The 144,179-nt window shown below is 38.9% G+C and overlaps 5 protein-coding genes across 5 annotated transcripts; 3 read left to right on the top strand and 2 right to left on the bottom strand.

The window, feature by feature from the left end:
• The first annotated feature begins 1,273 nt into the window (after window positions 1-1,273).
• On the top strand, window positions 1,274-3,355 carry LOC100486900 (protein phosphatase 1 regulatory subunit 3D). Its single transcript, XM_004913538.4, has one exon. The coding sequence runs from the start codon at window positions 1,510-1,512 to the stop codon at window positions 2,545-2,547; it is 1,038 nt and encodes a 345-aa protein (XP_004913595.1). The 5' UTR covers window positions 1,274-1,509; the 3' UTR covers window positions 2,548-3,355.
• Window positions 3,356-26,964: 23,609 nt separating this feature from the next.
• Window positions 26,965-44,082, top strand: cdk10 (cyclin-dependent kinase 10). Its single transcript, NM_001016575.2, is given in 13 exon segments — window positions 26,965-27,018; window positions 29,017-29,089; window positions 29,738-29,809; window positions 29,922-30,024; window positions 30,332-30,413; window positions 31,071-31,138; window positions 31,949-32,001; window positions 32,432-32,501; window positions 32,848-32,907; window positions 34,591-34,714; window positions 38,205-38,344; window positions 38,424-38,476; window positions 43,490-44,082. Coding segments are annotated over 13 exon segments (1,023 nt in total). The 5' UTR covers window positions 26,965-26,991; the 3' UTR covers window positions 43,588-44,082.
• Window positions 44,083-48,338: 4,256 nt separating this feature from the next.
• Window positions 48,339-64,255, top strand: LOC100486741 (cryptochrome-1-like). The gene is made up of 8 exons (XM_002938141.5): window positions 48,339-48,686; window positions 50,331-51,249; window positions 52,356-52,528; window positions 53,381-53,465; window positions 58,757-58,989; window positions 60,133-60,327; window positions 60,957-61,182; window positions 61,746-64,255. The coding sequence occupies exons 1-8, from the start codon at window positions 48,468-48,470 to the stop codon at window positions 62,282-62,284; spliced, it is 2,589 nt and encodes an 862-aa protein (XP_002938187.1). The 5' UTR covers window positions 48,339-48,467; the 3' UTR covers window positions 62,285-64,255.
• A 104-nt stretch (window positions 64,256-64,359) lies between these two features.
• On the bottom strand, window positions 64,360-73,210 carry gcsh (glycine cleavage system protein H (aminomethyl carrier)). The gene is given in 5 exon segments (NM_001011024.1): window positions 64,360-64,936; window positions 65,511-65,642; window positions 66,877-66,940; window positions 67,630-67,709; window positions 73,066-73,210. Coding segments are annotated over 5 exon segments (513 nt in total). The 5' UTR covers window positions 73,205-73,210; the 3' UTR covers window positions 64,360-64,838.
• Window positions 73,211-75,113: 1,903 nt separating this feature from the next.
• Window positions 75,114-135,217, bottom strand: pkd1l2. The gene is made up of 43 exons (XM_031900773.1): window positions 134,638-135,217; window positions 132,147-132,311; window positions 131,873-132,052; window positions 131,258-131,368; window positions 128,973-129,120; window positions 128,491-128,717; window positions 127,273-127,677; window positions 125,397-125,495; window positions 122,149-122,186; window positions 120,700-120,817; window positions 119,271-119,478; window positions 116,255-116,366; window positions 115,255-115,399; window positions 113,770-113,973; window positions 112,953-113,098; window positions 112,303-112,497; window positions 110,500-110,625; window positions 110,032-110,202; window positions 109,822-109,946; window positions 105,334-105,460; window positions 103,727-103,858; window positions 102,524-102,749; window positions 101,978-102,168; window positions 101,585-101,815; window positions 101,331-101,432; window positions 98,266-98,444; window positions 97,398-97,544; window positions 95,071-95,270; window positions 93,656-93,882; window positions 93,202-93,409; window positions 91,955-92,183; window positions 90,674-90,899; window positions 90,332-90,428; window positions 88,972-89,106; window positions 87,512-87,697; window positions 86,093-86,420; window positions 85,456-85,589; window positions 83,699-83,826; window positions 82,622-82,782; window positions 81,923-82,133; window positions 78,832-78,933; window positions 78,300-78,431; window positions 75,114-77,057 (listed from the first exon to the last, which is right to left on the bottom strand). Exons 1-43 carry the CDS (start codon window positions 134,915-134,917, stop codon window positions 76,923-76,925), a joined length of 7,377 nt encoding a protein of 2,458 aa, XP_031756633.1. The 5' UTR covers window positions 134,918-135,217; the 3' UTR covers window positions 75,114-76,922.
• Between the last annotated feature and the right edge of the window lie 8,962 nt (window positions 135,218-144,179).

Raw genomic sequence — 144,179 nt, 5'->3', positions numbered from 1 at the left:
CTGCAACTTCTTTAGTGACTTTGGAGAATGGGGCAAATGTAATGTTTGCCACTAGTCCCGCCCTTCGCTTTTATCCAATCTGCTACTGGATCACAGGACGATAACAAGATGTGCAAACATGGCTGCATTTGCAAAGGTGGCCCCTATTGCACCTTTTTTATTAAATGCCCAGCATTCTCTGTGCATTCTAAACAGATTTCATCCAAAGTTTGTAGTAATAACAAAAATAATTTTGGTGCAAAGGTCTAGATCCTTATGGCATTTTGCTTCTGAATTCCACGTCATATTCAAACCAGGTATTTCTGCTCCCAGATGAATATGCCTGGAGCATCAGATCAATGTGTTTAAGTACATTAAAGCTCTGAAAATTTTAGCTAATATATCTCAGAAAACCTATAAGCCATAAACCATCTACTTCTTTTACCTATCCTTTTCCCACTCCCAATAATTGAAAAAATCTTGGACTTATGGCCCGTGACCATAAAGAGAGGTGATTACACAGGCATGAGCATTACCTGCTGTGGCAACTTCTTCTACTGAAGCAGCAATCTACCCCACTCTGTGAGGAGTCTTGCCCTTTAGCCTGTTTTCACCATTCTTTAAACTGCTAAATTCCTGTTCTCTGCTCTACAGTAGGAGGGATACCACAAAAAAAGAATTTGTGCTAGGGGAGGAAAGAAACACAGTGCCATGTAAGGGGCAGAAGTGAGTGGTCATACGCATGCTAAATTGATTTTGCCATAGCAAAAGGGAAGGGTTATTTTTTAAAATTAACTGCTGGCTGTGATGGAAAGTATGCAAAGGGTCGGTAGCGTATAGTGCATCAAAGAGGACAGAAGTCAAGGTAGTGCCGATGGTGATGGTAGAGGGTAGGGAATCTGAGCTACGTGAAGAAGCAAAATCTAAATTTGGATGCAGTGCAGGACTATGATGGGTTGGAAAATAAGCACTTACGTTTGATAGACATAGTCTGGAATTCCAGCACCTCCTTAAAGTGACAGGGTATCACTATCTTTCCTCTCAGCTACTTTCTTGCTTGCTTCTTAAGAGAAATGCTGTTCTGCTGATGATGCTCCTGCTACAGATTCATGTTTCAGGGGAAATATAATCCTTACCTCTGTTAGCAGGTGTCACAATCACAAAATTACATGTTAGTTCTAATGCCTCTTGGTGTGCTGCTACTTCATGTACCTAGCCCTGCCCCCAAGTATACCCACCCCTGCAGCTGCCCATTGATTGCAGGCAAACCCCCCCAGACCTCTTTTATCTGGTTGATTACGCTTCGTTTGTATGCACTGCACTCAGCCTCCTATATCAACACTGCCCCGCATCATTGGGAGGATGGGAAATGCTGTGGGTAGATCTAAAAGCAGAATGTCGCAGCTGTGGGTGTGCCCAGTACCACACTGTAACGCTAGGACAGTAACACTGGCTTAACCCAAGCAGCTAGCATATAGACCAAAGGGGCAAGCTATTCCTGTCGGCAATCAACTGTTTCTACAGTTGATTATGTCCTGTGCCCCTCCTCCTCCCCCGTACTGTCTGTGGTTCCTGAAAGGATGTGATCTGCGTCACAGCACGTCAGGGCAAGCATCTTCCTCCGAATCTCTCACCGCCACACAGCCCAGCTCATGTACCAGTGATCCCCCTTCACAGACCCTACTCTGCATGGACACCATGCCCACTCACCGCCACATTTTGCCACGCAACTTCAGCTGCACTGCTGTACTCTATGGGGATGAGCCGGAGAGCCCAGAGGATGAAGAAAAAGATGGTGAAGTGGAGGCACCACCAGAGAAAATAATAGAGGAAAGCAAACCTGTCACCCGGGGCAGAGAGGTCCACATAGTCCCACAAAGCCCTACTGCAAGGAGAAGAGCCAAATCCTTGCCCACCCCAGCGGAAAGGAGGCACCTGGAAGTGGTGGCTCCTCGGAAGAAAGTGGTGCGCTTTGCTGATTCGCTGGGGCTGGAGCTCACATCAGTGCGGCACTTCAGTGATGCAGATGTGCCCAGTGTGCCCAATCATGTGCTAGCTGGGCTGCGATGCAGGGAAGTTTGTCCCGCCGGGGCAGAGCTGAGCACATTATTGTTTTGCGCTCCTCCTAGTACCCCCCATCTTGAGCCACTGTTCATTGACCCTTGTACCAAGCCGGACTTTGTTGAGCTTGTGAAACAACGAAGGGTTTGCTTGGAGAGCCTGCGTACGGACCCATTCAGCATCAGTGGGAACCTGAGGGTCCTTAACCTCTCCTATGAGAAAGAGGTGACTGTCAGATATACTGTGGACTCGTGGAAGACCTCGTCCGAGGTCCAAGCTGCCTACCAACGAGGCTGCAGTGACCGATACACTGATCGCTTTTCTTTCAAATTGCTGTGTCCGGCCCTTCTGAACAAGGAGGGGCTGCTGGAATTCGCGCTCAGATACAGAGTGTGTGGAGCTGAGTATTGGGACAATAATGCTGGGGAAAACTACATGGTTAAGAGCCACAAGGCCACTGTGTCACCACCTAAGGAATTTGACAACGCCTGGATTCACTTCATCTAGGTGTGCCCTGGGCCACCTACCTATATAATGTTATTGAGCTATGTGGTGGAACCTAAAAGAACTGGCCCCAGGCAGTAAGAGGGAGCAGTGGGGCTTGTGGGGCAGAATGTGATGAGCGAATAACAACAAACTATAAGACTGCCAGGGTAGTTTGAATGTAAGGGTAGTTTGAATAGTTTAGTAATGCTCTCATCATTTGGTTTCTAGAGTAGAAAGGTTGTCTGAATGCACACCCTGTCTTTCCTTTTGTGCACAGCCACTGGTTAACAGTATACTATAATTATCACCAATTGTATGACATGATTATTAGATCAGGGAAATTCTCTTTGTATTCCCTCTAAGCTGGAAACACATGGACCAATAAGTTCCATCAAATCCAGTTGTTCTGTTGGTACGATTCCCAGTTGTCCCCGTGAATACACAGACAGAGGTCACTAAATGTTTTGGAGCAGGATGGGAGCACACTTCTGCTGTAATCTGAAATTTGTCCATCCAGGTATATGGCTAGATCATACAATACTGAATCAAGTGGACATCCTGGATCTACCATGTGTGTTTCCACCTTAAAGGTGTTGTAAACCCAATATCTCCAATATCCATTCATTCATTAAGATTTTTGTTGAAAGCAGTATTTGTTAGTCCATTAAAACAGCAAAGCAGCAGTCAGCTCTGCTCCAGCCAAGAATCTAATTACCACAATGCCTTGCATGCTCTGACATTAACATACTTGAATGAATAAAGCTGGCCATACATGCACCGATAATATCGTACGAAACATCGTTTCGTACGATATTCGGTGCGTGTATGGCAAGTCGACCGATATCGCAGGATGCTGCTGATATCGGTCAACTCGCAGATCGGCCAGGTTTAAAGATTTTAATCGGGCGCCATAGAAGGCACCTGAGCAAAATCTGCCGTCAGGGCTGAATCAGCAGAAGGAGGTATAAATCCTATTGTTTCTACCTACTTATCTGCCGTTTCAGCCCTGAACGTTTAGTGGCTGATTGAACGATCTTTCGTGTGACTGATGGTCGCACGAAAGATCCTAAATCGCCACGTGTGTGGCCACCTTAATTGTGCAACAAAATGTAGTCTTGGCTGAAGTCAGATGTGACTACTGTAAAACAATGTTTCGATGGTACCTACAGTCAGCAGTAGCAGTGCAGAGGATTAGAAAGGACAGAGAGATACTGCTTTCTGTAGCGACTATGTTTACAATTAATTCAAAGGTGTAATTACTGTATATTGAGAACTTGCTGAGAATGAAATTAACTGTATACTGCCCCTTTAAAAACCAAACAATTTCCCCATAAGAAAATGTAGGTAAAGCCGCAGATCACTGTATTAAATATGTTTTAAAAATTAGGAATCCGTTAAATCATAAATTCACTTTGGGATCTGGGCCACATTTTTTTCTGATTTGTATGGAAAAAATGAAAGGATTTGGAATTGAATCTGATATAATGTTTTCATTTGATTTTCAGAATTCTAGGCAAATAAAGATTTGGGTTCTCATAAGGACTTACTGGGGTTCATCCAAAAGTTACAGATTTGGTGCATTCCTAAATTGTGGCAGTTGTTTTTTATATGTCTATTACCAAACCCAAGTCTTCCAGCTATGTTGGGAAAATAATTACCTGCCACAGGCTAACTCAGGGAGTCTTAACCTATGGTCAGGACCCAATAATGGGACCCAATGCTGTTTAAGGTCTCTTCCCATGATCCTTTTTTCTTAATATGATGTTTCTTTGTATAATCTAAAATGTGGTGCACATTTGTTCTAAACAAATGTGTTGGTTGCAAAACTGATTTGTGAACCAAAACTGGGTCTCCTAAGAAAAAAGGTTAAGAAACACTGGGCTACCTGTTGCTGAAAGGAATTATTGCTCAGACACAACTGAAATGCCACAGTTTGGGCAACTGTGATTAATGAGTACCCCTAATGTTAATGTCACTTAGCGGAGAAGTGCCATGTTTTTTTGGGGATAGTTACAAAGCTTAGAAGACCAATTTCTCTTTACTACAGCCAATAAGTTCATGTGACTGTAGGGAAAGTCCAGACACTGGCGTGAGAGAAATGTTGCCTAGTCAGAAGACAAGGACATCTAAATACAGGATAGGCTTTTGCAGGGAACATTGTCACCTTGTGGACCTCATGCTTCCCTTATACAGTTTCCAAAACTCCATATATGTGTGCAGGTCACCATCAGTAATTAGGTGAGAACATTTTTAGTAAAAGGAGACACATATCGGTTTTGCTTACTTTTAAGATCTGCAGGGTCAGTGACCTGGGGTCAGTAATTGTACTGTCCTAATGTATGAGCATTATTGTAAATGTGCAGTTACCTTACTGCTACAATAACTGATTTTAGTGAGGTGTTTTATGAGTTTGTAATATAATTAACAAAGAACTTTATTTTTTATTTTTTTTTTATCCTTTTTTTGTTAACCCTTTCACTGCAGTGACAAATTATATTAATGGAAAGGCTGACAGGAAAAGCATTTCAGGGCATATTAGTCTAAAAAATCAGCAATGCACTAAATTTTTATTTAGTAATAACAATGTAAATATTGGTTATATATTGAGGATGTTTGAAAGGTTGGTGAATAGCACTGTTATTTGTATGCCCTTCAGCCTTATCTAAAGACTGATTATGGAAGACTGGTATCATGGCATCATTCTAACAAACATTGTACCTTGGAGACTATTGGACAGAAGTGATATATAATGTAGAAGTGGGATCTCTAGTCTCTTTAGTGTGATGGGACTTTGAGTTTAAAACTGGCAGATGCTACACTTAATAGAGGTGCACTGGTAACCCACAACAACCAATCAGATGTTTGCTTTCTTTATTCTAAAGGTAGTGGACTGAACAAAGCTAACTGCTGATTTATTGTTTTGGGTTACTGGCCAGATGCAGCTTTGCACCTGTGTTAGCACCTGTGTTTCCACTTTTCAGGAATATATATATATCATAGTACCCGTGCGGGTTAGCTGCTGACTACATCTTTATATTTGATAAAATTGCAGCTATTTTATTTATATGTTGTTTTTTAGTGCCCTCATAGAATGCAGAGGCTGCTTATTACTGAATCATTTATGCAGTACTGTAGTGTTCATTACTAGATAAAGGCAAGAGCTACGCTGTATCTGCTATTGCTTACAAGGTCAGTTTCTTTAGTGGTGATGGGAGCTGAGCTTCCATTTCAGATGTAGATAGGATTCAGTATCTTTATCTTTGCTTGCTGTGATGTCTCAATATACAGCCATATTCTTATACCTGCTGAGAACTTTGCAAACCATTAGTTTTCAGTGCGCTGTATGGTCATTTGTAAGGCTAACAGTGTATATATTTAGCTATTACAGTATTAGTATCTGTTGTACTTTTATACCTATATTTGTTTTGTTGCAGGCCCCACAGTTTATAGACCAAAGATAATATGGAAGAAATTTACTTAACAGTCCAGAAAACAAAATATTTGGCTGATGTTATTATTAGGAGTTGCAGAAAATTCTGCATTTGTTGGGTGCTGTTTTACTGGGCAAATCTAGTTGTGGGCAGCAATACACTTGACTAGATTGGTAACAGTGACAGAGACAGTACAATTATGTAACTACAGAGTTAAAAAGAATACTTGCTTAAGTTTATGGGTCCAGAATGGAATAAACTGCTTGTCAGTGAGACTGTAAGCCTCAAGTAAATGGAAATGCTTGGTAGAATGCTTGCTGTTTAGACTGCAGCGCTACAGTAAATGAGAAGGTTGTGAAACTTCTGCTGCTTTTTATTGATTTATCCTTCTTGTGAAAATTCTTGCATTGCGGAAGCCTTTGGATATAGGTTATTGTTGTATGATACTGCATATATGATAAATAGTCCTTCCTGTTGTGTTTGTGCTCTGTAATTGGTTTATATTTTTTTAAGAAGGTTTTTAGGGCCCTATACAGGAAAAAAATTCAGAGTGGGATCCAGCAAAGTTTGCAGGTGGTGCCCTAAGCAAATGAACATATCTTTCACTTACTGTTGCAGTGCCTTTCAGTAATTTTGCAAGGCCCTTTTACTAGTATTATAACCATTGTAAATGTAAGTGTGTTTGCAGTCATTGCTAGTGCCATTAACTCCCAATAAGTTTTAATGCTTTGCAGTATGCTAAGTATGCTACACTGTTCTACATGGAGAGAACCCAAAATGAAAAGCATACTGGAATATTTTTGTGTTGAATGGATTTCAGTAAAGCGTACTAAAGAATCAGCCAGTAAATACGGTTATAATGCATTGATTGTCAGCTCAGCTCAGTTCAGAGTTTAGCTTGTATTAAATGGCAGGTTATGTGAGTGCAGGGCCTAAATGCTTTCCATCAACTTCTGGTATTTAGTACCTGCACTAAGATTGGTGAGATTATCACAAAGTGACTATGTGCACTTTATAGCCAATTTAATTAATTTAACAAAGCCTAGTTAATGTATGATCACAGTTAAATGTGTTTCTGTGATGAAATGAAATTGCTGCAGTTTTAAATTGTTACTGATCACATATGCAGTTAGTGGGGTTTCATGGTCTGTCTGGGGACACTTAATAACAATCACATTTGTTTTTTTAATTTATTTGGATTTTTAGCTCTTAAAGTCTCAGAAAAAATCTGTTGCAACTTTTCCAAGATTTACTATGCATCCAAACAGATAAAAATCAGAATCTGACAATTTGCCAGCTAAAACTTGCCAAGATCATGTAGACTTTTCAGTTCAGACTTTTTAATAAATGTAAGACATTTGTGGAAACAAGTCTATTTGAATTAAAAAAAAAAAAACAAGAGATGTTAGGGTTTTAGATAATCTGCCCCTTAATATCTAAATGTGTCTTGGTGCCACAGTAATGTATTCACATTAACAATCATCTTAGTTTTGGCAAATGTTGCTACGAAAATAAATTTTTCATGCAAAGATAAAATATACATTTTTGGCAGCCGCAGTTACCATAAAGGCAATCCAGAAATATGTCACCTTTCTCTAAAGTAGCCCAGTTTGAAAACTGCAGTGAGAGCAAACTGAATTTATATTTGCTACTTGTATTTCCAGTGATTTTATTTGAATTAATAACTAAATCAGACCAAGGACAGCTATATTTGATTGATTTTCCTAGTCTCTTAAAAGCTTTTCCCCACAGCAGCCAAGCAGCAGAGCTCACACTGCCGGCCATTTTCTAAGCCAAGGCTTTATCAGCTGCTAGATATATTATCTTGACATTGTCATGCTTTAATAGGACCACTGACAGCTGAGCTTTTGTGTGGCTTTCTGCTTCCTTTCTTCCTACCCAAAGCTGCACGTAGGCATGTATGGCACATATCTGAAAAAGTCAATGAAGGGTTAATTTAATATGATTATGAACTTAGTGCTAAAAATCTGTGTAAATGTTGTTTTTTTATATATTGAAGGGTTAATATGATTTTTAGCACTAAGTTCATAATCATATTAACCCTTCAGTCAAACAGGGGTTGCCATATGTCTCAGAGAGTGTCTGTTCTATCCTTTCCATATAGTAACCAAGAGGTGCCAGAACTAAAGCCTGTGCCAAGGAACTGTTGATATTTGACAGCATTCCTTTACACTGATGATTTGGGTACAGTTACATGATTTTTTTTGGCATCATGTGTTTCTGTGTAGACAAGACTTAAAAATGTTGAAATATAGCATAATATGCTTTATGATAGTGAAATAAAATATTAAATGAATTATGTTCTGACAAAGCTTTTTACCAGTGCTCCTTACAAACAAATCTAGTAAGGGCTCGGCAAGGTCATTCCCGTGATACTCAAAATACCTTTTATTTGTGGGCAGCAGCTGTAGAAACATGAACGTCAGCAGGGTTTTTTGAGGGAGATAGAGAGTGTCACTTTTGTTTCAGAGGTGCTTATCTCATGAGAAAGAATTTACCAGCTCTCAAAATAGATTCTATTTGTCTAAATTTTTCTCTTCCTGGATAAAATATACAAAGTGTTGGTTTTGATGTTTGACAGTAAATATGAAATGTGTTTAGATGTATATTATATTGATATCCATTACTTTTTAAAAAAAAGGTTTTTATTTAGCATTTTTAACATAAGACAATAATTGATATCCATTACTAAACTGATGTAGTACTAAACTACATGAAATCTAATCCTTGCTGCTAAGCTGGGGACTATGGCCTGTAGCAGAATTCAGTTAGACATGCTAACCCAGAAACAAGACACATGGATACTGAAACATATTAAGAGAAAACAAAAGCTCTCCATGTTTATCAGTTTCACTCTAAGGAATATCTTTCAATGCTACATAAAGAAAAAAAATGCTTTGTCCTAAAACTTTTTACTTGATAAATGTAGCACTAATGCAAAAACGAATGGCTTGTTTGGTTGGTTTGGGATTCAGTTTACAAAGTTTCTTATTTTCCAAAATTGATGAAATCCAGTTTTCAGGCATAAGTAGGTGAAATTTACATTGACGGTACACTAAGGTCACTAATGTTGCCATGTTTTTACCCATCATGCAGCAGATTAGTGGCAGAAGCAGTACGAAGCGAATGTTTAGCAGTTAGCACACTTCTTTGTAGGGCAGCTTCCATCATACAGTGATAGAGGTATCACAGATGCCATTCTATGGGTATCTGGTACCTGTATATCTAGTTAGCATTAAGTGTGCCAAGACAGATCTCTATGCTCATGTGCATTTGTTGCAAAAGCCCTGATGTTATCTCCAGACTAAAGTTGATATTGTTTTACTGCTACGCTGCATTGTTGTAGCCGACACTTCTTAAGCACTGTGCATGCTCATAATAACCCCCTGTTTCCATTAGCACTAGGGATGGAGATGTCTGTATGCTAATGCTAAATACAACTTTACTGCTTTATTTAACATAATGCCACCATCTAGGGGGTTGTGCTAGATAATAATCTCAATTTACAGCCACAGCATAATTTTTTGGTGGGTGAAAACATACAGTTAAGTAAACCAGCTCTGGTTATTGGCAGCTATTTCCGGTGCAAGCCATCCCTGCACTTTATTGTACATTATCAGTGGGGTTATCAGTCATGGCACTGGAAAGCTTCAATATTCTGTATTGTTCTATGGATGGAAAAGACCCCCGTGTCTGTAGGATAAAATTACAAAACAAATATTTTTTTGCTTTCTACATGGTTGTCTTATAGTGCAATCCAAAAGGCTCCAGATAGAACTCTTTGACTTTAGTGTATATATATTATTTATAGGATAATGTATGTGCATATACCATGGTGGACTGTTACATTGTCTAGCTCACAAAAGTGAGGAGCTTGCAAGCTGAGCACAACAGAGAGTGTAACAGGGATGTTTACAGGCATAAGGCATGTGTGAAAGCAATGAGTGCAATAAGAATTAATGGCCATGTTAATAATATTTAAGAATCTACACCGGTGTTGCACAAACTGACGCACCCATGATGTTAAATTACAGTTCCCAGCTATGTCTACAATGGTGAGTTTTGTGGTTTTTTGATGAACACTGTTTATCATTGTTTCAGGAACTGTTTTTCAACATCTGGGCTACACGTCTATGCATAGTTTAAACTTACTTGACAATTTAGTTACCTACTATTTGATTTTATATGTGTCATGCTGCTAGGCTTTTGGCTAAGGGTGAAGACACACAAAGCATGGAGCGCTGCTGCCATGAGGCGAGTTGAGAAACTCGCCTCAGACGGCAGCGTCCAGCAAATTACTGGGGGTGATAAAAAGATGCTTCCAGTAAATTAAAGAGCCAAAATTCTGATTTTTTCAGCTCATCTAGTGCAGAGAGCACTATTGTGCTCTTTGCACTAGCAATGCTCACCCCCCTCACAGGCAACCCCCACACAGGCAAGCGTGGTGGGGAGCCAGGGGGCTGGCATCAGCTTGGTCTCCTCAGGCGGCTAGGACCCCTGAGGCGGCACTGCACAGAGCTACTTAGTAGCTGCTACTTGTCAAGGATAGTAAACACCAGAAAATACCCTGCCATAGACAATACTGAGAATTGCCTCTGCTAAAACACACATAGAAACAATTATCAGTAATTATCAGAATTGTCTATTTTTGTAGTTGTGACAAGTAGCTGCTACTAGTAGCTCTGTGTGATACAGATATTGGTCATGGTATAGGACTATCAATAGTTGTACTTTAAATGTATTTTTAGAAATAGCTGGCAAGCTAACTAATGCTCTTAGCCAAGACAGGTGGAAAATTAGGGGTGACTTGTGCAATTGAAGGACTCCAGCTACTGCAAACATTGCTCAAAAATAGAACTGTCAGTTTACAATATCTTACTTTTAACAGAATTACTTGTGTTTAAAAGGACAGGCCTTTTCCTAAAGTGAAAGTGACAGTTGTCATCCTCACTCTGTTCAGTTCAGTGGGGGCAGCTGTCCTTGGCAACTTAGGTTAACCCAAGGGTAAAGGGTCAGGGATTCATTGAATGTGCTATCATGGTATAGTTTTTCTCAGCATATCCCCAAAGTAGCCTTAGCCTTAACAAAATTAGCTGCTTCCTTATCCTCATTCCCACATTCTCCAGATTTACCAAGAATTCTGTAAAAATGTAGATTTTGGAATCACTTCAACAAACAATACCTTAGTATTACATGGAAGAAAAGGGAGATAGAATCATCCATTATATGACTTTATTGCTTTGTGTACAAATATTGTGGCTAAGTTACCTAATGTGTTTCCTGTTAATTCCTATTTCCCCAGATTTAGAGCTTAGCAGTGCTGCATTATTTTAAAAAAAGAGCTATAATAAATAGAGTTTTATATATGTATATATATATATATATATATATATATATATATATATATATAATGAGCTGCTACTAATGACATTTATAAACAAAGAAATACTATTTTTATTACATAATTATTTTATCTAAAAGAAGAATGATTTATTAACATACACTTTGCTGTTCTAAAACAACATGTAATGGCATTATAGAAATCTAAATACAGGTTATTTCATGGATGTTCTCTCTGTAGCAGTCAGTTACTGTTGTTCAACTACAAGAACTCCCTGACCAAATGTAGCCAGGGGATGTTGGAATCAACACCAATAAACAACCCTGGATCAATGTATTAGAATGATGCTTCCTTTGTACAATTCTTATACAGCTTTTTGCATTGGTCACATTGCAGGTGGGATGTTTGATGTGGAATAAATACCTTTACTGAATTTATTACACACTATATCACATGAAGTGATTAATATACAGTATCAACAAAGATTACACATTTTATGATGATCCCACAGTGGTTAGTTATTATCTCTTAAAAGACCGACCCTGTGTTGCTTTTGATGCATTTTCCTAAGACATGTAAATGTATTTGAAAATAAAACAAGATTGATAGAACAGAGTTGGATGTATTTTAAACAAATGGATGGAACTAGTCAACCCCAGACGTTTGGTAGAAAATAGTTGGTACTTATAGGGGCCTACTTCAGACTGCCTCCAGGTCATTTGACATGATACCATCCGCAGGCCAACATTCTGGCCCCAATTTTGCCTGTACTATTACCCTCAAAATACAGGCTCTGCCAAAATACTCAGAAATTTTTTTTTTATGATAGGAGTTGATCACTTTAAGAGCGATGGCATGTAGGGAGACTTAATATGTCGCCTGACAAGCAGGGCCGGATTTAACTTCGCGGCGCCCCGAGGCCGCCCCCGCCCCCCCACGAGTGCGCATGCGCAATCGCACATTTAAACTCCCATACGGAGCAGTGGGGAGAGGTCCCGACTGCTCCGTATGGGAGCCAAATTTAAAAATTCTGTTGCGGCGGGGCGGCATGCCGCCCCTAAACTTGTTCCGCCCTAGGCCCGGGCCTTTGTAGCCTTTCCACAAATCCGGGCCTGCTGACAAGAGATTGCACCCCTGCTTACTAGAAGTGAATAAGCATTTTGGCCCCACCTCCTGAGCTGTTAATTGCTGTGAAGGACAATGGATTTACATCAGCATGTATGCTATTGCCCTTAAGGGCTGTGGCACACGGGGGAGATTAGTCGCCTGCGACAAATCTCCCTTGCCGCGGGCGACTAATTTCCCCGAAATGCCATCCCACCGGCGAAAATGTAAATCGCTGGTGGGATGGCATACACGGCGCCGCAATTTTCCAAAATCTCGGAAGTTGCCTTGAGAGGAAACTTCCACGATTTCGGGAATGTAAATCGCCGGTGGGATGGCATTTCAGGAAAATTAATCCTTAAAGGAACAGTAACACCAAAAATTGTAAATGTTTTTAAGTAATTAACTGTACTGTTGCCCTGCACTGGTAAAAGTTGTGTGTTTGCTTTAGAAACACTATTATACTTTATAAACAAAGCTGCTGTGTAGCCACGGGGGCAGCCATTCAAGCTGGAAAAAAGTAGAAAACAGTCACAGGTTACATAGCAGATAAGCTCTGTAGAAATCAATGGGCTTTTTCCCCTTTTTTCAATTTGAATAGCTAACCCCATGGCTACAGAGCATCTTTGTTTATATATATATATATACTATACAGAGCAGGGCATAGTACATAATATATTAATTACTTTGATACACTTTCATTTTTGGTGTTACTATTTCTTTAAAGTAAATGTTATCCTAATGCTTCTACTCTTTCAGATTAATCACCTAGGATAGATCAAACAGATATAATTGTAAAGTCTGAAACAATTAACTTTCAATTAACAATTAACTTTTCACGAAGACTAAAGGTGCCCATACACTATAAGATCCGCTCGCTTGGCGATATCGCCAAGCGAGCGGATCTTCACCCGATATCCCCACCTACGGGTGGGCGATATCGGGTAGTAAGAAACTTAAAAAAAAAATAATCCGATCGTTTGGCCCTGGGGCCAACGATCGGATTACATTTGCGGCCATGGGGCCGTCGGTTCGGGGACCGCATCAACGAGCCGATGCGGTCCCCGATCCGACTGGATTTTCTAACCTGGCCGATCGAGATCTAGCCAATTTCAGGCCAGATATCGGTCTGGCCGCTCTGTTCTGCCCATACACGGGCCGATTAGCTGCCGAATCGGTCCAAGGGACCGATATCGGCAGCTATAGTCGGCCCGTGTATGGGGACCTTAAGTTGGATTTAGACACTGTATTGTTTAATGTCATATAAAAGGACCATCTATTCTATATAAAACTTGCTGCTATATAATATATATATAAATATATATATATATATATAAATACACATATACAAAAATTAGATACAATATTAGATTTGTTGTCATTGATTCCAAACATTTTTACACTCTACACTATTTAGACATGTATGTGCATTTTATTGTGCAAGACAAAGCATAAAGGAAGGAGTACAAAATTCATGCAAACGCAAGCAGAAGGATGCAAACTCCACACCATTTATGATCTTTTGATCTTTTTGCCCTCACTGTAATTTATATTTATCAGTGATTTACTGCCTTTCATATAGGTCAGGAATCTTTACACAGCAATACTCTAGCTCTTCAGCTGTTCCTGATCATCACACTATACGTAAATTAACTCAACATACACAACCTAATCTACATTATGAAAAGTTAAAACTGGTATGGTACATTTGTGGTATTAGCTCAAAGTTAATTGCATTCCGTGGAATTACCTTTTATGAATTACATGTATAACCATTTCTTACTGTTGTTGCACAGGGCAAACTAATCACTCACCTAATGCAATGTAACGTGTATTTTTGTGCATAGTATACTTCCCTATCTTTATGTGAGAGGTACATTTGCTGTCACAGCTTTCATCACAGTTGCTGAATTGTATTCTTTTTTAGTTACTTTAGAGTTATTTAGAGTTATAGACATGGGTCTATATATTTAGGGAGATCTATGCTTCAGTACAAGTATGGCATCTATTATCTGTAAACTGTTGCATACAAACAATCATTTCTTCATTGTGTGTTTTGCCTTCCTCTATAATAAGGCAAAGACACAATCGGCGATTAATCACTGCGACTTTTAAAAAAGTTGGCCGCGACGAATTTCCCGCTGCAGGGGACTGCATAATTCGCTGCCACTAATCAAGCGTGATTTTGCTGCATGGATAAGTCAGTACTTGATGACAATTTGTACTTGATGACAACTAAGCTAGCATAAATCCATGTTGGTGGCTAAACCATCCTATTGAGTTTATGTTTAAATATTTTAGTAGTAGCTACAAGGTATAGTGCTTCACATTAGAAAAAGACCCTATATCTAGAAAAAAAAACCAAGTCACATTGGTCCCAAGAATCTGGATAATAGATCCCATGCCTGTATTTGAAGTTTCTGGTCTTTTCAATTTTTTTGTTGTTTTCTCTTTTGTGTGAAGTGTTAGATTATTTCACATATTATGCTAAGTAACAAGTATGAAATAACTGTAGTCACTCTTTACAATATCAATTTATACAGTATATAGCAATGAGAGCAGCTGGCAACCCAATAATCTGACCATGTCAAGTATGAAAATCTGTTTGCTGTATTGTATAACTGGGGCTTTATTTTGATCTTTCCTGTCTGTATGGTGGGGTTTTTCCTTTTACCGCATGCTCAATTAAGTGTGCCAAATTCTTTGTGGTGTTGTGATATGACTTTATTTGTCATTTCATTTCTATTTTTTAGTTTAATCAAAATGTAATTGACGTGTACACTGCAATGTATGTAACACAATAACATAATAATGCCCTTTGTGACTATTTGTGTAATTGTACTGGGACATCTTGTAATATTTTCAGGAAAATCCCTAGTGCTCAGGTATTCACACATAAAGCACTCCTGTCTAATCTGTGTCACTTCTGTAATTTCAGCTGTGGATGGACTAAACCTAGAGGATTCTGGGAGTTGTATTTCAGCTACAGTAATAAGGGCATTTCATAAATCTCTTGCCTAAAGCAGTGTGTGAATGTTATCATTACATTATCCTGTGACACTCTAAAGTAAAATAAAATTAGCTAAATACCACTGGCTAATGCTTTGTTGTGTTATATTAGTGTGTGTATTATTTAACCATAGCAAATCTATTTTGAGTAGTTACTAAACTGTTTTGTTAATTGACTCCTCAGTAGAAATGATAATCTGATCTCTAACATTGCTTTTCTCTTTTATATGTGCTGCTAAACCATTATGTAGCTGGGTCTGAATTAATGACACATTTTTAGAAGCAGAGCTAAGATTTCAAGCCATTTCCAGAAGAATTATCTTCACTGTAATGACAAAACAGAAAAATGCAGTTTGTTCAGCACGCAGCATGGGAGGATTTATTCTTTCATTTTAAATGCCTTTGAAATGATGCAGCCAAGAGGTCTGTTCCGTTATCAAAAGCAAACCTATTGCGTACCACTGAAATTGGATGACATTTAAGGGAAAAGGTTACTAGGCTAATAATTATGGTCACTTGGATGGGTACTGTAATGATTTAATAGTTTACAGATCTAGGGACACTTTTACTAACATAAGTGCTAAATTGCACCACTGCAATTACTATAGGTTAGAAAATCAAAAAGAAGATCTTTTTGGTTGCTGCGGGACAATTGCAACTAGTAACACCTATATTAAATAATGAGCCTCTGAGAGTCCATAATAAGCACAAATTCATAACTGACACACAAGGGGTCATTTATGAATGCAAGTGTTGTATACAATTCCAGTGTGGTATTTCTTCTGCTTCTCTCTGCCCTTGGTTTTCAGTCAGGTGGAGAAAAGTGACACGTTTTCCAGTCAATTTATGTGGGTGATTAGTCGCCACCACTAGAGGAGATTAATCGCCAGGTGACTAATCTCCTTGTGTGTCATTGCCCTAAAGATGGAACTTCTTTCTTGTAGTCTAAATGTTGCCCTTTTGTCTGCTGGAAGGATCTGCTGGTTAATAAAGCATAATTATATATTATACAGGTATAGGACCTGTTATCCAGAATGCTCGGGAACAATGGTATTCCGGATAAGGGGTCTTTCCGTAATTTGGATCTCCATACCTTAAGTCTACTAAAGAATCAATTAAACATTAATTATTTACATACAATAAGGATTATTTATATCTTAGTTGGGATCAATTGCGAGGTACTGTTTTATTACTACAGAGAAAAGGGAAATCAGTTTTAAAATTTTGAATTATTTGATTAAAATGGAGTCTTTGGGAGACGGCGCTGCGGAATATGTTGGCGCTTTATAAATAAATGTTAATAATAATAATAATAATGGGCATTCCGTAATTCAGAGCTTTCTGGATAATGGGTTTCTGGATAAGGGATCCCATACCTGTAATATTATACAGGTATGGGACCTGTTATCCAGAATGCTCGGGACCTGGGGTTTTCCGGATAGTGGATCTTTCCGTAATTTGGATCTCCATAACTTAAGTCTGCTAAAAATCATTTAAATATTGAATAAACTCAATAGGCTTGTTTTGCCTCCAATAAGGATTATTTATACCTTAGTTGGGATCAAGTACAAGGTTCTGTTTTCTTATTACAGAGAAAAAGGAAATCATTTTTAAAAATTAGAATTATTTGCTTTTAATGGAGTCTATGGGAGATGGCCTTTCCTTAATTCAGAACTTTCTAGATAACGGGTTTCTGGATAAGGGATCCCATACCTGTAATAATAGATTTTATTGTGCCCTTGTATATATCATTATTCTATCTCCCCATAAGTGCCTCTTTTCTATTGTAAACAATTCAAACTTGGCCTACCTTTTCTTATAACTGAGACCTCCCATATACATTATCAACATAATTAGTAGCATTAAAGGAACAGTAACACTAAAAAATGAAAGAGCTTTAAAGTAATAAAAATATAATGTACTTTTGCCCTGCACTGGTAAAACTGGTGTGTTTGCTACAGTAACACTACTATAATTTATATAATAAGCTGCTGTGTAGCCATGGGGGCAGCCATTCAAGCTGGAAAAAAGGAGAAAAGGCACAGGTTACATAGCAGATAACAGATAAGCTCTGTAGAATACAATATTGTTTTATCTGTTATCTGCTATGTGCCTGTGCCTTTTCTCCTTTAAATGGCTGCCTCCATGGCTACATAGCAGCTTATTTATATAAATTATAGTAGACTTTCTGAAGTAAACACACAACTTTTACCAGTGCAGGGCAGCAGCACATTATATTTTAGTTACTTTTATACACTTTCATTTTTTGGTGTTACTGTTCCTTTAAGAAATGCTACAAAATAGGATATCTGTTTCTGTAACAACTTATTGACAGACTGCTTCGCTTGAGTAATGGAGATATTTGCAGAAAAATTCCCCGGCTACAAACACTAAGGCCTAAGGGTGAAGACACATGGAGCTACTAGTAGCAGCTACTTTTTTACGGCTACCGAATGCCAGAAAATAACCTGTCATAGATAATACTGAGAATTGCATCTGCTAAAACACTTGTAGAGACTGTTATCAGTAAATCATCAGCGTTGTCTATTTGAGTAGCTATGACAAGTAGCTGCTACTAGTAGCTCCATGTGTCTTCAACCTTAAGCACATCTGAAGTAGAAGAAATCATGTTCATGGGGGATACATCTGCTCAAAATTTGTGGGCAAATGTATTTTTCACTTAATGTAAGGCCTGAATGGTTGCCCAAAATTTGGGCTAAAACTTAAGTTTGGTATCTGTCGATTGTGTTGATAGTGTATTATGTAAATTACCACTTCCTAGCTGTAACCATAAATCAACCTGACAGGCTCATATTAAAACAAAGTGCAAAAAGCCAAACATAGGTTAAGGTTAGTTATCAGCTTTACATGCTCTCTGCTGCAGAACTACAGCTTTTATCAAGCTCACTGACATGCACAATATACATGGCAGTACATAGTTAATAACTACTGTATTCTAGGTTATACAGATCATACACAAATGGCCTGTCAGAAACAGAATGAAACTATTTAAATCTTTAGCCTTTTACCTTTCAAAATCGATTTGATTTTGAAAGGGAAATTGTAGTTGACGTTAAACAAAAGGTTCTCACAACATGAAAAAATTTTGCCCTGCTACTTGGTAACCTAGTTCTGTGTATGTGGCCGTGTAATGCACCATTGACATGCTCTATTGAATGTTGCTATAGTAACTGGTTTAAACATTGTAAGACTATTGAAAAAATGGCCTTCCCAGAGGCAGTGCAATCCATTACTGGTCTGCAGCAGTGAATGCAAATTCATTACAGAAATCAATGGACTCAATAACACTTATTTTATGGCTCCTGGCTTCCAAAGCCAAATTCAGCAAATGAGTAATGGATTTGATTTCTTTACAGTCATAAGTGGATTTAAAAAAAAGGAATTTTCCTTTGATTCATTAATGCCATTGGTGTTTGTCTTTATTCGGTTCCTGCAATTAACATAATTGCTAAAATGCATATTTATATGTCTCGTTGCATTTATTTTCATTTTTATTTGTCTTCTGTTTAAAGCTTGCAAATTGTTAAATCATTGCTTTTGGATAAACAGATCAAGTGTGATAGATTGTAAAGCTGGCCTTACACCTTAAGCTGGCAATTATCAGGATGATCCAGTCATTTGACCCTTGGTGCCAATGAGGTTCTGGCTCCAAGAAAATCAAAAATTAAATCTGTCTAATTGGTAACCGGCATTTGGCCACATATTAGCCAGGTGGCCCTGTCAGTGGCCCCTTCCAGAGTCAGCAGCTTTTTACTGGGTGGATGTATGTTCGATATCATGTTTTGCTGACAAGAAATGTTAAAATTAAGGGAATTTAATGACTGTAGGCTTACCAAGGATGGATAAAGGAAGCACAGCAGTGGAGAGTAGCTGGAAAGTGCTAAGGGGTTAAATAGCCCGAGGTTCAGGTCAAAGGTCAGATCAGGAAATGATCAGCAAAGCCAGAAAACCAAAGACACCTTCATAACTAAGCAATAAATAGCAATCTGTAGTGTCCTTTTAAGGGATGTGTCAAGACAACATCAGATGGATTATGTTAGTGCCAATGCACATGTGTATTATGCACCTGCACACAGTTACACACTGCCATGGAAGCAGATGGGTGTGCACAAGAAGGCCAGTACAATAAGTATCCATACAAAGAGTGGGATGAAGCCCTGTAACTAGTTATTTTTCAGGCCTGTGTAGATTAGGTTTTCATTATCCCTGCCTGGAAGCCAGGAGTTGGTGGCTAAGGTCAGTGTATGTCCCTTTGCTGAAAGTCCCACCCACTGAAAGGAGACTTGGCCCCTAGTCACAAAAGTGGTGTCATCTTTTTTACTAACACCTACAGCCATCTTCATGGAGGAGGAATAGGGAAATAAGGAAAAATAAGGGTATCTCTGGTTAAAAGGAGTTTTTTTTACATTTCTAACACCCCACCACTCACACAATGCACAGACTTCCTTTAAAACTAGAAAGGAAATTTACACTTTAATTGATGCAAACACGTTAAAATTGTTATGTAAATGATCATATCTGCTTCAGATGCATAGATCAAAGGGCTCGCTAAAGATGAGCAATTTTTCAATGTTACAAACCATGAGACTGTGTTAAATCACTATGTGAATATAATGATTCATTTTTTCAAGTAGCCAACACAGATGATAGGGGAAACACAATATTAAGGGACACTAAAAAACAGAAAAAAAAGCAATTGGCTTCAGAGGACAGTTTGGGCAGCCTGCATGCAGCCATGCACAAGCGGAAATGCAATGGCAGCAGAAGTATTGTACTTCAGTCAGGCAACAGTGGATTAAATGATGACAGGGAAATGGGAAATGTTGTAAACTTCAATGAGGCAGAGATGTTCCACTGATTCATAAAATACCATTTAATAGTATCTCTGCCTCATTTAAGGTTATTGATGAGCCTTAATTACAGATACAGTCTGGTGAATAGGCTAACTTGCTGTGTGACCGGTGAAGAAGAATCATCGTTGATTTGCATGGAGCACTAGGTACCTTTAGGGTACTGTCACTTTATATATTTCACTTGCACACATACATGTTGTTGGAGGGTGTGAGGCATACTTGTTATAAGCATACTGCACTACATTTTACGTTTTACTTGGTTTTGGAGCATAACCAGAAAGAAAAGAAAAAAGGAAGTCATATATCACATATCACATTTATTGGAAGACTACATAAAGCGCTGATCATACATTGATATTGTTATAAGTTTTTGTTCTGATATTGCACTAGATAATAGTTGGTGCTTGCTGGGAAATCAGTATACGTATGCCCTGGGACTTAAGGCTTTGCCACATTCTCCACCCCCCTCCCCAGTATGTTCTCCCAAGCTAGACTGCTGAGAAGGAGCTGGCCAGGGCACATAGGAATAACAGTTGCAATGCAGTGGTTTAATGGTTTTTCCAAAATTTTGGGGGGATTTTTTTTTTAATTTTAGACAGATCCTATATTGCAAGTGTCTATTGTATATACATGTATATCAGGGGTTCCCAACCTTTTTAACCCGTGAGCAACATTAAAAAAGGTCCTGGGGGTGACCAAAAAAGGCTGTAATTGGTTATTTTGTAGCCCCTATGTGGATTGGCAGACTACAGGAGGTTCTGTTTGGTAGTACCCATGAGGGTTGATTCACTAAAGTGCGTTAAAACGTGCGCTATTTATAGCATGCGTTAAAAATTTTATTGCGTCTTAACGCACGATTCACTAAAAGTATATTAAGTATAGTAAGTTAATTAGACGCGATGCTGTGTGCGTTATTTAAGTCGCGAAGACTATTTTCGTGTGGTATTCGACGCAACGTGCGCTAATTTACGCGTGCACGCTACTTGTCGTTCGCAATAATTAACGCACGAGCGATACTTTTCGCGCGCACGCCATGTTAGCCATACACATCATTACGTTCGTAAAACTACTTTTATGAAAATGACCATTTCCCTGCAAACTGGAGGCTGCATCACTCTAGGGCCAACACATACTTGAATAAATAACACTGCAAAGTCCATATTTTATTGCCAAAAGCTTATTAACTGTACTTTTCTATAATTACCGCCTGCCTCAAGTAGGTGTTATTTTTCGCACAGACAAATGCGATATTTAGTGCGTCTAAGTGTTTGTGAATCATGCGTTAGTATTATTTCTGCGCGCAAATTAACGCAAAGCGTAAAAATTAACGCATGCGGTAGCGCGAAATTTAACTAAATGTTGTAACTGCTGGGCTGTATGTGTGTTGAGTAGGGGGGGCCAGTTCTCTGTACTTACTAATTAACTAGTGGACTGTCAGTAGGAAAGTGTGTTTGTAAATTAACCTTGGCTGCTGGTGTGTTTGTGGAAGTAGTAGAACTATCCCTCACTGCAGTAAGAAAGCTTGTGTGTGATATATTTGTGTATTAGGTTTCAATTGCCTGCTAATGATAGATGGTGGTAGTGAATAGATATTTGGGGCGCTGGTATGTTTGGGGGTGATTGATGTTAGTCTAACCTGTGTGAAAGGTGACTGAGTGTAACCCCTCGTTGCCCCGTCCCCGTGTCAGACGCGTCTGGGACTGGCGTGTTCCTGACAGTATATTAGGGGTTTTTGTGTTGTGTGGGGGCTCTTTAACAACAGTGGCAATTTTGGGCATATTTCCATGTGACAGGTAAAACATCTACAGTGGAGGAAATAATTATTTGACCCCTCACTGATTTTGTAAGTTTGTCCAATGACAAAGAAATGAAAAGTCTCAGAACAGTATCATTTCAATGGTAGGTTTATTTTAACAGTGGCAGATAGCACATCAAAAGGAAAATCGAAAAAATAACTTTAAATAAAAGATAGCAACTGATTTGCATTTCATTGAGTGAAATAAGTTTTTGAACCCCTACCAACCATTAAGGCTGATGCCACACCAGGCGTAGGGCTGATTTTTTCGGCAAGCGGAAAAACGCTTGCCGAAAATTCAGCCCTACGCCTGCTACTTGTGCCTGCACCCGAATGAATGGAATACGCTCGGGTGCAGGCACATGTAGCCGATATACGCACGAAAACGCGTGGGAATGCAAAGTCTCGCGTTTTCTTGCGTATATCGGCTACATGTGCCCCTGCTCAAGAAGGCACATGTGCAGGCCCGTCTGAAGTTTGCCAATGAACACCTGAATGATTCTGTGAGTGACTGGGAGAAGGTGCTGTGGTCTGATGAGACCAAAATAGAGCTCTTTGGCATTAACTCAACTCGCTGTGTTTGGAGGAAGAAAAATGCTGCCTATGACCCCCAAAACACCGTCCCCACTGTCAAGCATGGGGGTGGAAACATTTTGCTTTGGGGGTGTTTTTCTGCTAAGGGCACAGGACAACTTATTCGCATTAACGGGAAAATGGACGGAGCCATGTATCGTGAAATCCTGAACGACAACCTCCTTCCCTCTGCCAGGAAACTGAAAATGGGTCGTGGATGGGTGTTCCAGCATGACAATGACCCAAAACATACAGCAAAGGCAACAAAGGAGTGGCTCAAGAAGAAGCACATTAAGGTCATGGAGTGGCCTAGTCAGTCTCCGGACCTTAATCCAATATAAAACCTATGGAGGGAGCTCAAGCTCAGAGTTGCACAGAGACAGCCTCGAAACCTTAGGGATTTAGAGATGATCTGCAAAGAGGAGTGGACCAACATTCCTCCTAAAATGTGCGCAAACTTGGTCATCAATTACAAGAAACGTTTGACCTCTGTGCTTGCAAACAAGGGTTTTTCCACTAAGTATTAAGTCTTTTTGTTAGAGGGTTCAAAAACTTATTTCACTCAATGAAATGCAAATCAGTTGCTATCTTTTATTTAAAGTTATTTTTTCGATTTTCCTTTTGATGTGCTATCTGCCACTGTTAAAATAAACCTACCATTGAAATGATACTGTTCTGAGACTTTTCATTTCTTTGTCATTGGACAAACTTACAAAATCAGTGAGGGGTCAAATAATTATTTCCTCCACTGTATAGTCCCTAGTGCCATAGACCTTATTATACTGTGGCAATCCCATCAGAAGAAGCTGTCAGGGGCGTGGCTTAGAAAACACAAATGTGTGTTCAGCTATGCTTTGGGGTGTTGCCAAATAAATACTGTCATGTATTTTGCCTTAAAGCATTTTGTAACCTGCTTTCCCATCTTATGAGAATGCAATGAAATGAAAACACTGTATGGCTTTGATTTATCAGTAGTTATTTAAAGACAAACATCTCTTTCATAAGACTTACATTACATATAAAAAATAGCTTTAGAATCTGGATGAAAACACATATTGCTTTCTTGTGAAACACAATTCTAAGCCTGTGTATATAAAAGGTTAAGAGCTTCTAGAGCTCAGCTCACCATTACCATGTGCATGGACCTATATCAATATAACAATTTCAATAATAACCTGCCTACAATGTTCTAGGTGAAATTGGTGTACAGAAAATGTTATACTGAGCTTGGCAAAAAGCCAAATTTACTCACTCCCAGCATACTGGTAATGTGGAACTTTAATGATATTTGAGGAATAAGTTAACATTGGTTCGACAGGAGATAGAAGCCAGGAGTTTCTGCTTTCAGTGTTTCACTCTATCTGTTTTATTTGCCACTTTGCTTTTTACCATGTTATTAATTCTGACCCACATTTAATAGCTAGAGTGTCTGAAAGAAAAAGTCAGAAAGCCAATATAATGCTGGCTTGGTGTAACAGGCTGCCAGACATGACTAATAAAACTATTATGGTGAATCCTCTGGGGATGCTCCTGAAGCAAGTCATGGCAGGAAAACACCACTCTTTTATCATGACACTAGGCAGATGGAAATCCAGTTTTGTTTTACAGTAGCTCAAGGTAAAGACTGAGTGTAAATACTGGCCCTAGGTCAACTGAACTGTTTATGCATTGGGCTATGAGAAAGGCATCACCAACACCTGATGGATGTCAAGGCTGTGCATGGACTTTACATTGCTAGATCAGAGAGGAATCCATGCCAGTTTCTAGTATATTAGGTGGGGCAACTCACACAATAAGAAACATAACATAGAACAATGCCTTAGCTATTTTTCACATAGTGGGGGGGGGGGGGGGGGGGGGGGGGGGCAGTAACAACCTAAAGGAAACTACAAAACTCTGAAATTACCACCATAGTCTGGTAAGAAATTATACAGTGCGTTAATTACTGATATTATAATTAATAAATGATTTCATAATTAATTATGGGTGCTGTTTCTAAACCAAGAGAAGAGAAAGCATGGGCTCCATTGGCAGCAAGACCATAACAAATGCAGAAAGCTTCAAAGAACCCCTGTTCTACAGAGACAATAAAGTACAATTAACAGAAGGGGTATCAAACAATTCAACACTAGCAGAATTCACAAAGTGGCTAGTGGGCTATGAAAAAGCTGAGCCTTCCTGGCCCATGTGTTTTTCCATTGGGTGGCATTTCTGCAGGTCCTTTTAGGGCACATGGTTCCCACACAGGTCTAACCAGGTGTTTGTACTATCAGATGGCATAGACATGTAGGGACCCATAGGGTTAAGCTCCCTATGGTGTATTCCCTTATTCTTATCTTATCTGTATTGTTATAGGGCAGAGCCCTCTGATATCAGGTTACTGTTATTAGGCTACCCTCTATAGGTTTAGCCAGGTTGACCACTCCCCTTGTGCAGACTATATAGTGTCTTGCACAAGGAAGTGTCTTCCTCTTTTGGCTGCATGCTGTGTTCTGGACAGATCCCAACTGAGCCTGGACCAGAACATAGGCCCAGAAGCCATTTGCACCCTAGGGGACCACCTACCCTAGTGTTAAGTCGGGGACAGGGCCCCGTGAACGAGGTTAAGCCAGCACAGACAGATTTGTTAATAGCACCCTCTAGGAGAGGTGATCGTAGTCAGTCTATTTAGTAAGGGCAGTCTATAGCCCCAACCAGGAGTTGTAACAAAGGGTTTAGTCCACCCCGGCTCTGTAGTCGTTCTTTAGGGACCGGTTTTATTAGACGCCAGGTACCAGTGTTAGGAGCTCTCCCCTGGACCACAGTCGGCCGGAACACTCCCTTCTGAAAGGTCTATATCTCAGGTGTCAACTAATCCTCTGTGCATCCTCCAAGTGGGTTATTCTGTGCCTAAAGTGTCACATCTGCTGTACTATCTGTGACCATCATACACTGCTGTGTCTGTGAGTATACCCTGCTGCACTATCAAGTTGTGCCTTTCAATAAATTGTACTATAGTTGATCAGCAAGAATCCTCTGGCGTCCATCTTTTACCACCTGCACACCACACCTCAGCTAGTTGTAGTTCCACTACACCCTCGCTCCATTCTGATTCTCCCATATAGCGGAGGCTCACCCCTTTGTATTAAGTGTCGCAAATGTAACCCATGCTCTCTATTCACTACTAGCCTGGGTTTATTCCTAATTGGGTCAGAAAAGCGTTACAGACATATGGCAGCTTGGTCATGTTCAAGGTTAAACTCAGGATCCAATGCAGAATTTTTCACAAAGATCAAAATGTTTGCATAATAATTTGAATGTGCACTTATACTGTAATGTCACCCACTGTGACCTATAGCACTTACATTTGCCCATTTGTGTCTGTTAGTTACCCCTCCCATATAGATTGTAAGCTCTACGGGGCAGGGACCTCTTTCATCTTGTGTTTCTGACTCTTATTCCAACTGTACCTTGTATTTATTGTTGTACTTTGTATTTATCCATTATCTTTAACCCCCTGTCTGTATTAATGAATTCTACCGTACAGCGCTGCGTACATAAGTAGCGCTTTATAAAGAAAGATATACATACATATGGTAAAATAAGGGTACTGGGAAAAGGTCTGAATATACACTTAAGGGTGCTATATTGCTTTTCTCTAAATTGTGAATTGCCAATGGTCATGATTATGCAGGACACCTTGGGATTGTTTACATTGTAGAAAAGGTGCTCAAGGAGCATTTCATAACTAGATATGTATAAGGGGACTAATCTGCACCACAAAAGGAGGGTGCTGCATTTTTAATTCAAGTATTTTAGTTGTGTATTTTTTTCCTTAGTGAATGTGCTTTTTTAGGCTTCTTAGTTGCTTGCTGGTTGTATTCCTATTTCCTGCAAATACCTATACCTGCACTTCAGGAGGAGTACAATGTTGTCACGCTGGACTGGGAGTGGGACAAGTCTGAAAGCTGAACTCCGGAAAAGACAACACGTTCAAAAAAGGAGCCTAAAACTCAAGATTACTTATGGTCAGTCTTTTTTATTCTCCAATAAAAGTAGAAGCTGCGAGCAAGTAACACAACATGCCACAGAAAACTTCAGATTGCAATACACACCATCCACCATTGCGTATCTTTATAAGCGTATGACAGTGACGCACTACTACACTCAATTCTAGCGCGTCACTCCCTCTACTAGACTACGTGCTGCATATTACGTGCAGATGTGACGTCACCATCTCGCGAGATGAGACTTGCGGCGGCGAGGTTAGCTGTCAGACTGGAGCCAAGGAGCTAGACATTAGTCGTTTAGCGGGACGTTTAAAGAAGCTATTCTGGAATGTTGGGTGATACGGAGGAAGACAGAGTGAGTCTCCGGCGAATAAGGCACGATATCTAGTTGCAACTACCAGAGGCTTCCTGGAGTTAAATTCAGTGTTAATTCAATTAAAATATATTATATTCATGCACATCTAAGAAGTAGTACAGTTTTTTTTCACTTGAGGCAGACCGGTTGCACTACACAATGTTCCTGTTCCTATAAAAATATATTTGCTATGGTTTTGGTTTTATGGCAGCGGCGGACAACTAATCACAGATTCTGTCTGGCAGTCTGTCCAGTTTAAAATATGCTGCCTGGCAAGTACAGAACCTCAATGTTTGCACAGACCAACCTATTATTATAGTTACCTCCTTTTCTGAAAAATATATCAGCCATATGTTATCAATTGACCCTATTAATAGCATTGACATTCCGGCCTACATGTTCCATTCTGTTTTCTTTGTAGAAGCTAACTGTAAGCTCAGCCTGTTTATGGGTACATTTACGCTGGGGCCAAATGGGTGACTTTCATGCACTGTTTCAGTTTCTTACTTTGCATCTTGCTATGCAGGTAACTGTATGTTGGGCAATTGTCAGGCAGCCAATACCAGCTCACACCAATCACAGGAGCATTGGGCAGTGCAGCCATTTGCCATTATTGCAGTGTTGCCAGTGACGGTATAGCAGCTATCTGCCCACCTCCATCAGTGGAAAGCAGGAATTTATATAGCAAGTACCTACCCACCTTGTCCATAAAGGGAGCAAGAAGCTGTCTTAGGCTCGGTCCACATAGCTTTTTAATTGCTGTACTGCAAGAAGAGTGTCGGTAGACCCCCCCCATGATTTAAAGAAACAGTAACACCAAAAAAATGAAAGTGTTTTAAAGTACGTATAATATAATGTACCGTTGCTCTGCAATGGTAAAAGTTATGTGTTTGCTTCAGGAATGCTGCTATAGTTTATTTGATTAAGCTGCTATAGAGTCATGGGGGTAGCCATTCAAGCTGGAAAAAAAGGAGAAAAGGCACAGGTTCCATAGCAGATAACAGATAAGCACTGTAGAATACAATGGTGTCCTGTGCCTTTTCTCTTTTGAATGGCTACACAGTAGGTTGTTTTTTTTGTATAAACTATAGTAGTGTTTCTGAGGCAAACATACCAGTTGTACCAGTGCAGGGCAACAGTAAATGATATTGTAGTTCATTTTATACAATTTCATTTTTTGCTGTTACTGTTCCTTTAACTGCAGGCATCCTGGGAAGGCTCACTGTTGTAAGCACAGTCTTTTGAACCATTGTTCCATTGCCAGAGGACAGCATTGGACACTGGGCATCAGGCAATTCATCTGAATGACAGTATATTTATCTTGCAAATGAATTACTTCCAAATATTGTAGATTTTTTAAATCAGTGGCTCAAGAGTTATGGTTCATTGAAACAATTAGTGCTGCTTTCCTCTTTTGAATTGCGCTAACAAGTAGCACCACATATGATTATACTAAAACCTCACATTTGTTGTGTTGCAGATGATATTCACTGACAGGAGGCTTCTCAAAGTAAAAATCCTTGTAGGCATTTAAGATCTCTTTGAAATATGGCTGCATAACATGCAGATGATTTGATAAAAATTGCTATAGCAATTATTCTATTACAGGTATAAGACCTATTATTCAGAATGCTCGGGACCTGGGGTTTTCTGGATAAGGGATCTTTCAATAATTTGTTTCTCCATACTTTGTCTACTAAAAGACCATTTAAACATTATTGAAACACAACAGGATTGTTTTGCCTCCAATTAGGATTCATTAAATCTTAGTGGGACTGTTTTGTTTTTACAGAGAAAAAGGGTATTATTTTTTAAAATTTGAATTATTTGATTATAATGGAGTCTATGGAAGATGGCCATTCTGTAATTTGGAGCTTTTTGGATTATGGGTTTACAGATAACAGATCCTATATCTGTATATACAGTAATTGGTGAACCATATACAGGCACACAACTAACCCCCTACCTTTATTCTTTTCTTTATTCCCATGCCTCCAGCTTGGTCGCTGCCGAAGTGTAAAGGAGTTTGAGAAATTAAATCGCATTGGTGAAGGAACATATGGTATAGTATGTAAGTAACACAGACTGCTGCACTACATATAATAAACCAGTTTTATAGCTGAAAATTACACCCGTTAAAGGAGAACTAAACCCCCCTAGGTACAAAAGCCCCCTCAACTGCCCTCTGTCGCCCCCCCTTTCAGTTCTGCCTTCTCGCACAGCTTGTTACATTGAAAAGTGGCCCTATATAAAAACCTGCGCTTAAAAAGCAGAGCAGTGCAGCAGAGTACCTAGGTGACATATTTTGTCCATTAGAAAATGCTTCGGGTCTCACCGCCAACACGGGCCCTGCATGTGCAGGTGAAGCCGATTCCTGACTAGCCCCAACTGCGGCAGCGGACAATGCAACTACTGCATTCAAGAAAGTGATCTGTCCCAGAAAAAGGCCAGTGCACATTAGCAAGAGGGACTGACTGGTTTGTGAGAGTTACCTTGTAGATGAGGTGACAGCAGTAGGATTCTGGTGAGGTGAACACCAGGGGGTCTGCAACTCAGTTGCCATTGTGCTGCTGTACATGAAGGCTTGTAAAATAGCTTTATCCCAATTTAAAGTAAAGGGTATATATTTGGTCATTGCAACTATACTTTAAACCTCTCATAAGTTTAACATTTACCATAAAAGTATGTTTCTAAGCCTAGTGCTGTTATGTTTTTTTAGATCGTGCCAGGGATACCAAGAGTAATGAAATAGTAGCATTGAAGAAGGTTAGAATGGACAAAGAGAAGGATGGTAAGCATATGTCATTCCTCATAGCACTGGCTCATGGGTGGCCGATGCCATGTAGAAGGACCCAAAACATGTATATTATATACATAGGAAACATATTTTTATTACACCTCAGGTATCCCCATAAGCAGCCTGCGGGAGATAAATCTGCTACTCAGATTGCGACATCCCAACATTGTGGAGCTAAAGGAAGTAGTTGTTGGAAATCACTTAGAAAGGTAATCAATACATGTTATTGTTTCATAGTATTATGAAACCAGATGCACAGATACACAAGGTATTTGTGCTGTTATACACTATGGGGGCTATGTAATCAAATTCACTAAGTTTGCCCAGGAGCAACCAATCAACATTTACTGGTCACCTGTTCAAAGCAAATATTTTATTGGTTGCTATGGGATACTGCTCCTAGGCAAACTTAGGCCTTTCATTACATATGGGGGAATGTTTTCAACTGTCCCCTTTTTCCTTTTTGCAGTGGTAAGTTTATGAAACATTTTTAAGCATTTTTTTTGTTTTATTCAGTATCTTTCTGGTTATGGGATACTGTGAGCAAGACCTGGCCAGTCTTTTGGAGAATATGCAAACCCCATTCTCTGAAGCCCAGGTAAAGACTTGTGTTATCATTTTTCTATCCCACTGCAAACTTGCCCAAATTAATGATGAGCACATAACTGATATGAAACCATACCATGAGGATCTAAATCACAGGATAACATTCCCATCTTGATCTCTAAATTTCTGTGACCCAGTACTACATTGGGGGATGCCTAGGGCCTGAATGCAACACTGCAAGTGAATGTACTTGCATTTTATCATTATCTGGATTTTATTGTAAGATATGATACAGCATTTAGTACCTCCTACTGACAACTAGCCTTCAGCTTCAGTTCACTGGCAGCCTTCATAGTTGATTGGTTGCTGGAAGTTGCATAGTAGATGAGTTTGAAAACAGACGTGTTTTCATCATGTGATGTGTGACCAAGTAATACTTCCTCAACTTTTAGGGGATCCAGAGGAAGGTTAAAAAAGGCCCCAACTGAAGCCATCTCCAATTTGCCTTGATGGTGTGGGAGTGGTCAGTTCAACTATTTGTAGTTCAACAACATTTGAGGGCTAAAGCTTTTCAAATCCTGTATCAGCACTGACAATCCATAAATAATCTGTTAACTATAAAGTTTCCTTTTCTACAAACAAAATGTGTACCCTAGAGTTTATTGTTGTTCTGCACCTGAGACTAAATGTATCTTTTTATTTTAATCAGGTGAAATGTATCTGCTTCCAGCTCCTCACTGGGCTGCAGTACCTTCATGAGAGCTTTATAGTACATAGGTAAATTGAACAATTTTGTTTAAAAATTGTACTGTTAATGTGTCTAGAAAACTCAGAAACCCTGCCATTCACCCTGCAACTAGAAATACCAATTTATTTGAGTTACAGATGCCATTACACAGGTAGGGGTTGTTATTCCTGTAACTCCAGAGTAGTTAAACTGTACAGTCCAAACATATAAAAACTTAGCATTTCAAAGTGAGAAATAAGTGTAGACAATATTATTGACACAGTATCAACTATAGTATTAGTATATTCTAAAACTCAATAGGTAGTCTCTTAATATAATTAGCGCTTCATAATCATGTTCCTTCTCTTTACATCACAGCCAAGAACACAGACATTTCATGATGGTTAAAACACCTGTTTTCTTCAGACTAAAAACCTTTTGAAAGTCTTGTAATACACAAACCAAGCATTACAGAGCAGATGATGATACGAGAATGATTCTTGGCAGTTGCTGATTTGTGCAGCCTCTTTATGTAACTGTTAAACTAGCATTTCCAATGAGGTACTGTGTACTTTCTTGCTAATTTGCCATCTTCCCCATTGGTCAATTAATGTTTACCCAGCAATAATACTGAGATAAGAGATGGCCACAAGGTGTGTACCTGTTTGTGTACTGTTATTTACAGCTTTGAATGAACTAGGCAAATTTGAAGAGGGGTAGAGCTAGAACAAACCAGCCAGTTAGGGGTTTAATATATGTTATTTTTTCCATGTATATAATGAATCATCTGATTTGTTTGTCTTTGGGACCTGAAAGTCAGTATCTCTAATTCACCTTTTTCCATTCTCTACTTGTTAAAGAGATCTAAAAGTATCCAACCTGCTCATGACTGATAAAGGCTGTGTGAAGATTGGTAAGTATATTGGAATATGTAGTATAAGGGTTCTGGCACAGGGGGGTTTAAAGTAGCCCAAACTCAAGGTGGCAAGACTCCCAAAATTGACCCCAGTTGACATGCATTGTAACCTTTTGAATGCAGCCTGGACCTTCTCTCATAGGCAATTAAAATGTCCAGTGGGGCAGTTTTGGGCTGCTTAAAACATTGAACTTAACACCACGCCACCCTGTGCAGTTTTAAAAGGATTGATAATCCCATTTCAGGATATTCTGTGGTTTGAGGAATCTGACCTAGATATATGCAGGAAGCTGGTCAATATGTTTATGGTCAAATATTTATTGCTTTGTGGATTATATATCCACTTTTGTAAAATGTTTTATCTGTAACTCTGCCATGTATAGAACTAAGGCATAATGTTCTTCTAAAATTTTCTTCTAATTATTAGCTGATTTTGGCCTGGCTCGTGCTTTCAGCATCCCGGCAAAGCAGATGACTCCTAAAGTGGTCACTCTATGGTGAGTATTCATAGCTCTGGTTTCTTAGTACAGAGTTCTTCCATGTTCTGGTCTGTTTGCTATATTGAAGTCAGGAATTATTTTTTTCCCCCCTTTGAGGCAAATTGCAGAGGACTCCCTGTGCCAAGTAGTTTTAAGCATCCGTTTCAGCCCTTGGTAATATTATTTCCCATGCATTACACAAATATGAACACTGGATATTTAAGAATACATCCCTTTAAATGTTTCTTACCTGCTTAAATGTTATGTTAGAAATGCTTCCACTTCGCTACTACAGATTTCCTTTTCAACTTGCAAAGCTCAAATCAACTGTTCCTTAACAGTTTCTCCTGCTCTGTTTTTCCAGGTACCGGGCCCCTGAACTTCTACTGGGAAGCACTACACAGACTACAGCCATAGACATGTGGTAAAGATGATAACCCTTATTCTTTAGAAATTAAGGTTACAAAGATGGCACTTTTTTTTTTTATTGTTTGAGATAAATGTTATTTGTCAGGATATTTTAAATTAGCTGTGTCATGTGCTGCCAGTAAAAATGTTGCATGGCATAGATCAAATGGCAGCCTGGAAAATGAAACCTACAACATTTATATTAATGACCAATATCCCAGACATTCATTTACTTCATTTATCCAACTTTGGGACTTTTGTTATTGAATTAACTCATTTTGTACTTTAACTATCCTTTTACTGAACTACTAGTACCTAGTGACTCTTTTATGGCCAGGGCTAGACCGACTAACAAAAAATTGACCAGTGTTCCATTTTGCTGACTGACTGCAAAGCTGATGGGGCTCTGAGGGCAGGTGTTTTTGGCACCTGTAGTGCTATTATGCAGCTGGTGCCTGTGGCTTTAGACCTGTGGTCTCCATAAAGAGTCCCCTTCTTACATTATTACCTACTCTTCTCTGTTTTACAACACAAGGAAGGAGCCAGCCTAGCTCAATTGCATATACCTGACAGTATACACATAAATTAGTAGGAATATTATTTTTTTTCAGTAGCTAAAAGCTTTTAAATTCAGACTATATCAGTGTTATTTAAGTTTCTGCCTTTAATCTAAGAAAGGGCATTTGGATTTCCACTGCCATCTAGCAGATATGGGAGGGCACTGAAATTTTCTTTCCTAAAACTAAAAGTATTTGTTGATCAGTTGTTCATTTTTTCAAGAAACAAGCTTACAATAGATAATGTTATGGACACTATTACCCAGGTGTTTTAGTCCCTGCACATTTGCTATATATTCTGGAGTATTAGAGACCACTAGATCCAGTAGAGCATGATTTCTTGTTGGGTCCTCAACATTCTGTGCATGAAACTGTAAAGTAGCAATTTTATAATCATTTTACCATCAACTGCCCTGGCAGTACTCTTTAACCCCCACTTTAATAAGACTTATCCCAAACTATCAGCATAAAAATTAAGACCAATTGCAGATTGTCTTAGAATATCAATGCCTACGTCATGCATATGGATATACCTCTCTTCCTTATTATTATTTTTAACATGTATTTATAAAGCGCCAATATATTCCACAGCGCTGTTCCTTGTCTATTATCCCTCCAAAATAAGGGATAGCCTTCTGTATTTACTTCCTAGTTGTGTGAGTCAATACAATACACCTGGACCCACTTACCTGTACCTTGTCATCTTCCAAAGCAATCCAAACTGGCATGAATTCATATCATAATGTTTCTGACTCTCCCACCTCCGACAATCACTGCATGATCCTGGAAGTGATGTCACATCTGGGTGGATTGACAAACATTGTAGGAAAATTCTACTTTTTTAAATCACCCCCCACATCTAAACAGAATGCATCCTGCCCGAATCCAACTGCAAGGTACCCACAGAGACGGGTTTTTCAATTAAATCCTGACTGCTTTGTGGGTTTTCTGCAGATACCCAACCTAATTCAAAACTCTAACTTGCATAATTCAGCCATGTTTCACCAATGAACTCATATTTCTCATCCAGTACCACTTATTAAGGCTCCCGTTTTACTAGGCAAGCTTCCTGCATTAGTAAACATAGGTTTTACATTTGTACTAGTTTGTATTTTGTGAATGAAATCCCTCATTTTTTTCAGGGCTGTGGGTTGCATACTGGCTGAGCTCCTGGCTCACAAGCCCCTTCTTCCAGGAGGTTCAGAAATCCAGCAGATTGATCTGATCATACAGCTGCTTGGCACACCCAATGAAAACATCTGGCCAGTAAGATGTGCTCAGTAAAGTGGTATAATATAAAAAGGCATAGTTGACCTAGTTTTAACTGAAAGAATTAGCTATCTGCTGATTGATTGCTATAGGGCAGCACAGTACTTACATGTGGTGACCACTGCTGCTGTGCTCGTGTGTTTTCAAACACATTTCAAAAACATGCAAGATGGTGAATTGGGTCCTAATAAAGAGTAATCTCCACTAGAGTAGGGATAGATACATACAGTGGATATAAAAAGTCTACACAGCCCTGATAAAATGTTCAGAACTTTTTCCACCTTTAATGTGACCTACAAACTGTACCACTCAATTGAAAAACAAACTGAAATCTTTTAGGTGGAGGGAAGAAAACCAAAAAAACTAAAATAATGTGGTTGCATAAGTGTGCACACCCTTAAACTAATACTTTGTTGAAGCACCTTTTGATTTTATTACAGCACACACAACAGTCTTTTTGGGTATGGGTCTATCAGCATGGCACATTTTGACTTTGCAAGTTTTGCCCACTCTTCTTTGCAGAAACACTCCAAATCTGTCAGATTGTGAGGGCATAACCTGTGCACAGCCCTCTTCAGATCACCCCACAGATTTTCAATCGGATTCAGGTCTGGGCTCTGGCTGGGCCATTCCAAAACTTTGTAGATTTTTGATATATGCTGTCATGCTGAAAGATGAAGTTCCTCCTCATGTTCAGCTTTCTAGCAGAAGCCTGAAGGTTTTGTGCCAGTATTGACTGGTGTTTGGATCTGTTCATAATTCCCTCTATCTTAACTAAGGCCCCAGTTCCAGCTGAAGAAAAACAGCCCCAAAGCATGATGCTGCCACCACCATGCTTCACTGTGGGTATGGTGTTCTTTTGGTGATGTGCAGTATTGTTTTTGCGCCAAACATATTTTTTGGAATTATGGGCAAAAAGTTCAACCTTGGTTTCATCAGACCATAACACCTTTTCCCACATGCTTCAGACGTGTTTTTGCAAAATGTAGCCTGGCTTGGATGTTTTTCTTTGTAAGAAAAGGCTTTCGTCTTTCCACTGTACCCCATAGCCCAGACATATGAAGAATACGGGAGATTGTTGTCACATGTACCACACAGTCAGTACTTGCCAGATATTCCTGCAGCTCCTTTAATGTTGCTGTAGGCCTCTTGGTAGCCTCCCTGACCAGTTTTCTTCTTGTCTTTTCATCCATTTTGGAGGGACGTCCAGTTCTTGGTAATGTCACTGTTGTGCTGTATTTTCTCCACTTGATGATGACTGTCTTCATGGTGTTTCATGGTATATCTAATGCCTTGGAAATTCTTTTGTACCCTTCTCCTGGCTGATATCTTTTAACAATGAGATCCCTCTGATGCTTTGGAAGCTCTCTGGGGACCATGGCTTTTGCTGTGGGATGTGACTAAAAAAATGTCAGGAAAGACCAACTAGAGCAGCTGAACTTTATTTGGGATTAATCAGAGGCACTTTAAATGATGGCAGGTGTATGCTGACTCCTATTTAAATTAATGTGATTGCTTAATTCTGAACACAGCTACATCCCCAGTTAGAAGAGGGTGTTCCCTCCACCTAAAAGATTTCAGTTTGTTTTTCAATTGAGTGGTACAGTTTATAGGTCACATTAGGTGGAAGTTCTGAAATGATTTATCTTTGTCTTATTTTTGTACAGCACAGGAACCTGACATTTTACCAGGGGTGTGTAAACTTTTTAAATCCACTGTACTTGTAATTGTATATGTATTGGACTAGGGCAAACGTTACCTGCGTTAACGACGACATCAAAAACTGAAAAAATGTTTTACATTTATACATCTGTTCATTCAGCTACTACAAATAAACTATTTCTTGGCAACAAATGTCCTATTTTATATGAGATAGATATTGGTTATATAAGTCTATAGAGAGCCATGAATGGCATTTGGTTCCTTTTTATTCTTCCTGTGTAAGAGCTAAATCCATTGTATTCTGCTTAGCTTTTCTGTTGTATGCTGTGCAACCTGTGCCTTTTTGCCCTAGTTCAGCTTGAATGGCTGTTCCCATGGCTACACGGCTGCTTATTTTTATTAACTGTAGTAGTGTTTCTAAAGCAAACATAAGGGTTGATTCACTAAAGGTCGATAAGCGTTATTGATTCGCTAAAGTATTATCGCATGCGTTAAGTCGCATATCGCGTGCGTTAAATAGTGCGCAATCGAATGCGTTAATTTTAACACATTGCGTTAATTCTTGCACAGAAATAATACTAACGCATGATTCACAAACACTTAGGCTAATGCCACACGAGGCATAGGGCTGAACTTTTCGGCAAGTGGAAAAACGCTTGCCGAAAATTCAGCCCTACGCCTCCTACTTGTGCCTGCACCCGAATGAATGGGATACGCTCGGGTGCAGGCACATGTAGCCGATATACGCATGAAAACGTGAGACTTTGCATTCTCTCGCGTTTTCATGCGTAAATCGGCTACATGTGCCTGAGCGTATCCCATTCATTCGGGTGCAGGCACAAGTAGCAGGCGTAGGGCTGATTTTTCGCTTGCCGAAAAAATCAGCCCTACGCCGCGTGTGGCATCAGCCTTAGACGCGCTAAATATCGCTGTAGTCTATGCGAAAATTAACAGCTACTTGGGGCAGGTGGTAATTATAAAAAAAGTACAGTTCATGAGCTTTTGGCAACACAATATGGACTTTGCAGTGTGATTTATTCAAGTATGTGTTGGCCCTAGAGCAGTGATCCCCAACCAGTGGCTCGAAAGCAACATGTTGCTCATCAACCCCTTGGATGTTGCTCTCAGTGCCCCCAAACCTGGTAGTTATTATTGAATTCCTGACTTGGTGGCAAGTTTTGGTTGAAAAAAACAAGATTTACAACCAAATAAAGACCCCTGTAAGCTGATAGGGTGCGTAGAGGCTGCCTAATAGCCAATCTCAACCCTTATTTGGCACCTCCATGAATGTTTATGATGCTTGTGTTGCTCTCCGAGTCTTTTTACATTTGGCTGTGGCTCACAAGTAAGAAAGGTTGGGGATCCCTGCCCTAGAGTGATGCATCCTCCAGTTTGCAGGGAAATGGTCATTTTCAGAACAGTAGTTTTCCGAAAGTAATGGCGTGTATGGCTAATATGGCGTGTGTTTTTTTACACGCGGTGACAAATTGTGCGCGCTATGTTAATTAGCGCGTGTTGCGTCAAATACCGCAAGAAAATAGTCTTCGCGATTTAAATAACACAAACAGCATCACGTCTTAATTAACGCAAGTATCTTTTTAGTGAATCGTGTGTTAAGACGCGAAAAATAAGACGCGATAAAATTTTTAACGCATACTATAAATAGCACTCGTTTCATCGCACTTTAGTGAATCAACCCTATAATGTTTTACCAATTCAGGTTCACAATATATTTAAATGCATATATCCTATACTGTTTCTTTTAACCCCAATACTGTAGGAGATCTTAACAAAAAAGGAATATTTTTTTCTTTTATTTACTCAGGGTTTCTCAAACCTGCCATTAGTTGGTCAGTACACAGTGCGTAAGCAACCTTACAACAATCTAAAACACAAGTTTCCCTGGCTGTCTGAAGCTGGACTTCGCTTACTCAATTTCCTTTTTATGTATGACCCCAAAAAGAGGTAAGCAGGAGATCTGCAATAGTTTTTTTTTTTTTTTTTATTAACTTATGTATTTATTGTCCTTCTTTTCCCACTTTAGAGCAACAGCTGAGGACAGTCTTGCAAGTTCATATTTTAAGGAAAAGCCTTTGCGTAAGTAGTACCATTGTATGATCCAGGACACATCCTAATTTCCCATAAATCCCATATGAGTAATATTTAAACTGTCTGGTTATTACAATAATAGGCGTAGGGCTGATATTTTCAGCAAGCGCAAAAACGCTTGGCGAAAATTCAGCCCTACGCCTGCTACTTGTGCCTGCACCCGAATGAATGGAATACGCTCGGGTGCAGGCACATGTAGCCGACATAAGCATGAATTGCATTCTCACGCGTTTTCATGCGTATATCGGCTACATGTGCCTGCACCCGAGTGTATTCCATTCATTCGGGTGCAGGCACAAGTAGCAGGCGTAGGGCTGAATTTTCGCCAAACGTTTTTCCACTTGCCGAAAATATCAGCCCTACGCCACGAGTGGCATCAGCCTTACATACAGTGGCTTGCAAAAGTATTCGGCCCCCTTGAACTTTTCCACATTTTGTCACATTACAGCCACAAACATGAATCAATTTTATTGGAATTCCACGTGAAAGACCAATACAAAGTGGTGTACACGTGAGAAGTGGAACGAAAATCATACATGATTCCAAACATTTTTTACAAATAAATAACTGCAAAGTGGGGTGTGCGTAATTATTCAGCCCCCTTTGGTCTAAGTGCAGTCAGTTGCCCATAGACATTGCCTGATGAGTGCTAATGACTAAATAGAGTGCACCTGTGTGTAATCTAATGTCAGTACAAATACAGCTGCTCTGTGACGGCCTCAGAGGTTGTCTAAGAGAATATTGGGAGCAACAACACCATGAAGTCCAAAGAACACACCAGACAGGTCAGGGATAAGGCTGATGCCACACGTGGTGTTTTTACGCTGCGTATTTTCTAATTCTCTCAGCGGCTGAAAAACGCCTGATATCATCATCCATAGAAATAACTTGAAAAGACTCGAAGTAAGCCACACAATGCAGAAATACGCTAGAAAACGCCTTAGCACGGATTTTTCAAGCGTTGGCTTAAATACGCCAGTATTTGCAAAGCAAGCTATTCCTATGTATACACAAAGGCAGCTGCCAGACCTAGCGGAAATACCAAGTGTTCTTTACTATTTTGCACTATTAGCACCATGGAAACGGGATTTGCTACGTCACCAGTACTAGGCTGAAAAACGCCATAGTCAGGGGCTGTGTGGCTTGTGCAGCGTTTTTAGGCTGAGAAAAAACGCAGCGTAACAAAAAGATTTCCAAAGCCTTGAACATCCCACAGAGCACTGTTCAAGCGATCATTCAGAAATGGTAGGAGTATGGCACAACTGTAAACCTACCAAGACAAGGCCGTCCACCTAAACTCACAGGCCGAACAAGGAAGAGCGCTGATCAGAAATGCAGCCAAGAGGCCCATGGTGACTCTGGACGAGCTGCAGAGATCTACAGCTCAGGTGGGGGAATCTGTCCATAGGACAACTATTAGTCATGCACTGCACAAAGTTGGCCTTTATGGAAGAGTGGCAAGAAGAAAGCCATTGTTAACAGAAAACCATAAAAAGTCCCGTTGGCAGTTTGCCACAAGCCATGTGGGGGACACAGCAAACATGTGGAAGAAGGTGCTCTGGTCAGATGAGACCAAAATGGAACTTTTTGGCCAAAATGCAAAACGCTATGTGTGGCCGAAAACTAACACTGCACATCACTCTGAACACACCATCCCCACTGTCAAATATGGTGGTGGCAGCATCATGCTCTGGGGGTGCTTCTCTTCAGCAGGGACAGGGAAGCTGGTCAGAGTTGATGGGAAGATGGATGGAGCCAAATACAGGGCAATCTTGGAAGAAAACCTCTTGGAGTCTGCAAAAGACTTGAGACTGGGGCGGAGGTTCACCTTCCAGCAGGACAACGACCAGGGCAACAATGGAATGGTTTAAAACAAAACATATCCATGTGTTAGAATGGCCCAGTCAAAGTCCAGATCTAAATCCAATCGAGAATCTGTGGCAAGATCTGAAAACTGCTGTTCACAAATGCTGTCCATCTAATCTGACTGAGCTGGAGCTGTTTTGCAAAGAAGAATTGGCAAGGATTTCAGTCTCTAGATGTGCAAAGCTGGTAGAGACATACCCTAAAAGACTGGCAGCTGTAATTGCAGCAAAAGGTGGTTCTACAAAGTATTGACTCAGGGGGCTGAATAATTACGCACACCCCACTTTGTAGTTATTTATTTGTAAAAAATGTTTGGAATCATGTATGATTTTCGTTCCACTTCTCACGTGTACACCACTTTGTATTGGTCTTTCACATGGAATTCCAATAAAATTGATTCATGTTTGTGGCTGTAATGTGACAAAATGTGGAAAAGTTCAAGGGGGCCGAATACTTTTGCAAGCCACTGTACAGGGAAATGCGGCTTCTTTCCTTTGCCTTGTCATTTTAATCTCCCTTTTTTTTTTCTTGGCCTTTCTTTTTTTCTGTATTTTTACTTTGTTTTATTTGAGATTGGGCTTAACCTTTGTCCTCCTAACAGAAACTTACATTTTGGTACACACACAAACACACTCTATGCAGAAATTGGTTCTTGTATTTCATTTTTTATTCTTGCATCTGCACAGACTGCACTCTGGTTTTAACTGTGGAAGGAGAGAAGTCTGGGCTGTGCTAAAGGTTAGCACTCTCTGCCCATTAATAAGGACTGCATAGAGTTAACTTTTAAAATAAACCACTCCCATTTCAGGACACTGATTTGACAGTAACAAGGTCACAGGATTTGAGTTAAATAGGAAGGCAAGGGAAATGGGAAATGCATATCGAGCGCGGAAACTATATTTTGCTGATAAAAGCCTTAACTCATCTATTCAATCTCTCGCTCTCTACTGGAATCTTTCCCTCCCAACTGAAACATGCAATTGTATCCCCTATTCTGAAAAAACCCTCCCTTGATCCCTCCAATCCTACTAACCTCCGACCTATCTCTCTGCTCCCATTCATCTCCAAACTGCTTAAGCACCTAGTATACAACCGACTGACGCTATTCCTCTCTGACAATAACCTCCTGGAACCCCTACAATCTGGTTTTAGACAACAACACTCCACAGAAACTGCTCTAACCCGACTTACTAATGACCTCCTTTCGGCTAAAGCCAAAAAAAACTACTCGCTACTAATACTTCTCGATCTCTCTGCTGCTTTTGACACTGTGGATCACCCTCTTCTCCTCCAGACTCTCCGCTCTCTTGGCCTTCGTGACACTGCCTTATCCTGGTTTTCATCTTATCTCTCAGATCGATCCTTCAGTGTCTCTTACAATAGTGAATCATCTTCTCCCTTGCCTCTTTCTGTCGGGGTTCCTCAAGGCTCTGTCCTGGGCCCCTTACTATTTTCTCTCTATACCTCCTCACTTGGCAAACTAATCAATTCTTTTGGCTTTCAGTACCACCTCTATGCTGACGATACTCAGATCTATCTTTCCTCTCCTGATCTCAACCCAGAGCTTCTAACTTGTGTCTCTTCCTGCCTGTCCGCTATCTCCACTTGGATGTCCCAACGTTACCTTAAATTAAACCTCTCTAAAACTGAACTGGTTCTCTTTCCCCCATCCAACGCCCACATTGTTCCCGAGCTATCTATAACGGTTAACAATTCTACCATCACCCCATCTTCCCAGGCCCGGGGCCTTGGGGTTATCCTTGATTCTGCCCTGTCCTTCACTCCTCATATACAATCATTTATCAAATCATGTCACTTTCACCTAAGAAATATCTCCAAAATCCGATCATTTATCACCCAAGATGCTGCCAAAATTCTTATTCACTCTCTTATAATATCTCGCCTGGACTACTGTAACTCCCTATTAATTGGCCTTCCCCTCCAAAGACTGTCCCCTCTCCAGTCCATAATAAATACTGCTGCCAGGCTCATACACCTCTCCAACCGCTCCTCCTCTGCCGTGCCTCTCTGCCAATCCCTGCACTGGCTTCCCCTACCATCCAGGATAAAATTCAAACTAATGACCGTCACATTTAAAGCAGTCCATAACTCTGCCCCACCCTATATCTCTGAACTCATCTCTAGATACCATCCAACCCGCTTGTTACGCTCCTCTACTGACCTGCTCCTCAACTCCTCTCTCATTCCCTCCTCACACGCTCGCATTCAAGACTTTGCAAGGGCTGCCCCCCTTTCTCCCAATCTCTCTGCCTTCAAGAGATCTCTAAAAACACATTTATTCAGAGAAGCTTACCCTAATCTAGTTTAGCAACACCCTGTGCCACACCTCTCACAACTATGGTCATGCCCATTCCCAGACCTTGTGTCTCAACCCTTTCTCCTTGTAGATTGTAAACTCTTTTGGGCAGGGCCCTCTTCACCTATTGTATCGGTTTTTGATTGCTTTATATGTTACTCTGTATGTCCAATGTATGTAACCCACTTATTGTACAGCGCTGCGGAATATGTTGGCGCTTTATAAATAAATGTTAATGTAATGTAATGTGTTGTGGAGACGGGGGGATAGGCAGTTAAAAATCGCATGGAGCAAGGTAACTGTATTTTGCTGATCTGGGGAAAAAAGCATAGGGACTGGTTGAAGTGGGGAGTGGCTTCAGCAAATTTGAGCAACACTGGTAAAGTAAAGACAGAGGAAAAGGTGAGGGGATGGAGGGAGTGGGCCAATATTGTGCAGTCAGTAAAGAAAAAAATAAAGATAATTAATAAAAGTGTCCTTTTGAAGTGTGATTGGCTCATAGCAGAATAAAACAATGTTTTCAGTGTCGCAGACCATTTATCAGACACCAGTTTTGCACTGCCTAAAAACATTTAAACACAATAGTTTGTATCCTGGTCTTCTAATAATTATCAGTAGGAACTACATGTAATAACAGCCCTTTTGGTGGCAGTCAGACTTACATAGCTTCCAATTCCATTTACATAGTACTTTTAATGCAAGCTTGCTAGGTATTTTGATCCATATGTGGAGGTGATAGTAAGCATATGTCTGTATGCCATACGTATGTGGATAAACCATGCAGATAAATGTAATTTATTGTAGCCCTTTTTCCTCAGCCTGTGAACCACAGTTGATGCCTACATTCCCACATCATCGGAACAAGAGAGCGAGTGGCACAGGAACGGAGAGCCAATGCAAGCGCAGCAAACCATAATTCCACAAATCCATCCACTTTATGAAGCAAATCACTCAATAGACTTCTGCGGGACTTCGATCAAGGCAGAAACTTGAATCAGGGCTCTATCTTTTTTTTTTTTTTTTTTAAATTTATATGTCTTGTAGGTTTAACAGGTACTGTAGAAGCACCACAATTAAGGAGATAGACTGGTGTATTTAACAGGAATCTTCTGTCTTCAAATACATGAAACTCCACTATTATTTTCTAGTCTAGTCTCTTATGGGAAAATAAGGATATGTATGTGTCCTGTACTGATACTAATGTGCTGCATCAGCATAAATCATTGCATGACCTAAGTGTAGGAGGGCTGGCTGTGTCCCCTTGCTGTGCAGGTGATGGGTTATTTGTTAACCACAGCCACCTTTGGAAAAATTGTGCAGCAATCTTACACTTATAATTATTTCCTGAACTGATGTTAATGATATCTAATGTTGGTTATTATGAAAAATAAAGTATGTATTTAAATATGTAGATGGGTGTTTGTTGCCTTCTTTAAAGACCATTCTAGTCAGATTACAGTTTTATCTACTGGTCTTGTGAGAATCTGAATGTGTAGTACAACTGCTTTATAGATATAGTCTGTTGCATGTTATGCACCTCCTTCCAACACAGGCAATTAGATTGGAAGTAGTTTCACACTTCTGATTTTGTTACAAAAAGTAACGTGGTTTGCCCCTATGTGGGCTTGCAGCCTACAGAAGGCTCTGTTTGGCAGTACACCTGTGTGTGTTTGTGTTTTGTTTTGCTTTTATTAAAAACATCCAAAACTTGCCTTCAAACCAGGAATTCAAAAATAAGCACATGCTTTAAAGGACATGTAAAGGCTACATTTGCCTACAGTGTATATCAGTTGGGCACGTCTTCCCCCACCCAAATGGCATAATTTGTACTGCATATATCCCCTTCACTTGCCAGCACCATCACATTTTCCTAAAGCAAATAGCAGCTTTCACCTGGTGGCCTTTTTTCCCTCTGATGCATAATTGGATACATTTAAATCTGCAAACAGCATACACACACACAGACCCTTATTCAGCAAACATTTAATCAAGAATACAGGCTCACACATGCACAACTGTCTCTGATAAACATTCTGCTTTGTTTGGTTGGGAGAAGAAAATTGAAGCAGACAGCTAGAGTTAAGTTTCTATGGGAACCAGCAATGCCATCTCTTCACTGGCTGCTAGACTGGGGGGCGTGTTTGGTAATCTGAGTTTAGAGCAACTGAGCATGACCACAAGCCAACAGCCAAAGCAAATTCCTGAGGGAGGGGGCCAAGTGGGTTACAGGAGGAGAAGCAAATCTAAGTGATTAAGGGGATGTTGCAGCCACTGGACAACCAGAGTGGCAGGTATTGAAAGATTTCAAAGAGGCTTTTCACTGATTAATTTTTTGTGTGTGGGGTTTATATGTCCTTTAAGGCCATGTGGAGCAACATTGAATGGGTTGGTAAGCATGTTGCTTGCGAGTCACTGGTTTGTTATCGCTGGTTTATACATTAACATTGCTGGTTTCATAAAGTTTTGTTAGCTTGCTTGATCCAGTTTTCCTGTAACTTTAAGTTGAAAGCTCTAAACTTAATCCTTTGTTTTCAGCTTCTACATGTGGCAAATCTGCTAACTTGCTGGTCATTGACGTTCTGGCACAAAGCATGAAAACAAAACTGCCTGTAAGATGTCACATGATTGTAGTGATAATATCAAAATAAACTGATCTTGACTCGGTCTGTGCTTTTTAAATGGTTATCTACACTCTTTGTCTAGGGGCACGGGTCACCCAGTAAGCTCTGAATGGGTTTTTTGCCTACCATCCCATAGCAATATATACTGCAGTTAAGTGGGGGCAGTGGCATCACATGGCTGATGAGTGACAGCAGACCCACGCACTATTAACATGCTGCAATGTAATGCTTACTTTGTCCAGTAACCCCCTTTAAACACTAGTATAATGAATAGGGCTTGTGATGAACATAAATGTCTTTAATTAGGAAATGTGTCATTATATTTTCTGGTCCCTAACATAATCAACAGTCCACTGAGACTTGTGAAAACATTGGTTCCCTGTGCTGATACCATGAGATTTTGCCTACTACAGATGTATACAGTGCAACAATAGCAAATCGGTAATAGCTAAGGTGGATATGTAATAAAAGGCACTAAGTTTGCATAAATGCAGTAACCCATAGCAACCAATCAGCAGGTAAGATTTACTGTTTAAAAGTAAACTTGTTATTGGTTGCTATGGGTTGGTTACTGCTCCTGGGCAAACTTAGTGCCTTTTTTTTTTTTTTTATACATATGGGGGTAAGTATAATTGTGGGCAGTGCAACAGAAATTTAACTTTATACACGACCATGTTCTCCTGCACATTTTAAGTACTTTTCATGCTCAGTGTCCCAGTGAAGAGGAGCCAGTGTGGCTGCTCCCAGACAGGAATATGCAGTTCATTTTATGGCCCTAAAGCTGGCCATACACGGGAAGATCCGCTCGCTTGGCTATGTCGACAAGCGAGCGGATCTTCACCCGATATCCCCACCTACGGGTGGCAATATCGGGGAGGCATGTAGGTGAATTCGACCGTCTGGGGCCAAACGATCAAATTCTGCACGCGGCAATGGGGCAGTCGGTTCGGGGACCGCATCAACGAGCCGATGCGGTCACCGATCCGACTGGATTTTCTAACCTGGCCGATCAATATCTGGCCAATTTCAGGCCAGATATCGGTCGGCCAGGCCCCTCGTTTCTGCCCCTACATGGGCCGATAAGCTGCCGAGGTGAGTTGTTACATATGATATAGGTACCCCGGTAGCACACTCACAAGTGTATTATGCACCCGACATGTAGCTAATGGAATAGAGCAGGGATCCCCAACCTTTTTTACCTGTGAGCTACATTCAAGTGTAAAAAGACTTTGGGAGAAACATTAGCATAGAACATGTTTCAGGGGTTGCCAAATAAGGACTGTTATTGGCTATTTCATAGCCCCTATGTGGAGTGGCAGCATACAGGAGGCTCTGTTTGGCAGTACACCTGGTTTTCATGCCTCCAAAACTTACCTCCAAGTCAAGAATTCAAAAATAAGCACCTGCTTTTAGGCCACTGGGAACAACATGTTGCTCACGAGCCACTGGTTGGGGATCACTGAAATAGAAGGTGTATTTATCCCATCTGCAGAATCTTCAAAAACCTTAACAATAAAGTACCACTCCCATTTACATGTGTTTTAATGTTGCTAAATCATATTGGCATGACTCTCAAAAGGTTTTAGTTAAAAGGGACAGCTTATAGAAACCTGGTTTCTATGGTAAATTAAAATGGAATGCCGTAAAAAAACACAAACATATTCAAAAAACACTAAAAAAAATGACCCATTTTCAAACTATCACAATATCACTGTCTACATAAAAGTAAAAGTTAATGCAAACTCCCCCTTTAAAGGTGTTGCTTTTAAACACACTCTTTGTACTTCCAAATAGTTGCACTAGATGCCAATGCATCGATTCAATCTGCTTTGATGGATTATTTACATGTGCTCTTATTGACTATAGGAAACCCTGGAGCTGCTGCCACTTTTTGACGTGGTTGCTCCATGGTTCTCGAAGCAGCTGCATTAACAGACATGGAGCAGACTCGTGTCAAAAGAATCACATACTAATGGTGTTTTAATGGTGCATGCCTACATCCGAAAACTGTGCAAATTGGACCTGGTTTGTAGCCAAAATCATCATTATGGATATTACTGCATTTTTGGCATGCAGTATTATCCCTAGGATAATTTTGGATAACCCTATGATTGTTTTGAGCATCAAATAAACCTTTAATGTCTAATACTGCCCACCACTTGTATTACTGTATTGCCTGGTGCTTGATTCCAATGTTGTTAATAAGGAAAAAACAAAAATATTGGAATGCTGGCAAATACTTGTTAGAATTGATTGTTATCCCAAGGATTCCAGCACAAGACAAGATGCTTACACCTAAGCCTACTCTAGGGAGTAGTTACTAGCCAGTGACTGGGCTCCATATTTAGTATGTAAAGTAAATACAGGTTTTCTTGACTAGGCTCTCTAATATATTTTTTATCAGACAGGGCCCTAAAATCTTAATTTTGTATTGGGTCGCTGTTGTAAAAGCTTTTCTAGCGTGTAGAACATTTGCAGATCAACATTGGAGCGTTCCTCACAATGTATTCTTCAAAAGTTTGTGTTATTATTTTGTTATTAAAGGAACAGTAACACCAAAAAATTCAAGTGTATAAAAGAATTTCCAATATAATGTACTGCTGCCCTGCATTGGTACAACTGGTGTGTTTGCCTCAGAAACACTACTATGGTTTATATGAAGAATGCAGCTGTGTAGCCATGGGGGCAGCCATTCAAAGGAGAAAAGGCACAGGCACATTGCAGATAACAGATAAAACACTATTGTATTCTACAGAGCTTATCCGTTATCTGCTATGTAACCTGTGCCTTTTCTCCTTTTTTCCAGCTTGAATGGCTGCCCCCGGAGCTACACAGCAGCTTGTTATAGATAAACTATAGTAGAGTTAATGTAGCAAACACACAACTTTTACCAGTGCGGGGCAACAGTACATTATATTTCATTTACTTTAAAACTCTTTAATTTTTTGGTGTTACTGTTCCTTTAAGGCAACAGCAGAGCTTCAATCTTCCCTCCACAAAGATGGACGTCACATCCAGTCAACTCTAACTGCGCATGTGTAGCGATTTTATTTTTGTGTGTGTTGTAGGATTGGTCAAAAGGGAAAGGGTACGGTGGTTACAAAACGTCCAGCTGGGGCTTGTGTAACACGGCCAGTAAGACAGTAACCAGATTTCCATACAAGTGGTGGCAGCCATGGATTTAGAGCCATTCGAGCGGGCACAGATTGACGATGTTCTGCAGCAGTTGGAGAGTGGCAGTGTGCAGGCTGACGAGTTCCTCTGCTTGGTCTTGTCCATACTGGGCAGCAGCCGCACTTACTCGCAATTCCCTGCTATCCTGCAGAGCCTCAGTAGGAAGGAGCCGGCAATGTACAGAGAACTGATGGACTTACACGCTGAGTATTTCCGCAAGGTAAATGTAGTAAATTTGCCCCAGAGACTGGAAATGGCAGGCAACAGTTCTTCCCTTTGGGTTCACACAAAAAAGGAAATGTTTTGAAATATTCTGCCCCCATGCTGATGAACTACAACCCCCACCTATCTAGCAGTCAAACGCTGCACTTCTACAGAAACACCTATGGGATGGGGCATCTGTAAGGGAGTATACCCATCTTAAAATTAACCTTGAGTTTATTGTATACAGTGGTGTTTGAATATCCCTGTTTTTAAATTATAGATCATTTTGTTCTGTATCTCTCTAGTTTGGAAGTTAATTATTGTAAAAATGAAGATTTAACATAAACTTCTCATGGACATTAGAAACTTTACCAAGTAAATACCAGTTTAAAAGTCTGTACCATTTTGAAGTAATTAAGTTACTTGTCACTATTTCCCTCTCAGCAATCTGTGTCTCTTCATTCTTTTGAATGACAGGTCTATATAATAGTAGGAGATGTATTAGAGCTAGCTCTTAAAAACAACTCCGACACAAATTGTCATAATTGGCTTTGTATGTGAAGGATTTGTGCTGAATTCAGTTATTATAGACATAATAGAAAACCAAGTAACAAATTGTTAGTCAGTGACATCCATTTGAGTGCTGGAAAGAGGCAGAAGAATAAGGGAAATAATAAAGAAACTATAAAAATAATGTAGACTAATTGAAAAGTTCCTAAGTGTAGGTGATCTATTAGTAAGGGTGAATTATATCTTCAACAATGAATAATTCTAAAACCATATTTGTGACATTGGACTGCTGTACATGCTCTGTTTATGACTGTTACAATAACAATACAATACATCTGGATATAATACACACAAGATAAGGGAACATTATTTAACTGCAACTATCCAATGATATAGAGACCAATAGTACAATATGAGACCAATAGTGCACTCTGATATAAGGCATTTCAATATATTTGCACTTTATAAGAGAAAGTTGTTGTACAAGTATGGGACCTATTATCTAGAATGCTCGGGACCTGGGGTTTTCTGGATAAGGGATCTTTCCGTAAAATAATTTAAATATTGAATAAACCCAATAGAATTGTTTTCCCTTGCCTCCAATAAGGATTGATTATATCTTAGTTAGTATCAAGTACAAGGTACTGTTTTATTACTACAGAGAAAAAGGAAGTCATTTTTAAAAATTAGAATTATTTGCTTATAATGGAGTCTATGGGAGACGGCCTTTCCGTAATTCAGAACTTTCTGGATAACGGGTTTCCGGAGAATGGATCCCATACCTGTACTATATAACTGGATACACTGAGAGTTGTGGTTGAATTAATTTCTATTTAGATACTGCACTCTCAGATACAGCTTTGTTTTTTGGCACATTGCACTTTTACTTTTGATGATTTTTTATATATATTTTTGTTGAATTGAGGGTTCCAAGCAGCAATTTTATATATTTTAGCTTTTTTTTTTTTTGTAAAAAGTTTTTTTTATTGTACTATTTATTAATTGTAAGTAGACTGACCAGTCCCTAATCAATCATGTATGTTTATTATATGAAGCAAAAAGGTGTCTAAATACCAAGTAAGAGTATGTAACTGAAATAAAAAGTGTATAGACATGACTAAGAATCATAACTAACTCTATCTTTTTACAGGAGCCTGCTGACCTGGAGACACTGGGGTATGAGACAGACTTGGAACTAGCTATTGCCCTGTCTCTACAGGAACATAATCAACTGACAGACACAGCTTCATTTGCTTCTGAAGTGGACCCAGCTCCTAAAATTTCCTTTGCAGATGCTGCTAAATTGTCACATTTTTCACATAAGCACAATAAAAAAAATTCCTCCTCAAAGACTGAAATTACTAAGTTAAAAGATAATGTGGCTGCGATGAATCTTTACCAGGAAAGAAAACGGTATCATATTAATGGGCAGGAGAAGACTTGTATAAGTAACTGTTATAATGGCCAGCCTGAGCCAGAAGATTGTGTACTAAAATCTGAAGATGGTGAAGACGTTTTCCATGTAGAGACTTCTAGGCCAAGAGAGAGCAAGGCTAAGCATAGCAGGAGAAGCCGGAAAAAAAAAAAGTCTGCTCCATCACGGGGTCTGGTAGCAATGAAACCAGTTCTTGTTTGGTTTAGGAGAGACCTGCGTTTACATGATAATCCAGCATTAATTTCTGCTCTTGAGCATGGAGTCCCAGTCATCCCTGTTTTCCTGTGGTGCATCAATGAGGAAACTGGACAGAACTTCACATTGGCCACTGGAGGGGCTACCAAATACTGGCTTCACCATGCCTTACTCAAACTCAACCAGAGTCTGATACAGAGGTTTGGCAGCCACATTATTTTTAGGGTGGCCCGTTCATGTGAAGAGGAACTTGTATCTCTTGTGCATGAAACAGGGGCAGACACTATCATAATCAATGCTGTGTATGAACCATGGCTGAAAGAAAGAGATGATCTTATTTCGGAAACCTTACGAAGACATGGGGTTGAGCTTAAAAAACACCATTCGTACTGTCTATATGAACCTGATTCAGTCAGTACAGAAGGGGTTGGACTCAGAGGTGAGGTTATAAGCAAGTATATTCCTTACAAAATCCATTTCAAAGGATAAAATCAGCATTTAAATAAATAAATATGAAAGTGGGGACAGGTAATTTTTGCCAAGTGTCAAACATCCTTGTTTAATTTCAAATTGCTTAGATTTCCTAAAACTGTATATTAGAATATAGCACCTTGGTTTTCTTTTCTTTCCCAGCATGCTGCTTAAAGAGGTATTGACACCAGAAATTAAACCCTTTTTACATCTAACATAACACTGTTTTTGCATGTTATTTATAGTCTTGAATACCAAAAAATAATTTAATTTGGTGTTTTTAGCATTAAAATATAACCTTTATTTCATCAATGTAAAAAGAGACTAACTGTCTCATTAAAAAAGGGCCCAAGGAGAAACTGAGAAATCAATGATTCACTTAAAAACACTTATTTACAAAATGCGGAAGTTCATTTACTTGTGTTTATTTATATAATTCATTTGTGAATCACTTTGAGTCTAAATCCATAATAAGTAATTTACACACAATTCATTCATATTTACACACAAGATGCCCGCAATTCAGGAGCGCACTTGCCACAAAAAGAATCTATTAACATTGGGTTAAACTAATCAATCAATCCCAGAGAGAGGGGCTACACAGATTTGTGCTATATTTGCAAAGTAGCCCTTAATTCAGCCAAGAGAGAGGACAAAGCGTTACTATTGGGGGTATATATGTAAAGGGTTAATACCTTTTAGTCCTTTATTATTCAGATTTAAATAATCAATTCCAATACACAGCCTGGTTCCTAACCCCAATTCGCTGCCCTAGAGCTTTCTGCCCACCCCCAGGCTGTGTACCCAAAACCAATACTCAGTCTCAGTACAACACAATGCCAGCTTGAATTAACCATAGATTCATTAAAACCTTATCAGAGCGCCGATCCGTTTGATTAATATAGCTGACAGAATAAGTAACTAGCCAACTCAAGGCCACGTGGGTTAGCATGGGCAAGAATTCTATTACAACTTAATAGGGTTTTTTTTTACCATAAACAGAGCCATAGCATTCTGGAGACTGGTAACTCATAAATATTATTACAACTGCTGTTTCTTATGACCATTTTATAGGAATTGGCTCCGTTTCACATTTCATGAGCTGCTGTAAGAGGAACAACTCTGCACCAATCGGAATGCCACTAGATGCTCCAAGGTGTCTCCCCGCTCCTTGCAACTGGCCTGAATCTGATCATCTAGATACACTGGAGTTAGGAAAAATGCCACACAGGAAAGATGGCACTTTGGTAAGGTTTGGTACTTCTTGCCTAACTTTAAAGGACATGTAAACCCCCACCACACAAAACTGTAACCAGCCACTCTGATTGTTTAAAGATTAATTTGCAAAGCGGCAGCATCCCTTAATCACTTAGATTCCTTTTCCTCCTCCTAACCCACTGAGCCCCCTCCCTCAGGAATTTACATTGAGCTGAAAAGAACTGAGCATGCCCAGTAGCCAACTGCCAGATTACTAAATATGCCTTCTAGCAGCCAATGAAGTGATGGCATTGCTGCTTCCCTTAGAAACTCTGCTGTAGCGGACTGCCCTTATTTTTTTTCTTAACCCCCTCTTCTGAGCTAAGCTTCAGTGCTTAATCAAAGCAGAATGTTTTATCAAAGTAAAGTTCTGCCTGTGTAAGCCTGCATTCTTAATTGCATGAACTTTACAGTGCACATGTGCTGTTTGCAGATGGAAAAGTCACTGATGATGTGACAAAGGGAAAATGGCTGCTGGGTGAAAGCTGCTATTTGCTTTAGGAAAATGTGATGGTGCTAGCAAACAGAGGGGATATATGCAGTGCAAACAATGTTATTTGGGTGGGAGAGATGTGCCCAACTTATATACTTTGTAAGAATATGTAGGCTTTAAATTAACTTCTAAAGGGAATTTTTACATAGTTTCATAATATAAAGTCCTGCATTCAAGACTCATATTGTAGGTCTATATATAGAATGTTTACTTTTGCAAAGTTGTGGGCTTTTGTTTTTTCTTTTTTTGTTCAATCATATTATTTGTTTTCCCAAAAATGTAATGAAGAAAATGGGGCTTTACCATTTAGTGATTTTAAAGTGAAATTTATTGTCCAATTTTTCTGCAGATTGACTGGGCTGTGACTATCAGGGAATCCTGGGATTTCAGTGAAGATGGAGCTTATACATGTTTAGCAAACTTCCTACAAGATGGTAAATCTGCTTTTTATATAATATATATATATATATACTCTGCTCAAAAAAATAAAGGGAACACTTAAACAACACATTGTAACTCCAAGTCAATCACACTTCTGTGAAATCAAACTGTCCACTTAGGTAGCAACACTGATTGACAATCCGTTTCACATACTGTTGTGCAAATGGATTAGACAACCGGTGGAAACTAGAAAGGGAAGTTTGAGAACAAACTTCATGTTGGGTTGAAAAACGTGAAGTCACTGAATTAAATTATTGTTGGGGGGGGGGGGGTTGGACCATACCATTTTGTTTGAGGGTGGGTTGAAATATGATTGGCTGTTGGTGGCTCTGCTCACTTTTCAAAACTAAAAACTAAAAGTTTGGGGACCCTGGTGTTAATACTGTGAGAATGGCAGCAGGATGAATTTCCCAAATTTTTTCTAACCTCGAACCGCAGTTACCTGGTGCCTAACTCTGCAGTAAATTTGGGGAGCTTGGTGTTATTACTGTGAGAATGGCAGCAGGTTGAATTTCCACCAAGTCAATAGGTAAAATCTGATTGGCTGTTCACAGCGCCACCCAATTTTGGGCATCCAACAATCATCATATTTTCATTCAAGCTGACCCCATGACTATGTGATTCAAGTTTGGTGAGTGAAGCCTCAAAGCTGTAAGATTGGCAGCATAAAAGTCAAGGGGTGAAATTTGATTGGCTGTTGTTGGCCCCTCCCACTTTGGGGTCATTCAACAAATGTCGATGTTTCATTCGGGGTGACCCCATTATTATGTTATTCAAGTTTGGGGGATGTAGCTTCAAAACTGTAAGTGTGGCAGCAGTTTAAAACATCTTGTTGGAGAGGGGGTTGGACCGTACCATTTTGTTGGAGGTGGGGGGGGGATCGGACCGTACCTGCTCCACTATAGGGTGAAGAAGTGTGGAGAGTCTGGGTGTTGTATCCCTAAAACTGTAGGAGGAGTAGCAGCATTTAGAAAATGGGGGGCGCTAAGAATTTGACTTCAGCTTATTCTTCTTCTAAGAACAGTATGTTGGGTTTTTCATGAAACTAAAGATCGGACGTACCATTTTGGCGGACAGGGGGGTATGGACTGTACCATTTTATTGGAAGGGGGGGGGGTCGGACCGTACCATTTTATTTGGGGGGGGGGGGGGGGTCGGGCCGTACCATTTTGTTGAGGGGGGGTCGGGCCGTACCATTTTATTGGAGAGGGGTGTCGGACCATACCATTTTGGATGAGGGGGGGGGGGGGTCGGATCGTACCATTTTATTTGAGGGTGGGTTGGACTGTACCATTTTATTGGAGGGGGGTGTCGGATCATACAGTTTTGTTGGAGGGGATGGTCAGATCGTACCATTTTGTTGGGGGGGTCGGGCCGTACCATTTTGTTGGGGGGGTGTTGGACCGTACCATTTTGTCGCGGGGGGGGGTGGGGTCGGATCGTACCATTTTGTTGGAGGGGGGGTCGGCCCGTACCATTTTATTGGAGGGGTGTCGGACCGTACCATTTTGTTGAGGGGGGGTCGGGCCGTACCATTTTATTGGAGAGGGGTGTCGGACCATACCATTTTGGATGAGGGGGGGGGGGGTCGGATCGTACCATTTTATTTGAGGGTGGGTTGGACTGTACCATTTTATTGGAGGGGGGTGTCGGATCATACAGTTTTGTTGGAGGGGATGGTCAGATCGTACCATTTTGTTGGGGGGGTCGGGCCGTACCATTTTGTTGGGGGGGTCGGGCCGTACCATTTTGTTGGGGGGGTGTTGGACCGTACCATTTTGTCGCAGGGGGGGGGGTCGGATCGTACCATTTTGTTGGAGGGGGGGTCGGCCCGTACCATTTTATTGGAGGGGTGTCGGACCGTACCATTTTTTTGAGGCGGGGGTCGGACCTTACCATTTTTTGGAGGGTCGGACCATACGATTTTTTGGAGGGGGGGGTTGAACCGTACAATTTTATTTGAGGGTGGGTTGGACTGTACCACTTTAAGGGGGACGGGGGGTGATAAGTGGTGGCTCTGCCCACTTTTCTAAACTAAAACTGCAGTCCCCTATTGACCAACTGTGCAAAGTTTGGGGACCCAGATGTTATTACTGTGAGAATGGCAGCAGGTTGAATTTCAGCCAAGTCAATAGGTAAAATCTGATTAGCTGTTCACAGCTCCGCCCACTTTTGGGCATCTAACAATCATCATATTTTCATTCAGGCTGAGCCCATGACTATGTGATTCAAGTTTGGTGAGTGAAGCCTCAAAGCTGTAAGATTGGCAGCAGTTTCAATTTCCCCATAAAAGTCAAGGGGTGAAATTTGATTGGCTGTTGTTGGCCCCTCCTGCTTTGGGGTCATTCAACAAATGTCGCTGTTTCATTTGGGGTGACCCCATTACTATGTTATTCAAGTTTGGGGGATGTAGCTTCAAAGCTGTAAGTGTGGCAGCAGTTTAAAACATTTTGTTGGAGAGGGGGTTGGACTGTACCATTTTGTTGGGGGGAGGTTGGATCGTACCTGCTCCGCTATAGGGCGAAGAAGTGTGGAGAGTTTGGGTGTTATATCCCTAAAACTGTAGAAGGAGTAGCGTTTAGAAAATGGGGGGCGCTAAGAATTAGAAGAAGAAGAATAAGCTGAAGTCAAAGAACAGTATGTTGGGTTTTTCATGAAAGCCCCTGTAACTAAAGATCGGACGTACCATTTTGGCGGACAGGGGGGTATGGACCGTACCATTTTATTGGAAGGGGGGGTGTCGGACCGTACCATTTTATTGGGGGGGGGGGGGTTGGGCCGTACCATTTTGTAGAGGGGGGGTCGGGCCGTACCATTTTATTGGAGAGGGGGTGTCGGACCGTACCATTTTATTGGGGGGGGGGGGGGTCGGGCCGTACCATTTTGTAGAGGGGGGTCGGGCCGTACCATTTTATTGGAGAGGGGTGTCGGACCGTACCATTTTATTGGAGAGGGGTGTCGGACCGTACCATTTTATTGGAGAGGGGTGTCGGGCCGTACCATTTTATTGGAGAGGGGTGTCGGACTGTACCATTTTATTGGAGAGGGGTGTCGGACCGTACCATTTTATTGGAGAGGGGTGTCGGACCGTACCATTTTATTGGAGAGGGGTGTCGGACCGTACCATTTTATTGGAGAGGGGTGTCGGACCGTACCATTTTATTGGAGAGGGGGTGTCGGACCGTACCATTTTATTGGGGGGGGGGGGGTTGGAGAGGGGGTGTCGGACCGTACCATTTTATTGGAGAGGGGTGTCGGACCGTACCATTTTATTGGAGAGGGGTGTCGGGCCGTACCATTTTATTGGAGAGGGGGTGTCGGGCCGTACCATTTTATTGGAGAGGGGTGTCGGACTGTACCATTTTATTGGAGAGGGGTGTCGGACTGTACCATTTTATTGGAGAGGGGTGTCGGACCGTACCATTTTATTGGAGAGGGGTGTCGGACCGTACCATTTTATTGGAGAGGGGTGTCGGACCGTACCATTTTATTGGAGAGGGGTGTCGGACCGTACCATTTTATTGGAGAGGGGTGTCGGATCGTACCATTTTGTCGGAGGGGGGGGGTCGGATCGTACCATTTTGTCGGAGGGGGGGGGGGTCGGACCGTACCATTTTATTGGAGGGGGTGTCGGACCGTACCATTTTATTGGAGAGGGGTGTCAGACCATACCATTTTGTCTGAGGGGGGGGGGGGTCGGACCGTACCATTTTATTGGAGGGGGGTTGGACCGTACCATTTTTTTGGAGAGGGTGTCGGACCGTACCATTTTTTTGAGGCGGGGGTCTGACCTTACCATTTTTTTGGAGGGTCGGACCATACCATTTTTTGGAGGGGGGTTGAACCGTACAATTTTATTTGAGGGTGGGTTGGACCGTACCACTTTAAGGGGGATGGGGGTGATAAGTGGTGGCTCTGCCCACTTTTCTAAACTAAAACTGCAGTCCCCTATTGACCAACTGTGTAAAGTTTGGGGACCCAGGTGTTATTACTGTGAGAATGGCAGCACCCAGGTCAATAGGTAAAATCTGATTGGTTGTGCACAGCTCCGCCCACTTTTGGGCATCCAATAATCATCACATTCAAGCTGACCCCATGACTATGTGATTCAAGTTTGGTGAGTGAAGCCTCAAAGCTGTAAGATTGGCAGCAGTTTCAATTTCCCCATAAAAGCCAAGGGGTGAAATTTGATTGGCTGTTGTTGGCCCCTCCCGCTTTGGGGTCATTCAACAAATGTCGATGTTTCATTCGGGGTGACCCCATTATTATGTTATTCAAGTTTGGGGGATGTAGCTTCAAAGCTGTAAGTGTGGCAGCAGTTTAAAACATCTTGTTGGAGAGGGGGTTGGACCGTACCTGCTCCGCTATAGGGCGAAGAAGTGTGGAGAGTTTGGGTGTTGTATCCCTAAAACTGTAGGAGGAGTAGCAGCATTTAGAAAATGGGGGGCGCTAAGAATTAGAAGAAGAATAAGCTGAAGTCAAAGAACAGTATGTTGGGTTTTTCATGAAAGCCCCTGTAACAAAAGATCGGACGTACCATTTTGGCGGACGGGGGGGGTATGGACCGTACCATTTTATTGTATGGGGGGGGGGGGGGTTGGACCATACCATTTTATCGGAGGGGGGGTCGGACCGCACCATTTTGTCGGAGGTGGGGTCGGACCGCACCATTTTGTCGGAGGTGGGGTCGGGCTATACCATTTTATTGGAGGGGGGTGTCGGACCATACCATTTTTTTGAGGCGGGGGTCGGACGTTAACATTTTTTGGAGGGGGGGGCGGACCGTACCATTTTGTCGGGGGGGGGGGTCGGATCGTACCACAAAAAAATTACACTGATGCACTCAGCCTGTAGGAGGAACAAGTTCTTTTTGCAAAGAGGCTATTAATAGGGCTTATGCTGAACATATGTTTTGCTTATTATTTTAATCATGAAAAATCTATGGGTTTTTTATTTGATGAGCTAAACAAATCAAACAGGGAAACTGAAGCTACTCCATGCTTGGTTCATGAAGTAGATTATTAGGTTACATGTTTAAAAATAATATGTTCACCTCAAGTCCTATTCATTCCATTCCTGATTGGCTGGCTGTGATTCAGTATAAATGTACAACAGACATAATTGTGTGAGGAGCCCCTACAGGCAATTTGATCAAAAACTTTATTGTAAGGAAATAGTAACAGTCCTTTAATGAATGATTACCATAACACCTTTACTTAAACCTGATCAGTGTATTGTGTATTTGAAGTAATAACTATTTTTTTCTCCATTTTTTTTTTAATAGGAGTGAAGCATTATGAGAAGGAATCTGGCCGTGCAGACAAACCTTATACAAGCCATATCTCTCCATATCTCCACTTCGGGCAGATTAGTCCCCGCACAGTATTGCATGAAGCTTATTTTACAAAGAAGAATGTGCCTAAATTTCTAAGGAAACTTGCTTGGAGAGACCTAGCGTATTGGCTGCTGATCCTGTTCCCTGACATGCCCTCAGAACCTGTCAGACCTGCATATAAAGTATGTATATTATCAGGAATTATGAATTCTACATGCAGAATATACTACACACACACCCAGTGTTTTAGTCACGCAATTCTATAAATCTTTTTCTTGACCATGCAGGATATTATGTCCTATTTTTTCACTTTTTCAGATAAAGCATTTTGGTGGAGTTTTACAGCTTATTTAGCCAGTTGCTGCCCAAAAACTATGAACACAAAAACAGCATCTTATTCTAATTTTTCCTAAGTTTCCTCTAATTTCTCTCTCCCTTTAAAAAACTGCTACACTGAATATATCAGTACCACCTCGCCATTGAAACAAAATGATGCAGAAATAGGAGTATGTTGATAATGATGTAGCCATAAAATATAATTTAACACTGCTGATTTGCTGCTAAAAGGGATAAAAAAAAAAGAGAGTGGGGATTAGGAAACCCAATGGCTCAGATCCTGCCTCAGACAATCTGTATCTCCCCTGACCTTTTTCTCATACCCACCTGTTGGCTTACTACTTTCTGCCCCCACCTGTTCTTACCTTATTTTTTGTCACCTTGGTCCTTTGTCTGACTTGTGAACCTAGTTTGCATTTCACCTACTTTCCTTTCCACAAATATCTTCATGCACCCCACAATTGGTGGAGCACAACTTGGTTAATGGGAATGCCTTGTGTATGAATGTCTAGAGAGATGGTCAAGGAAAAAAATGGTCCCAAGACCTCTACTTCAGAGAAGGCTTGGTAACCCCTAGTTGCTAAAATTTCTCCTTGACCATCACTTAAGTTAAGTTAGTGGATGTGGGAGGAGCTAGGATTGTTAGTCCCTAAATGGCCTGAATTTAAATAGGTTTTTGGCAAGAAAAGGATAGATTTGGAAGTTACACAAGTAACAAAGCTCAAATTCATTGACAATGATAGATCTTATACATAAAAAACACTATACATAAAATTAATGTATAGTCAGCCTTCTAGGTAGGCATATTATTCTTTCTGCATAGCATAGGCTGTTATACACCGATGTACAGTTTACAATGTTAACTCATTTCTTCTTGCGTAAAACTGTAATGCCTGAGAATAAATGCTTCATAGTAAGAAGAATACACTATAATTCTTAATACACTATACTTTTTACTTGACAAGTAATCAAAGTAATGTTAATTTTAGAGTCAGCGCTGGAGCAGTGATCTAAATCATTTAAGGGCATGGCAGAAGGGGCTGACTGGGTATCCTCTGGTTGATGCTGCAATGAGAGAACTGTGGCTTACTGGTTGGATGTGCAACTACTCAAGGCATGTGGTTGCCTCATTCTTGGTAGCTTATCTGCATATCCATTGGGTACATGGCTACAGATGGTTCCAGGTAGGTGGTTTTCTTAAAATCCATAATCAAAATTTGTGATCCAGTGGACTGATGCCCCTGGCATTTATTGTGAACCTGTTGATATACTTTATAATGCCAAACCTACTTTTTCTTGTTTATTTTAATAATAATAAGGGAATCGGACACTAGTTTGTAAGTAATTGAAGATTAGCTGAATACTAGTTAGCCCACCTTTGGGAACCCACCCACACACCTGTTTCATTGATCAGAGGCCTGTTTCCATTAAATGCCAAGCAGTCATATGACAGCAGCAACATGGTTCACTGGTTGCTGAGTCAAAGTGGTGCTGGACTGCCTGTAGAACTCCTCTGTGATCTTTGTACATGCAGCCAATTGCAGTATCTGTTCTGAGATCTCTCATGTGCTGTCACTAAGCATCTAGCTATCAGGATGGTTTCTAATCCACTTAATCCACAATTTTGTCATATAGGTGTCCAGTCTGTGGCAGCCATAATTTTTCTGACCTGGCTATAAGTGTGGTTATAGGTATGGGTCAGTATATAGAGGGATCACTGTAGTTTAAACATTTATGAAGTCTTCAGTAAACTGTTTAAAGAAACTCAAATATTTTGCCTAACTGAATTCCCTCTTATATGTCTGCATTTCAGGACACTTTACTGGATGCAGATGTGGCCATTAATGCAATGATGTGGCAGAATGGGGGAATGTCAGGGTTGGATCACTGGAATTTTGTAATGCATCCTGTAGATTCTGCACTGACTTGTGACCCATATGGCTCATATGTGCGGAAGTGGTGTCCAGAACTTGCTGGCTTGCCAGATGAATACATTCACAAGCCATGGAAATGCGCACCTTCTCAACTTCGACGTGCAGGTACGTAGCTCTTATTGACAGTATTAAAACAAAACTTGCCAATATAAACTCTATATGAAAGCAAATGCTTAAATGCATCATATTTTTCTGCTGAGCTTTATAAATCTCATGGTTTTAAATATTTAAGGAAATAAATGTTTAAATGGAAGTATAAAGTTTGAAAATTGGGCAGCCTATAAAAAAAAAAAACCCAGAGCTTGTACATAATCATAAACTTGTATCTATAAACATATATATTTTAATAATGTAGGCACTTGCACAGATAGCATGATAAATATACCCCCTAATGGTCTCATTTATTAAAAGACAACCTAAGCCCCTGTAGCATTTAAATGTTGTGTAAAAAGTGGAGTGAATCATTACCGGTGATGTTGGCAACCAATCATCAATTAGATTTCAACAGTTAGAAAACCAAAGCAAAGCATCCGATTGGCTGCTGTGAGCAACATCACCGGTAATGTTTTTCTCCACATTTTACACACCATGTATTTTAAATATATCCCTTTGTGTACTAGTTGCTATGTAAGATCTCTCTCTTTTTTTTTTAAATTTTTTTACAAAAGGTGTAATCCTTGGTCGGAACTATCCCCATCGTATAGTTCTAGACTTAGAAGAAAGGCGTGAACAGTCCTTAAAAGATGTAGTTGAAGTCCGAAAGAAGCATTTGGAATATTTAGATGAGGTTTCAGGATGTGATATGGTTCAGATTCCTGACCAACTGTTAGCGCTTACTTTGGGACATACCAGTGGTGAAGATGAAGTTGTAAGAAACAGAACAGGTTCATTCCTTTTGCCAGTCATCACCCGTAAGGAGTTCAAATATAAAACGCTGCAGCCCGATACCAAGGATAACCCTTACAACACTGTACTAAAGGGATATGTCAGTCGCAAGCGTGATGAGACCATAGCTTATATGAATGAAAGGCACTTCACAGCAAGTACCATAAATGAGGGGGCACAAAGACATGAAAGAATAGAGAGGACCAATCGGTTAATGGAAGGTCTTCCAGCTCCAAGCGATGCAAAGAATAAAAGCCGAAGAACACCAAAGAAAGACCCTTTCTCTATAATTCCTCCATCATATCTACATCTTGCTAATTAGAATGTATGTCCCATTTTTATTATGTCAACTAAACAGATATTTATATTTAATTTAAGCCTTATTAAAAAAAAAAAAAAAATGACTGACATTTGTCAGTTTTTACTGACCCTTGTAGTGGAACATTTGTCTTAGAGATTCAGCTAAAAACTGAATCTTAATTTTCCAACGCAGATCTGAGCACAATGAATAATATCATCATCTCTGAACAAAAAATTGTGGTAGACAGTTTTCCAGACTATTAAAGGACAAAGAAGAAACAGCTGAGTCCAGTGCATCCCAATTTTGGTGAGGCTTACTTCATAATGTAAAAAGAATAAAAGTTTCACACCAAACTCAAATCCAAATAAAGGCAGCTCGCAGTAGTGTAGAATACTCGGCTTCATTCACACCATCCAGGAAGGTAAAAACTCCCATAATATATTACCAATGGTATAGTTACAAGGTTTCAAAAATCCTGTACCCACTTAGCAGGCAATGTGAGTAAAATGTATTAGGTAAGGGTTCCGCCTATATAGTTACAAATACAATGTTGAGGATTACTTTTCAAAAGACAGCTTGATACCCTCAGCATTTCAGCAATGGCAAGCCATTCAATTGATGTGTGGAAAAGCTAAAACAGGTGTCTGCTCACAAAATGGATACAATTATCAAATGAGAAATTGCTCTGCTCCTGGCTTCCAAAGTGTCTTATGAGGCTCCATCCCACTTCATCAGGGAATGTGTCAGTGTGTACAGCATCTTTAAAGCACCGTTACCATGAATTGACACCAGCAACCACTAGACATATATATAGCTAGAACAATAGGTTCAAGTGCAAGTGGTTGTTGGGAGCTTGCCACAGCAACCGCTATAAAATTGTTACCAGTGCAATAGTGACAAAAAACACGAGCAATAAAATCAAATTGAATACATACCCAGAGCCCAAAAGCTCTCCAACATTAGAGAAACATCAGTATTAAATCCTGATTTTATTGCTCATGTTTATGTCACTATTGCACTAGTAGCACTTGCTGGGGCAAGCTTCTAGCAACCACATGCACTTTATATGCGCCTTTATTGTTGTATAGGTATATAGGTAGGAGGGTGAGCACGCACCTGGTGGTGGACCCTAACCTGAAACATTTTACTCACATTCCCTTCTCATTGGTAATAGGATTTTAAAACCTTGTAATAATACCATTGGTGATACACTATTGGAGTTTTCACTTGTGCGCTCTCTTTTTATAGGCCTGTATTTGGAATGCTTTTCTCAGCTGTATGGCTGTACTTTGTGGATTGGCTAATCTCTGGTTATTTAAATAAGAGGAGAAAAAAAAATCTGAATCAGAGGTTCCTAACACTGTGCAGTTCTTTTCCTGGACCCAGAGTTTCCATATTAATAGAAACATATGGGTAATTTTGCAATAGTACTATTATTATTAATAAAACTACTGCAAAATTACCCATACATTTCTAAGTACCACATTAATTATACTTAAGCTCAGTTAAGACATGAGAAAGATCATCTGAGTCTTCTGATATTGTTTCCAAGTACAGCACTATAAGTTATTAGAACTGACCAGCAGGTGGTGCTGTTATTAAAGTATATTGGCAGTTAATAAAAACTAATAGCTCTGAAACTAGTAAGGCAGTTTAAAGCTACTGAGGTGCAGTGTATATTTATATTACTATTTTATCTGCACTAGAGTAATTAAAAGTTGATTGACTGCTCAGAAATACTGGTGTCGGTCAGAGCTTTCCCTTATTGATATATAAGCCTACATGGGACATCTTTATTTGAGGCAAACAGCATTTTTTTACTTGAATTTTGAACAAAAGTACAATTAATACTTTATAATTAATACTGTTTAAATAGCCCAAAGAGTGTGGCATGCACACACACATTTTTTGTGCCTCTTTCCAAGCTGCAATTAACAGGTTTTAGTGTTAAGAGACCCTAGGCAAGCACAAAACAGACTGATTTATTATAATGCTAGATGCTTTTTCCAAATCATCTTCTAGTTTGCCACACCAGTAGCTTTCCATGGATGTGTTACTGTTCTACATAATTTACAAGAAATGCTCAGAAAGAAATAAAAGGTCTCATATCAGTTTTAATTACAAGGCATTATTTCTGAACGTGCAACAAACTTTGTCTTCAGTCATGGCTGTTGGTACCAAAAAAGGGATGGTTTTCATTCCAGCACACAAGGAAGAAGTCTTTAAAGAAATCACTACATTACCGGATGTTCAATAAACTCTTCAGTTGCTGGAGAACTCTGCAGCAATTACACAAGAATCTGAACTTATTGCAGCATGTTAATTAAGGTTTACTAAGTTTTAGCATAATTATTCATATCTAAAAATAAAAAAATGCGGAATTATATAGTGTGCAAAAGATTTAGGGACAACTCTTGAAAAAGAATCCCTTATTCCAGTCCTTATGCAAACTGCATTTGATTAAAACCGTTACTGTTGCAGTAAGAAGTCCCCACCAGTGTGATCTGAGACACCACTACTCAACCTACACAGGGAAAACCTTCTAGCTGGGTTACAACTCCAAAAAATTATCTGATCAGTCTTCAAGTGCCTTTACGTATTTCTCGTAGGCGTCTTCACTCATTAGATCATCAAGCTCTGAAGGGTTGTCTACTGTCAGCTTTATTAGCCAACCTACAAACAAAAACATGGACTTGTTTAAACAATTTTATTTAAAATTATAATAAAGAATGAATTGCTATTCCAAGCTGTTCCATCCCACAAAGTAAAACAGCAGGGACAAATGGACTCAAGAAACACTCACTGTGATGGTAAAACACTACAAACAAACCAGAGTATGCTAACTTGCCTGCACCCTCAATATAAAAGTGCAAAATAAAAAAAGGATACAGAGAAAAAAAAAAAGTCATATATATATATATATATATATATATATATATATATATATATAGTGTGAGCTATATTTTTTCTGAATGTATGATATGAATTCATTTCCTCAACTATGGGTCAGTTGATGATAAAAGGTATTTACATATCTGTAACCTTGATATTTGACAGGAATGGTATCTGTCAATCACTGTGCACATGGGATGGATTTTATCCAGGAAATACTTATGTGCACATGGGGTGGATTTCAGGGACAAAATACACAAATAAATATATATATTTCTCATTGCATTAGCAGGCGATGTGTTTATTAAAACATTCCACAAAAGAGATAACTTATCATGACACAAATGTTTCTTACCTTCTTCGTAACAAGATTGATTGACCAAGCCTGGATTGTCTGTTAGTGCTCCATTTATCTCAGTAACTTCTCCTGTTAGGGGGGAGTAAAGTTCACTTACAGCTTTAACGCTCTCTAAAGTCCCAAACTCATCTGTAAGCAAATAACAGAAAATATAATCAAAATATATTGCAATGCAATACTTTAAATGGCTAGGAGGCTATGAGGACTCAATTACCTATACACAAGGTTTAAGCTATACCAGGTGTACATCTATTTAATGTTTTTAAAAAGTTTACCAATGAACAGACAATCTTAAAAAGCTGATGTCACGTAAAGGTCAGTATAAGAACTTTTAATAGGGATATTTGTAAGAAATTAACCTCTCTCAGTTGGTTCTCTCACAGTCAATGGGAAAAGACCCACCTTAGTATTTTCATAGGAAAAGTAAAACAAACATTCCCTATTCCCTGATCCTATAACTGAAATGCATACATTTATATTATTTGCCTTAACTACAGTCATGTGTTAGGGCACCCCATTAAATATTTAGTTCTTTATTAAGACTCGGCCACTCCAGGACTCTCCATTTCTTAGTTTTCAGACAGCCCTTGGTGCATTTACTGGTATGTTTTGGGTCATCATTGTGTTGCAGGGTCCAGTTCTGCTTCAGCTTTAATGTTCTTACAGATGGTCTCACATGTTCCACAACATGATACACAGTAGAATTCATGGTGGATTCTATGATGGTGAGCTGGCCAGGTCCTGTTGCAGCAAAGCATCCCCAAACCATGACACTTCAGAGAGTGTTTTGTGGATTATTTTCATTTTTTGTTTTTTAAACTATTATTTGTTCTGAGAAAATGGAGAAAGCTAAAGAAGAAATCACTAGTAGTAAGTACATTTATATTTCATGGCCAGTAATGAGAGCTTTTTTGTTATATGACTTTCCTTCTAACAAAGAACATAGGTATCAGCTTTGATAAATGTAGTAAATTTTTGACATGAAATTTCCGATATAAATCATGAAATAAATCAAACTGAACGGTTTACTCGTGGGTTCCCAAGTTTGATTTATACAAAATATGACACTTTCTTTTTAGTAAGGTGGGTCTTTAGCCAAGTGTGCGCGCAATTACAACAGATGCAATCCATGTACTACAGAAAGGCTTATACGGATTGAAGTTTAATTTCCTAGTCGAAACATGATCATATATACACTAATGTTTGTTAAAGGCCCAAATTAAGCCAATAAATCACCTTTGCAACCCAATAATTGCTTTAGATCCAGTTATGAACTTGATTTTATTAGTATTTCTACTGTAAGATGAAATGTCAATCAAGAGCATAGGGACCCACCCCAAAGGTTGAGGGTAAACATACACACCCATTTTATTCAGCTTTTTGCCAACTTCTGGAAGACTGCAATACACCACTTCGCCTAAAGAATCCTGAAATGAAAATTAAAGACAAAAAGAGAGAAGAGAGATTTTCTTGCAAAACAAATCTGTAGAAATACTTTCAAAAAGTAAAAGTATATACTAATAAAGAAAATATGATTAAGTAAAAACTAGGAACAAAAACATTTGCTGATGTTCCAAGTTGTTACAGTAAACAAAATAATCATGCACAGAGTAAGTAAACTTCTTTTCTTTTTCTCTTCACATATCCATGCAGTAAGGCAAACTATTCTGCTATTAGTTATCTGACAGCAATACTCCTGCTTTATTCATAGCTATACCAGTTAGCACAATGTACAACATGCCCAATGATTAGGGCCATTCGCACATAGCATATGAATAACTGCCCTATCATTAATTTGCAGTTTCTTTTTTTTTTTTTTTTTTGAATTGTTTTAAAATACACCAAACGTTTTAGGATTACTTTTCTGGTAAGAAAAAAATCTAACAAACTCAAGACATACTCAAAATATATATACTGTATATCAATAAAGAAAAAGGAGGAAAGAAAAAAAAAACACTGGGCAAAGTTCCCATAATAAAATATGTAATAACAGCCATTAAATTGTCTAGAGATGCTGAAGATTTCATTTTAGCTGATAAAATGGATTGTACCGCAACATTGGGCAGTTTACAGATCACAAAGATCATGGTCAGTTACTATCCAAACAGATCAATACCTGGGCAAACTTGCTGATTCCTACTGTTCCAATTCCATTTTCAACTGATATCCATTCATGTTTATCTGTAAATTTCAAGGCTGAAAAATAGACATTTGTGGGTTATGGGAAGAAAGCCAACACATTAATAAACACCACAACATATTTGCTCTGTTAAGTGAATTTGCCTTACCATGTTCTTTAAATATATTAGGCCCCCCCCCAGCGAATCTGATTGCTAAGCTTTCTCCCAGGCCCCATGACTGGGGAAATATATAGTGTTTTTAACACCATCTCACTAATCCCTAATACAGACGTGGATACACATGACCAGTAGAGCAAAATCTGATAATTTCACAAAACCTTCAAACATCTGCTAGGAAGCTGAACTTCACCTTTCAGCATGGCTATGAGCCAAAATATGCATCTATATCACAAAGCAATGGCTTCACCAAGGGAGGATCAATGTTTTGAATGGCCCAGCCAGAGCCCAGACCTTAATCTGATTGAAAATCTGTGGGGTGACCTGAAGAGAACTGTGCACAGGAGATGCCCTCCCATTAGACAGATCTGGAAATTTTTTGCAAGGAGGAATGGGCAAAAATTGGCAAGTCCACATGTGCCAAAAGATCAAAATGATTTAAAAAATTAGTGCTGTAATAAAATCAAAAGGTTCTTCAACCAAGTATTTCGTTTTTTCCTTCTTATCAGCAAACTTTTTCTGATTTGTTTTCTTTGTGTAGATTGCAATTTTGCAAAAGAGACTAAATAAGTTCTGGCAGGATTTATCTCAATTTCTCTTTTTTTTTTTTTTTTTTTTTATTAAAACAGAGGTATGTAGACATTTTATACCCAGGGTACAAGGGCAGTTTCCAGGGCAAATTCATTTCTGGCTTATTGTTATTGAATGGCATCTGTTTAGAGGATGGAAGCTCCTCACATGATAGTGTGTGAATGTTGCAGACACTGGCAAGAAATCACTGGTTTGAACCAGATCTCTGGCACAGGCAGCACAGCTGCAGAAAAGAATTAGCTGACAGATGCAGGCAGGCTTTTTCAACTCTGATAAAGTAATTCAGAATTCAACCACTCATTTCTGACTACTGCAAAATTTTGCAAATTACCAACTGCTTGGCAGGTGTACCACAATATTTATTTCTTAAACATAGATTGTATTAGTAAATGCTGGGAAATAAGCAATCTGTGCAAGTTCATATGTGGAACATTCTGTGGGATATCATGGGAATGGTGCCGATTGCTGCTTTACACCAGGGACCAGCACAAGTTTGCCAATCATGGGTACGGTCAGGCATATTCCAATGTTATCCAATAAAAACATAGACCCAAACTTTCCATAAATCTTACATATATTTTAAGAAGACCCATTTTATAAAAACACAAACTACAATAAATCAGCTTTATTAGCTCCTGTCAATCAGGATAATGAATTAAAAGTAGCATCGTTTGACGAGTCTAATAACCCATAGCAACCAGATATTATAGAATGAAATAATAAAAGTCAAATGAAACAGAGGATGTTTATTACTGTAACATCCTCTGTCAAAAGGGGACTTATTGATCTTTCCTAAATAAAGCAAATGCATGTTTGCAAGTAAAAGTACACCTGGAGTTTGGGAAAATCCAGCTTCTTTGCCAAAAATAATTGCTATTTTTTTCACCTTGGTTTGGGCCAAGGAGGTGGAAGCCTCATCCCCAGTAGCTATAAAGAATGATTTACAGTAAATGAAGGGTGTTGTAATAGGAATGAAATTTTCCTGGAGGTGTGGAGCTGTCAACCAATGAAAACACTCCACCAAAGAGATAAACATACACCGGCCACTATTTATAGATTTAACACTGTAATACCAAAAATACAAGTATGAAAGCCCCACTCATCTGTATAATTTTAAAAGCTATACCAACCTATTTAAATAAAGTTTACAAACAATTTAGTAGTAACTAAGCTTCTTTAGCTAATCAAATGACTTTACATTTATTGCTGTCAGTGGCCAATATCTAGTTTAGTTACAGTTTTAAAGTATGTGTCATTTCTTTTGGATGAGGAAGAAAAAGTTACTCAGAAAGCAAATGGGGAACCATTAGCTGTGAGCCTTATTAGCCACTAGGCACTGTACTTAGGATTTAATGTCTATAATAAATATTCAACTAGCTGGTAAAATATATCACTGTGATAATGAACTGGACACCATAGCAAATAAGTAACTAAGGCCAAGCATTATTTTGAGTGACTAGGTTAATTTAAGTAAATGCTGCCTTTTAACTAATACTTAATGGGATAATATATTTTTAATACAAACTCAGTCAAAAGTAATTGTCAAAAAGTATTGGCAAAAAAAGTATGCGCCACACTGAATCCAAACCTTAATTTGCACATGGAAGGGGAAGAAATATCCACATGTGCAGCGCATGGAAAGATTTTTGTAATTAATCATGTAACCTAAAGTCATGTGATTGGAAAGGTTTGGATTCAGTTCAGCCAGGTGCTTGAATCCAGTCAAAGCATTATCATGTGGAAAAATCCTTGGATTTAGCTGAATACTGAACAGAATCCAAGATCCTGTGCATCCCTTATTGTCAGGGGTTATTGTGACCAGCAATCCAAGCAGTGTTTGTGCTGTGATTATCAGCTGCTATAGTGGGCGTTAGTAGGCAGAGTGCTCAGTTTTACTTAGCGGTAACTTCTCAAGCATGAAGCCCACTTATTTTGCTTTTTAAACTATACTGGCAATTTAGTGTCATTCTGTAGTTTATTATTGAACGGAGAGGAATGAGAAACAGCAGAGCAGGAATGCATATTGTAAGGTCACTCCTGTGACTAAAGGTAGGCATATATGGGCAGATTTAAGTTGCTGATTTGAACCCTACAGACCAATTCAGCAGCTTATCTGCACGTGTATGGGGACCCTGGACGGGTCTACCAAACCAATATCTGGCCTAAAATTGGGCAGATGTCGATTAGGCAGTTTTGATTTTTTTTCCATCATTTTTCCCTTGCTCTGACAGGTGCTTATCCTGGCGGATTACTCCGGTGGAAAGATCCACTTGTTTGGCGTCCTCGAGCTTAAAGTCTTGGACTAAGATTGTATGCTTAACAAAACTCAACAACTCAGCAAAAGAAAAAGGACTTCACTTCAACAGATAATGCTGCCCTACCCCTTTGTCAATCATAAACAGAGAATAATATGTCATATCTTTTGGAGTAAAATATAATGCTGGGTAGACTAAACAAGTAGTAGTTGTTGCAGGTAGCAGCCTACCAATACACAATTTAATATTTAATTACATAAATAAAAATGATGTATATATGTCAAACACAAGTAAGTGATTTATGCTTTATCAAATATATTGCAGATAACATAAATGCCATGGGCATTCATTCTTTGAATACCCTGCGCACTGTTAGGGCTCTGGCAGACGGGGAGACTAGTCACCCGCGACAGATCTCCCTTGTCGCGGGCGACTAATCTCCCCGAAATTCCATCCCACCGGTGAAAATGTAAGTCGCCGGTGGGATGGCATCCGCGGCCTTGAGAGGATTTTGGGGAAATCGCGGCACTGTGTATGCCATCCCACCTGCGATTTACATACTCGCCGGTGGGATGGTATTTCGCGGAGATTAGTCGCCCACGACAAGGGAGATTTCTCGCAGGCGACTAGTCTCCCCATCTGCCAGAGCCCTTAGGGCTGTGAGACACGGGGAGATAAGTCGCTGCGCGACAGATCTCCCTTGACACGGGTGACTAATCTCCCCAAAATGCCATCCCAGCGGCTAGAATGTAAATCCCCAGTGGGATGGCATACGCGGCATGTATACCACCTCAAAATGCAAGACTGATGTCCTATTAGTATCCACAAAACAAGCAGATGGTGCTGTATTTTTACTTGAACCCAAAGTGCAGGAGGTAAATGCAAGGACTGATGGCAGGTTGTATAGCACTATAAAATTAAACTGTAATGTAGATTACTATGCATTTGACAATGTTGCTTACACCAGTGGGGATATCTTTCATGTTCTGTGCTCTGTTACTGAGGGCACAAAGAGAACAGTACCAACCAGCGGGCCCCCTGGTTTAGCCAAAAAGCATGGGGCTAAAGATCCCTTCAACGTTACCTGATCAGGTAGAGATACTGAAAATGCTATTTTTTCAGATTAATGCACATTGGAAACATTATTTAAATTTACAAATTTAAATCCTTAAAAATCCCCACATCGCCTTTAAAACAAACACTGGCACTAGGACCTGTACTGGAGCACAGGGTATATCAAAGCAGGTCTGACACTGGAATCAACAGCAAAACGCCTGGAGTAGTGCTAGTCACAGGGCTACCTAGCACATGATGTCTGTATGTTCAAATCCAGATATCCATTATAACAGTCAACAAAAGCTGGAATATTGTTTTGTTTTTTTAAATGCTTGCAGATGTCTGCAAAAATGCTCGTGAGTATTGCTCAGTTTCATTGGTATTGCACAATTTCTTGTGTTTATAGTACATTCAGGCAGCAATGGCGCATATATCTTAAATGCTTGAAAGTTGCACATGTAAGCGAGCAGCCAGCAGAAAAAGTCCATAGTCTAGAAAGCTAAGCAAAGTACAAAGTTAACACTGGGGGGTGATTTAAAGGTGATGTAAACCAAAAATTAAACTTTGCCTAATGAAAGGAAATGTAATTTAAAGAAACTTTCCATTAAATAATCATCAAATAAATCCAAGTTGTTTGTAAACGGAACTGAAAGCAGAAACCTACTGTCCCTTTCTGCACTGCTACTTCTCTCCTGAAACCCTATAGCAGGAGTCAGCCTTGCATTGTTCTTTGCAGGTTAATCAGCTGGCTTCTGCTACATTGCTTCAAAAGTCACAACCACCAGGGCAGAGGACAGGAACAGCCAGATAGATGCTGCTTTTAATAGCAGTTATAGTTACATATTAGTTCAAAACCATTGACTGTTTGGGGGGGGGGAGGCATTAATTTAAGAATATAAATATAATGAATGTGCTTTATTGTAGGATAATGAAAATATGTAAAACTCTCCATATACCTGCATGTAACTACAAGTATATTTAATGTATCATCTCACAATTACATCTATACTGGATACTGTTCCATGCATGCAGAAAGCAGCCAATCCCAAGCACAGTGGGGCATTGCATGCAGCCGGGACACAGCACAGAGAGAACCAAATAACACTGCACGGCCAGTCATTAAATACATGTAGCAAGTTATGCCGGCCACATGAGCACACATATACACAAGTAACATCCAAAAGGCTCCCTGGTTCTCATATAAGCAGGGCGGACGCGGTATGTGCACTGTCAGTGGATATATGTTATACATTATGTGCAATGACATACGTGCCTAGCAAGCTCAGATGCAGAACGAACAGGATACAACTGGATAAGTAAAGTTGCAACTTGCCGCCCAGGCGAGAAACTCACCAGAGGAGAGCAACTGGGAGCCGGTGGCCAAGCTCCTGACCAAGCACGACCTCCATACCAGGCGGCACTCCTGGGCGGGACGCCGCACAAGGGTCACTGTACTCAGGACTCTCATCGCGCTCAGCACACGCATCGCCATTTTCCTGAGCGCTGAGCTCCAGGTGCCGCGCCGATACAACGTTCCGGGTCGGCGTGAGATCAGGACAGGGGAGCGCGCATGCGCACTAAGGGGGCGGGGTTAAGGTGCTGGCATGGCTGCGTTAGAAGCGATAAAGTTGCAGGTTCTATGTAGTTGAGAATTATTAGCCCAAATACGCACATTTATATAATAGTAGCATATTAAGAAATATTTGCAGTACAGGTAACCAAAATTAACTTTTGTAACTGATCAGTTTTACAATACACGGAAAGCATTGTGATCAATCACGTTTGCATTATGCTGTGGTACCGTACAATTTACAGTTTATGGGGTTTGCACTATAAAGAATCAATCATGAAATATATTTTTAACAAATTACGAACCCTACATAAGCCAAAGGTGTAAGCTAGAAGACAAATGTGGAACAGAACAACAAGTGGCAGTTGTTGTTGAGCACATAATCCTTGTGAGAAAAATTCTATTCCTTAAAAGTACTTGCCTCCATAGCCAATTTCTGCTCTATTAACTGGAATTTCAGCATTTAAAGGGGCACTGAAGCTCCCCTGTTCACAGGGCCACTCCTGCAATGAGGAGGCCCCAGAAATGTCATTGCCTGAAAGCCACTTTTTATGCAAGAAAGTAGTTTATTTGCTTTAGTAGCCACTGATTGACATGGTAATGGTTTATTATTCATAAAAGTCCCCAGATCCTTTCCAATTATGGATGCCCACAACACAATACCATTTAGTGTACAGCTTCCATTTATGTTATTAGTGCATAACCTTGCACCTATTAACATGTAACTTTATTTCCTAATTTGCTGCCTAGTTTTCCATTTTAGTCAAATCTCTGAGCAAAGTGGCAGCATCCCGCATAGAAATTATAGTTTCATACAATTTATTATCATTAGCAAAAATAGAGATAGTACTTACACAATTCCCACCTCAAGATTATTAATAAACAAATGAAAAAGCAGTGCCAAGGTACTCCACTAATAACACTTGTCCACAGGCTAGGACAGGGTCAGCAGGACTACAGGAGAAAACCTAGCGGGCCCAGGCTCAAACCTAGGCCCACTGCCTGCCTGGTGTGGCAAAAGTACACAGTGGGGTGCTTGAAAACCTGAAGTGTAATGCATTGTATATAACAGATCCTATTTCTATATGGTAGATTATGTCCTTATGCTTTGCCTGCCAGATATGGCATATCAAATGTTATTTACTCTAAGGACAAGTTAAGGATTCATCACTGGGGTATGCTAGTATTATTAACTCAGACCCTTGGTTCGACTAAAAAATTCACTTGCCCAGGTCGGTATTCTAGAGAACACCACGTTTCTATCTTGTGAATTGGATCCAACATGGGGAAAGGGGTAGAGTGCAGTGGGTTGGTTACCCATGGTTAACCCCCCCCAAAAAAATGGGTACCTTTCAGGTTGCAGTTATTTTCTGCCCCAGCCCACTTCTGTTTGCAGCAACAGCACTTCCTGTTAAATGGTGGTTAGCAGGTTGCAGATAAGGCAGGTACGAGTCCGGTCAGGTAGTGGGGAGAAGCAGGTTACAATGTGGGCTGTGGGCTGCAAGTCTGGGTTTGAATAATTGGTTCTGCGCAAGGCTCTGGAAAGGGGTCAGTGCTGGGTTGGCTGGGGACAGGCCAGATGGATTGGCATTGATGTTGGGGAGGATCAGAGCAGAGTTCACCTGAAGCTGATGGAGAACCTAACTCGCTCCTTTCCAGGCCCTGGCCCTGGGTTGTGCACATAATTATTAATTGCCTAACAATTTGGCACCCCCAGTGATAAACCCATTTCTTTTTCTTTTAGAACTGCATATACACCCAGGAAGGAGGTCCAAGCAATCTTAGGGGCAAGTGGGGTTTAAGAGGGTTGAAAATAAAAACACTAAATTGATGACTTTGAACAGGAGGCATGCCTTGTTTGTGATTTGCCTCATAACAGAGATTTTTTATTTGAAAATGATAAATAAAAACAGGATTACCATGCTATGCTAGGTAGCCTGCAATCACCAACCAAACCAAACGCCTTGTCACCTTCATTCCCCTGATAGATTCTAAAAAGTGCAGCAGACTTAAATAATGTATTGACTGCACAAAATGTTCTTGCATCATAAAAAACAAGCATAGAAATACCACTAACACCTGGCTTTTTCTGTTTTATGCTCATTAGTGCTTTGTCAGGAGGTTTGTAAAAGAATAACTTTTTCTACTTCACGTAAATTAGCAAGTAGTCACATATTTTATTTTTTGAGTTTTTTGAATTACTTACTTTAATTCTGAATCTCTCAGGCTTGGAAATGTGGCTGCTATTTGGTTGCTATGGTTTAGTCATACTAGTAAAAACAAAAGAGCCATGAATATCCTGTAAATTGTCTCCTTATGAACTGTGCTTAGTGATGCCATCAGTTATAAACAGAGCTTATTGGTGTAATTCCTATATTTATTGTATTCCTGTTTTATAATAAATAAACTACTCTCTTTTGCATAATATATAGATATTAGAAGTCTATCCTTATATTTTACAATGGGGGGGGGTAATTTAATCACTATATAATACACATGAGCCATGTAATCTATAAATTATATCCTTATAATAGGCTCTAAGTGATGTAATTTGTGTCACATAACTTACTGAAACTTGTGTGTTATAAAAAATATATGAACCCTTTTATCTAAAGTCATTAGAATCACCTTTGAGTTTCATGACCTATGTCATGTAAAATGGTCCTATAATATATGGACCTGTGTATATGATCAAGGAATTCCTATGTGACGTCTAATATATTTATATTTTACAATACGGGGTACATTTTTCCATATATCTGGATTGCTAGGGTTTATTTATACTAGTAACACCTTGCTTTTAATGAATATAACCTTTAGGCTTCATAGAGTCTGTTAAAAAATATATTGCTCCCCAGAACTAAATATTTATTTAGGTTCCTCCTTTGCTTCCACATTTTTGGGCTGATTGCTGCTCTGTGTAGCTGCACTTTGGTTGACGCTGTGCCTGCCAGTGGAGATACACAAAGGAGAGAATAAGAGTGGATCCATTTCTGTCTGCTTGCCTACGAAACACAGAGGAGAGAAATTGACCATGTGCGATGTGTGACTCTGGCCCTAAACTATTCTTGGAATAAAAATCAAAACCCAAACATCAAAAGATTAAATTATTCTGGCAGTTAACATTCTGACAACTGCTTGTTACCTCACAGGTAAATACAATACCTGTACTGTATATTAAACTGCTGTGCCTTACAACAATCAACTTTCTGAACCATAGTCATGGTTTATTACAACTACAGTGCTTGTCAATGTACATCTGTATATTTGTGTACACGTATGCATAACTTTATTGCTATAGCGCTACTAGCATGTGCATCGCTGAACAATTTTACAATATTGGAACGTACACCTATGACAACCTTTGCAAAATAAACAGGGCTTACGTGGAAGACCACGTAATTCCTGATTCTTATATTTAATTCTGGATGGCCATGCAGTAATCTTTGAAATATATTTTGATCATATTTTGTTTACATTAAGTTACATTGAGACTAATCAGCATAGTTTGTTTCTTAAATAGTCCATTATATAAAAAGCAACAGCACCATACACATAATGTAAAATATGTTACAACTAACTGAAGCTTCTAAGAATGGATAAGCAATAATATAAGATCTGATATGCACAATAATATTCTTCAGTTATCCTGGGCATTAGGAGAGGCCTTTGAAACATTCTCCATGGCACTTGCTTCTTCCTTTTTATGTCTGAGACCAAGAAAGCTGCAGATTTTCCATAGCAAGAGTTCAACAATCTCTTCCTCGTCTGATGCCTACAAAAATCCGAAGAATGCATGTCAGACTTTTATTAAGCAGTGAAAAATTTCTAGCTAAGCAACAGGAATCCCATAATAATTCACAGATAGAATTGTGTTTCTTTAACTTTAAGTTTAAGAAACTTTAACTACAAGAGAGCAAACTAATAGCTAGTTTCATACCAGTTACATTTCCTTAGACACTTCCAATTTAAGCTAATGTAGTAAAAATTAGCTTAGAGCTGATATAAGCTAAAGGGGACCTAAACCTTTTTTTTGAGTCAGAGTGTCAGCGACCCTAACTGCCAGTGCCAGCCTGGCCTACCAGGATAGCAAGAAATCTCCCAGTAGGCCCAGATGTCAGTGGGACCACTAATGAGGATGTGGGGATTAATGTGAGTATTACTCTCAGGGGCAGATTTACTAATGGTTGTATTTTTTTCCCCACAATTTTCCCTGATTTTTCCATGTAAAAATGTGACCTTTTTGCAATTTATTACGCATAAAAACCACAAAAAGGAAATGTAAAAATATGCCATCTAAAAGCTGTCAAGGTCATGTAGGAGTCAATGGGAGGTAAATTGTAACAATCTTTAATTTGTTTTTTGTTTGCAAAGATTCTTTCTAGATATTACCAATAATTTCATCACATATTAATGCTGTAATGGACTTTGCTGCTAACAGCTGTGAAAGATACAAGCAGTAAAAACACTGTTTGGTGTATTTTCCGACATTGTTAAAGGTGGGATACATGTAGCACCAGGGAAAATGCCTGGTTTAGCAGCAGCTAATGGTATTTTTCATACAAGCTTATTAGGAAAAGTCGGATAGGTGAGCCCTGGATTAAATGGAGGGTGAGTAGCTTAGGTCCTCCATTCCGTACTCCAGTTTAGTATTTTGATTTGGCCAGCTGTAAGTAGCTGCCTGATTAGGCTACAGGTGAGCAGCAAATAAAAGGGTATTTATTTAGAAGGTGATTGAGGTTGGGGACTCAGAAGGGTTTACTCTCAGAGCAGGGCACAGGCCAGAAAGTCTGCCTGACTGTGTGAGAAACTCCCAGAGGGGCTGGGGGTGCTTGCAGAGACCAGTTCTACTATAATTGTATGCATGTAGCAGCTTTTGAGTAGCCATTGTCAGTTGTATTTGCACTCTAAATCCTTTTTATGCATTTGCCCAAGGGGTCTTCAAATCAAATATGAATGATACATTTATCAAGGTGTAATTTACATTCATGGAATGATACATGAGCTCTGTCTATACCTGGTGATGCTTCTGTTCTTCACTGAATGCTACAAGGATGACTGAAATGAACAGATTCAGTACAACAAATGTCATAAATATGATGCATGATCCAACTAGAAATGAGCCCAATACTGGATTGTAGTCTAGTACCTAAGTGAAAGAAAAGTCAATATAAGCATACAGTATATGTTTTTCTGTGTCATAATCTACATTATTTTAATATCTATAATATTTTATATAAAATTCAGTAACTGGCTATTGCCAACTTAGAAATTCAATTTAACAATGGTTTTGCATTTCCTATTTTGCTGCTGGAATGAACTTCATGTTACATAGAAAGATCCCCAGTAAATTTGGCACCATACCACACATAAATACACCTGCCGTACAGCATGCAGCTTAATAACTGTGGCTAGCACTGTCATTTGATAAACCCTGCACCTACATTAGCCACCGGTTTTATAACCATAGAGCAACATGAGGATGGCAAAAGTCATACACTGATGGCTTATACCAGCACTGATAACTACAAATAATATTTGCACTTTACCTCTTCATAGTTAAAGATACCCAGCTGAAGGCTGACCATGGTCTTGGCTGAATCAAAAACTGTTTTATAAGAGTTAAGCTTCCAGCCGAATATCAAGTTACACTGTAATTCAAAGAGATAAAGTTATTATTATACTTCATGTAGCACCAACAAATTCTGCACATTATACATTATACATCATTCACTGCCCCAGTGAAGCTTACACTCTAAGGTCCCTATCACATTCTCATACACTATAGTCAGTTTCATTAGAAGCCTATTAACTATTTATTCATGCTGATGCCAGTTGGTGCATTAGACACCCTGTTACTAGATCAAGTCTGTTTATACTGGCTTGTTCAATTCAGTGAATACTACCATGTAGATAACACTGTTAAACAGACTGTCATTAGGTGAATTACGATTAATCCCCATTTCTGCTTACTCCATAACTCTGTGTATTGCTTTCCTGCAGGATTCATATAAGATTAACACACAGAAAATTACCTTAAGGGCTCTGGCACACGGGGAGATTAGTCGCCCGCGACAAATCTCCCGTGTCTCGGGCGACTAATCTCCCTGGATTGCCATCCCACCGGCGAAAATGTAAATCGCCGGTGGGATGGCATACGCGGCAGCGCAATTTCAGTGAGATTGCGCAAGTTTCCTCTCGAGGCAACTTGCGCGATCTCACTGAAATCGCGCCAACAAATTTTATTGCCGTGGGCGACTAATTTCCCTGTAATGCCATTTTAGAATGTAAATCGCCGGTGTAATGCCTAATCTCCCTGTAATGCCATTTTAGAATGTAAATCACCGGTGGGAGGGCATATGTGTTGCTACGATTTGGCAAAGTTGCCCGAAGTTGCCTTGAGAGAAAACTTTGGGCGACTTCAGCAAATCGTAGTGACATGTATGCCATATGGCATTGCAGGGAGATTAGTCGCCCGTAGCAACAAAGATTTGTAGCGGGGCGACTTATCCCCCCGTCTTACTCTGCCCTTACGGTAAAGACACAAGGAGCTACTAGTAGCAGCTACTTGCCATGGCTTTTAAAACAGACAATGCTGATCATTTACTGATAATTGTCTCTACGAGGCAATTCTCAGTATTGTCTATGGCAGGGTATTTTCTGGTGTCTCCACATATTTCACCCAGACCTAGTGAACATGCTCAGTTAGTAAGACTATGGGGCTGATTTACTAACCCACGAATCCGACCCGAATTGGAAAAGTTCTGACTTGAAAACGAACATTTTGCGACTTTTTCGTATTTGTTGCGATTTTTTCGGCTTCTTTACGAATTTTTCGTTACCAATACGATTTTTGCGTAAAAACGCGAGTTTTTCGTAGCCATTACGAAAGTTGCGTAAAAAGTTGCGCATTTTTCGTAGCGTTAAAACTTACGCGAAAAGTTGCGCATTTTTCGTAGCGTTAAAACTTAAAAGGTGCAAAGTTTCGCGTAAGTTTTAACGCTACGAAAAAAGCGCAACTTTTTGCGCAAGTTTTAACGCTACGAAAAATCCCCAGATTTTACGCAACTTTCGTAATGGCTACGAAAAACTCGCGTTTTTACGCAAAAATCGTATTGGTAACGAAAAATTCGTAAAGAAGCCGAAAAAATCGCAAAAAAATACGAAAAAATCGCAAAATACCGATCATTACGAAAAAAACGCAATCGGACTCATTTCGACCCGTTCGTGGGTAAGTAAATCAGCCCCTATGAGTCAGCTTCCTGCTGATTGGCTCAGATCCACATTCCTAAGGGGGGAGCAGAAAAGAGCAGAGAGCAGAAAGCTGCGTGTCTGTGGCACAGGAATTACAGACACAAGAAATCTTTTTTCAGAGAAGTCAGTGCAGCGTTTCTGTGAGTGCTTATGGCTGTATTTACATAGACCTTTCTGATAAAGCTTACTTAGTTTTTACCTTTCTTGCCCCTTCAGGGCTCTGGCACACGGGGAGATTAGTCGCCCGCGACAAAACTCCCTGTTCGCGGGCAACTATTCTCCCCGAGTTGCCTTCACCTGCCATCCCACCGGCGACAATGTAAGTCACCGGTGGAATGGCACACACGGCGGCGCGATTTCGCCTCGCGAGTCTTTTTCGGCAATTTCCCGAAATCACGCCGCCGCGTGTGCCATCCCACCGGCGACTTACATTGTCGCCGGTGGGATGGCAGGTGAAGGCAACTCGGGGAGATTAGTCGCCTGCGAATACGGAGTTTTGTCGCGGGCGACTAATCTCCCCGTGTGCCAGAGCCCTTAAGTAACCATGAAAAAGTAGCTGCTACTAGTAGTCTTCACGCTTAAGTGCAATGACACATGAGGAGATTAGTCACCCACGATTAACCTCCTTTAGCAGTGGCTACAAATGTCCTCAAAATGCATTTTCCCACCTGAAATTTACATTATTGCCGGTGGGAAAGCAAATGCTCAATAATTGCTTTGTGACTTACATAATGGCTGGTAGGAAAGCATTCAAAGGAGATTAGTCGCCACTGCTAGAGAAGATTAATCGCAGAGCTACTAATCTTCTCATGTGTCTTTGCCCTAAAAGGAACTGTTAATATGCCTTATATCTACTTATTTTTTAATACAAATGAATTAACCCATGAACCCATAAAAAGAGCCCTGTTTATCTGCATATTTGTGTTTATTAATACCTGTTGGACCACCATGTTTGTTCTGATCAGTTAACCTTATCTTTTTACAGTGTAAAAAATAACCTTGCCAGCTTACCTGAACATTAGTGATATGCTGCTCAGCTTTATCAAGCAATAACTTTTGAGCTAAGGAAGTCAGACAGGAGTCTGGTTTAGTTGAAAACATTCCGAGAAGAGCAGAGACTTTGGGCTATATAGTTGTATTTATTACATTATGTGCCGTGTCTTTGTATCATACAGTATATCAGCTGAAACACTTAAAGGAACTGCTTGCCACAAATGGATCTTTTTTGCCCACAGGTTCTTTTATGTGGCTTCCAACTTACATTTGAAATGAACAATTTTGCAGCTGTCACCTTAATAATACCAACTTTGCCTGCAGAGACGGCATCCTTAATAACAGTCACCATGAGACAGCTCTAGATAAGTAACAGGGCACTGGAGTACTCACAGCTATAGAATAGGCCAGGAACATGATGACAATGACGGTAATAAATCCAGATATGTCCCCCCAGGCCCTCCGGAGAGTTGCTGTAATCATGTTAAGTTTTGGGTTCAATCTCAAGAGATGCCACAACTTAATGGTTGATAACAACACTAAAAAGGCAATCAGATAGCCCAATGCAGCATCCGCAGCTGCTGTTTCATTAAAACTTACAAACCTGAATCCAAAAAAAAGAAGAAAAGTTAAATGTTGTTATTTCTTACACTAATTTTGCAACAATACTTTTGTATTAATTTATTTGCTTGAGACCATCTGTAAGAAGATACATATTCATTGGTTTTGTTCTCAATTGCTAACCTGAATGTCAAATCAGGCATTTGCTCTGATTAGTCTAACTTAGTTGACTGAGAAAAAATAAGTTGCTATGTGTTATTACACTGGGGCAAATATATAAAATAAATACATAAACATATTGGAAAAAATGAAGCAAAGTAAGATATACCTTGAATTAGCCACTCCCTTGTGCTGGTACTCAGTCAAATTGTTTAAAAGAACACATTTTCTAAAAGTTTAAAACAACTTAGATATTCCAAAATCTATAGCAGATACCATCTAGAGCACTTCAGGTGCATCCTGGGCCATTAGATATGACAGCACTTTATATATCTATATACACACATAGAATAATATAATATGGAATATTACTCATTCTTGTGTTCTTGATAATAGCGTAGATCTCTTGTCCCAAGGATTGTTCTTTTTACATACACAGAGAGGGCACTCCAACTGATAATAATTAGCGCCAATTCCAGCAGGTTCCATTTGCTCCTGAAGTAACCCCATTTCTCTGCCTTCATGCGCTTCCCCTTTAAATAGGTTTGAAATTATAAATGTGAGCATGTGGTAAGTGAGAGCAGTGAACAAGCTTTGCAACAATTTTGCAACTGGTCACTAATATGTATCCTTTGGGTTTTTTTTTGTATATTCTTTATTTATGAACATATACATCTTTTCAATTTTGTACAGCATAAAAAGAAAACATATATGACATTTTACATCTATTCAGGCTAACAATTATTCCTCTTATGGGAACTGCTATGTTATTGGTAGCTCAGGTGGTGACTATATGTCCCAGTTGGGTGCTGTCTCCTCCCCGTTAGCTATGAAATATAGTTCAGTAGGCTGCGTTGGAATACAGCTTTTGTCATGTAGAGTCCACTTGTTAAATTTTTCTGTTTATCACACTGCAATCCTATGTCAACTACTAATGATATTCTATTATGTCATCGCGTGTGCATCAGAACGAAGAAACTGTCATTCAGTAAAGTAATTAGACCATATTAACAAATAGGAGAGAGAATTATTTAACTTAGAACTCTGCAGATTTCTGATTGTTAGGGTTCCAAGTTACCTTAGTAACCAGGCAGTTGCTTACTTACTGGATGTTGGGCTTCCTGACCCTGGCAACCAGATAGAAAAAGGCAGGACAGAAAAACAAATATTTAAACAAACACAAAAATGAGAAAAAGAAGCTTATGAAAGCATGGAGACTCACCCAATAAGTTTGTTTTAATTCTCTCATAAATATGCTTTTGTAATACATTTATCAAGGGTATTTCTTTCTCAGTAGACCTGGCTGCACTAAACATCTCATTCTAAGATAATCCTTAGCTTTTTCTTTCTACGTTTATACAGACTTTTCTCAGAACTTTCTTTTCTGGAATAAGCATTTCTATTAAGCAGTAACTTCTGTTTTGAGATAACTTCCTTCAGTGTTCTTACCTGCACTACCATGTAGTAAATGACAAAAAGGAAATAAATAACTTCCGCTGCTACGACAAAGATATGTAGCCCATCAGTGAAAGGATAAAGACGGACACTCTGAAGATTTGCACGTGTGAAAAATGTTCCTAGAAATCAATACAATAATGTTCAGTATAAATGGGATGATGGTGAATTTACATATTTCTTGAGAACTATGATCAAAATCCTTAAAAGTTATAGATATGCTCTCAAGTGAAAGGTAGGGGGCAGTTTTTGCTAGTACACCCAAATACTAACTCATTTCAAGCTCTAATCCAAGAATTGCCAAAATGTCTTTTATCTTCACAAAATCTATTATCCTGCATTATTAAAATTTCTATACAAAGGCACATACAGGGTATTTTTCTGAAACCTTTATGCACAGATATAAATTCATGAAAATTAATAGGATATTTGTGTTATAACCAATTGAAGTGCAGTGTTACCATAGATTTGATCACTATATTTGATCACTATCACGATAAATCAGTGAAAGCAAAATGTAACCAAATATCGACTTTCTGCAGGCTCTGCAGGATCTTCTGCTCCCAAGGTGGGATTTCTGGCATTGCACAAATGAATTTTGAAAGCACTTCTTAAAGCATGTTATAGGGGGTTTTCTGTCATTTGAATTTAAGAGGACTTTTTGGTGGTAAGAGGCACTGCATGTCACATAGTGATCTCTGAAGCAAACCAGAGAGCAAAATTTTGCTTCAGTAGAATTGTATTTACTATGCATTCGTCGGATTTATGAACTTAATACTTTCTCACTGTTAGTCACAGATTGATTTCCCTCCTTCCCCTGTTTCTTGAACTTGGGTTGCCAGATGTTGGTGAACTACAATTAAGGCATAATTATTTGTTGAAAAATGTTGGGTGGCTGAGGTCCAGCACCATCTAGAGCACATCAATTATCTGGTACAGCATCAATAATGTGAAGCACACACAGACAACATTGTTGAGTTATTTTCATTAGGAACAAAATGTTAGGTTGAAGAACTACACTAATAAACCTTTAGTACTTTTAAAGCTACAAGGTTAGTTATAGCAATGACAGTTCCTCTGTATCTTATTTTCTGTATTATACAGGTATTTGTGCAGCAATAGAAAAGTTTACTAACATTTTTTGCCTATACATGTATGATGCCATTACTAGCACTCTAAGTAAATTCATACAAAATAGTTGTTAAATATTTTATGAACAGTATGGTGGCCCTGTGTGAAGCACTTCTGCCTTGCAGCTTGGTGGTTCTGGGCAAATATTTTGTATGTTCTCTCTGTGTCTGCATGGGTTTCCTCCAGGTACTCCGGTTTCTTCCCACACTTCAGTTCATACAGGCAGGTCATTGGTTTCTGACTATAGTGACATAGTGAATATAGTAGGGACTGTAAACTCAACTAGGACAGGGACATTTTCACAACTATAGCTGTGAAAATGTATCAATGCTATATACATAAGAGATACATTTGTCTGCCCATGAAAGGATGTCCAAGTACTTTACCCTAACCTAAATTATTACCAGCCAGTCCCAGGACCCTGAATATTGCAAAAATTGTTTCAGTGCAATAACTTTTAGGGTCTTGTTATTTGGGATCATCTAGATGCAGGAAACCACAAGATGTCGCATAATAGCATGTATTTGTTAAATTAAGCAAGATAGAGTTATATTAAGTCAGTGCAGCTCTGTTATTTACATATAAACAGCCCAAAGATCTACTAGTGACAATAATCTTACCTAATGCATTTGTTTCGAACATAAGTTTGACAATGCAAAAGAGATTCACGTTGGCGTTATAAACAGTGAATTCCACAAAGACAGCTCGAGTATAAGAGTCCAGCCAGATATTGCTGAACAGATCCTGCAGAACTCTGTAAAGATGTAAGACAATTAACTTGTACTCTAAATCAGGTAAGCATGGTTATGGTTTTGGTGCAATGTTCTGTTTTATGTTACACTAGTAACATTTGTTTTTTTTCCACATTTGTTTTTTAATTGTTCACCAGATGCCATGAACGGCTTTGAGGCTCCATAATGGGAATCGCCAGCTGTGGATCAAATACATAGTCTATACAATGTGGTCCTCAATATAATTTATGCCAATGCTAATAGGTATATAATCATTCATTTTAAACCCACATATGGGCAAAAAGTGCAGAAAGACTAATTTGTGCATCATGAACAATTCTGTCAAAGCTGAAGGGGCCAATCAGTGTAACTGCAGAAGGAACACAGGTGAAGGAAATTGTAACGGATATATCTTTTGAAATAATGGAACTGCATAATTCCATTCATACTTCAGGAGTAAAAAAGAAATCTATAAACACAAACATGACTGTTTTGCTTTATATATTGGTAGTTTTCCTATTATTACCTGTGTGCATATTTTCGCTCATTTCCTAAATCTGCCACATAGCCACCTCCTCTATATGTTGCCAGTTTTCCCCATGTTGGGTGTCCCCGGAGTTTGGAATGGTTTTGATAATACCATGGTGAGTTTACATCAGTTGCATTGGTGATAGCTGAAAAATTCCAACTCCCATCATAGTGGCCCATTTCCTCAGCATCAAGAGAGTATGGTGCTCGGCAGTTGTCAATTGTGCTTTGCAGTACGGAAGCTACTGGACAAGAATCCTTCTTAATCCTGATCTGACGCATTCTGGCACCACCAACAAGCTTAGAATTGCCATCAGTTATAAACCCTAGATTGCAAAAAAATAGATGTTATCAGAATGAAACAGCTTCTTATACATGTGACTATAAAGGTTTTCATTCATCCAGGTCATGGTGTATGCAGTATAAGTAAATGTGGAGCAACTGGACTTGTTGAGTAATCATTGAAGGTGTATCACTGCTCATTTGAGCTCACCAAACAAGCATATCTTTGCCCAACATGGCCACAGAATCCGCATGGAAATGAAATAATGACATACTATTCCAAAACAAAGCTTGACATATCTACAGTAAATCTTCTGCATTGCACTGTGTAATTCATTAGAAACATACAGTGGCCATGCAAGTTGAAATTTCATGAAAATGAAAACCTTTTATTTTAAAACATAGGGATTTCTCAAAATATGCTGATTTAATGTTTCTTAGTCCACTTGCACTATTAACAAATGTACATACACATAAAAAGAAAAGCATCAAGACTCAAGCTGGAAAAGCTTGGTGTATTCTCCGCTTGTAAGGCAAATGACTTATGATGAGAATTCTAAGCTGGATGGATTACTCATGTAGCCTAGTCAACTTTTTGTGCCCATTATATATCACTGTATTTTAAGGGCTGAAATTTTAGAAAAGAAAGGCCCTGGCAGTGCAACAATGCCAAGACCTTCATCGAAGTCAGAAAAAATTGCATAGATCAGAGATGGTCAACCTGCAGGCATCTAGATGTTGTTGAATACAACTACTAGTAGCCCACTGACAGAAGCTGTTGTTATACTATAACACTCACACCACCTCAACATTTTTCAGCGCTAATCTGATGTTGGGGACACAGATCAAATTAACTTTTTGCTCTACTTTAATATCATGCCAAGGCTTCACTATGTAATTTCTAATAAGTTTAATTGCTACGTTAGGGGTATATTTATTATGCTGTGTAAAAAGTGGACAAAACATTACCAGTGATGTTGCTCATAGCAGATGCTTTGCTTTGGCTGAAATCTAATTGCTGATTGGTAGCCTTGGGCAACATCACTAGTAATGCTTCACTCCACAGCATGATAAATATACCCCTTATTGTATAAAAAACCTTTGTTTTACAACTTGGTAGTCTATGTGCTATTACCTGGATGGCTTCCATATAAATTGTTGATAAGAGTTGTGTTTGCCCATGTAAAGAATTCTTGGTAGCTGCACAAATCTTCAAAGCCATCTGTAAAACTGCTTTCAATGTGTTTATTGAGGTAATAAGAATTTGGGTCTCTCTGTCCATAGGCCACGAGCAAGAGCATCCATAAGAACCCCAGGTAGGCTGAAACACAATGAAGGCAAGGAGAGTTTATGAGAGTACTGACCTTTAAACACAGTGGCCCTCTTCTGATGTATGGAAGGGATACTGTATGCTAAGTTGCACCTTTGAAAAACTATGTGAATTATTTGTAGAATGCTGCGACAAGATCTGTAACTAACTCTTGCTTAGAGCAGGTATTGACTACAGCGTTTTGCCTTCTCCTTAAGGATGAGGTCTTGCAAGTTTATGTATATAGTGCAAAGTCATATTTATCTGCTTCTGTTCAATGATAAGAGATATGTTAAAAGTATGCCACATAGAAACATGCTGTTTTCAAAACACTTGAAACAATTATAATATTATATTTTTTTATAATATAATTAATTTTATAACTCATGACATCAAACAAGCCATTTTAGCCATCTATTTTTTTATTCAGCCTGGCCTCTAAAAATGGGATACCTATTAAAGATTGAAATATGAGCTCACCACAGTTAAATCCTTCTGCTCCTTATTTGTTTCTATGATTTTTAAAAGAGTATAAAATATGCAACTAAAGAGTAAAAGAGATAAATATGCAACCAAAAATATCTTATCTTGTGTGTATCCTGTTTTGTTCTGCGAGGGCTGTTTTAACAAATGGGCAAGAGGGGCATTTACCCAGGATCATTCTTTCCATCTGATACACCTTTTGACAGAATCATTCCCCAGGGATGGTAGACCCCTTATTTCTACAGCAGTATGCACTCTTTGAGATGCCAAAATCTGTTGTTTATCTCCTCCCATGGCTGCTGGCCCAGGGTGGCATGATCATGTATACTTCAGTAAGCAAGTAAGGCCAGGTCACTTCTTCATTTCCTGTCTTATATTAAAGTTCACCTGCCAGAAAGCAGCAATATTACATATTTCTTGAGGCAGTGAAGACCAATGAGACATTTGCTCCTGGCCAACTGGTACCTTTATGTGGCCTTTACTCCTGTGGGAATATTGTATAAGAAATTTGTCTATTGCCTTATGCTTCCTTTATAAATTGCCACATTGCATTAGTAGTTATGACACATTCAATTTAGGGAAGGAAGAGAAGGGCCCCAGAAACAGCATACATGTTATTAGGCAATAGTGCATCTAACCTTAGCCCCCATCTGCAAGCCTTGTACACAACAGAATAATAAAGACAGCATTGCATACACAAAGAATAGCAAGAATGTATTGACTGTTGGAATGAATGGCAAGTTTTATTGTTTTTTTATTAGGGTATGCCATTATTCTAAAGCAGGCTGAACTCAATACAATACCCAATATTTCTCGAATTAAGGCAAACACTTTCTGCTCCTTCATATAATTGTTCTTCATCTTGGTGATATCTGTAGGAGGAGGAGGCTGGTAGATGTTGCTGTCTCTGCGAGAGCCCAGTAGTGGATTTGGGTCTCCTATAGAAGAACAATTATTTTTATTTTCATAAAGTATCTATTTATTTCAAAGGAAACTAAATTATTTCTCTTTCTATGTGTTGTATTAGGCTCAAATAGATTTAATATCTGTAAATAAAATAATTAGGATAATGTGTAAGTCAGCAGAAGGCATTCTCTCTTATAAACATATATATTTGTGAATGGAAGAAGTGATCATATTAGCTGATGTATATAAAAAAATGTATGTAAACAAGTTTAGTATTTTCCTTGGCATTTTCTAATGCAATTACATAAATTATATTTGACCAACAAATATTTATTAGATTACACCCAGTATGTACATAGTAGAAAATGCATGTTTCCCATGATGCTCTCCCCTTCACTGTATAATACAAAGTTTTTTTTGAGAGTTGTCCTTATGCACTTACTGTTTGACCATTGGTACTGCACCTAATCGAAGACTTGTAAGTGTATAACTGTGTCCCACATGCATGCCAGTCCTTCCTCACAGGTGCAGTTTCTACCCATTTGCAAGCATTTTACTATCTATAATAGTGTGGTTTCCTAGATAACGGGCCTTTTTATAATATGGGTCACCAAGCCTTAAAGCTTGATGTACAAGACCCTTTCCTTATCACAGAGGAAAAAAGCTAGTTAGTCAATAATAAAGAATTGTATGACACTATAACTAATGGCATTGCTATATTTTGGACCTTTCTAGATAATAGATCCTATATGTTACAATCTGTAATAAGTCCTTAGAGATACCTTTTAAAATCAGTCAATCCCTATAAAGAGTCAACATTTCAAGTTGCTTTAAACCATAATCGGGGTGGTGCTATGGTTAGGCCCTTTTTCATGTATTTCACAGTTTAGTGGTACACAATACATTCCTTACCCAGAAACCCATTACCAGAAAGCTTTAAAGTACAGGAAGGTCCATTATAAACAAATTATTCTGATTTTTAAAAAGACTTTGTAATAATAAAACAGTACCCTATACATGATTTTAACTGAGCTGCATGAATGTTATTTAATGTTTAAATGTTTAAGGTTTAGCAGACTGAAGATGCGGTGATCCAAATTATGGAAAGTTCCCTTATCCGGAAAACTCCAGGTCCCAAGCATTCTGGATCATATACCTGTATTACAGAAGGTTTTAAGATGCAAACAATACTGCATGCTGATGATGTGCATAGTATCTCTAACTGGACAGTGAAAAAATATAATTCCCATTGCCTACCAGGAGTAGATAAGTTTCCATTAATAGTGGTCTCTTCTTCATCTTCTGGTTCCACTTTCTTTAAAACTAAGGCAAAAAATGCAGCAAAGCCCAACACCTGAAACAAGAAATATTGTGGAAAGTTGGGGATTGGTAAAATATAAGCTGCCTATATCAAATTCTAACTTCATTATAAATGAACAGCACCATAAATGAACAGCACCTCCAAAAAACTGAATGTACATAAAATCAGTAGTATCATTAATAAGCAAAAGACCAAGTTGCAGGGTCCACCGGATTGACTTCCAGTGCTTTTTTGAAAAAACAGACATGTATGTCCTTTTGAACGCCTCTTAAAGTTACCTTTAAAGGCTGGGTGATGAAGAGACTCTCAAAAAATGAGATTGCCATTGAGATCAGCCACTTGATTGAGCTGTCTTTTCCATAATGTAACCCATACAACATAGTAAAGAATGCAGATACACCACTGGTGGCAGCTACAAGGAGCCAACCTATAAAAACAAACCACCAAGGTAGCCCTCTTGTGTTCTTCTTTCCATCCTCAGAAAGACTGGCTGATGATGAGCATCTACAAAACAGAATGTGTAGGCCTTAAATCACCCAAAGGGTACCATTTCACTTTTTGTAGTATTTTCAGATTATATGGACAAATGTTCCATATAATCTGAAAATACTGCCACATATAATTATTAACTATTTTTTAAGTTAAAATATATATAATAACACATATTGTTGCTTCTGTTGCAGATGTTTTGTTAATTTTTATGCAGTTAAATAATTTACTTGGTTCCTTGGGCCACTAAGATACTGCACAGGCTGCACTTCCACTCTTGTTTCTTGTTGCAATCAGTGCATATAAATAAGTGTGCACTTAGAATTATTCTCTAGAACTAGCTATCAGGAATCTACATACTATAGTTTAGAAAAGTTTTATATTTTAAGTTAAAAAAAAAAAACAATTCCGCTTCTTGTGGCAACCTACTGATGACTTACATATACTGCTGAAAAAGACTGTAGAAAATATATGGCACAATTTAGTTAAACGAGTCATGGGAAAGAAAAGATTACAAGTTCTCATTTTGATTTTAAGAGAAAGATAGGAAGACAGAGGACAATATGGAAAAACTTGAGTGTGAGGGGACTTACTTATGTGTATAAAGAGATGAGACGGCTTTACATACCAAAATATATAAATATATAGGTACAGCAAAGACCCTCCTGTATTAATCTACAGCCAAAAAAATTACTGTGGCTGCTTTCAGTTGGTGTTGCTTGACCATCCTTACAGCACTGTACTGCAATGATGTCTGGCCCTTGCTTAGTGTTGGATTGTTGGATAGTAATGTTCTCCAGCTGTTATAATACAACAGCATTGTTTAGGGGCATATTTTATATATTACATTTCCTACTATTTGTATGGGATCTGTTACCTATCAAAAAGTATTATACAGAAAGCTCCAAAATATAGGAAGGCCGTATACTACTGACTCTGAGATTCAAATTACACAAAGACCCCTTCTGGAAAATCCCAGGTCCCAAGCATTCTTGATAATATATTCTGAGCTAGACTTTCCCATAGATGGCCATTCTAGAGAAACAAAAAATTCTCATGCAAAATCTCACACTTCACTAGCAGCGCCTGATGAACATAGCTGATTCTCCAGGATTCCTTTCATATGCTGCACTTGGGAAACAGCACGGCTGTAACACTGAGGGTTCTGAAACTGATAAGGTCCAAGGAATTCCAACTTCTTCTCTACATGCTGTAGCTGCAGGTACAAGTAACGGTTCTGATCACTGAACCTTGGCTTTTCTCTCAAACTCTTTTCTGGTGTTGGGCTCCTTAATTCCTCTGAAATATAAGAAGGAAGAAAGCACATGTGTTGAAGTCTTTTTTTTCATTTTGTTGCAACAGAGTTGTTTTCCCCAGTTGGTGCTTTCCCATTTTTCATAATTTCTACTACAAGTCTAATATTGTTGACTCAATCAAGTTAATATTTAGACATCTGAAGCCAGAGTATTAGGTTAGTATTGCATGGACAGCTTTAGCTGGCTGATCAGACACATATTGATATAGTTTGTTACTCATCTCTGCAGGAGTCCTTTGAACATATAATGTCAAAAGATCTTTTATATAGAGTAGACCATTGCTCTACAACGTAATACATGTTGTGGGACGATTATTTCTCATACATCGTGTTTAAGGGTCATTTTGTATTCAAATTATTATGTCATACAATGAAATCTACGGAGCCCATGAGCAGACTGACGGGCTATAAAAACCCTTTGGGATGGCCACACCTGTGGGCCTTCAGTTGGACACACCTGATATAGGCCATACAACTCTGATATGGCATCTATTAAACTTTTGTTAGGCTGCAGGGGGTCTATTATACGTTATAATAAATATTATATTTAGATTGTGTGTGTCAGGGAGAGGAATATAATGAGTTAGATCAGGATTTGTTTCTAAAAAACTAGCCATATGCTGCTATGGAAATGTAGAAATATATATGTGAGTAGCATATAAGCCTATACAATTTTATGTGTGCACTTGTGCTTGTATTTGTTAATAACCCCTGGAGAATTGTAGACGAGACAAGCTAGGATGTAGGGGGACTGCTGCAGCAAAATATGAAGTGTGTAGAGTATCCAGGGAATCAATGACATATTAATGATAAAATATTTTATATTCCTTCTATATATCCCAATACATTACAATGCGACCCCCTTTTAAGTTAGGGACTAGGTAGAAAACGTATGATTCTCCATGTGTTTTTAATTATAACAGCAAGAACCGTCACTAATCCAGAATGGATTCTGAAAGCCATAGTTTCCAACATCTGGATAGTTGTGCCCTTGAGACTTACCTTGCCAGTCTACAGACCCCAGGCTGAGTATAAGAGATCTCTCCTTCTTGCTCTCATCATAGAACTCTTGTCCAGCTCTGTTTTGTTGGCGAATTATGTCTTCCACTAGCGATAAGAGTTTGTTTATATCTGTCGATTTTCTAAGATCCACATCTGGAAGGGGTATTTTCTGGGTTTTAGACAGGGAACTTGCAATTCTCCTAATATCCTAAAGAAAACACAAGATCCATATAGAAATGAACAAATATTAGCAATGAAACAAGAATACAACTTATGCCTTGTATCAATTGTATCTGGATGACAATATTTAGTTGAGCTTGTTGACAATATGGTAGAAAATCTAACACCTTTTTGTCATATATACAGTACATACATATTTTAGGAAAGGTGCAATATTATCTATTTATATACCTAAATAATTTTACATTTCTTTTATGATGCTCAAGTTGCTTACCTTCATCACAGCCTCTGGGGTGAGAGAGGCACTGGTGATCTCTTGGGAGGAAGGAGACTTTTTAATAGTTTCAGACATAAAGGTTCTTTCCTTTTTTTCTGCTGGTTTCTTTGCTGGCTTTGGCCGAATATTTCTGAATATCTGAACTATCAGGAGGTTGATGGGAAACATGAGAAGTGAGCTTTCAAATCCAATCATTACTTCCTGCCAGGTGAATTCGATCTTACCTGAGGAGGGAATAAAATGCACTGATTGTACAAAGCTGGATTCATATTAAAATTTGATTCATTTTCCTATAATATATTATAATATTGATTCATTTTCCTTTAATATACCTTTACCTTTAGTTACAGATGGACCTATTATATAATATTTTCTTCATTATTTATTTTGCATGTTGTTATTAGCTTTTCTACTCTTTACAACCTGTGACTGAAATCTTTCTAGCCTTCATCTTTTTTTCTGTCCCTCTCCAATTCATATTCCATTCTAACTTTCTAACTGCTAATTGGTTGCATGGGTAAGTAATGATATCAGATATCAGCAATGATTCTATTCAAGAGAAGTGCAAAAACAACAAAACCAAACCACATAAAATAAAAACTTAAGACCAATTACACATTGTGTTACAATATTGATGTCTACATCACACTATAGGACAAGTTAATTTTAAGGTAAACCTTTGAACTCAAACTAAAGTATGAGCTCATAGCTTATTATGAGATCAGAATAGTATTATTTGTGGAATCCTGTGTTTGGTGCCATTCTAGTTATAAATTAGTTAGATAAGTTTACACCATTTTCTGCTCCTTATTTGTTATAAAATTAATAAACGTGATTATAAAGATGCCCTAAAGACTTATGATTTTATGTTAACCTGCCATAGACAGCAGTGGCATAACCACCAGGGGGGCGATTGTGCCCGGTCCCATACTCTCTCGATAAGAAAAGTGCGTCAGGAGAGGGGAGTGGAAGCCCAGTTGTACATCTTGCACCTGGGACCAGCCAACGATCATTACTTTACTGATTTTAGTGGTCTGGTCTGGGGCTGTTTGAGCCTCTGCCAGAGCCTATTTTAAGTCTCTCCCCAAACCTGTTAACCTCAGTTACTCATGCATGAGTTATGGGAACCACTGCAACACTGTGGCAGATTTTTAGCGCATATATGCATTTATTACTGAGGGCCAAACAAACCAGTTAAATAATGTACCATTTTTATAGAGTCTTGCATTCATAGTAATAGGAATAAAATAACATGAGTAGACCATTACACCTTAAAGAAATATGTATGTTGGCTGATGGGTAAAGCCTTAAACATGTTCATCTCCTATTTACTAGGTGTAACCCAGAACATAATTCTGGTCTAGTATAACAAGTAGCCATTTACACCTTTTGGCTAATCAGTGAAGGCTTACCCATGTCCATTTTCTGTTCAGCTGGATCAGTCGGTACTCCCCAGAACATAATACTAGTCAGCATGGTGCAAAGTAGCAAAGAGAAGCAACAGGACACTCTCTGCACTCGAGTGAAAGAGCTTCTGGGAGAGCGACTGAAAACAGAATACCAAATATGCCCGTCCCTAAATCCTTTTGAAGTCTTCATGAAAAATAGATTGCTAGAGAAAAAGAAGAAACTGTTTAATCAAAGTAAGAGAAAACTGAAAGGAACTACCATGATACTAGGCAGAAATAAATGGTTTTTATAGTAATTTGAAAGTCAAGATGTGTTTTGGCCAGCTTGACTGTTTCAGTTTCTATATAAATGAGGGTATTTTTTAATATCCAAATCATATTTACCCTTTTTATAATGAATGAATTAATTCACCTAGCTCTAAATGTGCAATAAAATATAAATGGTTTATGTTTTTTTTTAAAAAAACTCTATTGCCGCATGTCTATTTAATATTTTGATGAGAATTACATACAAATGAATATGCTTCTGCATTGGGGCAAAACTACATTTGTTTACCAGGTTCTACGCACTAGCAAAATGAAGCATTAATGCAACTCTCAGAGATAAATTCTCACTCTTTCTCACGGTCATGGAAACAGACACACACTGCAATGCATCCATCCTTATGCTCTTGTTAAACAGTGTACAAAGAGAAATGAAGATCGTAAAACACTGATTCCTAGTTTCACCTCATTCCCCCATCTCTTTGTTTAAGATTCTGAGGCCTTGGTAAACCTGCCCAAGCCTAGGATCATCAACTCTATGGTATCTGCTGTGCTTTAGTGCTGTATTTAAAAGTAGTTAAAATAAATACTTCATACATACCAAATAAAATCAGGTATCAAAAATCAGGGGCAAATTCATGAAGCACTGATATTCATTGTACTGTGTGGGACCATTAAAATTTGGCATCAATTCCAGGAAAATGTAAAATCAGTGGACATAAAATCTGGGTTCAACTGGTGGGCAATAACAACCCAAGCTCAAATGTGCTTTAAGGTAGCTATAGGGCTACAGTTTAATTCATTTTCATGTAGAATTATGGTTAGTACTGTGGTGGGGGGGCAATAGCTATGCTGGCATACGTGTAGATATGGTAGCTCTCAGCAAATACTATTAGAAACATTAGGGAGTTGCAACCTCTATGGAGCATTCCTTTTAATGCCCTGTTCATCAGGATAACAGCAAGTGACATCTGCATTCTCCTCTGGCTGTCAGAACGTTCTCAGAATGGTATTATAACACAATAGGCTATGCAAATAGTGGGAATAGGGCAGGTTTCAGGCCCTAAATCATATTCCCAAATGGCACTTACTGCAATGAGCAGGAACTTATATCTAGATCCTAGCAAATATTTCATGGACAAGCCTGTTCTTCAAGTGCCCTTTAGGAGAAGTGGCTTGTTCCTGAAATGTTTGCTGAGATCTCAGTAAAAAACACACATTTTTGCAGATTGCAGTACATATGTGAGTGCCATTTGGGAGGGTTACCAAATAGAGCATCACTTTCAAAGAAAAGTTAACTTTCCATGACCCTTTTGCAACTGTCAGTTCTTTAGCACTTGTATCTGGGGTCATAGTATTGGACCCTTTTAGTCATATTTATAGTCGTCAGATTATTTCTAAATGTGTTTAAAACAGGAGATTCTTTTATATTGTATCCTGTCTGGACATCATTGTCTAGATTAGCTGGCCACACAGATTAGCTGGCCACACACTGACCATCCAGGTCTCCTAATTCAGTAACTTTTGAATAAAGTAAACCATTGCTTTAGGTACATATGATTTTAAGTTATCCCTCATTAATACCAGTTTTTTTTATCCCACCAGTATATAAGGTATAATACATTTTTCTAATTTTATATTTTCCTGGATTTTACACCATTGTTTTCTTTGTAAATTGGTTGTTCTACTGTCTATATATACAGTAATATGTTTGGTAAATTCTAGCCAGTGTCTCCTTAAACTGATGCTGACTGATGCTGATAGTAATTTTGTCAGCATCATCTTAAGGAGCCAAATTATTATTATTAACCAAATTATACTATATAATTATTATTTTGGTTGCCCCTCAATTCAGTAACCAAAAACTCCAACATGCAAACACGCAGAACACAATTATAACCTCATTGTCATCTGCTTTACATGTAGCTGGGGAATATAGGAATTGACCACCACCTCTTAGGTTTGTCTGTTTGATTCAGGAATGTTTGGGCACTCACTTGTTTTCCTTATAATTCATTCTATCTTTAAAAATGACCTGTATGTGTTGAAGGCATCCATCTTCTTACCTAAATTGTTTCATATCCTCCTCTGTTGCAACACTGAACACTTTATCAAGTACACAGTCTCCAACTTCAATGGACAGCCAAGAGTTACACAGGAAATACCATTTTTGGTCTAGCTCCATATCATGGACTAACACTCTGTTCACGTACCTGAAACCACCGTAAATAAAGAAATTAAGTATTAAGCAGAAACGTAGGTAAAGCAAAAAGGTTTCCATTAGAAAGTCCTGTCATGTAGAGGGATTATTTAATCAGCCTATAGGATTTCAAATGTTGTTAGGCCATATGTATCTGAGTTGACTGTAATCCATTATTATTGTCCACTTGCTTTAAGACAAAGGTTCAAGACTGTCCTCTTGTTCAAGACAAGGATTCAAGAACAAAGTGAGAAAATAATTTGCCTCAGTTGAAAGGTAACTTACTTTGCTGTGCGACAACCATGTACAAGCAATAAGAATTGCAATGTAAAGGACTTGGTAAATCTAGTAATACTGTGGTACCAATAACCAATACTGTGGTAAACAACTAAGATCTTTTTATAAAGCGGTATTAAAGCACTTTACATTCATGTTAATGCCCCTTGGGCCCCCTTATAAAAGGGAGGAAAGGTGTGGAAAGCAGGAGTGTGCAACCTTAGATATGGTTGGCATGGGTTCAGCATAAATACAGGGCAGTTACTTGCACTTAAGCCAACTTAGGGTGACCAGACTGTTGACTAAATGGGGAAACTAGAGCTCTCGGCAATGCTGGAGATCTGGGCCAAGAATCTCATGAGAATCCTTCTGCATTCATGTATACACCCAAAATTGCTACCATTTACCATTACCAAGAAAGTGTCTCTTGACAAAGAAAATCTCATTTAGTTCCTTACCAAGATGGTTTGTCTCCAGAGTTATCATGCCAAAGTCTAATGGTCTGCACGTCGCCCAGTGGGAAAAGTGTTGTGAGTAAGAAAATATCTTCACCTCCCCTCTCAAACACTGGTCCCTCTGGATCAGAAAGATGGTGAGGATCACTCTCCCCATCAGAACCATATAACGTGATAGTTACCTACAAAAAAAAAATCATATGCAAATAGGAAGCAATTTTTAAAATGTTGTTTATAATATAAAAGTCTACTGGGTTGAACATAAACATAGAGAATATCCTATACCTCTTAGTTTCCCTACTTTTCTTTGTTCTCCTAACTTCTTTGCAAAAACAGTGGTAGACAGTGGTAGATATTTGCACATCATTACAGATTTACTAAAATGTGAAGATTTTAATACGTAAAAACTCACCTAATGTTCTATTCATTCCTATGGAATTTTTAGAAGTGTATTTATCAAGGGTTAGATCTCACCATTTGATAGATATCTTTCTAAAAGTCCTATAGGAATGAATAGAACGTGGGTGAGTTTTTCATGTACAGGTATAGGATCCCTTATCCGGAAACCCATTATCCAGAAAGCTCCGAATTACGGAAAGCCCATCTCCCATAGACTCCATTTTAATCAAATCATTCAGAATTTTAAAACTGATTACCTTTTTCTCTGTAATAATAAAACAGTACCTTGTAACTGATCCCAACTAAGATATAATTAATCCTTATTGGATGCAAAACAATTCTATTGGGTTTAATTAATGTTTTATTGATTTTTTAGTAGACTTAAGGTATGGAGATCCAAATTACGGAAAGACCCCTTATCCGGAATACCCTTGGTCCCGAGCATTCTGGATAATAGGTCCTATACCTGTATTAAGCTCTAAAAACACATTTTGATAAATATTCCCCTTAGTATCACAGTGGTGTATATATTGATGTATGTTTATTAGTTTGATTTATCAATTTTAAAGTGTTTCTTTTCACTATTCAAGATTTTTAGTGCTAAAACTCACACAATTCATTTTATGGTTCAAAAACTCGAATGTCTGGTATTTATTAAGTGCAATAAAACAGAAAACTCGAATGTAACACTTCACTTCTAAAAGTTTGCGAGTTTCTGTAGAAGTCAATGGCCAATGTCAAGCCATATTTTCAATTCGATATATTTTATATTTTGAATTTTATTAGAGTTTGTAAACTCAAACAAGTTTTTTTAATCGCATGAGTTTACCATATTAATAAGTAAGCAAGAAATTGGTATGTAAGTTTAATTGATTTAGAAAAACAAACTCAAATTTACAAACTCGAAAATTGATAAATAAGCCTGTTAGTAAATATGTGTATACAGTTAAGAACTGAGCTGCTTCAAAATGAAGAGTTTACCATTACTGAAAACAGTTCTGCTTGTATTAAGTAAGATCACTTTCCTAACATATAAAATATAAAAATACCAAGTAATACAGAACATAGTCCCTACACTTGGCAATGTCTGTTCTAGATGCACCTGGAGTGAACTCAGCATGATTTGCTAGGATATGTCTCCTAGTGGGGGTTAGTACTCTAACTTCAATTCAGAATATTACTCTGTAGGAACTCTATTGCACATTGCGCTGTGTGCTCTATTTTTTTCTTTTTTTTTTAGGCTGACTAGAAGGGTTTAATAAAAGTATTGGTAGGGTGGGAACAGACAAAAGTTGCACTCAGAAAGAAAATCTTGTAAACATCTACCAAAGAAACTCTCCAACAGATTGTATGACCCTTCTATTACAGGTCTGGGACCTGTTATCCAGAATGCTCGGGACCTGGGGTTTTCCAGATAAGGAATCTTTCCGTAATTTTGATCTCCATAATTTAAGTCTGCTAAAAATCATTTAAATATTGAATAAAACCAATAGGCTAGTTTTGCCTCTACTAAGGATTAGTTATATCTTAGCTGGGATCAAGTACAAGGTACTGGGAAATCATTTAAAAAAAGTTATTTGTTTATGTTATTTGTTTTGTCTATGGGAGATGGCCTTTCCGTAATTCGGGACTTACTGGATAATGGGTTTCTGGATAAGGGATCCCATACCTGTGTTTATTTATGCATTTGTAACATAAACAACAATAAACAAATATGACATTCGTTCTACAAGTGTGTTTCATTTCTAAGGTACATGCAACGCATCAATTGCAATTGTATAAGTAAGTTGCATCAGTGGCAGAAGGGCTTCAAGTAGATTCAGTAAACTGGTAATTGTTGGGGGAGAATGGGCCATCCATTGAAATAGGATGCATTTCCTGGCATAAAACAACAATGTTCTGAAGAGGATGTGTGTTGCGGATTCAAAGACAATATCATCCACAATGCCTAGTAAACATACCTTGGGTGTGAGTATTTTGTGTAGGGGTATTGTGTTCTGAATGTAATCTAGGACCTGGTCCCAGAAGTGGTATACTTGTGGGCACAGCCATATTAAAGTAATTGGCCAATGGGGCACCGCATTTGGGGCAATGAGACGTGCCTCAGATTCCAGTACGGTATAATCGTAAGGGGGTCAGGTGAAGCCTGTGGATGAATTGAATCAGATAGTCATAGGCCCTGTCTGTCGCTTCCTCCCAGTCTTCATTGTCAAGCTCTGGTAGGTTTTGACCCAAGCCATTTGAGCTGTGAGAAAAGGAGATTGGAGGCTAGAGAGAAGTAGGGAGTATTGTGATCAACTTTTTGGAGGAGGGGCTTCGGAGAGTGGCTTCAAGTTTAATGAGCACAAAGGGCACTATTGTTCTTTGTAATTGTTGTTGGAAAGCCTGTTGAAGTTGTATGTATGAGAACCAGGGTTGCAGCTCTCCGGTATCTGCCCCATAACAATCAGAAATATACATTGCTGAGATGCGCTATCATTTTGTCTCAGATCTCTCAAACACTTCAACAAAATTACACTAATGTAGCTGAATAGAGTGTTTTTGCTGAGGAATAATTCTTAGTAAATTAAAAAGGAAATGACCTTTGGGTCAATTTAATGCAATATTTAAATTAAGCAGGTACCCCTTTTGAGATTGTTAATTATTCCCTCTATGTACAGTCGGAATACCTTTGATGTTGTTGCAGCTCCTCTGCGATGACCAGTGAAAACAGTAACAAGGTAACGATACTGGGCAAATGGGTCATTGTCCTCCAAAGCTATAATTTTCACCTGGGCCAAAACAGAGCAAATGTGATTAAATACATTTGACTATCAAATGTAAAATGCAGTTAGTGTCTGTTGATTTTGTCTTATTATGATTATTATGTCTGTAAAAGTTGTAGAGGAAATCAAATACAATTAGAATTGTATATGTGACTGACCTTTGCATTGTCTTGAATATCTTTTCTTCTGGCCCAGATCATCACTAAGACGTATACAAGAGCGATACAGCCAACTGTAGTGACCACCACAGGGTTATCCACAAAAGTAGCAAAGAGTTCCACTGTTCTGCTGACATCAACTGCATTGGGCATCACTATAAAGGAGCTTCCAAAAAAGGTGAGATGATTGCAGAGGCATTGGGTGCTGCTAGGAGTGGTTTTGGGTCCCACCTAGAACCAGTTGCACAAATAAAAATAAACCACTTATATTATATTCAGCAGGCAAAAATGTAATTTTAGATGCCCTATTCACAAACAGAGCACTCTATATGAGTACTCCACATACCAATGTCCCTATAATTCCATGTCCAACACAATAATGCTGATACTTACATGGCAGCCAGTACTATTCCAGTCCTGATTAGCCTCATCCCAAAACATACATTGAGTACTAAAACAAGTGACGACTATGGTCAAATTGTCATTTGGGGTCAGGTCTTCAAGCTCTGATCTCACAATCAAGTAGTAGGTGCCCTCCCCAAAAAGCAGCTCCTCTGGACCAATTACCCAAGAATATATATTTTCTGAAAGGGAAAGATCATACAATTCTAAGTAATATGCTGCCATCACTAGTCCTCTACAACTATTGTTTGTCTTTAAAAAACTCGTTAGAAGCAGGGACTTTATGTTCCCCTTTCTTTAATGTAAATATTAAGACAATAGTCAAGGTGTACAATTCTCTATTTCTCCCATTACATAGTTTCTTACATTTTCCTTTTCTAACATATAGCCCTTGCCCTTTTTCTGCCATAATGCATGAGATTATGGAAAACCCCTGCATCCAGAAAACTCCAAGTCCAATCTCAAAGCATTCTGGACAATATACCCCATACCTATGGTATAATTATTCTTGATCATTTTCATTACCCAATAGCTTACCTCTGTTGTACATTTTGCTAGGCAGATGGGTAGTTATGTCATAATTGGTTTCATTAGGTTGATATTCATACCCCAGGTAGAGCACCAAAGGGATTTCTTCACTGGGTTCTAAATGAACCACAAGGGAATTAACAGAAGATGTCACATTTATGAGAAGAGATGTGAAATTCACCAGACTTAATATACTCTTCTCATCTTCAAGCTCAGAAAATCTTGGCAAAATGATCTGCATGGAAATAAAAATATTGGGTGTGACTATAAAGTAAAATTTTGGAGGCAAAATACACAAGTTTGACAGTAGCCCATTTCAATCCGAATTAAAGAACAAGTTCACCTTAAAAATTAACTTTTCGTATGGTAATTTTTTATATTGTCTAAATCAAATATAGACTGAATATGAATAAAGTGAAAATACTATATATTCCATGTACAGAGATTATACATCATTGACATCAGTATCTGCCCCAGTGGATCTTACATTGACACACACTAGGGTCAGTTTCACCAGGAGACAATTAAGCTGCCTGAATGTTTTTGGAGAGTTAGATAAAGGAAGTGCCATTGCTAGAATTGAAAACTAGGACCCCAATCACTGCAAGGCAGTAATATTAGCCACTGCACAACTGTAAATTACATTCATTTGAATGTCTAACCTAATATCCTCCAGCTGCTGTTAAACTACAACTCCCACTTGCCCATGACAACATTCTGCTGATGAAGAGATCCTGGGAGTTGCAGTTCATACGCTGATTATTCTAAGGACTCTGCCTCTGCAGTCACTTTTCTACTTTTAGGCTAGTGCCACAGGGGGCTGATTCTCAGCCTATGTATAAACAAACATGCAGAAAATCAGTTTGCCTTTGCCAATTACTGTATCTGCAGTCACCAGAACAGCTTTGGCCTGGGTGCAGACACAGAGAGGATTATGGCAAGGAATAGTGTGACTATGCATTTTTGCCCCAAATGTCTGCACCCAGGCCAAAGATGTGCCTGTGAGTGCAAACACAGAAGCCAGGGGAAATGCAGGGAAAGAATGAGGCCTGTGTGGCAGTAACAGCAACTATATGCAACTGCCTCATCAATTGTCTTTCTAGGGACAAGATCATGACTTGGGTGGTTGGCTCATTCCAATAACAAAAGAGGTTTCTCACTCTTCTGGATGCAGCCATCCACGACTAATGAATAAACTAAGAGAATATGCACCTCTATATGCTCAGTGAGGTCTTTAACAGGGATGACTGAGCCATCGGGACTGGTGAGACTTAGGCCTCCCACTGATCCACTGATGTCAAAGGTGTTACTGGAAGAGAAAGGATTGACCAAGAAGCTCACCATCTGAAACATAAAAAGAACAGTTGCAGATGTCAAGGATTCAATAGTAACATTTCTTTTGAGTGTCCACCACTTGAAGAAAATTTTCACTTTGTTTTCTATACATTTATAATAAAGGAAATGTAAACCTTAAAAACAAATTACTGTAAAATTGTTCTTCTAAACACTTTTGCAATTTACATTATTATTATTTTTTGTTTCAAAGCTATTAAGCTGTTTTTAAGCTACATCTTGTAATAATAGAAATCATTTTGTAACAACAGCTCCACCTGCTGACTAGTTTCCTTACTGTACCGGCAGAAAGAACATGTTATGAAAGAGGTTAGAGAACTGTTCTGATTAGAAACCTGAGATGTCATTTCTCATGTCTTTCCTGAGCAGAGCAACACCAGAAGAGTCCTCTGTCTTTCTCCCTCTGTTCTCCCTGATTGTACTGTAAAAGAACTGAACAGCAGGTGATGCTATTGTTGCAAAATGCATTACATTAGGAGTTTAAACAAAATACAAATATGCTTAATGTAAATTGCAGAAGTGCTTAGTAATTTTACTTTCATTTTTAAGGTTTACCTTTTCTTTAATCAATAGCAATAAGGCATCTTTCTAAGTTGAAGTGATATCACCCTCCGGTTACATTGGAGTAGGAGAAACAATAGGTTACCTGAAAGCAGTTCCAATGTGTAGAGCTGTCTCATTCTGAAAGCTCAGACTCAGGCACAATGTACTGAGATGGTGTCTACACACCAGTAAAATTGTTTGTTAAGTAAACGGTATAATTTAGAAATAAAAAGTATACCAAAAAAATCATGACCGTATCCCTTTAAATATTTTTTATTACCACTAGATGGTGCATATTTAATTTAAAGTGTAGCATGGGGCTGCAGATGTCCTTATCTGAAGTTTATGTTGTAGCAAGGATTTTGTGATCATTGTATGTCTACGCTAATGCAATTGTTTTCTGCATAATAAATTAAATTGTAATTAAGGAACTATAATTTGGACACCTGCTATGCTATATAAAATATAGAAGGCAATTTCTCATACAGTGCGTGACAGACAAACACTTTATTATCACCATAGAATTCTACTTAATAAAATAAACTTTATAAAATTGGTGTGAATTATTTTTTATGAGTGATTTCTTTATTATATTTAATTTAAAATAATAATATAATATTGCAGTTTTTCTTTTTGATTAATCTTGCAAATTAACTCTCTCATTTGCCATAAAGTAAGGGCAACACTACACTGGGTATGAGGCAGTGTTCCTTCCCGCCACAACACTTTTTGAAAGTGTTTTCTATTAATGGGTGAAAGTTAGAATTCTAACTTTTTTTTTTAACTGCTATTAAACATAAGGGTGTAGATCCCATTTTGGCCCCTAAGTCAATGATCTAAAAAGCATTCTTTCAAATAAAATGCAAAACAAAATATACTGACTAGTAACATATATAGCAAGCATGTAGGTAAATAGTACTTGCCCGTAGATCCACAGCATCCTCATTTCCAATAGGGATGCTGAGAGAGGAGAGAGACGGTAGGGTGAACGCAGCTGTGCTGGGATCCTTAATATTCACAGAAGTTCCCTGCAAGTGGCCAGGCTTCATCCTGTGAGAAGCAGAAGTAAAAAAATAAAGCATTAAATAGCATGATGACTTGCCTTGGCAGTCTAGTGTGCCATTTTATTCCTCTGTAAAGAGCACCAGATAGAGAAACCAAGTGGCACTGAGCTAAAATGAGAAAGATATCTGAAAAACATGGAGTCAAAAATTATTATAGCTGGGCAGTTACAGAGAAGTTACAGCAAATGTTATGAAATCCAGCGATATAACCTTAAAGTGGAGAATCAGGAGAAGATCCTGTAAAAAATATCCCATGCTTTCCTTTTATAAACTTTCAGAGGAAATAAAGGTATTTTTTTTGTCTTACCATTGAATTCGTTAACTTATTATATTCTAAGTGTAAGGACCCATGGAACAGTTCAGTCACCCCCGATAGGTCTCGGCTATCATGGACGACTAACTGCTCTGAAATAGCCATCACCATTCTGTCTCCAGTGAAAAGCCCTTCACATTGTTTGTCTATTCCGAAGTTGCTCAAAATTTCCTCCTGCAGCAACCTTGTGCGACCTCGAGAAGCCGAATCGGTGCGGCGGCTAGAATGTATCTATCGGCCCGTGTATGGGGACCTTTTGAAGTGTGGTTGGCTTGGGAGCTATATCAAGAATGAGGCTTATCAAGAATGAGGCTTTGGCCTGGCTAGTTTTGTATGTGACATATAGCCTTTTATTTTACTTCTCTTATATGTTACCGCCACTGTCCACTGTTATCAGTTTGTTATCATCCATCTTTGGCTGTACTGTTACAATCAATTTGTCATTGCAAATGTTCTCTTTTAAACTTAACCCAATAAAAAAAAGTTGGAATATAGTTGGAAACCCATTATCAATAAAATTCCAAATTCTGGATAATAAATTCTAAAACTATATTTTTGGGATTGTTCCAGCCATGAAAAAGGGTTTACACTTTAAAAATATCAAAAATCAACTAGGTAACCCATGACCTTGTTTGAACCCTTCCCAACTTAAAACATATTTTCACTTAGTCCAGTGCTGTCCAACCAATTACATGTTGTGGGCCAATTATATATTTTGAATAGCAATTTGGAGGGCCAGATTCAATTAAAATGATGATATCATACAGTCAAGTCTATGGAGCCTCTGAACACACTGGAAGCAATAAAAATCCTTTGGAGGGCTACATCCAGCCAAGCCCGGATTTGCGGAGAGGCCGCAAAGGCCCGGGCCTAGGGCGGCACAAATTTAGGGGCGGCATGCCGCCCCGCCGCAACGAAATTTTGAAATTTTGCTCCAATACGGAGCAGTGGGGATTTCTCCCCACTGCTCCGTAAGGGAGTTAAATGCCTGCGCATGCGCACTTGAGTCGACGCGGCGCGGCATGGAGGGAGGGGGGGCTTGTTCGCGCATGCGCAGGGGGCGCGAATGGGGGACGGCCTAGGGGCGGCTGCTTTTGAAATCCAGCGCTGCATCCAGCTCGTGGGCTTCCAGTTGGCCAGCCCTGCCTTAATCAATACAGATTTTCTTTTGTGATTGACAATCACATAAAGCCCAATGCTATTGTGGAAATAACTGTTTATAAGAAGATGATAGATGCCATAAGAGGGCAACAACCCTTTAAAGGGGCAGGTCATATTAAAATTAACATTTAGTATGATGTAGACCAGGGTATTCAAAACAACCGGCAACTCGTCTTTATGTTTTTATTTGTGGTTTTCGATTTAGTTTTGTACTTCAGTGTTCCAGTTTGGAAGTTAGCAACAGGTAGTGGATTAAGTGGCAGACTAGAATATGTACAGGAGTAAGTCTGCATAGAAATATAGTTAATAAAATATTAATACCAAATATAAATCAATTTTAAAGTTGCTTGGAGCACTGACAAGACAACCAGAAAAAAATTAATCTGAGGTTATTAAGAGACTAAGTTAGAGTAAGTATTACCTTTTCCTCAGAAAAACTGCAGAACACCCATAAAAAAGTAATGAATTAATGATAACCACAAAACATAACATGTTTCTGCTGCTCTTGTTATTATTGGTGCAAATCATAGCATTGAAATATACCACTCAAGGTGTATATAAAGGTGAACATATTATACACACCCACAAAGAACAAAGTAGGAAAAGGGGCATTTCACATTTTACTATAGCACACACAGATGCTTGGGTTTATATTACAACCCATACAGATTCCTAAATTAAATCTTATACAGGTTCCATGACTTACAGTGGAGGAAATCATTATTTGACCCCTCACTGATTTTGTAAGTTTGTCCAATGACAAAGAAATGAAAAGTCTCAGAACAGTATCATTTCAATGGTAGGTTTATTTTAACAGTGGCAGATAGCACATCAAAAGGAAAATCGAAAAAATAACTTTAAATAAAAGATAGCAACTGATTTGCATTTCATTGAGTGAAATAAGTTTTTGAACCCCTACCAACCATTAAGAGTTCTGGCTCCCACAGAGTGGTTAGACACTTCTACTCAATTAGTCAACCTCATTAAGGACACCTGTCTTAACTAGTCACCTGTATAAAAGACACCTGTCCACAGAATCAATCAATCAAGCAGACTCCAAACTCTCCAACATGGGAAAGACCAAAGAGCTGTCCAAGGATGTCAGAGACAAAATTGTAGACCTGCACAAGGCTGGAATGGGCTACAAAACCATTAGCAAGAAGCTGGGAGAGAAGGTGACAACTGTTGGTGCGATTGTTCGAAAATGGAAGGAGCACAAAATGACCATCAATCGACCTCGCTCTGGGGCTCCACGCAAGATCTCACCTCGTGGGGTGTCAATGATTCTGAGAAAGGTGAAAAAGCATCCTAGAACTACACGGGAGGAGTTAGTTAATGACCTCAAATTAGCAGGGACCACAGTCACCAAGAAAACCATTGGAAACACATTACACCGCAATGGATTAAAATCCTGCAGGGCTCGCAAGGTCCCCCTGCTCAAGAAGGCACATGTGCAGGCCCGTCTGAAGTTTGCCAATGAACACCTGAATGATTCTGTGAGTGACTGGGAGAAGGTGCTGTGGTCTGATGAGACCAAAATAGAGCTCTTTGGCATTAACTCAACTCGCTGTGTTTGGAGGAAGAAAAATGCTGCCTATGACCCCCAAAACACCGTCCCCACCGTCAAGCATGGGGGTGGAAACATTTTGCTTTGGGGGTGTTTTTCTGCTAAGGGCACAGGACAACTTATTCGCATTAACGGGAAAATGGACGGAGCCATGTATCGTGAAATCCTGAACGACAACCTCCTTCCCTGTGCCAGGAAACTGAAAATGGGTCGTGGATGGGTGTTCCAGCACGACAATGACCCAAAACATACAGCAAAGGCAACAAAGGAGTGGCTCAAGAAGAAGCACATTAAGGTCATGGAGTGGCCTAGTCAGTCTCCGGACCTTAATCCAATAGAAAACCTATGGAGGGAGCTCAAGCTCAGAGTTGCACAGAGACAGCCTCGAAACCTTAGGGATTTAGAGATGATCTGCAAAGAGGAGTGGACCAACATTCCTCCTAAAATGTGCGCAAACTTGGTCATCAATTACAAGAAACGTTTGACCTCTGTGCTTGCAAACAAGGGTTTTTCCACTAAGTATTAAGTCTTTTTTTGTTAGAGGGTTCAAAAACTTATTTCACTCAATGAAATGCAAATCAGTTGCTATCTTTTATTTAAAGTTATTTTTTCGATTTTCCTTTTGATGTGCTATCTGCCACTGTTAAAATAAACCTACCATTGAAATGATACTGTTCTGAGACTTTTCATTTCTTTGTCATTGGACAAACTTACAAAATCAGTGAGGGGTCAAATAATTATTTCCTCCACTGTATGTTCCCAACTCAATGCTTGCTCTGTTTATGATGTTGCTTAAGTAAACACATACAATTGTTAGTTTCCCTGAAAAAATAATCCAGAAATATTAAGAAGTAAATAAAAATATGAGTATGTACTAAAAGCCCCACACCCATCCCATAAGCACAACTGTACAACTAAATGAAAGCATACAAAACATATTTCTTATTGAGACCCTTGGATGTACAGTCTGCAAAGCATGTATCCATAAGCCTTACTTGCAAAGCTATCTGAGACAAGTTGCTTTTAGTAGTGATAAAGGGGGCTTGAAGTTCAAGGTTCTCTGCACACCTATATAAGCATTATGTAAACAAAACCAGACAGTTGCTACCTATAAGTATTTTTCCTGCAGATATTATACAGATATACATTATATAAACTACTTTGTATAAATGTGCAGAAAGTATTTTTACTTTTTTGTCTTTGTCTGTTATGAGTCCCTTGAGAACCTCTTTTTTTTTGCTCTACCCAACAGAATCAAAACAATGTTTGGAGGTTTATTTATTCTTTGAAGATTCTTTTCACTAACCTGTTTATGTACATTGAAGCTGAGGGTGCTGTTAGAATGGTAGGCTCATTATCTGGCAGTTTACCCATTAGTAGAGCGCTCTGCAAGTTTTCAACTGCACCCAGTAAGTGGAGTGAGACTGCGCTCTATACAGCAAGAGAACATTATCAGGTGTATTCAGCACAGTTACTGTACACACATCACAGACACCAACAAAGCTTTTTTTTTAACCTGTGCAGCCATATCGGGGGCCATTCTGCTGCTATCCAGTGCCGTGGCTTCCAATACATTGCTCACAGCATTAAATAAATGCTGTACTGCCTCCTTCCTTGTCTCCTCTGGTTCACTCCTCACAGTCAGTAAGGACTCACTGATACCTTTCAGAGCGCTGCTAGCTTCCACCTTTATAGGAGAAATTAGAAATAGCATGAGACAACAGAAGTACAATTTCTTATTGAAACATCTTAAACTGTGACAGATGTTGCCATTTACAACACTGTGCTTCCATTCTTTCTATATATATATATATATACACTTTATTGAAATAGTATCTTAAATAGGGCTGGATTGTGTAAGAAATACACAACATTATAACAGCATATCAAGGGAAACATTGTAATAATTAAAATGCATGAAAAACAATTGGAGCTATATCCTTATGATCTCTCTCATAGTTTGCTAAAATATGGCTGCACTCACCTGGGCAGAAGCAGAGAGCTCCTCATTCCTGGTTGTAAGGTCATTCAGCACCTCGGACATCTCAAGGGCTGTGTGCAAGGATGTGATATTGACAGCAGAGAGCGCTGTAAGCATCACTTCTCGTAACTAATGATCAAACAGAAGAGTTTAGTGAGAGACACACTTCAAAATCAGTTAGTGTTTCTAATAAAATGTTTTATTAACATTATTGACCTTGTATTTTATGTGCCAGGATGCAAAATTCTGTTTATATAAGTTTATATAAGTTTGTCTTAAAGAAGAAGAAAAGTCATTTTGGCATTTTACCACCAATAGATTTGCCACATTAGTGCCACCTAGAATGCTATTTTTATTCAGCAGAAAGCTTAACTACACCTGAGTAAAGAGCTCTAGAAGCTCCATAAGAAAGCTGCCATTTTAGCTTGCTCTTGTTAGCTTCCTGCTGCAGTTATAGCAGTTGGAAGCTTAGATCATACATTCCTAAGGGTGTGGAAGTGAGTTCTTATGCATTCTTATTGGAGGGGCAGCAGGAGAAGGGAGAGGAGAGAACTGAGCAGACTCGTACCACAAACCTGAAGAAGCCCTAAAAGAGAGGAAGTCTGATACCGAAGAACATGTTCCCAAAAAGAGGACAAGAAATCCAGTGTTTCTTTTGATAGAGGACTTTCTGTGAGTGCTTATGGCTGTATTTACACCTTTCTGATAAATCTTACTTAGTTTTTTCCTTCTCCTTTAAGGGAAATGCCCCATGGCTTTCCTAAGTTGTGCGAAGTTTCCTCCTGCAGGCAAGTTTGTGCAACTTTGGAAAACTGTAGCTTTGTGTAGGCCTTTCACTGACAATTCCCCTTGCTGGTGGAAAGCAATTTCAGATAGATTAGTCGCTCGTGGTAGCAGAGATCTATAGCGGGCGACTAATCTCTCCATGGGACATTAGCCTTAAGTTATTAGAAACCAAGCTTTTGTAGTTTCATTGTGCCATTCCCAACAAGTTAATAACTATTCGGTAATGATTATCTAGCTCTGCTCCACATATGTTAAATACCCAATGCAGTGTGTATATAAGGGATCCCCAACCTTTTATACCCATGACCGTTATTCAAATGGAAAAATTGTTGGAGGTGCCAATGAGAGCTATAATTGGCTATTACTCTGGGTTTTTATGCAACCAAAACTTGCCTCCTAACCAGAAATTCAAAAATAAGCACCTGCTTTGAGGCCAATGGGAGCAATATCCAAAGGGTTGGCGAGCAACATGTTGCTCACAAGCGACTGGTTGGAGATCACTGGTGTATATGATGAGGTCCAGACTCCTGTTTATAAGCTGTAGTTGATCTTATGGTATAAGGGGATATTACTACTTTAACAGCACTGCAATGCCCTATTAGCTTTAATGGCACAACATTCACTGAACAAAGTAAGGACTACGTGACCAAGAACCTGCCTCCCTCTGGACTTTGAGCATGCAGAAAGTGCAGGTCATTCCAGTTTCTTATGATCCTTTATGTCTGTTTTTGGACTGTCTGGGGCCCCCAGTGCATCTGACAGATACCCATTTTAATCCTATTAGCTTTTCTCAGCCTGTTCCTAAATAAGGGCACAATGGGCAACTTAGTCATGTTTGGCCCCAGGCAAGGATTATGGAACATGTATAACATTTACATGCCCTTCTGAAATATATTTAGCATGTATATACTCTTTTGGAACATATACAGCATTTACCCTTGATAATGCTTTCAAAAATTCATTTATCCAATGACAATTATTTCTACTATTCGATAAATATAAGCTTTAGATGTTACTAACCTCTTTCTTTTCTTCTGTCTGCAGGGGATTACTGTCACTATCCTCAGGAATTTTCTGGTTTAAGACAGAGGATACAGATTTATAGAGCTGGATCAGAGAGGAGCCAACACCATCTCCCTTTAAAATGTTTGCTGACTTCTCAGACACCAAAGACACCAGGGTCTGACTATTAGTGTTTATCTCATCTTGTCTGACCTGGGGGAAAAATACAACAGCAATCAGCTTTCATGTGATAGAACAACAGTCATAATTCTTGCCTCATATTAAATAGCAAAAACATAACAGTACATTCAATAGAAAAAACAGCAGAGTAAAAGTAAAAGTTGAAAGAAGCCAGGCACGCTGGAAGTAAACTAAAATAATTATTTATTTAAATGAAAATAAACATGTCCAAAACATTGTGAATCATGTCCATGTAAGCAGTATCCCCAAGCCCATGGCAGTTCCATGACATTGGGTCTAATCAAAGGAAAATTAAGAAGTGCTAAGGTAGATCTTCTTGCATATTTACAAAATATATATATATATATTTACATAGTTTCAAAATTTTTAGTTCCCATTTAGGTTACTTGTTCAGTATTTGCCCCAAGGCCTCAAACTTCTATGAACTCCTATATATGTAAAAGTATTGGTAAACATATTTCTCTTACCTTAACCTTCAGAGTTGTATTTACTGAAGTACCATACATGTTACTAACAGTAACAGTGAGATTTAAAATAAAATCATTTTCTTTTTCTCCCATTGGCAGAAAAATTGATGGCAACTCAGAATCTGGGCCACAGTAGAGCTGGGAGTCTGAAATCCACCAAAAGCAACAATCACATAGGTGCCTATAAAGGCGTGCACTGTGTTATTGTTAGTAAAAGTCAACATTGCCTCATGTTATACAATTTATCAATAAATAGCTCTTTGACAGGTTCCCTCTTCCTCCAAGAAGTCACCTTTGGCATCACTAAAATTAATATCATAGATATGGGAGGAAAATGTGTGGGTTTACCCATAACTATACAACTGGTTGTTGTTTGCAAAAACATCTGAAAACTAAAAATCTGGAACATTAAATCTAAAGCTGGGTTCCACAAAGGCGAAATTCAGGCATTGCCATATTCATTGGGAAGGCTGCGGGTTTCCTGAGGCAACTCTTTAAGCATTTAGGGCAAAGTCAGACCTAGCATACAGTCCGCTTCTAAACGGCCTGTATTTTGCAGGGAGGAAGGCAGAGAAAAGCAGATCTGCTCTCATCAGCAGCGGTAATTCAGGTGACAAAGCTATTTATACTAGCTATCAGTGCTATAACTTTTAAATTCAGCCTCTTCTACTAATGGCAGACATTGCATCTTATTGACCTAAATGAGTGCTACATATTTGGAGAAGATATGATACTTTTCCTTTAAAGGTTATCATAATTTAGGTTGACACTGACAAGCAATAAGCCTAAATGATGGTTATTTTCGTTTAGAACTTACTAGGCTTGGGGTAGATGCAGTAAGTTAGAGTGACTTGCTCATCCCCGATGCAAGAATTTGTTGAAGCACAGGGAGCACGACAGGAGATTTGGAAAGTGCTCAGCACTGACCCTTCCTCTGGATGTATAGTGCATCTGGGTACCTCTGGGGGAGGCACAGTACTCACAACTAACGTATCCTCTCCATACTCTTGTGAATTCATTGCTGAAATAAATCATATGACAATGCCACCGAATTATCATTACTATTAATTACCTGTCAATATTTAATGTGCAAAATACTGTACATTGGTTGGTGCTGATAATACAGAATGATAACTGTGATAAATATTTTCATGTGCTATTACTGCTTAATTAACCTTTGATCAGGTCACTTTCGTTCTTACTTATAACAAAATTCACCACCTTATTCAATCTCAACCTTATCAATTCTTTAGTGAATAAGCCAAATGCATTCTTGCAAATACATTGTACAGTGCTGCATAATATATTGGTTCTTTAAAAATAAATTATAATAAGACTAAAACTGATACACCCAACAAGTTCTACCCAATTTTCATATGCAGTGCACTTTGGTTAAACATACAAAAAAACACCAAATGCTCTGCTTGATATTTACATCTCAAGACTTTACTTTACATCTCAAGACTTTGTCATGAAAAGGTCATGTGTAGTGTGGAGGAGGTAGCAAATATACCATTTCTAAGATAGATATTTCAACATTTTATGCCAAGGTACAATATTTAGATTTGTTATCATATGAGAAATTGGGAACATTTTACCAAGCAAAGGAAAACATATATGGCTATGACCTTAAAGAGATACTGACACCATATATTAATCTTTCATAACATTGTTTTTACATGCTATTTATAATTTTGCCATTAAAATATTTGCCTGATGCTTTTACATTACCTATACGATGCCCCATGTCCCTCTATGAGGTGGCTGCCATATTTGTGCAGCAGGAGTCCGTTAGCAGTAGAAGCTATAATTGACAGGCTGAGAAGCGACAGTCAGGTTTAGGAACTTCATATAACAATTACAAAGCAGCTCTATCAGTGAAAAATTATCAACATGACTTATAGGTAAATTTTTATGTAAATTAATATGTTGAAGAGTAGTTTTTTTAGTGTCAGTATCACTTTAAAAGTATTTGCCTGATGCTTTTACATCACCTATCTGATCCAGCCATATTTGTGCTCCAGCAGTCTGTTAGCATTAGAAACTGTGACAGGTTGAGAAGGGACAGTCAGGTTTAGGAATTTTAGGTAACAATTACTTACATAAGCAGACCTTTAAGCGACAAACAATCAGCATGACCTATAGGTAAGTTTTAATGTACATTAATATTATAAAGAGTAGTTTAAAGAGTAATATTAAATATTAAAGAGTAATATTTTAAAGAGGAGTTTTTTTTAATGACAGTATTGCAGTTTCCAGTCTCTGTCAGAGCATCCCGTCTGTTCTTGAAGTGTATACCAACCTATAAGCTTAATTCTGAAGGCAGTATTGGTTTGGGTCTTCAGAAAGGTACTATTCAGTACCAAGGTAGAAGTGTTCTTTTGTAATAGTACCAGGGAACTTTGTCTAAAATCACGATGTTGGCAGGCGTCAGGTGGTGAAAGTGTCTGGGGGAAAAAATAAATGTCATCTTGTAAATAAGCATTTAAACACTCCTTTCGGTACCCCAAAATATTGTGGTCCAGGCCAATCTGTCCCTCAGGGGTCTGCTTCCTCTATAGTTATGCCACTGGGTGGAACAAAGATCCCTTAAGTCACAGGACCAGCTGAGACACAAGAATTAATTGATGCTGTTGTTGGGCTTGTATTGGAGGTAGGAGATTCCTGAAAAGTAAGAGTAATATCTGAGACGTTAAAGTATTTGAAGTAACTGTGTAAGGATTTATGCCTGTACCTTCATATCAGCACCCACTTAAGAGACTGTGAAGCTATTCTATCAAGTGTTTCATCTGTTTTTAAGAACCACTGGAGCACAAGGTACTGTGAGCAATCAGTGTGGTTAGCCCTTCCTCCAACAGTACAGCAAGGGCTCACCTGAGAGGAAAGAGTCCATGTAACACATGCTCTACTGGGATTGCCTGATGCCAGCCTGGGTAAAACCTGTACAGGTACAAGGTACCAGAAAGCAGGCCATTATCCAAAAACCTGTTCATTTAGCAAAAATATAGACCCATAATTCCCAGAGAGTAAGATATCTTATTACTCATAGGGCATTGTAATCATCATAATCAAAAGCCAATGGTCATGATTTCCCATTATCATCTTTATACCTATATTGGATGGATTAAGTTGACATATAGAAATTTTGTTTGCACCAGTTCTACATGAGAATGACCTGGGTGATATTGCTCTTAGGAATATGGGTTATCGGGATTTATCTTTTAAACAGATAGCACAGGAATGTAATGCCTAGCTCCAAAGGACAGCAGTGTGTACTATATTGATCTTTTGCAGTAACTTACCATTTTTGGGAAGTTAGTATCAAGATACCAGCTGAATGTTGCCTTGTTGTCACAAGTAGCACTGAACACCATGTCCTCATCCAGGCTAATCTCCTTACAGTTTGCTTTGCAACTGTAAAAAATCAGATTAGCCTATAAGAACAAAGAGAGACTCTTACTGATACCAATATTTGTCAGGAGAAAATGTAATTTGGAGTTTGCTTGCAAGGTCATAGCTCCTGTCACTTCTCTTTAGGTTGTATTTCTTTTTTTTTTTTAATTTCACTCAAAAGTGTAATTCAAGGTTATTTATCATATTCATTGTTTGAAGCTGTTGATTTGATTTATATTTACAAACCAGTGGCAAAATTCCTTTGATTGCGACCTCCATTAGAGTATACTACAAACAGTTCTAAATAGGCCATTCATCCATTTCTTAACTTTAAATAAAATAGCTAATTAATTTGTCTTCTTGGTGTTCTGCACAGGATAAATTGTGCCCACCAAGTAGATGTGTCTCAAAAGTTCAAAAGGCAGGTTGTTATTTTGAATTGCTTTAGTTTGACTCATTGTTTTTGGTGCCTTGACTTAATATCAGTAACTTTTTTGAATAATCTGCCTTTGCTGTTCCCTGAGTAGAAGAGCTATCTGGGCAACTGAGCTATCTAGATCAGGGGTCCCCAACCTTTCTTACTTGTGAGCCACAAATGTAAAAAGACTTGGAGAGTAATACAAGCAGCATAAAAGTTTATAGAGGTGCCAAATAAGGGCTAAGATTGGCTATTATGTAGCCTCTATGCAGGAGGCCTACAGGAGGCTTTATTTAGAAGTAAATCTTGTTTTTATTCAAACAAAAATTGCCACAAAGTCAGGAACTCTAATATAAATACTTGGTTTGGGGGCACTGCGAGCAACATCTAAGGGGTTGGTGAGCAACATGTTGCTCACAAGCCACTGGTTGGGGATCACTGATCTAGATCTTAAAAGAAAAACTACTTTAGGTCCTACACAACATACTTTCCACAACGTAATTTTATATTTTCTTCATCTACTTACTACTTTTTCCTCAGAAGTTCTAACACATAAACTAAAAGGCTCCCCAGCTAAAGAAAATTACATCTAGAATATTTATCAAAAACTGCTTGCAGACACCAGGTACTGTGGATGACAGTTGGTGGACCACAACAATAAAATGTATTTGCTACATTATAGTCCAACTTATGCAAAGTAATTCAATAATCATTTAACATACTACTGTGTACTGCCCATTTAGGTGAAATCAGATCATTTACCCCTTTCAAACTGATCAGAAATTTTTAATAGAGAGGAAGAAGAACTCCAGCAGAATATCTGTACTTCCTTAATTTAGCGTAGTGGTTAACAACATGTTTTGGGATAATGCCCTTTACCAAGTGTATGTCTGAAACATGCCATGTAACCACTACCCTGAATAAAGGAGTTGCAGATATTCTACTGGAGTTCCTCTTCCTTTATACTGGAAGTTGCTGATCAACCCGGGGTTCAGCACAAAGCACCATCAAAGAACTATGACGTGTATGTACTTAAAGGAATACTGTCACGGGAAAACATGTTTTTCTCAAAACGCATCAGTTAATAGAGCTTCTCCAGCAGAATCTTGCTTTGAAATTCATTTTTCAAAATATTTAATTTTATATTTAATTTTAAAATTTCACATGGGGATAGCCATGTTCTTCATTTCCCAGGGTGCCATGGCCTTGTGACATGTGCCCTGTGCTCAATCACACTTTAGTGCTGAAATGCAAGTTGGAGTGATATCACCCCCAGAAGCCGATCAGCAGAACAATGAGAAGGCAGCAAGATAGCAGCTCCCAGTAGATATTATAATAGCACTCAATAGTATGAATCTAAGGGCTCTGGCATACGGGGAGATTAGTCGCCCGCGAACAGGGAGTTTTGCCGCGGGCGACTAATCTCCCCGTATGCCAGAGCCCTTAGATTCATACTATTGAGTGCTATTATAATATCTACTGGGAGCTGCTATCTTGCTGCCTTCTCATTGTTCTGCTGATCGGCTTCTGGCCACTGGCGAACATGTAAGTCGCCGGCGGGATGGCAGACGCGGCGGCGCGATTTCGCGATTTTCGCCATTTCCCGAAATCGCCCCGCCACGTCTGCCATCCCGCCGGCGACTTACATGTTCGCCGGTGGGATGGCAGGGGGAAGCCAACTCGGGGAGATTAGTCGCCCGCGAACAGGGAGTTTTGCCGCGGGCGACTAATCTCCCCGTGTGCCAGAGCCCTAAAGGTCTCCATACACGGGCCAATTCTAGCTGCCAATATCGGTCCCTTAGGCAGGTTTAAAAATCTAGTCGGATCGGGGACCGCATCGGCTCGTTGATGCGGCCCCCGGACCGACTTTGCCTATACCCGTCGTTATAATTCGATCGTTTGGCCCCAGGGCCAAATGATGAATTAGCCTGGATTCTACCGATATCACCCACCCGTAGGTGGGGGATATCGGGAGAAGATCCGCTTGCTTGGCGGATCTTAAGGTGTATGGGGACCTTAAGTCTGGCTTGGGACTCCTCTAGTTACATGGGAGTAGGAGAAACAATAGATTACCTGAAAGCAGTTCAAATGTGTAGAACTGGCTCTTTCTGAAAGCTCAGACTCAGGCACAATGAACTGAGATGGCGCCTACACACCAATAGTACAACAAAAAATACATTTGTTGGTTTAAGAATAAAATTTTAATTGGTAGAGGGAATTATTTGCTATGTAAACAGGGCAATTTAGAAATAAAATGTATACCATAAAAATCATGACAGTATTCCTTTAAGGTAACATACAGCTCACCTATATTCAATAGCTGGACCTCTTTCAAACTGACCTGACATAGAAGAGAGAAGAGATATTGACAATATTTCTTATTACAGTCATACAAAATAATTTATTGCTGAAAAGTAACATGGTCGTGGGGTTTATTTACAACCAATAAGCATTTATTTTTGATCATCCTACCAAAAAAAAAAACTATTCTGTAGGTATGGCCAGACCTGATTTTGATGGGAAGAGTGGATTTTGCTGTTACATATAAGCACTGCTCATCTTGTAATATTTCCTTTTCACTGGCTCTGTCAGTAGCCAATACAGTGAAGGCAGTGTTGGGAGGAGGAAGACAATTGGCAGGGATCAGGATATTCTCTGAAAGGGGGTCAATCAGGTTCTGTTCCACACATTCAAACCATCCTGGCCAACAAGACCCTATGTAAATGAAACATGTATAAAATTCAATCAGCCTATAGACCAGGTATGTTGACCTCGCACTTGTGATCCACAAATCCCATCATCCTTAGCCAAACAAAGGTAGTTTCCAGCAGAAGTAGATTACCAAAAACATGATATTGAAATATAGCTGTTGTAGTCTATGAAGTGCTAACACATGTCTGTAAGACAATAAATGGATACTAAACTGTAAAGTTTCCATTTACCTACCTCACAATGGGACCTGTTTTGGAGGGATAATTTAATAAGTTAATATAACGAGCATATCTTATCAAAACGTGGACTGAATAAGGACTTTGTCAGGATGGGATTAGGTATAACTTGCTGTGGTTTCCACAGATTGTGGCCTAAATTTTCTTGTTTTTAAATATGCACTAAATCATATGCTCTTAGAAACAGTAAAGGAATAATATAGAAGACCCTTAGGCAGGATTATGGCCTCACCATATGTCCTCAGTCCCCAAAAAAAAGTATAATTGAGAAAATGAGAATGCTCATGTCAAAGAAAGAATAGAAAAATAAAAAAGGAAAGAATAAGAAAACAGGGAAGAAAACAAGGATGAATGATAAACGAGAGAAACAAATAAGATAAAGGTAATGGGAGAAAAGAAGAAAAAAGGAAGAGGAGAAGGGGAAAATGGGAATATGTATAAAAAGAAAATAAGGCAAAGGAAAGGATAATAGAGAACAGAGAGCAGACACAAAAGAAGAGCAAAAGATGAAATAAATGAAATAAGTAGAATTAGAAAAGACAGATCGAAAGGTACAAAAGACAATATAAAAGGAAGAGAAAGAGAAATAAAGGGTTTATTAAAATTTGGGACCATCTCTTTGGTTGGTCTCAAGTAAAAAAATTTCTGCAGATCAGAATTTTTTTCTGTGATTCATCAGTTTGCCTGATATTGTTTTTGCTGGTGCTTTCTTACCTAAACATACTGGATGTATACATTAGATGAGATTCAGAAGTAGTAAGCAAAATTATCTAGTAAACAGCCCTTGTTCTTAGGGTTCTTTTTGGGCCCCAGTACATCAGGCCTCTATACTGGGAGTAACAATAACCAATATACAAGTGCATTTTAGAAACAGCAACAAGACCTCCCTAACCCAGAGCAAATACAACCACCTTATATATATAACTAATTATTTAGCATTTGTGTAAATGACAATAAATGCTATAGATTAGTAGGTTAGTAGAAGTACCACAAGTCCAGCTGATATTGGAGCCCACACTGTCAGGCCAGTGAAGGACAATGCTGGTGAAGGGATTCACATATCTTGATGGTTCTATTCGAAAAGCCTGTGTTCTCTTCACAATGACCTATAAAATTCAGAGAGAACTATCTTAAGTAAAAGTAAAAGCTGCACACAAGAGGAGTATGGAAAAGCTCATTAACACACCACTAATAAACCTCTCAATTGTGCAGGTAGGCAGGCTATATAGTTGTAGCGTGATGAGTCTCTGGAAATGGATGGCAACTTTGGGATAGGATAAATAAATAAATAAAGAGAAATAATGATATGTTTAAATAAACATAAATAAATAAATAGAGAGAAATAGCTACAGCAACATATCAGGGCTCATGTACATCTACAAATGCAGTTGTGGTCCCCAAATTATTCCATGCAGTCAGTTGTGCTAAAACATCTTTCATTGATATGAGTTGAGTTTGCAACCTTCCTGCCTTCTGTTTAAATTGAGCACTCTGGACTAGATTGTAGCTTGCGGATTCCTTCAGCACACTGTGTCAATCACTACAGTTCAAGCCAAAATAATAGGGCGCACATTTGATTCACACAGTAAACACTGGAAATGACACCAGGCAGACTTATATGTTGTGACAAATATGTTGTGACTGCAATTACGTTGGAATTCTGGGAAAAAATACTGCATTGGGAAATCCAGGGAAAAAAACAGGGAAATCATGTTCAAATTTGTATGTATGTATGTATGTATGTACTGTACAATCTAACAAAATTACACACAGGGAGGACAAGTGCTATAATAAATAAATACAATTAATATATATATATATATATATATATATATATATATAAATGCACAGGGAATAAGTGCCATGTTGTATGAGACACAGTAGGAAGGAGGTCCCTGCCCAGTAGAGCTTACTCTTTGCTTTGCTTACTGCACTTGCAGATGTAAAGCTGTGCATTTACATGTTACATGTTTAAAAAGTGTTTTACTTCAACATATGCTATGTTTATAAGGGTGATGGTGTATGGGATGTTTTGTTCCCCCCGCTTACTCACCTCCAATAACAATAACAAAACATTGGTAGTTATCTTACTACTGATGTTAATCGCTTGTGGGAAGACATATACATTGCATAGTTGCCTCAGAAGGCAATTTCAGGATACTACTGAATGCAGAGGGTTCTAAGAACGCTTTACCTTTTAATGCATTTTTTCACATAACAAAGTACAATAAAATTGCCAGCTGTAGTATGCATTACAACTTTGAGTTATTCTGTAATCTTAGTGAACCATACATTTATTCCATGCTGCTTGTTTAGGGATATTCAGAGGAAGATAAACACAGCATGTAAAAACAATACCTTCTGACTGATGTTTTTGTTATTCTAGTACAACTGGAAATACCTTATTAATATGCTAGCCTACAAAGCCAGCACTCACCGTAACATTTTCATTTTTTCCTTCAGTGTCTTGGAGCCCTGTGTCATAAAATAAAAAATAAAAGGAATAATAAACTGTGCTTCTGAGATACATGCATTAATAATTCACATATAATTATTTATCTGCATATTACAAAGTGTACAGCCCACCTTGTTACTTGCATTTGCCAAGAAACTCTCCTTATACCACACATAAAGGACTTGGGTTTGAAGTGGCAAAATAAAGGGTCATACCCATGGCTGCAGCTATTTGCTTCTCCAACACATAACTGTACACTGGCCCAGTCGGGAAGCAAGCCATCCATTACAAGCCATTATTTTTTTGTGTCTCTACTCCAATAACCCACAGCAATCAATCCTGCATTTGCTTTCATTATTCTGCAAAATTTTAAAGGGCAACATCAAATAACACTACTTTAGTAAAGCAGTACCAGGCTTATATGTGGTGCATATTCAGGAAACATCCAGCAGGAGAAGCTGAGGATTTCTCTGTTATTCAGCCAGCCAGGAGATGGCACTAGATGGTTGGACCTGGCAAATCTTAAACTCTGGTGACCACATATGGCAAATAAGCACTCTTCCACAAAGTAATATTTTAGCATAATGGAAATAAGCATATGGAACCCACTTATTTATAAGACAGGGAAGAAAGTATAGCTTGATCTGTCTATATTATTTGATGTATTTTGCTCAAAACTTTGGAGATTATTTTTTTTCTATTTGTGCCTGTTTGTCTCCTATTTGTATTTAAACCTTATACCTATATTCATATTTATGTCTCGCTGTTGAATGATTGATGGTCATAATAATATCTTTGCTTACTACTATGATGATAGCCCAGTGGGATTGATTTTTAAAAACCTCCAAATACATTTATTTAATATGACAAACAATCAGGAGCCAAAGAATGAGTTTGTTTGTAACACTTGTTGGGTCATTTACTTAGATCTGGAATAGATGTGCAAGAGCACTAAGGTGTACACTCAGAGAGCACTTCTCTCTCGGGACTGACTGCACTTCCCACATAGCGCTGGATAAAAGATCTGACTCAAGCTATTGCTTTAACAGGTGTGCAACTTGCACACTGGGATGATGCGGAAGTTAAGGGACAGGTATGGGATGGGAGTAGGGAAGCCTATGTGCCTCTCCTTTCCTTCTAGCATTCGGTAGTGCTGTACTCATAGGGTCTCTGTACTCTGAAACTGAAAGGCAGAATGGAAAATGCAAAAGGTGGCAGCATGCACCCATTTTTTTGCACTCTGATTTTCAGTTTTCAGTAGATTAGCCCTTTGTTATAAATGTCAGATAGAGACAAACGCAGCCAAAAAGTACTGAAAGAATTCTATGTATTTATTTGTTTATTTTAAGGAATGCACAGAATCCAGGATTCGGCCAAGATTTGTCCTTTTATAGAAGGATTCAGACAGCGCCGGATTTCTAAATGATGCGCCCCGAGGCCGCCCCAATTCGGTGCCCCCTACCGCCCCCACCCGCCGTGCGAGCGCGCATGCGCAAACCACCTCCTCCTTCCCTGCCGCCGTGCTAACGCGCATGCGCCAAAGATAAAACTCCCATACGGAGCAGTGGGGAGAGGTCCCCATTGCTCCGTATGGGAGCAAAATTTTAAAAATTTGCGTGCGGCGGGGCGGCATGCCGCCCCTATGTTTATGCCGCCCTAGGCCCGGGCCTTTGTGGCCTAGCCACAAATCCGGGCCTGGATTCAGATGTGGGTGAATCCAAATCAAATACTTAAAATCTTGTGACTTTTCGTCACATAAACATGGAATATGAGAATTTGTAACCATGCGCAGCAAATAAGAATTCAGATTGGTATTCGGACAAATCTTTTACAAAGGCTTCAGGGTTCAGCTGAATCCCAAAATAGTGGATTTGGTGCATCCCAAGCTTATTTCCTGTTCTTATATTGTGCCACACATTCCCCCGGTGCTTTACAGAGATTATACATCATTTAGATCAGTACTGAGTTGAGGAGCATCTGGAAAGCCAACATTTGCTTAGCTCAGGTCTAGGTAGTCTTAGTAAAAGAGAGTTAGGAAACTGAGCGGGCTGTTTAAGTAATATAGGTAAGAATCTATTATCCAGAGTCCAATTTATTGGATTTGTGTGTTCTTTGCATGAATAAAGGTCCCCATACACCTTAAGATCCGCTCGCCGATTAGCTGCCGAATCGGTCTAAGGGACCGATATCGGCAGCTAGAATCGGCCTGTGTATGGGGACTTTAAGACAGTACCTTGTAATACAATGTAAGCTAGCATACATCTAAGCTGATGGCAAAGCAATCTTTGGGCTTTTAGTTTTTTTATTAGTCCTGAGTCAAGGCTCTCCAACTTAAACCCCTGTATTATACTGATCATTGTAGAGCATGTTATTTTTGCTGGATTTTCCGCTATTGTGTTACTCTTTTGCCTATTGCACATGCAACTGAATAATCCACCCATGCGTGGGTTAATTTACTTATCTCCACTACATGAAAGGTCATTACACCAGTAATGCATGGTTCTTATCATCACAAATTGAAATGCACTTTTATTAAAAAAAACCACAACACAATACAAAAAGGGCAAGAGGACTTATAGTACCAGACTGGCTGGGGCCACCGGTTACAGGTGCCTACGCTGGTTTCCCAGTTGACATACTCTAAACTGTGAGCACTGTACAATGTTTATTAATACTGTGGGTAAGTTTAGAACTCAAGTCCAGTGTGGTTCATTCTGTTCCAAAGTCAGAAGCTTTAGAAAACATATCAGGAAAGGCTGATTAGCTATCTCAGCAAACACAAAAACTAAATTAGGTGAATTGCTTCAGTAAGCTAAGCCAGCATTAAGCTTATTTCATGTGGTACAATGGTGCTGCTCAGTAATTTAATTCAATCAAGCTTTGCTATTTCCTCTTATTATGCAAATGTAAAACCAGGCCAGAGGTTATCCATCTTAAATTATGGCTTGTGTATGTTAACTTACTTTGTAATTTAAAAAAAAAAATAAATGAGTTCATAGTGACCAATTCCTTTGCATTGTAATCCGTTTGTAATCACTTTTAGCTTGCCTGACCCAAACTTACTTACATTACATTCATGCTGACAGCCAGTTTGTTTACTTTGCCTTAATATCAAAATATATTGGTAGAGGAGTACAACTCCCATCATATTTTAACTGCAAACAATATAATTGTACTGGTTTAAGTTGTTTTTGAGATACCCCAAAGTCAATAATCATGCCAGTTGTTACCTGTATTGTTATAGGCACTGTTTAAAACTGTAATGTTTCCAAGATTCTTGCTGAAGTTGGAGAAGGAATTGAAAGCTACAACTGTAACCATATAGGTACCTGAAAACAGAAAAGATACCTACATGATGTCACCTTTGACAAAACCATAGCAATTCAGTTCTGATTTGTTTTTGTTGAATTTAATCTCAACAGGATATCATGGTACAAAGCTTTTTAATAATCTTAATGTCACATTTTGGCTTAAAATCCCTTATACTAAACATACATCCACACAAAGCCTAAATAATAGCCAAGTACTCTGCCCAAAGGTGCTTTTTCGAATTCAAATTCTTTGATGCTGTGTCCCTTTGCCCTTCACTTAACTCCCTGATATCAGAACAGGGGGTAGTATTCCGAGTATAGTATACAGAGGGAGGTGATGGGGTGGTATCAGGTGTGTTACCCTTAAGTGCCAGCAACTAGATATTTGAGATTAGCGTTATAATAATATGTCATCCAAACAGTACAGTGGAACACTTTAGCAGTCTAGAGGCCAAATAAATATGTTAGCCAGCAAGGACAATATTAAAATGATGTAAGGTAACAGTAAATGGAAAGACTTTCTGGGTCTTGTCTCTTCAGTTAAAGGAAAACTATACCCCCAGAATGAATACTTAACCAACAGACACTTTATATCATTAAGTGACCTAAAAATCTTACCAAACTGCAATGTATATATCAGTAGATATTCCACTTTGCCATGGGGCTACCATTTTGTGATGATCTGTGTGCTCCCTCAGAGATCATATGACCAGGAAGAAATGTGGAAATGTGGTAAAAGACAGAACTCTGTCCTTTCATTGGCTAATGAAACCTAACATGTATGTGTGCTCTTGGTTTGTGTGCATTGTAAATCATCTGATCCCAGGGGACAGCTCTTAGTACTTCAAATACCCAATTTTTATATAGGTTTACCCAACGGCACATACTACTAAACAGTAGTGAAATTGGGTACACCAGGCCCCACAGCAAAAAAATCTTCTGAGGGGGTCCCTCCTCCCGCACCACGCTGCTATGTTAAAGGTAGTACAGGGGCCATGGAGGGCGCCACCACAACCACAGGGTCTGCTGTATAGGTAGGTACACCACTGCTAGTAAAAAAGTATACATTTATGAAAATGGTTTATTTCGATGAAGCAAGGTTTTAAATATGAGTTGTTTTATGTAATATATTTTTATATAGACCTACATTGTTGGGGGGTATAGTTTTCCTTTTACAATATCACCATGACTACAGTCTTAGTTTACTGTCTAAAGCTGTAGTACACTGCTGTGCAACTTTTATTATCTAGTTTAAAGGACAGATTTATATTAACATTATGATTTAATAAAAACCATCCAGTCTGCCTGTGAGTAGACTCTTTATATTTTAAAAGCTTTACATATTTCATGCTTCAAGGCTTTGTTTCTTGAGGCAAGAATTGTGCAAGGCTTTTTATGCACTTGTGATCTGAATGTATTCCTACTTTTTTTCCTTTGGCCATGTATTGAAATTCTTGAAAGTTACAGTCAATCTTAAGTTTTTACGGTGTCCCATTCCCCCAGCTGATGATTTCAGGCTAGTCACCTGACCACACCATTTCTATTTGCCACCCTGGTAAAGTGCTGCCTGAGTAACTCTTCGGCTGGAATGGCCTCGCTTATTGACTATACTAGTTATTGAAGGTTTAGGTTATAATAAAATTATTATGTCATCCAAATAGTTAGTGGAGCTCCTGTGAAATCTGGGGTCCAGAAAAAAATCTGTTAGCCATATTAAATCTTTGGTCCTTTAGCTAGACAGCCCTTGTATAAAGATTTGAAGTTGTAAGAACAAACAGAATTTAGTTAATATTACCTTCTGCTTCAACTGGAATAGTGTAGATTTGTTGTTCACCTGATGAATTTTCCCTTGTGTAGCTGAAGGTTTTATTGACATCAATGATATTAAACATTAGGTTTACTGGTGCTCCATAAGCAATGGACAAATTTATCTTCAGCTCTGTACCCACTTCCAAAACAAAGTTGCATAATTCAGCCAACAAACCAGAAACGGGTTCTATTAAATGGACAGTAATGTTGCCTGGTGTGATGAATGGTATCTCATTACTGGAAGCCATAATCATTAATCTGTGCAATCCTGGCCCCATAAGGTTCTGAGCTACTCTGTCTAGAGTTAGATTGTAAGTAAGATCTTCCGTCTTTGCTCTGAACTGACTCAGTATTATGTTATTGGATAAAAGAGTGTAGTTGACCTCTCCACCTATAGAAACAAATATCTATTAGTATGATGAAGAAAAAAGAAAATTAACTAATTTTTTATCTAATATTATGAAAATTTGAATTTAGTACATGGAGGTATTCACTTGCTATCAGAACAGAATGTAATGTATGGATGATTTTGGTTTGTCAGAGCTAAGCTCAGCACATATAGCATACATAGCACACAAAAGAGAGAGTTGCAGACATAAGTGTCAATAATGTGGTGGATCTAAGTTTTTTTGAAAAATTGAGTTACAGCATTTCATGTGTGAACTGATTAGTTCATACCAATAGCTATGTTCCTAGAGTAAACAGTATTATACTCTAGGGGGCTGATTTATTAATCCACAAATGTCCGAAAAGCGTCCGAATGCGTTTTTTTCGTAATGATCGGTATTCTGCGATTTTTTTCATCGCCGTCGCGACTTTTTCAAAATTGCAGTGACTTTTTCGTAGCCGTTACGACTTGCACGAATTGTCACGACTTTTCCGTAGCCGGAAAGGTTTGCCCGTCGTTTACTAGCACTCAATACGAAAAAGTCGCTGCAATTCACACAAGTCGTAACGGCTACGAAAAAGTCACGACAATTCATGAAAAAGTTGCGACGGGACAAAAAAATTGCAAAAAATACGAAAAAGTCGCAAAATGTTCGTTTCCAATCCGATTTTTTCCCATTCGGATTTGTGGATTAGTAAATCAGCCCCTAGGAGATATGGTGAATGCAGTATGAGATGCTTAGTCATAATTCAGACTACTATAAATATTTGTCAATCACAGGTCTCCACTGAGCAAATTTCTAAAGCTGGCTCTCACCTGTGCTTATCTCTACTTGAATCCACAGAGTCTCTCCATAATACGTACTACAGACTCCATTTTTGGATCCAAACTTGCTATAACAGCCAGTTATATTGAGAACAGCCCTATGTTCCTCTACGGTGATAGTCTTCTGAGCTGTTACATGCCATTCACTAGTTGAGCATTCCACAAACACAGCAAATTCCCCGGGTAATGTGAAGCTGTGAGTTACAGTACTTGACACGCTACAAAATTTGGAATAAAGATGTCAGTTATCAGCACATAGTGTTACATGGATCTACTACTATAGATGTTAGAAAAAAGAAAACAAATAATCCAGTAGGAAACCTGGAAATCATTATTGATTGCTGATTGAGTGCCAGATCCACAGGATACTGTTTGCATGCAGGGAAATTTTTAAAAACACATATGGACACACACATTTAATAGTAACACAGATGTTGCTTCATCCTTGTCTTTTTTATGTAGATGATACTTACTTTATAGGCTGGTAGGGATCAATTGAATACCCATCTTCAATACTTATTATACAAGAGAGATTCCCAGTGTAAGGTGATAAGAGCCAATTCACTGTAAGTGTCATATTTTCACCCACTAGGCATTTATCTGGTAACTCAATCTGCAAGCCTGGAAACCAACACAAATATTCATATACTAACTTTGTTCTGAAACTTTTTTTGATGTTTGTGTTCTTGGTAAAATCTACCACACCTAGATTAATATAACTATCTGGAGTCTAATGGTTTGTTCAGCCTAATAAACATTTTAGCTAAATGTTTACATTTTAGAGACATAATGGGATATATGTTAGATTTTGTGTGTGTATGGTTTTTTTTTTAATAGTACATGATTTGGGCAGTATACAGATGGCTACATATTAGTGATATTCAATTATTCAACTTGCAATATGTATCTGTTTGTTTGGTCAGTAGTCACAGCTTCTCCTCTATTCTTCATCTGTTGATGCCTCATCAACCCGCTAAGAGGTGGCACCAGCAATTTTTCAGTTTAGACCAAATCTAGCCATGTGCGGATGGTTTTAAAGGGGAAGTGCATCCTGCAATATCAGCACTATGTATTTACACTTTGGGATAATCTTAGCTATCCTGGCTCAGGCCATAATACATTTACTCTTCTCCTCACTCTTTATTCTTCTACTGTGTGTAACATAGCTGAATAGAAATAGCATTAAGCAGTTTGCATTCGTACTGCAGGCTAAAGCGTGCTTGCTTTTTAAACTGACATACAATATGATACATATCATAGGTTCTGTCTGTCTTCTCTTCCTAAAGGATTGTAAGCTCTTCAGAATAGGGTCCTTATCCCAACACCTAAGACCTTAAGCATAGATTTATTTATTTTCACTGTCTAATGTGTATAAGTGTACCCCTGTTTGTGTTTATGCCTTCTTAAAACACTACTTTTGTGGTGCTTTATAAATAAATACATGCATACATATGAATAGGAAATGCCATCATTTTCAGAAGCTGTGCCTGTCGACTAAAACATATCAACCTTTTTTAAAGCTTTTTATGAAGAATGCTAATTCCAAAGTAAGCAATATTGTAGTTCTAAATTACAAGTTTGTTATTAGAGCGACACAGATTTAGGGATAGCAAGTCCTTGCCCCATTAAGCTTGCAATCTAAGTCTTTATCTAGGATGCAAGATGTTCCAGCAAGTTTCCAGGATGATGTGGTCCCTTTAGACTAAAGGTGGCCATACACGTGGCGATCCGACGATGTTTCGTACGACCATCGGTCGCACGAAACATCGTAAGATCCGCCACACACCATTCAGGGCTGAATCGGCAGGTAAGGAGGTAGAAACAATAGGATTTCTACCTCCTTCTGCCGATTCAGCTCTGAAGGGAGAATTTTGGTCAGGCGCCTTCTATGGCGCCCGATCAAAATTTTCAAACTTGTCCGATCGGCGAGTCGTCCGATATCGGCAGCTTCCTGCGATATCGGTCGACTCGCCGACATGCCATACACGCACCGATTATCGTACGAAACGAGGTTTCGTACGATAATATCGGTGCGTGTATGGCCACCTTAATACTATAAAAAGGAGAGCCGAAAGCAATAGACATATAGATATGTACACTCTAATCATCAGTGTCAATGTTCTGCAAGACAGACAGGATCAAATTCTCTTTATCTAAAAGTTTTAACACATTAACTAAAAGTCATTTAATACACTGATGCTTGAAGATGCCGGTGGCTGATTAACAACCAAAATAAAAAAGAGATAAGAAAGCCTAGCTGAGGCAGCATAAACAGCAGCACTGAACCTTTGAAATATTGTGTATATTTATATATGTATATTTAATTATATGTAAATAAGCTAAAATATATTTAATATTAATAGATCAGAACTTCTGATGTGTCAAATTATATAATATATAATGCAAAAATGTTAAGACTTAATTATGTAATGACAGGATCCCTTTTACAGAAGAAGGTACTGAAAGAAATATCATTATCTTTTTATCTATCACTAAGGAGTTCCATGATCCATCATCATGTTATACAAGTGATAACACTAATCACCAGTTATAACTGCTGGCATCAGATAATTTAGGAGTTCTGTGTATTATAGGATATATACAGTATTAACGCAGTACAGGAGCGGGAGCAGCGGTGGCTGGGGGCGGAGCAAGAGAGTGGCCGCGGGCCTGTTTCAACCAAATGTCATTCCAGGGTTGTGATTTTTAAACAATACTGTATTTGTACCTTGTTTTGAAAATATAAAAAGGCACATACCTTCTATACAATTGTAATCAATGGATAAATAACTGCCAGAGGTTGGACAAGGTGTTCCAAATAAGGAAGAATCTGTTGTAATCTGACAGGCCTGAAGTCCTTGGCATTGAGCTTCGGGGAAAACATTGGTAATATTGTTGAGGATTACATAATTTTTAATATGAAAATACATTTTTACCTTATTTTGAATCTTTTTTATCTTTATCAATTGCAAAAACCACAAGCAAGTCTGAAACATAAAGTAACACTCACACCCCTAGGGACACTTGGGAATCCATTAAACAATCAGGAATACAGCATGATGTACCAGGCCAAGCATTCCAAGCACTCTGAAAGTTTCCTTCGTTTCCTTTATTTATATTCCTACATTCTTACTCTTTTACCCTATGACTATACTTGGGCCATCATGACACACTTTGTGTGCAAGTAGCAATATTGAGAAATTATTTCATGCCCCAATTTTATAACAGTGTTTTCAGCAAAATGTCTGTAATCATTTCATGTTGAGGCCTGTGAGATTATACACACAAAGGCAATCTACTTTGAAGAAAAATTAATAGAAGGCAAAAGTGAAGTGAAGATTTTTAAGCATTTTATTTAAAACGCATAATTTACCTGCCACTAGGTCCTTCACATTAGTCCAGCTACAGCCACTTGTGATCTGTGAGTGCTCTTCCTGAGTACAAAAATGAGGGCTCCTGCGGCCATAATAACTGTCGCTAATCTGGACAACTTCCCCTGAGCCACACTGTAGTGTTGCATTTTGGTTCTCACAGGATATTGTATGACCGAACTCTATTAAAAAAATCATCATATCAAAATTAGTGTGACCCTCCAAAAAACTAATTAACACAAACAATTAATTGTTGGCAAGTAAATAATTACCTACCAAATTGACAGATGAAAAATAATTCTTGTCTGCAGTTGTCAGTAGTGCTCCAGTGATAACCACTCTGTCTCCTTAAGTAACCACATTTTTTCTCAGTCTCAGGGGGATCTCCATTATGCCAGTATGAAAAAGTCAAATTGGATGCGTCCAGCCAGGTCATAAATCCTGTGAGTGAAGATTTATATTCTCTTGTTTTTACATAACATATTTACATTTAATTTGGAATAATTACTAGAGTAATAACTAGAACTCTCCTCTTTAAATACCACTCAGTATATTTTCACCTGTACCAAGACTATTCAGTAATTGTCTTTGTTCAGACAGTAAGTTAAGGCTGATGCCACACCATGCTTATAGCATATATTTTCAAGAAGGTTGTCGAAAATATGCTTGCCGCGAATACTCCCTGCTATTGTAAATTTAGCCTACCTTGTGCCTGCACCCCAATGAATGAAATACGCTTGGGTGCAGGCACATGTAGCCAATATCCTCAAAAAGACTTCATATTTTTGGCAGATATCAGCTACATGTGCCTGCACCCGAGCATATTTCATTCATTCGGGTGCAGGCACAGGTAGGGGAATTTTTGAGAGTATGGAGTGTATTCTCAGCAAGTGTTTTTCGGTTTTTACACTATGTGTGGCATTAGCTTAAGCATCTAAGAATTGTTAGAAGCCACTTGAAATGTAGCTTAACCATCTTTTAACATTTGTTTTTGGGGGGGTGGCATACATAGGAAACATCTGAAAGAAAAAGGCTCAGTTGGTGCAGTGGCTTGAGCAGTTACTGTATTTCCACAAACAAAAACATCTTGACCAACATACTTTATAAGGAGTTTCCTTAGAAACAGCATCAATGATTAAAGATCCAAAGCACCAAAACATTTTAATACATTTAAATATTGTATTTTTCTTACCCTGCACTGTGTGTTTGCTTCAGATGTAACTACAGTTACTACAGAAACAAACTTTAAATATAAAAAAATATATTTTCACACATAAGTGTTCCTAAACAGGCAATAATAATTAATACATTAAAAGTATGTCTATAAATATATATATAATATATTGTGAAGTGTATTTAAAAAGATAGTGGGGCGATTCACTAAAGGTCGCTAACGCTTAACGCATAGTTTTTTGCGTTGAAAAGTGTTTGATAATTAAGTACCAATTCAACAAAGTCATTTCGCATGCGTTACTACTCATATCGCATGCACAAAAAAAACACATTATTGCATAGCGTTATTTCCATCGCATTTCGGTTATTATCGAATAGAAATAATAATAACACTTAATTCGCAAACACATATGAAGCGTTGAAATATCGCGGTAATCTGTGCTAATATTAACACCTACTTGGAGTAGGCAGTATTTAAAAAAAAAAAAAGTATTAAAAAAACATTGCGGTTCGTGAGCATTTGGCAAGATAAGATGGAGTTTGCAGTCGGATTTTTGTTTTGCATCCTAAAGTTTTCAGGGAAATGGTAATTTTCAGAACGCTAGTTTTAAGAAAGTAATAGTTATGTGCGTAAGAGCGTGCGCTAATATTTTTAACACATGCTATAAATATCACTCGTTTTTTCGGACTTTAGTGAATCAGCCCCAGTATACAGTATTGCCTTGCATTCAACATTTAAGGTGCTCCAATGCTGGAAACAAGCACTGTGCACACTAATGCATAAGCATATTATACACAAATAACTTGTCTGGCACTTGTGCAAAGCAGTTGCACTCTGCACCATTGCCTGGCTGTGCCTTTAATAGAATATCCAGCATAACTGGCACAGAGCTTATTGTTGCAAGGTAGCCTTGTATTAAACAGAGCCCTGGGGTGCCTTTCAACCCCAGTCACCATGAATGTCCCATCCGTGCATCACTCCAGGCATAAGCAGAGCTGTATACTGAGGCAGGATACATTGTGAGTAATAAATTGGTGGTGTATGCTTTTTCCACTTTGCACATCCTTCCCCCCATGTTCCCTAACATCTTTATAGCTCATTTATAGTCTTTACTCTATCAGCGTAATGCCATTAATAACAAGAAATTGTTTTCATTCTTAAGGTCGCTGTTGACACAATGCAAAGTTGAAGAATATTGCAGCATTTTTCTACTACAGCCAATAACCGCAATGTTTAAATCCCATACATCTGTATAGAATTCTACATACATTCTTTAAATTACATTGTGGCTATGGCTTTAAGGGCCTGCAATATAAACATGGGTGTTGTACCTATGTTTAAGATGTGGTACATCCTTGAGGGGACAGGTATAACATCTTTAAACATGCCTCCCCTGTGGATGCACTTTGTACTGCAGATACAAATTCCTGCATGTACATACAATATCTATTCAGAAGTAACAGTGTACTGCCAGTAAAAGAGAAAATAAATGGAGCATATGATTTGTTTATATATATATATATATATATATATATACAGTATATATATATATATATATATATATATATATATATGTTAACAACTTTATCTTACCTTGACCAGAGTCGTTAACTGGGGTGTAAATAAGTCCAATCCACCATTCCCGATCCTCAGATAAATAGGTTCCCAGAAATTCCTGCGTTTCCTGGTTATCAATGAAGGTCAGGTGCCCACCACCTCTTTCACACCATTTCTGAGCACTGTGAAAGTTGCGCTCAAGTCTGACAAATTCATAACATGAACTGTTAAAAAGGACTTGGTATTTTGAACAAGGACTGGGGTCTGCATGGCTATATGGAGCAAGAAAGCACAAAGCTGCAACCCAGAGCCACATCCTAATTAGAGAACATAGAAGTGCTAACTGCAAAGGTCTGCCCTTAACTGAAGACTGAAGGAAGTGCTCCCAGCCAACATTACAGTGTCAAATTGTTCTATATATCACTTGTCCTTGCACCATTGTATTTTGATCATAAAAACGACAGTAAATGCTGCTAAATCACAAATGTAATTATTCTTTAAACAAACCCCAGTCCAAATAAGGCCTGAAAAAGAAACCATTAAAAGAAAACACTGACATCATCAGAAAAACAATAGTCAAATAAATAATAGATGTGATCACCAAAACATTGTTCATGAGAGCAAAGATAAGGTACCAGCCATCCTCTTTAACAGGTGGCACTTGCAGATAAATCTGACTTTGTTTCCCCGGTTTTGCAGTGGTGAATTCAGCAAAAGGCCATCTGGTTGCTTAATTGCCTTCTTTTACAAAGAAGCTTTTAGGTCAGTGGTTCATTAGTTTGCAGGTCAGGACTGGACTAGATTGGAGTGGAACAAAACAATTAATTCTACGGTAACTAATAATTACAGGATTAATTAAAATTATTTTGAAGTAAAATACTATAAACAGACAGACATATCTATAGGTAAGTAGGCAGGTAGGTAGACCTAGGTAGGACAGATATAGAAAAATACATTATAAATCAAGAACCTGATGACTCAGTTGTTAACACTTTTGCCTTGCAGTGAGTTCAATCCCAGTCAGGGCACTATCAGCAAGGAGTTTGTATGTTCTACATGTGTCTGCATCAGTTTCTTCCAGGTTCTCCTGTTTCCTTCCACACTCCAAACAGATACAGGCAGATTAAATGGCTTCTGACTAAACTGACCATAGTGTATATGATAGGGACCTTAGATTGTAAGCTTATCTGGGACAGGGACTGATGTAAATGATGTATAATCTGTAAAGTGCTGCAGAAATGTGTCGGCACTATATAAATAACAGGGAATTATATTAATACAAAGGCAAACGCATAACCTTACTGACAGATTAAGATAGATATACAGATATAGAGGCAAATCCTGCCTGTTCTGCTCTTGTAGTTCTAATAAATGTAGATTTCAGTTGGGCAGGTAGATGTCAGATATGCAACAGCTACCAGAAAATATAGGTTATACCTTTTATTGGCTAACTTAGTAAATTGCAAAATGCAAGCTTTCAGGACTACCTAGGTTGCTGCTTCAGACATGAATCATGACATTTGTACACAATAGCATAGAGTAAAATTTATCCTGTACAGATATTGATCAACCTCTCTCAGCCAGGATCCACTGTAAAGGTAAATGTAATTAACACCTTTCTGTGAGGTGAAGTTCTAAATCAAGTTTAAGGGCTCTGGCACACAGGGAGATTAGTTGCCTGCAACAAATCTTCCTTCTCATGAGCAACTAATCTCCCAGAACTACCATCCAACCGGCGAAAATGTAAGTCACACGCTGCGCAGGCGATTTTGGCAAATCGCAGAAAATGCCTTGCGAGGCAACTCAGTGAAGTGTATGTGTCTTTAGTCTTTTGAAGTATTTCCACTGGGTGCAGAGCTGAATCAGGGTGTTTTTTAGCCATATTCATATCTGGCCATAAAACATCTGTTCCTGTTAAGGCCACGTTGTAGGTTATTACATTTTTGCATCTCTGCTACTGCAGGTGACTAATCTCTCCAAAATGCCTTTCCGCTGGCAACTAGTGAATAGTGGTAGAAAGGCATACATGCCTCCTGCAGGCAACTTTGTGCCTGGTTTGGCTCGTCTGCACATGCACGTTAATTCACGCCCTTCTTTTGTGCCTGCACGTGTGCCTCAACACGTGCATTTTTACTTGCGTGCTTCCGCACACATCCGCCTGCACGTTTTGACGCATGCACACAGCATGCAAATAGATGCTAAAGCCCTCAGTCCAGTACGATGTGATCGTCTTCTGATTGGCACTAAGCGTTTCTGTTTGCAACTTGACTTCTGGTTTGATTCTTGGCCTGTTTCCTGACCCTTCTTTTGGATTTCCCTTGTCTGCTGCTGTACTTTGGCAGCTAAAGGTTTCAGTGGAAATTGGCTTTGCTCTTCTGGACTATAAGATAGTTTAAAGGAAGCAGCATTAGAGGTGAATAAATTTAGATTGATTTGTAGGTGCTGTAAGGAGATGGTGTATATATATATATATATATATACTGTATATATATATATACATATATTACAACTGGCCGTGTATTATAACCAAAGGGCCAACAAGGAACACATAAAGTGGTTGGTGCTACAATGTGCATATCTGATTCATAAATAAAACAAATTAGCACTAGAATGATTCTATAAAAAGTTCTGTCCATGCTTTGATGTAATCTAGTTACTTAAGAATGTGGCACATCTCAAAGCATGATAACAACAGCATAACAGAACATGTCACCGAGGTTTATGATTTCTAATTGTAATGAATTAGCTCAGCCTAGCTGTGTTCTTTGTACATTTCTTTATGGCCCCTGTAAACTTGTTTTTTTTACCACTTTCCACATTTTTGCACTAATTTACCCTTATCTTAATGGCTAATATGTTATTGCTGCAATTTAGATGTTATCTTAATTGGTAATGTGATAAGTTAATTGTTAGCTTGTGACATGCTCTTTGATACACAGATAACATATGTCAGTTTTTGCTTACCATTTATCTCATATGTTCAGCCAGCTACAAACCTTGCTCTGTGTGGATTTTATAGCAAAACATTCTTTTTTATAAAGAATGTTTATTAATTTTCCATGAAGGGGAATTAGGTGGGGGGGGGGGGGGGGGGAGAGGGAGACATGGGGAAAGAGAGAAACAAGATATAAACATTAAACTTTACTACAATGTTGTTTGTTGTCTATGTTAGAGTAGTTCACCATATACAGCAGAGCACAAGGATCAAACGAATGCTTGAGAAATAAAGCAAATGTAATTTCAACAAGTACATTCACCAGGTAATCAGGAATCGCCTTCTGTGTGTATTTTCAGCCAGGGGGACCATATGGTTTTGAATTTAGCTGGACATCTTCTAGCGTCATATGTCAATTTTACATTGGGCAAGACACCATATATCATTAAGATCGTTCCAATCCTCCACTGACGTTCAGGGCTGAATAGTCAGATATGTAGCTAGAAACAATAGGAATTCTTCCTCCTTCTGCTGATTCAGCCCTGAACATAGATTTTGCTCGGGCGCCATCAAAATCTTTTAGCTCACCCGGTTGCCTCACCGTGTTGCCATACACGCACCGAATATCGTACAAAATGAGGTTTCGTGCGATATTATCCGTGCATGTATGGCCAGCTTTAATCAATTGTGCAACATTGTGGGGCCATTTATTTCATGGCGAACAGAAATTTGGCTCTTAAGTTACCATAAGCGTCTTTTTGTAGCCTTATGGCAGCAGCACCCCTAGTAGAGTTTAAAAAAAAACATATAAACGATCTATAGCCTCCTCCCATTCATCTGGCTCTAGTGACGGGCTAGGTTCCATTTTTCATAAAAATTGCTTTTTTTCTGCAGTAATCTGCAGAATTTTTTTTAATGTTTATCCCTTTTTCATGAATCCTTCTAGTCTTCTTCCTGACTGACTTCAGCACAGATTTCAGGTCTGTAGGACAATTTAGTGTTATGGCCCATGGGGGAGATTAGTCGCCGCAGGTAAATTTCTGCTACCGCACGGGACTAAAAATGCCTTTCCACCGGCAATAAAGTGAATTGCCAGTGGGAAGGCATACACATCGGTTTGTTTTCCGAAGTCATACAAAGTTTGCTCCTGCATTATACATCATATTATCACTTTTTCATTGACAAGCCTTGACATGGCATATCATTGCTTATTTTCTGGGCATGCTCAAGTTGATTAGATGCTTGAACAGTTATATTTACCCTAACTTGAGTTATGCTGTCCTCTAAATTCTGGAAATACATTTTATACAATTATAAAGAGAACAGTTGGTATTGGTTTTGTGACTGCAGAGAGCTTTATACGAGTTAATATACTGTATATATACAGTGTATATACTTATATACAGTGTGAGACAGTGATTGGCCCTTCAAGCACTCTACACAGGGAAAGACAGTGTGTACACAGGGGTAGCAATTTGCATGCAGTGCACACCTCCTCCCATATGTAATAAAAGGCACTAAGTTTGCCCAGGAGCAGTAACCCATAGCAACCAATTAGATGTTTGCATTTAAACAGGTGACCAGTAAATACTATCTGCTGATTAGTTGCTATAAGTCCACTTACCTCACAGATACCTGATCTATCTCCTCATATGCACACCTTGGAATACACTGATTTGATGAATGTGTGGCACTTCAGTGTGATATTGCACTGAGCTGTGTTCTTAAAGTGGTTTTATGATCTCTGTTTCTGACAGTGTATAATTGTGTGGCACAGGGTGTAGTAGTATATAAAAATTGCTGCACTATATTTCATTTTATTTATCATCTTGTTTTAACTATGCACTCTCTTTTTGAGCCTAACAGTAACACAGACTTTTGAAATTTGTTTCTTCTATGCAATTACTACTTCAGCAAAACTGCTGAAATAAGGCAAAGCCCATGATCAGGATACGTTCAATATTCCAGACGAAGGCTACAATGTACAGTATTCTTGTTATCATAAGACATGTGTTTTATTTCAAGATAAGGCAACCATTACTTATCTTTAGGGTCGTGGTAGACGGGGAGATTAGTCGCCCGTGACAAATCTCCCCCTTGTTGCGGGTGACTAATCTCCCCATCTACCACGGCCCTTAAAGAAAAGATGCACCCAAACTGTCTTTAGTGATCTGGCTCCATGTATTTTCTTTCAACTATATTGTTTGTACCAAGCCTGGACTAGGGTACATATTAAGCCCTGGCATTTCAAGTACATAGAGGCCTAAACAGCCCCCCACCAGCCCACTAAGGGCAAGGGCACATGGGGTGGATTGTCAGCCTTTCGGATAAGTGCAGGCTGACAAGCCACCCTTGCACTTAAAAAATCTTTTAGTTGTGCCTGCACCCAGAATGACTGAATTCACCCAGGTGCAGGCACACAGCCAATATACACCAACAAACATGAGACCTAGCGTTTGTTGGTGGATATCAGCTGCATGTGCACCGGGGCAGTCTGCACTTCTGAATCTGACAATCCAACCCGTATGCCATTAATAGTGACTGCAAGAATCTACAGATTGCTTGATTTGTAAGGTATGTTTGTTTTTTGTATGTTTGAAGGCAAAAATATAAATGGAAGCTGCCATGTTTTTACTACCTTTTACACATTCTCTGTGGATATTAAAAGAGAAGCCCTATCAATATATAGCCCAAGGCAGAGCATTTCTGTTAATGCGTAAAGGATAAATAATAGGTGTATTAAACCGATATGGGTCATATAACATCTTGTCAGAATATTCTGGTGCTATAAGGGATGCCAGCTGCACTTCTCACAGACCAGAGGCCACTCAAAATTGGAAAATTTTTCAGGATTATCATAATCTCTACTTTGTTCATACTTACTTAAGACAGCCTATGTTTCAAAGCCTCCACTCCTACGCCCACCTTTTGGCCACCACTACCATCTCTTTAATACCAGAGTATAAAAATGATAAAAAAAGATAAATCAGTAAATTACAACAGACTGATTTAATAAACTGGCAAAAAAATGTTTTTAGTTCCCACCATCAGCTGTTTTAACAGTAATAACATTTGAATTGAGGCACTTCTCAAAAACGTTTGATAGCTGCTTCTTAATTTCTGTTTCTACGTGTCAGTGTCATTAAACATACATATGCAACCCTTTAAGGTGAAAAGTTCTCAGCCTCTTTTAAAACCCTTAGCAGTGTTCTTTGGCCCCTTACTTAATTATGAGGAAAAATATTTCTGAAAATACCAGAAGCAAATCAATAATACTGTTCAAGCACATCCTCCCCATCCACCGACAGGAGAGCGTAGCAACAAATGCCTTTGTTCTTTGAGGAAACTGCGCTTCCATCTGAACATAGATCTTTATACACCATCTACCCACATGATCATTGGTGTATGCTATAAACCACCCCATATAAGGGTGAGGAGGATTAGGCCCAGCTAATATTGCAAATTGAGGAGGCTTCACAACTAGGTCAAGTTGTTATTATGGGGGACTTTAATTAGCCGGACATTGACTGGAGTAATGGGGCGGCTAAGTCAGAAAAAATAGTAGGTTTGTAAATATGCTAAATGACAACTTTTTCAAAAATCTACAAGGAATGATTCTATTTTGGACCTGGTGATATGTAACAATACTGAACTCATCTCTAACATTTGTGTGTTTGATGCTGGTTTATAAGGGAGTAACTAAAACACTCAATTTTAGCCACCCTGACTTTGCAAGTATAAGGGCATCTCTGCAATGTATCAATTGGGAAAGGCTTTTCACAGGGTTAAACACAGAAGGAAAATGGAATATCTTTAAAAAAGCACTCCTCTTCATGTACATATATATATACTGTATATATATATATATATATATATATATATATATATATATATATATATATATAAATAACTGCTGGTTTACTCCCATCTCAACCACACACACTTTTCTGTCCTTGTCTTATACCACCCCTAAGTTTCTCAGCCCAACATTCTCCTATTGCAGCCCCAAATAAAACAGTTTACATTTTGCATTCTAGCAAAATTAAAAGTATCCAAGGCTATTACTACTAAAGAAGCAGACACTGCGGCTGTTGGGTTCCCTAAGTTTAAGGTGTCCTACAATGATATTACTTTGGGCTCCAAAAATGTCCTAGTTATGGCACTGGTTGTACACCAGGTGCCCATTTCAGATACTTGTCTTTCCTTTGATTCTCATTCCACTCTAATCTTCTTCCATCTCATCCCCAAATCTTGATCCTTGCAAATTACCTAGCAAGGAAACATTGAGCAGTTGTCATTGCATTCAGTTCAGCTCAAGTGGAAAATGTAAATAACTTAATGAATCAACTTTCACAGAATCAACTTACACTAACTATTGTCTGCATTTTTTATCTTGAAATCTGAATGTGATAATTATTACTCTAGAGTTGTGATGGAGGTACCGCTGAGTAATAAAGTTAGTAATATCTTGTCATCCATATAACTCAATTCAGTCCATACACCTTTGCTCTATTTTGTATCTGTTACAAAACAGTACTTCCATCTCAGGTGCCTTTGATGACTATGTTATAATGATAAGATCGATCACGTCCACATGGAAATATTTAACTAAGACAACAATTAGACTTTGCTTCATCTTTTTCTAAACTGATAGCAGTTAGACTATTCACTGATAGCCACCCTGATTGTTCAAACAGGTATGTTAATAAGGGACTATATTACTAAAGGTCCCAATACACAGGCTCATTCTTTCTGCCGATATCGGTCCCTTAGACCGTTTCGGCAGCTAATCGGCCGTGCATGGGCATTACCGACGGGACTGCCCGACCGATATCTGGCCTGAAATCGGCCAGATCTCAATCGGGCAGGCTTAAAAATCAAGTTGGATCGGGGACCGTAATGGCTCGTTGATGCGGTCCCCGGACCGACTTTACCTATACCCGTTGTTATAAATCGATCATTTGGCCCCAGGGCCAAACAAACAAAGTAGCCTGGATTCTCCCGATATCGGCTTGTTGATGCGGTCCCTGGACCGACTTTGCCTATACCCGTCATTATAATTCGATCGTTTGGCCCCAGGGCCAAACGAACAAATTAGCCTGGATTCACCCGATATCGCCCACCCGTAGGTTAGGGATATCGGGAGAAGATCCACTTGCTTGGCGACATCGCCAAGCGAGCAGATCTTAAGGTATATGGGGACCTTAAGCCTGAGGACCATTGGTATGTCCATGGTGTGATATTCTTGTGAGCACCTGTGTATGAATCTGCTCAGTTACACATTTGCAACACACTCAAATGCAAATTTTAACTTATGGGCTCCCAGTTACATTACACGCATTTCTGCATCCCATGATGTCTAATACCCCCAACCTTTTCTGTGCAACAGCAAGTGTGAAGAAGGGGGTTGTATCTCTAGTGCAGGAAATTGTGTTCTCTGCTTAAAGGAGAATGCAAGTCAAAATTTAAAAAGCATACTGCCCAATAGTCCTCCTATTGTTTAGTAGAAATGCCACACTTTTTCAAATATTTACTCAGTCACACTTACTTCACATTTTCTAGAACAGGCAGCCATCTCTAAAAAGGTATTCTCCCTTCCTTTCCCTCCTTGCTTCATACTGCACGTGTTTCATTCCCTCCCCCCCTCCCCTCTGCCAGATCCGCTTCTGATTGGCTGGTGGGCATGTGTAGCTCAGAACAGGAGACAGGATCAAGTTACACACATGCTCAGAGAATAGGAAGGCTGCCGCTGGCACCTACCGGAAGGGAAGAGAGATTTCAGTGATGTCACTGTAGTCTTCACACTGCTGTAGGCTGCCAGCACCATATCTCAGACAAGCAAGCAGGGATCTGGGTATTTAGATATGCAGTGAGTACTTAAAAAGAATGCCTTTAGACCTACTTTTAATTTATGTTAACCTTGCATTGTCCTTTAAGAAAACACAACTTTCTAGTTAAATAGCTGATATTTATCAGAGGCGGATTTTTGCCTCTCTTTGTAAAAAAGGTTCTACTTTTAAACAAATAGCCATAATCTCCTTTATAGAACAATATTTCATAAACAAATCAAGAAAAAAATGAATTAATCAATGCAAAGATAAACTCTATTGCATTAGAATATATTTAAAAATGAATGGATCTTTCACCGATATGCTTGCCTTGAGGTGTGCAATATTGTATTGATCCAATTGTTTGGCTCACAGGCCAATCGGATCACATTGACAGGATACAGACCCTCAGGATGAGGATTTCATGAAAGTGCGGATGCACTCCTCACCCCAAAGTAATTTTTAAACCTGCCCAATTTTTGGCCAGATACCAGTCAGATAAGCCAGTCATGGGCAGATACTTTTTCCCATATAGTGTGTGCGTACATACACAAAATATATGCATAACATAAATTATTCAGTTGGATAAAAATAAAGCACCATAAGAAAAAAAAGGGCAGCACGCCTTCTCTAAAAAATGATCCTTTATTTCTTAGTTGAAATCAAGAGTGACTACTATGATACAAACAGCCTGCCTTGTTTCGGGAAAAACCCTTAATCATAGGCTGTGATTAAGGGTTTTTCCAGAAATGCATCAGGCTGTTTATATCATAGTAGTCACTCATGATTTTAACTAAGAAATAAAGGATAATTTA

The sequence above is a fragment of the Xenopus tropicalis genome, chromosome 4, assembly GCF_000004195.4.
Source record: "Xenopus tropicalis strain Nigerian chromosome 4, UCB_Xtro_10.0, whole genome shotgun sequence".
NCBI classification, from domain to species: domain Eukaryota; kingdom Metazoa; phylum Chordata; class Amphibia; order Anura; family Pipidae; genus Xenopus; species Xenopus tropicalis.
The sequence above is the reverse complement of the archived record's forward strand: the minus strand, read 5'-3'. Positions and strand labels throughout refer to the sequence as shown.

Excerpts from the sequence above, each read along its gene's own strand:
- LOC100486900 (XM_004913538.4), top strand. The coding sequence starts at position 1,510 with ATGTCCTGTGCCCCTCCTCCTCCCCCGTACTGTCTGTGGTTCCTGAAA.
- LOC100486741 (XM_002938141.5), top strand. The coding sequence starts at position 48,468 with ATGGATTTAGAGCCATTCGAGCGGGCACAGATTGACGATGTTCTGCAG. Across the intron at positions 52,529-53,380 it reads ACAGGAAAGATGGCACTTTG|ATTGACTGGGCTGTGACTAT; the intron begins GTAAGGTTTGGT and ends ATTTTTCTGCAG. Across the intron at positions 61,183-61,745 it reads TTCTCAACTTCGACGTGCAG|GTGTAATCCTTGGTCGGAAC; the intron begins GTACGTAGCTCT and ends TTTTTACAAAAG.
- pkd1l2 (XM_031900773.1), bottom strand. The coding sequence starts at position 134,917 with ATGTGGCTCTGGGTTGCAGCTTTGTGCTTTCTTGCTCCATATAGCCAT. Across the intron at positions 101,816-101,977 it reads GGAATAGTACTGGCTGCCAT|GTGGGACCCAAAACCACTCC; the intron begins GTAAGTATCAGC and ends AACTGGTTCTAG. Across the intron at positions 95,271-97,397 it reads GAGGATATGAAACAATTTAG|CAATCTATTTTTCATGAAGA; the intron begins GTAAGAAGATGG and ends CTTTTTCTCTAG.